We start from the raw sequence: 144,179 nt of genomic DNA on the forward strand, positions 1-144,179 counted from the left end.
TATGACCCATAAGAACCAGCACTTCATTGGGGGTAGACAGAGGTCCCTAACCTTTTGGCACCAGAGGCCGGTTCTGTGGGGAGGTTTTTCCGCGGACCAGAGGGTGTGTGGTTTTGCGTGCTATCTGCATCCTGCGGATGGGGCTTTGCTTGTTTGTGCAGACCAGTTGCTGGCATGCCTCGGCCTGGTACTGGTCCATGGATGGGGGGTTGGGGGTCCCTGGCCAGTAGAGAACAGATCTGAGAAGTTTGAGAATAATGCCAGATCCATTCTTTTCAGTATTACTCTCTAATCCTAGTTCCCATGTGACTATAAAAGCTTATGAAAAGTTTCATAGTCCAGGAAATTTTCGTCAGACGTATGAAGCTATGGAAGTTTAATGCTGTTCTGAATTTTGTGATTTGTTTTGTTCTGACTTAGAAGTGGTGTTTAGATGAAATGGTAATCCTCTGTAATAAGACTGCTAACACATCATCACCTGTTTCTCCAAATCATGGATAATTCTTTAACGTTTGAGGCTTACTTGAAGCTGCTTATTTAAAATATTTATAAACCTCTTCAGCCCAATAAGCTTCTATTTATGCCTTTAGAACTAAGAATAGCTGACATTTTTAGCTTGCAATAAATAAGGAAACCAACACATTCCACTTCCTGCCAACAACTGTTTGCAGTGTACATGTGGACAATTGTTTCATTTTTCTACAGTTAAACAGGTCATATTTTACCCACTGCCCATTTTTAGCTGAGAACGATTAATCCATCTAAGAATATTTGCTAAGCTTTGGATGTTGCAAAGTGCTTATTCTTAATAAATTAACTAATTTCAGGTTTTTCTGGAGACTTGGTGACTATTTTTTTTAATGTTTAATCACTTCTATTTTCAGTGGTCTACCCTAGTATGTGCTTACCTTCACATTCTGCAAAACTTCAACTTGCAAAAAGTGAAAGGACTTGAGATTCGTGGATACATCAGTAAGTATTGTTAGTTTAGCTCACAGGTATTGCTTTTTCAAAGGACTGAGTATATTGATGAATAATTCGGTAATCAATTAGGCACCCTGATTACTAAATACAATCTCCAAATAGCAACAATACTTTATTATTTATTTACCGTTTTACACATCACCTTTCTGCAAAGGCATTCAAGCAGAATGGCAATATTATTTATTTAGGAAGAATTACAAAGCTCTTAAAACAAATATATTATCCATATCACTATTTCTATGGTGGCTTGCACGTCTGAGGTTAAGACACGATTTATATGCTCATTTTTGCAACGTTGCTGCTTCCAGTAATTTTTGTTCACTGACGAAGTATCAATTAACGCCAAAGCGAAGTGAACCATCAGATATACTAACTACTGGAATGTTCCACGACAGTCTACGCCTCTTTTGCATTTCGTCACCTTCTAGATCCCGCCTTCATCCCGTCGTGCAAAGCGGCACTTGCAATATGGCGGCTTGCATGCGACAAAATATAGCTAAGGTGCGCTACTTATGTCCTTATAAGTATTGGGAGGGAAATTTCGCTAGCAGCGAATTCTGGTACAGCGTCTTTTTCGGGCGAAGGGAAATTTATGGTTTTCGTAATTATGAGAGCGCCTCTTTTTATGTCTGCATTTGTCTTTTTCATTTTATTGCGAGCACTTTCTGATGTCTAAAGCAGCCACTTCATGTTTCAGCACTTTCTGACGTCTACTTTTAATTATGTGCAGAGGAATTAATGGCATGTAGCTTTACTCCTTACTCATTACCTTCTGTGTAAGAAGTAAAGCTATACGCCATTAGCTCGTCTCTCTTTCTAAGTGGAGAAAATGATTCATTTGTCATTTAGGAAAATTAGAGAAATTGAATGATAACGTACGTGTGGATTTTGATATTGGTATTTATATATTTTTCTAATTTGAAGAGTTTGGGACTAACTGTGCAGAAATTTAGCTGTTTTGGAAAACAGTTGTATCTAGAGCACTATGAAATGTTAATTAGTTTACTTCAATCATTGAAATAAGCTGTTGAAATACTAATAAGGAAAGGAAGGGAAAATATAAAAATATTTATATGGCTGCCCATCTCACAAATACTATTCTCGTAAAAGATGGTTGACAAAGGTTATAACATAAACACAATATAAAAATTAGTTTCAAAACTAATTAAAACATAAAGTGGCTGCTGTAGACATCATATACTGATCATGTGAGCTCAGTTACTATCCTAACACCCTGCCAGGACTTCAGGTCTTCCCAAAAGGTAAGCAGAGTCAGGACTATAAATACTTCTATACTGATCTGCATCTTCATTGCACAACATTGTTGTGAATTGGGTATCGGAATACACATATTTTGGGAATACTGTTTAATATAATATGTGTTTCTTAAATATGTGTTCTCTTGTAGCAGACAGAAGACCAATATAATTTTTGTTGAAATATACGCAATTAAATAATAGTTAGGATTTGCACAGCATGCTAAATCAAAAACAAGTGAATTAAATTGCAAATTTTATATTAAGTGAGTACTACATGTGTGTGTCTGTGTGTGAAGAGAAAAAATGATAGAACATACAATTTGAATGGAAAAATTTCTAAGTTTAAACCCATATTGAGATAGGAAAGGAAAAACTCAGGAATTTTGGAGAGCTACTGTCAGAATTGTAGCTGTTCAGCATCAGTTTGCTCCGTGCAGTGAACTCTAAGCTAACTTCATTAGTTGGGTCATAGAGAAAATCTATTTATGTTGTCACTAAGAGATGACACGATGGCACATAATCAGCCATTACTTGGGTTTGCTCAACATTTAGGTACAAACTATCCAAACCTTTAGACAGGTATGATTTGTTTTAGCAAAGAATACCTGTAGATTCAGCTAGTTTTTTGCACCAGTTATATTTTCTTAGAAATCTCTGAAGGCCGTTATATGTCAATCTTCTGTTCTTATATACTTTATATTTTACTTTGAAAGGGCTTTTGTACATCTAGATTGCCTTTTTCTTTTGAAAAGACAGTATGTGTGCATTTGATTGTTTTGAAAAGCAAAATCATTTGCAGAAGGAATTTCTTGACAATTCAGACAAAATATATGTCTTAAGAACATGTTTGTCCTCTGTAGGTTTGAATTTCTATGTACCGTATGTTTAATATGTCTCTAAATGTGGCTCATATTGCTAGCGATTTGGATTAGTAAGGTAAGTAGATAAATGGCTGTAATTAAAAGTTATTTGTATAACATCTGCTTTTTTTAATTGAAAGGGGGTAACATGCTTACTGAACGCTGCCCGTTTTGCCCCATCATCACTTGTGATCCCAGTGAGGACCAAAAAAAGACTTAGACTTCCCCCTAGGAGCTATGATTCTATAGAACAACAGCAAAAGCAGTCAAAAGCTGCAGGAATTACGTTAAGTGAAGACCAGATGGCACAGTATATCACTATTACCTGCACAAGTAAGTAGTCTTGATAATTTATTCCATAGAAAGAATTGGAGTAGAATTAATATCTATGGTATATTGATCCCCAAAGCAAAATAGATATTAATTGGTTGCTTTCCCATTTTTCTCAATCCTGGATATTTTTAAATCCTTTCTTATTACATATAATAAAATTAACTGTATATATTAGTTTTGTAACAAACCACATAGATATTATTTAACTATAGCAACCAGTGATGATGTGTAGCAAGGTCTGATCCATTGTAATTCTTCCTGTAATAGCAGATGATTGGAAATGAGCTGTAGCTATTCAGAATGGATTGTTCTGTGTATGTAAAAAAATTCTGACCATAAGAAATATAGATGGCTATAAAAATACAGAAATAACACTTCTTGTTCAAACTGAAATAATAAATCCAAAAAAGGGAGGAAAGTGTGCTGTCTCTGGAGATTTTCAGTTATCCAGGTCATAGTTGTCTCAAATGTGCTTTTTTCTCCAAAAGGCAACTAGACTGTTTTTTCCTTGGTGATGACAAAGAAAATGTTTCATTTCTCATTCAAGAAGCTTCATTGGTTCTGATAGCGGGGGGATGAAAGGATAGGTAGTGACAATTGAGACTGGTGGAGGAATGGAAGGCTAGGTTCTGATATAATGGAGGTGGGGTGAGGGGGTGGAAAGATTGGTAGTCATCTGGTTATTAGCACTCTCTGAAAGCCATTGAAGCCACTTGGGGGTTTATCTGTGCCTTCAGAGTCACCTGAATCAGGCTGCAATTGGTTGTGGAATCTTCTTGGAACTGCTGCAAGGGCTGTATTGGAAACTGGAGATTGGTGGTATCTTATTCTTCCCCCTCTGGTTTTATTCACCCCTCTCTCAACAGAGGAGGAGGAATAAGACACCAGCTATCTCCAGTTTACAATGCAGCTCTTGTAGCAGTTCCAAAAAGATTGGATATTCCAAAATATATTTCTTTGTTTAATCAAAGGAACTTGGAGTGTAACATTCCTTCTTGCAGATACTATGAGAGACAGGCAGTCTGTCAGGTAATTAGGTCTATGCCATGTAAAGCTTTTATAGATATTGACCAATAGTTTGAATATTGACCAGCACAGAAGCAAAATGGCAACTAGTACAGTTTATGAGCAGATGGACATGCTGAGCTAGGCTGATCACTGCCTGCAGTGCTGGATTTTGGATCTATTGAAGCTTCTGCATGGTTTTCAAGGGAATCCCCATGTAGATTGCATTGCAGCACTCAAGTTGCAAGGTAACTAAGGCATAAGTGACTCTCTTGCAAGGAAGTCCTATTCCATCCAAGGTTAAAGTAGGCCATCTCCAGATCTCAGCGGCCTAAATACAGTCACTGAGTCTTGGTAGGATTAAATCAAAGGAAGTTCCTTCCCATTGATACCTCTGAATCTCCAGGCACTAGAACAGAACCTCAAGAGCCAGTTCAGGGTTGAAAGACAACTGAGTTTCATCAACATGTTGATGATGATGAATTGGTGGATTACCTGATCCAGTGGTTTCATATACAGGTAATCTTCAGCTTATGTCCATTTGTTCAACAATCATGGAAAGTTACGCTGGTGCTGAAAAAAATGGACATTCTCAAAGGTCTGGCCATCACAGAATACCTGTGGACAAGCAATAATTATCTGCCCACTTGGTAATTATCTGCCCACTTGGGTGCCTGTTCACAATTAAGACATTTCAGGGAGCTACATGCTTTCCTGGAGAAAAAGCAAACAATCTAACAAGTAATTAAAAATATTTGTGTTTTTACACTGTATTTCTCAGATAGAATTTTAATTTGAAGAATACAGAAGAGTTGTGATTATATTTGCCTGGTTTTTTTTCCAGACAGGTGATTATGTATTTCAGATAGTCCTCACGTATCCATAGTAATTGGAACTGGAATTTTCATCGCTAAATGATGCAGGTGAAAATCATGATATCACAGGACCATCAGATCCTGTTGCCATTGTTAAGTGAGGATTGCAGGGGGGGTTAAGCAGGGATCTCATGTGACTTTGACTTTGAAGTCTCAACGGTGCTTGTTCAAGAGGCAACTGGACTTTCTTGTTTTCTCTGAATTTCACTTCTCATCCAAGAAGCTTCTTCAGCTCTCACCTCCACTCCATTCAGTCAGAGCGGAAAAAGCTTCTTGGATGAGAAGCGAAATGTCTTCAAAGGAAAACAAGAAAGTCCAGTTGCCTCTTGAAAAAGCACATTTGGAACAACCATGTCCTTTGACTTGCAACTTCTTGCCAGCTTCCAATAAGCAAAGTCAGTAAGGAAGTTGCAAATCCTGGGTGGCTTACAAACAGGCCGGTGGGCTTATGTGTGGTAAGGAGTACAGCCGGAGGAAGGGGGAAGTGCTTCATTGTGTGGCCAGATGGAGTATAGAGAGTGCTGTAGCACAAGTGTGGGCAGGAGGAAAAAGGAGTGCTGCAGCATAAAAGCATTCTTGCATTACAAGGTGTGAGTGGGAGGTGCTGCAAATGGGCACATGCTATATGGAGTGTGAGATTCCCCAGGTTCTCATATTCTGTATTGGACTCCTTGGGAGTAAAAGCAGTGGGAGCAACTTCTAAGCTTTCCTGCCAGTTTTCCCACTGAATTTGCTTGTGAGAAATTGCCACTGGGGGTTGCAAGTGGTGATCATTTGCTTTTGAGATGCTGTAACATCATGACAGTAACTGGGTGCCATGCGCCTAGAACTTCAAGGACAGGAGAATGCCGTCTGGTGGCTCCCAGGGGGAGGGCGTTCTCTGTGGGCGCACCTGACCTATGGAACCGTTTACCGGTTGAGCTCCGGATGGCTCCCGACCTTCACTCCTTCCGACGCGACCTAAAAACCTATCTGTTTGAGCAATCCGGTCTGGTCTGACGGGTTTTGTTTTAATTATTGTTTTAATGTAACTTATCTTCTGCATTTGGGCATTAGGGTTTAATTTGTTTTCAATTTCTGTATTTGTGCATTTTGATATTTATGTCACTGTTCACCGCCCTGAGTCCTTGGGGAGAAGGGCGGTATACAAATCAAATCAAATCAATCAATCAATAAATAAATAAATAAATAAATAAATAAATAAATAAATAAGTATTAGTTGTTCATCACCATTGCAGCAATCATTGCTGAACAAGTGGTCATTAACTATTTTACCAGTACTGACTGATATAACCACTGTGAGGGCCATTCAGTGATGCACAAAAAATATTTATAGCAGCAGGATGTTAAGATCAGATTCTATGGCATAACTTTTTTTTTTTTTTTTTTTTATTGAAAAGTTTTAAAATACAGTTTTCCATTAGGAAAAAAAAAAAAAAACCCCTTCCCCCTCCCTCTACCCCCCCTACCTCCCCCCAACGTCCCTCCCTCCCCTCCTCCCTCCCCCCCCCCTCCCCCCCCCCGACTTCCCAGAGCTAAATACAAGGTATATGTATGTAAAAAAGCAATCATAAACTACCATATACTAAAGACTATAGATTCTAAAATCCATCACTCTCTAGCTTATATAGGATAAAACACACCTTAACCATAATAAATGTATATAAAAAAAAAAACTAGCATAAAAGAAAGAAAAAGAAACGAAAGAAGACTCATTCGAATGCTACATAAAACTTCTTAACCCTATACTTGTTCTGGATAAACTCAATCCATTATGGCATAACTTTTAAATTCATTAACATGTGGAGGGAAGCTCAAGCAATGATATTTTATCTCATTTAAAAAAAACAGTGTTGCACATTTGATTGGGGAGCATGTTTTAAAAACAATTGTTTGTTATATTTTCTTCTTATTTTGGCAATGCAGGGGGGATCTTTGACCCTTACATTCCTCCAGAAGGAGATGCCCGCATGTCAATGCTGTCAAAGGAAGGTCTGTTGCAAAGGACAGAGAAATTGAGGCAGACTGCAAAATCTTACACAGCGTATGTATCTTTCTGTCTGTGGCACCCAGTCATCCCTATTGCATCTGTTCACTTATTGCTAGTGTACTATTTCCTTTTAGCAGCTGTAGTTTATATCATGGTCTTGTTTATTATCTTCTAACCATTTCTGTTAAAAGATTATTTATTTCCTGTTGTATTTCCTAAAAACCAAGGCAGTAGATATCAACTTACAAAAGTACATTGTATACTATAGACCCTTTTGGAATAAGCAGTTTAAGACTGAATATTACCCTATGTATAAAATCTTATTTACAGAAAATGAATTTGAATGCATCTGTCTACACGCTAGCATTCCCCAAGCAAGGGAATTCTTTTATTTGTTAGGCCATGTAAAAGATGAACTTCCCCCATCTGCAGTTCCAAATGGTGTAATAGACTTCTGAATATGTTATTTGACTTCTGGGAGTAAATATTCAAACTATATACTTAATATGACTTTAGAAGGAGAGAAAAAAGGATCTTTTCTAATACATGCACTGTTGAATCAAGTACAAATTCTTTTTAATATGACATGGCCTTTGGCTGCAAATTCATAAAAAAAAGTCTGTGGAAACGAATCTCATTTTTTGGTAGTGTTTTATTGTTGCTATTTTCCCAGCATCTGATATATTTTTGAATATGATGTTTTTGGTTCAAATGTCATTGGTTGGTTCTCCATGAAGTGATTTAATCACTTGAAGCTGATGGCAGTTTTACACATTTTCCTGTGAGTATGCTCCCAAACGTTTGTTCATGAATTCATGGTTCCTTTTTTTAGGCTTTGCTTTAAACAAAATAGTTTCATATTTAATAGTGTTTTTTCCTAACAATCGTGCACATTTTTCATTTGGTGATTAACCCATTTCCAAATAAAGATATAACTTAGGTTACTATGGAAATTTAGAATGGAATTGTTTCACTTCAGCTGTATCCTCACAATGTACAAATATTTTTTGATTAATTGCCCTTTATTTTGCTGCTTTAATCTACAGCCAGGGTGAATGCATCAAGCTGAACTATAAAAAGATGTGAACTAGCCAACAGCATTTTAGCCTAGATAAATAGGTGCTCATGTAATGAAAGAGATTCTGTTGTCTAATAGTAGGTTTGACTGATGACTTCAGAACTCGGTGTTTGGGTCTTTTTTCTCAGAATCCCCAATCAAGATCTAGGCTAGGTCTGATTTCATTGGCCATTACTCTCACATAGATTGATGAGAGTAAAAAAAATATATAATCAATATGAATGTGACTTGCTATGCAGGAACAGCATTCTCCTATTTTGCTGATTATGTAAGTCCTATGTCTAACGAAATTCATCCTATGGATTCCCTTTTTTCTTGAGCTGTGGTTGTTTACTCTCTCCTTCCACTTTTTTCTTGACAGAATCCGAAAAATAAGGGAGAGTGATCGTGACTTCCGCATCAAAACCTTTGCAGAACAAGCCCAAGAAATCTTTATTGAGGCACACAATAATCTGGCCAAGTAAGAGTGTTTGAGTTTTAGGCCCCAGTCTTCCCTCTCTTCTCAGAAGTTGTGCATTAGTTTGACAGCAGTTAACATCTTCTAGTTCATTTACCTTACTTAGAGAAACACCCAAAATAAACTTCAAAATAAACTTTGTTTATCTCCAGGAATTTTTTTTAATGTAAAAAGAAGCAGCCTGTTGCTTTGTGATCGATAGATTGATAGAAACTGGTTCAAGTGGCTGGAAGTAATATCTGCAATGGATAGCTATTAAAATCTGTATTGAAATAATGAAGTGTGGGGGCAGGGGCTGGTTCATTCATCATACATTCCAAGTGTATTTGTACATTCTGACACCCTTTTAGCACTGTTTTAATATTGACTATTTTATCTTTCTTTTTCTATACAGTACTTTTGTCTTGAGTCACAGAAGGTTTTTTTTTCTTTCCAGACTAGCACAGTACATTGTAACTTGAATTTTGTTAACAGTGATTTTTCGTCAGGATTATTCCTAAATAATAATAGGATTATTCTCTCTATATATTAGAAGTTGTCAAGAATTGTGCGTGCATCTGTATGTCCATGCTGATGTGTGCTTCAAACTGAATAGTATCTTAATTGAGTTGATATTTAAAAGTAACCTGATCATGTATTTTTCTAAATCCTTACAGTTTAAATGAGGAGAAGCTTCACACTCTAGTGACTGAGCACTGTTACCCGGTAAGAATATGTGATAAGGTGAACAAGTGATTACTTAAAAGACTTTTAAGAAGATCTGTCATGCCTCTTTCCTGTAACAGATACTTGAACTACTGTCCTATGGTATTCCTCCATTGTCAGTCTGCCACGCTGGGCAGAGTTAATCATAATTGGTGGGCTGCTTCCTCAATTTCAAGCCCCTGAGGTGCTCTGCTAGTTTGACATCCTTGTATGCAAATTAAAGTATGGAGCAAACAGATTTCTTTTTTAAAAATCTAAGGTGGAATAGGAAGTGATGCACAGTGTTTGCTAGCATATACATGTGCTCCAAAAGCTATTATAGGAGGTGGAAAGTTGGGAATAACTGACCATGGACTAGCATGGCTTATAATAGCCTGACCCCAGAAGGTTGCCTTTAAGTCTTTTTTGGTTGTTGTTCTGTTTCTAATGTCTGCAGTCATCATAGTTTAGATTTCATCTGTGGAGTATCAGGCTACTGATGATGCTGTATGCAAAAGGTTCTGAATGCAAATAAACTACTGTATTTTCTGGCGTATAAGACTACTTTTTAACCCATGAAAATCTTCTCAAAAGTCAGGGGTCGTCTTATACGCCGGGTGCTGAAAATTTAGGGACAGGGCTGGCTGGAAAACCTGGAGCGGATCTCCCATTTAGTCTGCGCAGGGAAAGCGGGACCAATTGGAGAAGAAGCTGCAGTCTGTGAATTTTTACAGGGTTTATAGGGTTTCCTGCCTTAGCAGGGGGTTGGACTAGATGACCTCCAAGGTCCCCTCCAACTTCTTCTTCTTCTTCTTCTTCTTATTATTATTATTATTATTATTATTATTATTATTATTATTATTATTATTATTATTATTATTATTATATCCACTTGCACTGTTTTATGTTTACATGTTTGATGACAAACAGCCTTATGTTTATAAGTGACAGTTTTCCTACTAAGCACCTGCATGTCATAAGCATTTGAATTAAAATTACCATATTAAAATCAAATCTGATGTTTTTTAATTTTTATTTAGTGTGCGTTGGAAGAGGGGTAGTCTTATACGGCGAGTATAGCCCAAACCCTATAATTTAACAGGAAATATAGGGGGTCGTCTTATACGCCCAGTCGTCTTATACGCCGGAAAATATGGTAGTCTATTTTGTCTAAACAATACTATGAGCTTCAGTTGCCCACAGCAAGATTTTGCATTTTATGCCCATTTCCTTTTTCTCACCCTACTCTTGCTTATTTGCTCCATTTTTTCTTCAATCATTTTTGTGCCTTTCTATTTTCTTTCAGGACTGAAAAAATATTTTATACCAAATCATTTAATCCCGACCCCAGTATTTTGCATTATAAAATTTCTGAGTTGTTAAAGATAGGGATTTGGGTTTTGATTTTGTTTGTTTGTTTTGGTTACTTTCATTTTTTTATCCTCTAATTTTCTTCTAAAATCTTTTTGTAGTTGCTCATAAGTATTTTAATCCTCTTGCACTAGTATGCTTAATCTTCTTGGTTTGAACATGCTGAAATTTTAGACATGTTGAATTTGTTAGGAAATGGTACAAGGAAATGAATGTAAGACCATTCGGTGGAGTTTTCTGGAGTCATTGGAACCCCCTAGAGTGGTCCACGTGCGATGCCCAACTATGCTAAACGAGGATCTTCTGTATGGGCAAGTGACAGTTCGAATTCACATTCGGCAGGTATGTGATTCCAACCACTGTTAATCCTGGATATATCAAAATGTGTTTTACATCGCACTGCTTAATGTCACAGAATTGGGGGGGTTTTTCTGGCAGATTTTGGCTATCTATGATCAGTTTGGGAGACTGATGTATGGAAGTGAACAGATACCGAAGGATGTTCTGGAATATGTTGTGTTTGAGAAACATCTGCTGCACAGAGCTGGCCAGTGGAGGTTACATGACAAGATCATTCCCTCATGGGCTCCTCCAAAAGATCCCCTAATCAAGGTACATGTTTAGGTTTTATGGTATGACATTTATTTGTAAAGGTATCTTAATTTTTTAGATGCGTGTATCTTAAAGCCAGAGCAATGTTATGGTTTTGGCATCTACTTTTTATCTTGAACTGGATAAAGTAGCTTAATTAATATATATTAAATCATAATGTGATTTATTTGGTTTTGAAATAATGTGTTGTGTAAAATGAGTCATTGTCGATTAGTTATCCATGATTTATTGAATAAATCATGATTTATTCAATAAATATTGAATAAAGCAAGTATAAAAGTGGCTCAGTTTAAAGTAAGTCAGTTTATAATAAGTCAGCTGATGGTAGTATGCTAGCATTTTCTCAATATCTACATGCATTATTACAAGCCCATTATAGGGCTTCTGCCAATTTCATGCTTTCTGGGTTCATGGAATTACAGATCCTCACATTCTCATCTAGCATAACCAGTGGACACTGGCAGGAGCATGAAAGAACTGTAGTTTAAAGCTTTGGAGGAAACTACTATAGAGTGTCAGGGATGTGTTGCTTGAACTCACACCGTACCCCTGTCCTGTACACATAAAAACCTTAGGCAAGTCATAATCTTAAAACCTTAAGTTTCCTGTTTAAATAATGGCAAAAATAATTCAGAAAATCTTGACTGAAGAAGCACAATCATTGGGAATGAACTATGTTATAAATGATAGGCTTGGCTGGGAATCTACATCATCATTCAAATCCAAAACCAAAGAAGTTGCATTGTGTCAGTCCAACCAATGTGTTCCAACATTCCAAGCTTTTCCCAGAGTTTTGAGGCCTAGTCCTTCTATATTTTAAGTCAGCTTTTTTAATAAACAGATGCTTGTGCAATGAGAGGTCAATGCAGTTCCTTCATATTTCATACTTCGTGAGCTTTTGACAATTGGGGCATTGATTTTCTGTTTTCTTTTTCCCCAACTTTACACTTTCCAGACTGTTATGATCCCAGGACCAGTTGTGACACCTTCAGAAGCATAGGGAAGAATCATCAAGAGGCGCCATATCCACAGACTTAATGCGACAAATAATAAGACCAAAAAAAGAAACAGGAAGGCAGAATTGGATATGTTGGGCGAGTTTCTTATGTGTAATGACTCTGGTTGTATATGTCAAGCTGTATGATCCCTACATTATTCCCATTTTACAGTCCTTGCTAAAATAATTGATGTATACTTTGCAATATTGATTGTATATTGTTTCTTTTTGATCAATAAAGTAATAGATTTTAAGATATAAAACCTAATAAACTTTTATTTCACAAGCCACTGGAATACCAAGAGGATCAGGAGCTTTCTCTGATTTCATAGATGCAATGATATTGACATCTTTTTGATAGTGCCATCTATTTGAATTAAAAAAAATATGGTCCTGAGATAACGAGTAATCTCATGTTGTATAGTTTTAATCATCTATCTCATTTGTAGATGATTTAGAAACTATATGATTTAGAATAAAGTTTTAAAATATTTTAATAGGTTCAAAGATTGCATGCACAATCCTGTTTTAACTAGTGCAAAGTAGTAGAAAAAAGTTTTGGAAATACCATTAAATTTGTGTTTAGCAGGTACCAAAATTCTGTATCACTCAGCAGATAGACAGGAGACATACATTATTCAATTCTTAAAAGAGAAAATAAAAAAGAAATCCCGTATTTCTTATATTCATTGTTTAATTCTTTCTTAATTTTTGTATTTTATGTCTCTTAATTTTTATTGTTGTGAGCCGCCCTGAGTCCTTAGGGAGAAGGGCGGCATATAAATTTAATAAATCCTAATCTTAATCCTAATACTTGCTTCTTTTATAAGAAGTATGTGCAATAATTTAACCTCAAGAGAATGCCTTGGCAGTGTCTTATCTTTAGTGTGAAACCAAAGATTTGCGTAACAAACATTATTAATAAGAAAAGAACCCACCACCTCCCAATTACAATTGCATAAAACAATCATCATAATAGTGTATTGTCTTCCCTAGATAACTCCTTATTGGATATTGGATATTAACATTCTGATCCAGCATAGAGGAAAAATGTGACATGATGCCTTTTATTAGAATCTCATGGGAATCTGCAGAGCAGAGTAACTAACTTAGGTGGAAGCAAGAGTGAGATTGTTGCAACTTGTTATTTCCTTCCCATTTGTGTGTGAAACTTGGGGAGCATAAATGAAAGGAAGAAACCACAGGTAGTCCTTTAGTGACTGCCTCATACAATAGCCATTTGTAGTTATAATGTTGATGAAAAAGTAACTTTGTGACTAAGCCTTGCATTTATGACTTTTGCGAGTTTGTAAAACAAAGGAAAGCTGAAGTAAGATCATAAGCAGAGTCTTTTTTGCCATGGTTGTTAAGTGAATTGCTGCAGCTGTTAAGTGAATTGGGCTTCTCCACCTTGACTTTGCTTGTCAGAAACTGAAGCCGAGAAGATTACAAGTGACAATCACAAGACACTGGTATCCTGCAACTATCATAAATACATGCTGGTTGCCCAGCACCCAAATTTTAATAAGTAACCACTTTGCTTAACAGTGGACTTGTTGATTCCAATTATGGTTGCTAAATTAGATCTACTTGTAAAATCTGGCTAAGGATTGGTTTTTTTAAAGACATTTAGCACAATAGTTTACAAGCTATTAGAAAGATTATTAGGACAATGTTAAATACTGTAGATGTTTTAGAACAGGCATGTCACACTCGCAACGTCATGTGACATCGCGCAACGTATCGCGACTTTATCCCCATTGCTGGCGCAGTTTCATTGTGATGCATCTGGCCCATGGGCCGGCAGTTTGGCATGCCTGTTTTAGAACATGGGAATGCATCTAATATACAGTTGGCATATGCAAGTAGTCCTTGATTAACACCATTTGTTTAGGAACAGTTTGAACTTGCAACAGCACTGAAAAAGCTGACTTACGACCAGTCCTTGAACTTACACCTGTTGCTATACTCCTATGGTCATATGATCAAAATCTGGGTGCTGGGCAACCAGCATATATTTTTGATAGTTGCAGGATGCCAGAGTCTTGTGATCATCTTTTATGATTTCAGCTGGCTTCTGACAAGCAAAGTTAAGATGGGGGGGGAGCCAAATTCATTTAACAGCAGCAGTAATTCACTTAAAAACCATGGCAAAAAAAGGTTATAAAGTTGGATGCAACTCACTTAAAATTTATTATTTTATTTATTTATTAATGGGATTTATATCCCGCCCTATCTCCCGAGGGACTCAGGGCGGCTAACAACAACAAAACTTAAAGGTCTCTGTACAGTAAATTAAAAATAAAATTTGAAATAAATTAAAATAAAGAATAGAGTTAGAATTGTAAATATAATTAAAATCCCTGTCAGTGTAGGTCAGCCAGGTGGAAAAGGAGTGTTTTGAGGCCACAGCGAAAGGACTGGAGATCTTGGGCCATCCGAAGCTCAGGGGGGAGCTGGTTCCACAGGGCTGGCGCTCCCACAGAGAAGGCTCTTCCCCTGGGGGTTGCAAGCCGACATTGTCTAGCCGACGGTACCCTGAGGAGGCCTTCCCTGTGTGAGCGTACTGGGCAATGGGAATTCGTTCCCGGCAGCAGATGGTCCTGCAAGTATCCTGGGCCTAAGCCATGTAGGGCTTTAAAGGTAAGAACCAGCACCTTAAATCTCACCCGGAGGGCAACCGGTAGCCAATGCAGCTCACGCAGGAGGGGTGTAATATGGGAGTATCGGGGTGCTCCCATCACTACCCGTGCAGCTGCACTCTGCACCAGTTGAAGCCTCCGGGTGGTCTTCAAGGGCAGCCCCATGTAAAGAGCATTACAGTAGTCTATACGAGAGGTAACAAGTGCGTGTGTGACTGTACGTAGGGCATCTCGGTCTAGAAAGGGGCGCAACTGGTGTACCAGGCGAATCTGGGCAAATGCACCCCTAGCCACGACTCCAATATGATCTTCAAAACTGAGTCGTGAATCCAGGAGGACGCCCAGGTTGCGTGCTTGGTTGCCTTGCTTGGCACAGAAATTCTGGTCCAGGTATGCTTGTAAGTGGACAACTATCTGTAACTTAATTTTATTTGTTTATTTAGTGTTCCATTAGCCAGGAGACTATAATGCTAATACAGAGTAGTAGTTTGGCTGCCTGTTTACCAGATGTTAGGTACACTTGTGCTTCCCAAGGTGTACCGCAGGAATCCGAGCAAGCTTCTCATCATAAAGAAAGATGACCAGCTTTTCTTGCAGCGACATCCAAAGCCGCCTCCCTCTATCGAAGCCACCTCCCAAGTTGGCATTTCAACTGGAAAATTTCAGTGCCAGCAGGATTCTAACTGCCACCAGAAGCCCTGGCTCACCTTCCCAACGAAGGGAGTTTGTTTACTTGCACAGAACAACAAAGGGAGTTTATCTACTTGCGCAGAACATGCTTTCAAACTGCTAGGTGGGCAGAAACTGAGGTGAGTGAGGGGAGCTCACCCTGCTATGCAGTGCTAGGGCTTGAACCACTGCGCCATGTCCAGCGTCATTAAGCTATCGAGCCACTGCATCTCCTGTAGCTTAATCATAAAATGGGAATGAAATTGCTTGCATACTGGTGCTTATAAATATTTCAACTGTTATATTCACTGGGAAGCTTATTCATGGTAGATTTGCATTTATCCCTGTCTGTGAGAAAAAAGTTCTTAATCATAGGCTATGATCACTTTGGAAAGCCTCTGCCTGCAGGGTGGGTAGATTTATAATATATTCAGGTATAAACCTGAGTGAGTTCACAGTAAGCAGCATATAGTGCAAACTATTCAGATATAAACAAAAGAGGAAAGAATATGATGAGAGGATAATTTGTGATTGTTCAAATGCACTCTGACAGCCATTTCATGATCATGCCCACAACATGCTTCCCAAACATATCAGACATGTTCAAAACATAATCCGAGGGCTACAGTTGTTTTCAGAGAAAAAAATGAAACCCAGCAATATCAAAGTCAGCATTATAAAATATTCCCAACCCTATTAAAATACACAAAATGAGATGCACATTCTCTTAATATAGACTGTAGATATATTTTTATTACTGTACTTACATTATAACAGAGGGAGATAATTTTGATATTCAGAGACAAAAGTGTCTTCACATTTAACACACTATGTTAGTAGCACTTTCTAAAAGGACATCAGACAACTCGGAGGAAGTGCAGGTTCAAAAGGGAAATTTGGAATCTTAGGTTTATTATAAAGTAGCCAATACTATGTGTTGTCTGTAGAGGAAGGTCTCTGAGCAACGAAACAATGGCTCAAAAACAGTTTCCTCAAATCTTTTAAATGGATCTGTCTGTAACACTGAGAAGTCTGGTCTTCATAGCTCCCTAATCTTTCCTTTATGAATGCTATGCATTGTTACTTTGGTTTCACATCTTCTAATGAAGAGGAACTTTTGATTCAGAATTCAGAAAATAAAGCACACTAATTCAAATACACTGCTAACTTTTTCATGAATCTGCAACCTTTGGCATCGTTCCTTGTAATCTACCATTGAATGATAGCTCCCTTTGGGCCTGAACTATAAATTTTTCCCACATAAATATAATCAAAATAAAACAGCTATCTTTAAATTGCTTCTTAGCTTAGCCATAAAGAATTTTTATATAATTGTTTAACTGCACAATATGCTATTGCAGGGGTCTCCAACCCCCCTGTCTGTGGACCAGTATCGGGCCGCGGCATGCCAGAAACCGGTCCGTGCAAACAAGCAAAGCCCCATCTGCAGGATGCAGGCAGCATGCAAAACCACGGCCCCTACAGTCTGCGAAAAAATGTCTCCACGGAACCAGTCCCTGGTGTCCAAAGGTTTGGGGACCAGAGTGCTATTGCATGTATCGAAACGAATACAGGACATTATTCCAAAAAGAAAGTGGGGGGGGGGAGGTTCCTAAGTCCTGTCACTAATTTTGGCATTGGCTGAAAGCTACTTGATGATTGTTGCAATTTACTACTATTTATACTCTCCCCCCCCCTTTGGAGGAAGAGTTAGGGTTAGGGTTTTTCCTCTGTTTTTTTCCCCAGAAGATTATAATGAAGAACTATGTTTTAAAATATTTTGTAATGTATACTTCCTGCCCTTAGCGGGTTTTTGTTATTATTGTTTTAGCTTCTGTTTTTTGAAAATACCAGGTTTCTGAATGCTGTTTGCAACAATGCCAAAGAAAATAATGTATATTGCCTGCCCTTAGCATGGAGATGGGTGGGATTGTTTGTTGTTTTTGCTTTTGAAAAATACCAATTTCCAATATTGTTTGCAACAATGTCAAAGATACATTCTCGAGTATGCCATCTTGTGGTTGAAAAGCACAGATGTCCAGATCATTAGTTGGGTGATATCTTTAGAAAGCTTTATGGAAAAAGAATGTTTAGGCAGGAGATATCAACATAAACTCTGAGAGTGTGGAAGTATCAGTCACTTTAAGCAAATTGCTCACAAGAGATCTGGGATAATACACTATACATAGGATTTATACATAAGATCAAGCTATAATATACCGTATTTGGGGTTACTGTAATTACACACTGGATAAATGACTAAATCATAGTTTATTTTAGGATAGAAAACCGCCATTTGAAACAATTTGAAACAATTTTTGATTTGCCTATTACAGATAGTCCTTATCTTATGACCACAACAGGGATTGGGAAATTTGTTGTTAAGCAATCTGGTTGTTAAATGAGGTACCACATAACCAAACCCAATTTTCAAACCTTTTTTTTTTGCTGTATTGTTAAGCGTCACATGACTATGACTTTCCCTGCCAGCTTCCCTATTGACTTTGCTTGTCAGAAGCCAGTTAGGAAGGTCACAAATGGCAATCGCAGCGACTGTCTGTTACAAAATGTGGAACATTTGCCAGGTGCCCAAATCACAATCACCTGACCATGGGGATGCTGAAACAATGGTAAGTGCAAGGACCAGTGTTGTAGCTTTGGTTGCTAAACAAATGGTAAGTTGAGGACTGTTAGGACAAATGTATCTTGGTGGTTTATTCCTGATTTGTTTCATGCCATGTCCAAGTCTCTAATAAAATCCAGAGACAGGGCAAGGACAGCTTTTAAAAAAGAAAGAAAAACCAACCAATATCTCCTCCACCACACCTGACTTCTTAGATTTTTAGTTTCTGGCTTTTTCAATAAGATAAAACTCTGTGAATTGATATATGAATGTAGTTGGGAAAAGGCGTTGATAGACAAATTGGCAAACCCAAAAAGAAGAATGAGATAATCTAGGGATAGTTTATTGCAGGAAAGAGGGTAGTGGGGTTGGGGATGGGTGGGGGATGGGATGTTTGCAACTCATTCAATAAATTATATTAAAATCAATTCTCAAATATTAATCACACCAATAATAGATATTTAAAAGCTGTATAACACTTCCAATAGTTCAATAAGCCTGTCTTGTTGTATAGAAGTTTATAGAATTTTTGTAATAATTCTATAAAGCACATTTCTTTTTCCCATGTTACAGCTGGAAAAACTGTTGGTAAAGATGGTTTATGACTCCCCCAGTCATGAAACAATTCAATGCAACAAGGTAGGTAGAACCCAAAACTTTTGCATGTGTTACATGACTCTTATTAAAGACTATATAAGGTTTCATTAAGAAACAAAACTTAGCTAAAAGTCAGAATGGTGTTATGCAGATGGACTATGTCTGTCTCTCAGTGGTTCTATTAAATATTAAGGAATATATGCAGAGTTGTGATTTGTTTAACCACAAACTGTTACATAAACAGCAATAAATTGAGTTTGCTGATCACATTAAGCCAGAAAACCTTCAAATCACAGTGGCTGGATTTGTAGGAAGCAAATGACGTTTTCCTATGCAAATGTGATAGGACTCTGCGATAGGAAAAAATAGCTCATTATAATCTTTATAAAAATGCAACAATTATCATTATTTATCATTTGTTACGTATCTGTAATACGCAGCTGTAGGGAAGCCCTGAATATATTATAACTTGTAAGTTCATGTACTGCATCAATTAGGGTAGAGCAGCCTCCTAGTAATTTGTGATTTAGCACTTAACTATGCTCTGTTCAGTCCTTGGCTTCTTAATTTGGGCTTTGAAAGTCATCTTCCAGTTTTTGAAAGTTTGCTTGAACCTGTAGACCAGTATTTTTCACCTTAGTAACTTGAACTTTAGCTCCCAGAATTACACAACCAGCACACAGCATTCTATAGATCAATGTTGTTCAACCTCAGCAACTTGAAGTCTACTGTAATAGCTATGAGAATAACCTTGAGACACAGGAGGAAGAGCTGGAGTCTAGATAATGATCTGATAAAATCAGCCTAAACCAGAAATGTAGTTATAATATTAAAGAGTTTGTTTTCCTGGTCTGGACTACCTTGCAGGGCTGAAAACCTCTTAGACTGATGATAATGCGAACCATATGTATATGCGAACCATATGATGCGAACCATATGATAATGCGAACCATATGTATGTACATATACTTGGATCAATGATCTGATTTCAGAATAGGGCAGCTTCCTAGGCAATATCCAGCATGAATTGAATTAGCATTACAAAATACACTCCTGGATATTTTTTCAGTCCTCAGGATTTCATAGCAGGCATGCCAACCTGGAAAGCATTTTCTCCAAAAGTAAAAATAACAATAACAGCCTCTATTTGAGCCTGACAACATTTTGGCAACATTATGAAAGTAGTTTCTCAGAATATATTTATTTATTTATTTTTCAGTATCAAAGTCTAACCCTGGGGCTTCTTCCTGGTCTTCCATGCAAATACTATACAAATGAAACTCTCCTTGGGCCATGAGCTAAGGGCCATAGCTTGAAATTCAGACTTCAGCCAACAACAAAACCTATGCAGGCTTTCCTTTGTGCCTCCAGGCTGTTTGTGTTTTCTTTAATTTCTCTATAAATAAACAGGAAGCTTGCATGCTTCAAAGTACCAGCCTCTTCCTTTTTTTAAAAAAAGTCTGAATGTCTTTCAGTCCCACATAACATCCATACTTTTAGAAAATAATTTGGTTGATTGCATGCAGTAGGCATACACATTTAGCAATGGGAAATAAACTGGAGAGCAACGATAGTACTTTGTTACCAGTTTGCCCCCTACACACGTTCCCTAGTCTCTCCTATTTTGTTACCGTAGCTTCCTGCCATAGCAGCTAAATGGGCAATCATCCCCTGGAAGTTGTTTTGCCAACGTATGGGTAGCATGATGTTAATATTCCACTGCCCCAATAATGTTAATTTTACTTATAGTGGAAAACCTTAGTATATGGATCGTGTCACATTTATTCTAAAGTAGTTACTTTGCTGTGGGTTTCTTGACTGATTTAAGGTGCTGATTTTAGCTTTTATAGCTTTAACATCTTGGAAGAGTAGACTGAACGGGGCTGAGAGGTCTACAATCGAAGCTCTGTTCTCTATCCTAATGGTAAACAAGGTTAAGCCTTTCCTAACAGTGATCACCTTTTTTTCAGTGATAGGTCCGTACCTGTGGAGCTTCCTAAGCAGTTTCCAGGTATAACATCATCACTGTTTATCTTTAGAAAAACTCCCTCAAGGTAATTGTATTCCTTATTGCCATATTTTATTAAACTTGCAAACCACGCTGTGTAAAGCCAGCGTATTTTAAAAGGTTAGTAAAAAGTCTTTTACATAAATAATGAACCAATAGGTAATATTTTGTAAAAAAAAAGAGAGAGAGAGAGACTCTCCTTGATTATGGCTCTTGCCATTATCCCCATTAATGTATGCATTAACTACTGCTACATGCAAATGTCCTTGCCAAATGATCCCCTTGTTTAAAGCCAATTTTCACTGGATGCTCTTCACTGTGAGTAGATTTGTTACTTAGATGTTATGGTTTACAGATATTTGATGTGCATGGTTTGCAGTACCTGGAAGAATACACAGAGACCAGTGTATTACATGTTTGCATACAAAAACAACATGCAGGTTTTCACAGGTAACTTTGGCTATTCTACAACTAAAGGCAGAATTGTACAACTTTTGGGGGGTAACAGCAATCCTCCTGTCAGCTTCATTATTTGGACTTACAGTACAGTACAGTGCATTTTCCCTAACAATATATAGTGAGCATTATTACCACAACTTGCAGATGTCCTTTGTTTATTTTTAAATCGAAAAGGTGTGTTTATTTTAAACCATTTTGCATCCAAGAAAAAGCTTTTCTCGAAGCATCCAAACAGGTTCTTAGTTTTGCCCATTCAATTGTCATCCCAAGGACAGATACTTGATATGACTTTGCTAGGATCTTCTGCTTCCTGAGCCTTTGATTTCTGCTCTGTTTTGCTTTGGGCTACCACAGCAGGCATGGAACTGACTTCTTCTGTCTGTCCTAAGCAGGCTTCTGAGCCTTTTTCATGGATTTTTCCAGAGTCTGTTCTGATCAGTGTAGAACCTTTGTTTGCTTCCCAAGGGAAGGCATTGTCTACGAAAATGTCCTCTCTGCTTTCTGATGAAAGGATTTTGTTTATATCTTCTGACTGTGCCCTTGGAAGACTGTGACTCAAAGACGTGTGCCCATCCAAACCCTGCCGCACACTCTGGGTTATTTCCCCAGTGTTTGTTGATACCTCTGTTTCTTCTTCCCATGGACAAATCTCTTTCTTTCTGAATGTCTCTGACTGATTGGCTTCTTGAAGGGAGGTCACCATATTTTCTGTACCATCAAACGTCTTTGAAGAAGTGCTGGTTTCCATAATATCTGCAGCATTTATGCTCTTCCGTCGGAAATCAGACTGTAGTGAATTGCTACTTTTTTCCAGAGATTCTGGTGTTTTAACAGAGCTTCTTGAATCAGTTTTCACATTATCTTTGGAAGTCCTCCTTGATGTCTCCTTCTCCAATGGAGCTTCAGTCACTTCCCAGGGATATACTTCAGCTTTCATAATAGCTCCAGCTTCCTGCATTTCGCATAATTCTGTTTTTAGGCTTTTAGTATTGTCAGGTTTTATGGATAGGTCTAAACTTTTACTGGTGGGTGTTAATGAGAGTATGCCAGTATTTTTCTGGGAAGAAATTAAAGCTTGCTGGCTATGTGACTTGAATAATTTAGTTGACATATCTACCCAGACTTTCTTTAAGCTTGTCAGCGTTTTGTCTTTTGAAACTTCGCTGATATCCTGTCTTAATATTCTATTATCGCTAGATTTAGGTGCTGTTTTCATGAGGCATAGTTCAGTCTTGCCACTGGATTCCACATCCTCAACTTCCCAAGGACATATCTCTGTTCTTTCAGTATTCTCTGATTTTGTTGAATCATCTTTGAGAAATGTTGGCCTTTGGCTGCTTATTTGTGCCATGCTCTCCCAAGGACAAATAGATTCTCCTGGGCTGCTTACTTCCTCTTGTCTCTTAATCTGTCTTATTAAAGGTCTGGTATCTGCTTTATCTTTGGAAACCTGGTCTGACTCTTTTCTAAAAGAACTTTCTTCTGGTGGTCCTACAAACTTAGCATCTGTCTGAAGCTCCTGGAAATCCCAAGGACAAATCTCTGCCTTTACACTCTCAATACTTCCAGTATTTTTAGAACTAACTTGCAATGGATATGGGCTTTGGGTGCTTTTTGTAGTTGGTTCATCAAGGCTCATAGTTCCTGAGGGAAAAATAGATCCTTGATTACTTCCTGACATCTTAATTTTTTTAAATGCTATTTCTTTCCAAGTTTTATTGGAGTTTGAACTTTTAAGTGCATTGCCTTCCTTCTCTTTGCAAAGCACAGCTGAGGCTTGCTTTTTTATTTTTAAAGAGTGCATGGTTTCAGTCCATGGAGATATTTTCACCTCTTCTGAGGTTTCCCATGGACAAACATCTATCCTTAGACTTTTAATACTATCAGATTTCTTTAAGCCACTAATGTATGTAGCCAGACTTTGGTCACCAGATCTTGGCGAAAGTTGCTGAAGCTCTCTGCTGTCCCATGGACAGGCATCTTCCTGTAAATTGCTCAGATTTGCAATTGCTTTGGACAAACTCACTGGGGAAGTACTTTTGCAGCAGTCATCTGCTTTGGAGGCATTTTCTTTAGTCACTTCCCAAGGACAGACTTCTGCTTTTAAGTTCTCTGTGCTATCAAAGTTCTTTGAAGGGATTTTGGAAGGTATGCTGGGATCAACACTGTCCCATGGGCAGACAGCTTCCTGGAGATTGTTTACCTTTGCTAATGTTTTGAAAGAGCTTGTTTCTTTCTGTAAAATAACCTTATGACTATGCACACTTTCCCTAGGACATACTTCTGCCAATAAGCTCTCTGCACTGCCAGATTTGGGGAAACTTAGGCCTTTAACATTTGACTCAGGTGACAATTCATCAATATTCAGATTTTCACAAAGATCACTTGTCTCTTGTGAGCTATGTGCCTTTTCTGGATGCTTAGATCCAATGGTTATAGTCTTTTCCATTGCTCTTTCTATACCCTGATTGGAAGGACCCAACATTTCCCAGGGGCAGATTTCTGCTTTATTAGCAATTCCAGTGCCTTCAGCTTTCCAAGGGCAAACTGTTGTCATTTGGTTTTCCTGGCTTTCTGAATTCTCTGAGGTGAATTTGGAAAGACAAATGATCTTGGGTGTAGACTTGATCAATAAATCTTCACTAACTATGTTCTCCCATGGACAAATAGATTCCCTCTTCTGATTGCTCCCTTTCACAAATGCTTCTTCTCTAGTTCCTTTTTTCTCCTCTCTGCAAACTGCAGTTACATTCCCTTTAAGTTCTCTTTCTGATGTTGAGGGATCCTTATTTTCCCAGGGACTTACTTCTATTTTGAAAGTTGGTTCCCTGATTTCCCAAGGACAAATATCAGCCTTCTTGTCTGTTTCTGAAACCAAGGACAAGAGATCAGGAGTTTCATTCTCTCTGTTTTGATCTTCTGGTCTGTCTCTGGGACACACAGATCCCCATTGGTTCTTAGCCTTTTCCAATCTGACAGGGGAGATCTCCTTAGCACCTTTGGAAGCTGTTGCTGGTAGATTGCTCACTCTATCCTCAACATCTTGGTTCCTCTCCCAAGGGCATAACTCAAGGCTTCTGCTTAAATTATTTTTCTGTGAGCTAGGAGAAGCTTCTTCTTCCTCATCCCAAGGGCAGATAGCTGCTTGTTTGCTGATGGGCTTTGCCCTGCTATCTCCAGGACTCCTAGAGGGTACTTCTTGTCTTGATGATCCTTCAGCAGGGATTAAAGCTGTTTCTTCCAACTTGGGCTTTCCACTGATGTCTTTCTCGTTTTTGGCTTCGCTGCCCTCACTGTTCTTTTTGGAGCTTATGCTTCTCTTTAACTTTGAACGGTTGAATGCTTTAATGGCCATACCTAAGTTCTTTACGGAGCTTTTGGGAATGAGGGTTTGCAATTGTTTCTCAGGAGAACTGTTTTGATTATCCGAATCACTCACCTCTAGATCTTTCTTGCTTGGAATGGGCATTTCCACAACCTCCCAAGGGCAAAGTTCTGCAGCAATGGATGCTAGCCTGGTTAGTTCCACTAGAGAAGAAGATGGCACCTTATCTTCTCCTTGCATAGTCTTTTCCATTTCAGGTTTTAATGGAGAACCCTCTTCTGTTTCTCTTAGATCTATATTGACTAGCGCTGGAATATTCGGGGATTCTTTTTTAGGAGACCAAGCAGGATGTTGCTTTTGATTGTAATTATCCCAATGAGCTAGACATTTTCTTTCAAGGTTGTGAATCAAACTTTGCTGCCTGATGGGTGGTTCAGGTGGTATCTTCTTAATGGTGCGGGCTCTTCTCTCAGGCCAATCAGAAATGTTGATGCTGATGCTCCTGATGGGAGCAAGTGTTACATCCCTCTTATCTCTGCTTTCTAATGGTGTTGATGGGTCTGTCTCAGCTTCCCATGGACACATAATTTTTTTGCCTTCTGGAAAATGTCTGTCAATTTCTTTTGCTGTATTCTCTCTCTGCAGCTGTTTCCCCTCTATTTCTGAGACTATATCACTGAATTCAGTGTGTCTCGATTCCTCACTTTTTGTCATGGTATCTTCCACTGCTGCACTTGTGTCTTTCTCTTGGGCAGGTTTATGGGTATTTTCTAAATTAGCTGTGCCAGTTAGCAATGAGGCATTTTCATTTTCACTGCTGGACACATTAAGAGATTTCTGCAGAGTGTAATACTTGGGGTGCAGAGATTTCTTATCTGCTAACAAATTGTGAGCACTGGCTGATTTGTATACCAGTGTGGCTGAATCAACAGAGTGATTGACAGATTTCTCTGAGGTTTTCTTGGCTAGTTTTTTCCTCATAAGTGAGTCCAACAAAGGAGCCTCTTTGCAACTGTCATATTTGGTTAGTACACTGTTTGCCTTAATATCCCTCTGGTGATCATAGGTGCTATGGGATTTCTTCAGTGAAATCCCACCTTTTACTTGGAAGGCCACGTTGTGCTTGGGAGATAAGTCCTCCTTCAATTTCATGCTCAAATTTCTGGACTCCGAGCATCTTTGCTTATAGGAGCCAGAATGACTTTGTATTCTTCCACTGATAGACCCATCTTTTTCCTTCCTGCTGCACTGGCGGGACATAGATTCAGGTAACTCAGTGATACGTCTCATCAGAGTGTGGCCTAAGCTTCTCTTTGAACTTCTCTTCTTCTGAAGGTGAGGGTTGTTGGTTGTCATCTTCATGGTCTTGTGAAATTCTAGCTGCGTATAAAGCTTTTTCAATTCATCCTACATGTTATGTGCAAGGGAAGGAGAAAATACAGTGAAAGACAGGGGAGAAAGATAATAGAAGAAAAATAAAACAGCTTTTCAGTCAAAAAGCATAATAATAATGAATTATGTCCACTGGATGGAATGGCAACCTGACTGGGTTTAACAAAGTATTTTCTTTTTTTAAAAAAATTGTTTTATCTGTATACTTAGGATGGCTCTTTATTCCAGGATTAAGGGAAATATTCCTGCCATGAATCCATCATTCCATACTGCTGCTTCTGCATGACCTTTTTCTAGATGTAGAGTCGTGGCTGAGAGAAAAAATGATTGGCGGGATAGTGATGGATCAAATTTGTTCAAATATCTCGTATAATTGTGCATAATTTCTACTGAACTAGGGATGACAATGCCCCCTCTACATTGGTCCTTTGGGAGACCAGTATAGTCTCTTTATATGATACTCTTCCGGCCTGACTCAGGGTTTGGAAGTGGGGACGTTTTGCTTTGATCTTTCTTCTTCCTCTAATTGGTGAATGTGTATGGGGTGAGACATGCAGCCCTAGACCTTGACCTGTAGGTCTCAGCTCAGTCCCCATATCTATCTTCTACATGAAGTTGCAGAGAAGGTCAAATGTTGGCATGGGATTAAGTGTCCAGAATGAGGGTAATACTCAGTTATGCATCTCTGCCTTGGTCTGCTCAGGTCATGCTAGTGAAAATCTTTCTCCATGCCTGGGTGCTGTGAGAGTTTTGACAGAAAGGACCAAGATCCAATTTAACCCTAGCAAGATTAAGTGGTTGTGGGTTTTAGTTCCTTCCCCCAGATCTGGACAATTTCCATTTGTTAACTTTGGATGGGTTTATACTTCCCCAGTCTGAGTTTGTGCACTCAGCTTCTGCTCAAGAAGCAGGTGGCAGTAGTGGCATGAGGGCCTTTGCATAAAGCCAACTTGTATGGCAGTTACACACATTCTTGGATTGGGAGATTCTCTTATGTCTTAATTATTTCCCACTTGGACTATTGCAATGCACTGTATGTGTGGCTGCCTTGAAGGGCATTTTGAAACTATAGCTGGTCTGACACGTACTGTCATTTTGTGGACTGCACTAGCTTCTAATAGTGCAATCTAGGTGCCATCTAAATGCTAGTTATCACTTATAGCCCTACATGGCATGGGCCCAGGATATTTGAGGGGTGCCTGTCTCCAATTGTTTCTATCCATTCCACCATATCCCTCAGGGTCAGTATGTATCTATTTCCTTCTTTGTTGTGCTTGCCTTGTGCAACAACTTCCCACTTAGTTTTGGACAGCCCCAACCCCGCTGGCTTTTTAGAAGAATAATTTTTTTCTCTTGTTTTCATATATATGTTCCTGTTTTAGGATTATTACCCACCCACAGTTATTTAAATTGGCGTGATATATTGATTGTTTGCAGAATTTGCAGAACTACAAAATGTAAAACTGAGAATTGCTTAGCTGATTTGGGGGTGCGATAATGGAGAAGTTGAGTTCTGGCAGTTTGTAGCTCACATCAGCAACAGCATTTAAACTGTATGTGATTCAGAGCAGGAATTAGCCCCAAAAGAAAGCCCTGTCCCAGGAAAAGAAATGGTTCTCATCAGTTTAGCAAAAATTCAACTTTTCTTCCTCCCATCTTCCCATTCCTCATCACTTCTACTCCCACCTATAACCAAACCTTCAAGGAGAAACAGAAAGGTCATCTTCCCACCCTTCTGTAACAAGCATTTATTTAGGGCAGTGAAGGATGGTCTTTTTTTTCTTTTTCTTTTTGCTGTTGATTTGCTTCAGAAGAAAGACTGCAAAAGGGAACTCTTACTCTGCACTGTTTCTGGCATAGCTAGCGTCAAAAGAAGGTCCTGAGTGTTCCACCCACCCGAATGTCATCGGGGTCAAGGCTGTGGTCACTCCATGCTGAAGTGATGCTGCTGTTCAAGAAGGATCCTGAATGCCCAATGTCCAACTCATCCTCATACATCTCAGCAGCAATTTCTTCCCTCAAGGGTGAGCCTCCATACAGGAACTGTTTGGAAGAACAGGAAAGAACAGGTGTTGAGTTTCTTCAGGGAAACATAATGCAAAATGTTAATTTGAGATCTCTGATCTGTCTATAATACACAGTGATGTAACAGTGTAAAGTTGAAGCCAATTTCTGCTACTCCGTGTTCAATGCAACACTACAGGTTCACACAAAATGGAAAGCCACAAAATATGATCTACAAGTCACAATGGCTGGTGTTATACATCAAGCTTAAGAAACTATATTGTGGATTAGCTTATTTGTGTGAATCCTGTCTAAAACTCTTCAAGCACTGGGCTTTTTGGCCACGTTGGTTGGGAATAAAATTGTTGAAGTCCAACAGTTTGAGATAATTCGAGGTGTGCTTTTTGTTCAGTTTCTTACCTTAACAATTTTGCTACTCGTTTTGGCTGGATATACACAATTTGTTATGTCCATATATTGCATTTCCAGATTTAAATGATAGTTTTATGCTGAATGGCTTACCTAATACAAATAGTCCTTGACTTACAACTGAGCCCAACATTTCTCTTGCTAAGTGAGATAGTTGTTAAGTGAATGTTGCCCCATTTTTCCACCTTTCTTGACACAGTTGTTAAGTAAATCGCTGCAGGTGTTAAATTAGTAACATAGGTTATTAAGTGATTCTGTTTGTCCCACTGACTGCTTGTCAGAAGGTTGCAAAAGCTGATCATGTAAGCCTAGGACACTGCAACTGTCATAAATATGAATCAGTTGCCAAGCATCCAAAATTTGATCACGTGACCATGGGGATGCTGCATTGATTGTAAGTGTGAAAAACAGTCATAACTCATTTTTTTTCGGTACCATTGTAACTTTGAATGGTCACTAACTGAACGGTTGTAAGCCGAGGACTATCTGTAATAACAAAAACCTATCTCAAATTATTTCTGCCCAAGTTATATGCTCTAACAGGATAGACGTGTTCCAGGTTTCTTTCTAGAAGTAACATTATCAGATGGGACTTGGGAGGCATGCCTTCTCTATATTTTGGAATAATTTCCCCAAGAAATTCAGTGGTCACAACCTTATTGGTCTGTACAATGTCTTTAAAACCTTGGTTTCCCCCCAGAATGGCCAGGATGATAAATGAGCTCTTCGAGGTAATTCAGACAGGAAGCACTGACCATGAAACTAAGACTGCTTTTGCTGTAAAGTTATAGTAATAGAATCTTGCAAGCCTGAAATACAGGTAGTCCTTGACTTACAACCATTATCGATTTCTGCTGCTAAGCAAGACAGTTGTTAAGTGAGTTTTGCCCCATTTTACTACCTTTCTTGCCACAGTTGGTAAGTAAATCACTGCAGTTGTTAAGTTAGTGACACAGTTGTTAAGTGAATCTGGCTTCCCCACTGAATTTGCTTGTCAGAAAGTCACAAAAGGGGATCGCTGCAACTATTGTAAATATGAGTCAGCTGCCAAGCGTCTGAATTTTGGTCACGTGACCACAAGGATGCTGCAACAGTTGTGTGAAAAATTGTCATGAGTCACTTCGTTTTAGTGCTGCTGTAACTTTGGTCACCAAACCAACTGTTGTAGGCTGAGGACTACCCGGTGTAAGCTTTTTCCTCCTTTACTTTTAACTATCTCAGAAATCTGGGATGCTCATATCTGAGATGCTTTTTCTATCCCCACCACATAACTTGGATTCTGGTTTTGTTTGTCTAGGCTACAATTTTTCTTTCTGTCTCCCAGGATCAATTCCATAAATATTATTTGAGGCCATCTTAAGGAGTTAGTGCATGTATCAACGGGCCCTGATTGTACACTCTTAGTATGTTGATTTTTGCTATGCTTTTGTTGATATTATTGGAGGGGGACAGCTGGTCCATACTAGGTTGGGCAGTCAAAGAAATCTTCTACATAAATAAATAATATCACTCATCTCCCCCTCCTCATTTAAGCATTAAACCTTTGCACAACAAATATACCGTACATTCTTACATCTTTTAGATTTTTGTTCCTGAAAACTATATTCCCTAAAACAAAAGCAAAATAGAAAAATGGAAAGTGAACAGAACAGTATTACAAAATCTTAAACCTGACTTCTGGTTCAATTTTGGGAGTGGAAGAATAGAAGAATAGAAGCTTTTTTGCTTACTTTTTGTAAAGATTCATCCTACCTTTGGGATGAAAATAAGTGCAAGTGTCATTGTGGTAGTGACATGAGTATGAATGAAAAATAGTAGTAGTGTCCAGTCGGGATGCAAGGAAGGAACCGTTAAAAACCTGAAGACAGAAATGGAGAAAATGGCATGGTAAGATGCACTGGAGATAGAAAATGATTGGAAGAAATAGTGATATAGTATGTATATTCCTTGTTAGAACGATGCCAGACTAAATTTTAAGGAAAAAAAAGAGTAAAAGCAAGCAGAATTATCACTCTTAATTCTAGTACTTGTTTTGATATAATTTAATATTTAGCCTTCAGAGGTCAGGCACAAGGAACAAAAGCAGCTCTGGGATTTAGTTCAAGTCATTCCTTTATTGTAGACACCACTGAACATCGGAATCTCACCAAATCTCGCCTGTTTTCCCCTGGGAAAGTCAGATATCGACCTAAGTGTTTGGCCTCGTTGGCTTCCTCCCAACTATAAAGTCCAGACTAGCATATCTCTCAGCTGGGGCCTCCTTACTTTCAACTGTTAATTCCACCACATTAGATAAGCACTTCACATGCATGAATGTAGCAATCTTTACAATGCCCCTTTCCCTCCTGCCCCCCCCTTCCCGTAGGTGTGCTAAAAGTTCACTCAATCTGACAACAGGCATTAAAAAAAAATTCTCTCTTTGTTGGCCTTCTTCAAAAATCAGCTTGGCCAAATTAAAAACTGAAAAATGAAAAAAGCTGGGGAGGATATGAGATTAATATTGCCTACTGGAAAGAATGCTTTACAGAAAACATTATAAGTGGTAATTTTAGTCAAGCAAAGCACGTTGCAATTTTAATAATCTCTTCTCCAAGGGATGATTGAAGAAGTAACAGTACTAGGAAGAACATTTTTAAAAAAGTTAAAATACTTAAAACATCTAACACTCAAAAATATAACCATGTTAACATTTAATTTATTGGTTATTTGGTGTTGTATTATTCCTTCTCAGTATGAATGCACCTTCCTTTATTCTGTACATAAAATTGTTCTCCTTTAGATTGTTTTCAGATTTTTTTCCTTGCTATCAAAAGTAAAAGCATGAAGTAGATGCTATTATTCATTCAGATCATGTTTTACGAAGTTCATAAAATCTAAACACATTACAAATGGTCACTGAATATCTCTTTGCTGAATCGTTACTTTTTAAATAAGGAAATGGAACAGGAAATAGTTCTTTTTATATTTTTGTTTATGTTTACACAGATTCAGTTATAGAGTGGTTTAGCATGTTGCTTTGGAGCACCTGTCATCAAGTATTTAAAACAGCTGTGTGTTTTCCCATGCAATCCAGCCGCAAACAGATGCAGACAGATATTCTAGGCACAAGTGAAATTGTCAAAGCATCTTTTTACAATCCTATCCAAAGTATTATATTGCTCTCCTCAGCTATACCACTACCTTTATATCTGTGTATCTTTGTTACAATAATACGCAGTCATAAAATCTGTAGTCAAATTATTATTATAGTAAGGTTTATTATCATTTTGACATTACCAATCTCTTCACTATTGGCTATTAGATTTGTCTTTTTCAGATTCATCAGCACACATTCATCAATATTTTTTAATATAATAATAATAATAATAATAATAATAATAATAATAATAATAATAATAATAATAATAATAATAATAATAATAATGGAAACTGGGAAAGGTTCCTGGCCCTGTTAATTTTCAAATAATTGATACAAATATATATATGGGATTTCTATTAGGGCTTTGCCTGCTTCAAATTATCCAAACTGGGTAGGTTTGGCTTAGGTTAGGAATTTTGCCTGACCCCAATAAAAGACTTCATTGCTTTAATGAAAATCTTATTTCAGTAGCCAGTGCTTCCCTTCCCAGACTTCTATGATATGATTGCTTTAAGGAACTGTTGTGCTTATGCTCCAAAATGATCTTAAGCACTCCTTTCAACAATTGTTTAAGTGTGCTGCCTTAGTTTTTATCTTTTCTTTTACTGGAATTGTACGGTGAAGCTTTTTTAGATGAAATCCTCCTCTTTAGTTATTATGAAATGAATACAATTATTCCAAAGGAAGGCAGATTTGCTCCTCTTTGTTCTGTCTCTTTGTTAAAAGATGATACTAAGATTTTAAGACCTACTTTAGCCCACAGTATACAGGTAATTCTTCTGACTATTGTCCATTCCATACAGGGCCATCAAGATTGTTAAAATATCAGATTTTTAAATTAATGTTATTCATCCCTATCCATGATTTTCATATTCTTTCCCCAAAATAGGGGTTTGAGTGTCCCATCTACAATTAGGACTTTTAAGAAAAAATAAGTATACATTGCACTGACAAGTGCTTATAAGGATTTCCCCTTTTGGAAGCAATTCATTCTAAATTCTGAGTTAAATCTTAGTGTTCCCCCAATGTCACTCTTCAATTGGAGGCAGGTCTCAGCAGAAGCACTATTGTGATTGAGATTAAGATCTCCTAGAGGCTGAAATTTCAAGGGTTTAGCCCCACAGACACTAAACAATAGGTTGTACTCAACTTGGAATAAAACTTTAAAGGCAAAATGACAAATATTAATCTAAGTACAATCATCCTGCATTCTCTGGATTTGCCCAAAGCAAAAAATGTTGCCTAATACCAAGAATGGATATCAATTTGCAGACAGTTAGGAGCTCTCTTGCTTTGATCAGGGGAATCTAAATAAATCTTTTGTCCCCATTAAATATCAATATAATCTTGCTACAGCAAAATATTATAGGATTTTTGCTTATTTTAACATGCAGCCTGGAAGGAAGATGCCAATGCCCGGGGATATCTGCAGATTAGGATTAAAAAAGTCAAGGTGGCAGTTGCAACTGCATTCTCAAAACCTCCTTCCTTTTTGCCAGTATATGCCAGCTTATTCACTTTCGGGACAGACTTTGCCCCTGTTGTTTGGGAGCTATATGCTGCTCTGCTGTTGAATAATTGACAAGAATAACAGAATAACAAGAGTCGGAAGGGACTTGTAGTCCAACACACACACCCTGCTTAGGCAGGAAACCGTATAATCATTTCACACAAATGGTTATTCAATCTCTTCTTAAAGACCTCCAGTGTTGGAGCATCCACAACTTCTGGAGGCAAGTTGTTCACTGGCTAATTATTCTGTCAGGAAATTTCTCCCTAGTTCTAGGTTGGTTCTCTCTTTGATTAGTTTCCATCCATCACTTTTTGTTCTGCCTTCAGATGCTTCGGAGAATAAGTTGACCCCCTCTTCTTTCTGGTAACCCCTTATATTAGAATATTGTTATTATATCACACCAGTCATTCTTTTCATTAAACTAGACATACCCAATTCCTTCATATGTTTTAGCCTCCAATTCCCTAATCATCCCTAATCAATATTTGTCCCCTATATTTAACTCCAGTTCTGAGTAAGTACCTTGGCATTCAAGGCAAATTCTACTTTTCATTTTTTCTTGCAAACCATTAAACCATGTTGCTTTTAATGCTGCCAAATTCTGTTTCAGAGCTTGTATTGTTAGGACAGAGATAGTAAAAACAGACTATTATTTTCACTCTAACTAGAAACAAACAAGGCAGTATATAAAAAGTGTGTGCCTGTGTGTAAACTACAGAACTACTGAATTATTAACTCACTTTGCAAAAATGTAAAAACACATAATTATAAAATAAAGTATAACTTATACATACACATTTTATTTTATACCTTATTTTTAATTATGTTTTTACATCTTTGCAAATCTAGTTTAATAATTAAGTAGTTTAATCTTAAATATTTCTAGTGCCCTTGTGGTTGTATTTTATTGTTCCATTTTATTCTTTCCCTTATGCATTTCCATGTGAGCTTTGTAACAGTAAACTATTGTAGTGAGTACTCAGATAAATATGTTATGTTCTTATCCAACATAGACAACACCAGCACATTTTATTGTCGCTTTTTTTGGATATTAAGGAAATTTTTCATGTGGTTTTCCACAGCAACTTCTGCTTTGTTTATGATATAATTTTCAAAGCGTTATCTATATTTTTTCTGTTTGCATTAACATTTATGTCGTATTACATTATTAAACACACTGTTTATATTTCTTTCCAGTTCCTTCGTTTGCTATAATAAAAAATGCAATGCCCTACAATGTAAACATATACTTTTATCACTCTGATTACAGATTGAGCTTGCAGTAGTTCTTGGCTAGAGACATCTAATTATCCTTTGGTAGACACAACTTATCAAGGACTTTTGTGGTCAGTGTTTACTCTTATAGCTCCTGGGAATCAAGTAATTCCAGCATCTCAAAATATTATTGCCTTGAGCCTGTACTCTGAAAAACCCTTTTCCTCTTACCTCATAACATGAAAAGCAGTGGAAGTTATCAGCTCATTGTGGACAGCAATGCACATGTAGCGAGGTTCAAGGAAAGCAGAAGGGATTGTTCGAGAAGTATAGCAGAGAAAACTTCCCCAAAACAAAAATAGCATTTCAGCTAGACAGCAAGAGATACAAAGATTAGCAGAGATATGGTATTATTCTTCTCATAGTTTTCTGTATTCTTAACCTATGTCTCTAGATGGTATATTGGATGGATGGATGGATGATGGATAGAGGAAGGAAGGAAGGAAGGAAGGAAGGAAGGAAGGAAGGAAGGAAGGAAGGAAGGAAGGAAGGAAGGAAGACAGATATGGGATCATATTCAAAACCTGCTAGGAAGACATTTCCCAACATTCCATCAGTTGACTCATTTCTGACCTGAAATGGTTGGAGTTGACAAAATTCTAAGAAGGAACACTCAATTGCATATACAGAGATACAATTCTTCCATTTAACTCATCATATGGTGTTTCACATACTAGAACTGAAGTTCTATACCACTGAAGTATGTACAAATTATTCTTCTGCTAGTGTCTGCGGTCGCATAACTATTCATAATCATCTCATTGGCAACTGAAAGCTGAGGACATATATTGCTATTTATTGCTGTAGTAAATAATAGAAGCAAAATGTTGAAAACAAAACAGGCATTATGGAGGATGGAAGGAAAAGAGATGAAAGGAATAGATAGGATGAATGTGGAAAGATGAAAGAGAATAATTATTCAAGGTGAGAAGATACTTAGGAAACAATAATGATATCATGATTAATTATAATTTTTGGCATTGTGCTTATTCTGAGGAAAAGAAGTAAATGCAGAATCAGTGGGTAATGAGTTTAGGAAAGTGAAAGGCCAAGGGTAAGATGAAGAAAAGAAAAATATGCAATAAAGACTGTACAAAGCAAAAGCCAGGGTTAATTATTATTTATATAGAAGAAACAGATGTCAGCTGCAACCATGTGATCAAAACTCTATCTTTCCCCTTTCCTGTCACATGGCAAAAATCCTCACCCACAGCCATCATATAATCCCATCGATCTTGATCACAGGTGTAAAACTGGAGACCCCTAGGAGTCTGTGAACGGACTACCAGTGGTATATTTTTCTCAATATTCTCCAGCATCCCCACTGTCCATGCAGCCAAAAACCAAAGGACCAACAGCAGGATCAATGCCAGTTTCTTTAGCACTCGCCCGCTGGACATGTAAGAGACTCGCTGAGCCGTGTGAGACAGAAAGACTTTTAATATCCTGTGGGACAAGAAAACAAAAGTGACCTGATCTAAAGAAGAACCATCTTCATTGTTTCTTTGCAAAATGAGAATGATTTACAGTATTCAAGTACATGAAGAAATTGGGGGACCTATGGAATCAAACATCTCTAAACAGTTTCTGCAATGCATTGCTACTAGTTGCTGGTTTAGGTATTGCAAGTTAGCTTTAATTGTTAACAATTGTTTTTTAATTTTGGCTCTTCATTTTTTTAAAAATAGTCTTTTGATTATTGTGAATCCTTCTAGTGGAAAATAAAATTAATAAACAAAATTAAAATAAACACTGGGGAAAAATCTAAAAATTGCAACAAATAAATAATGGACACTAAGAACTTAAAGACTGTATTAGAGCTAGCATTTAATCATGCTGGACGTCATTGAGAAGGTTTGCAAAGCTTGAGAGGAAAAAAATTGTGCTCAAGACAGAAGACAAAAAAATGGGTCCTGATTGGGATTTATATACATTTTTAGCTGAATTAATAATTTCTTCTTCAGAGAAAATTACAGTTCCCAGGAGGCCCTGGAAAAAACAACACAGTTAAAATGGTATCAAATCAGAGTAAGCAAATAATATAATTTATGTGAGAAATTTTTCTGGCATTTCTCTAACTAATGTGGAGCCAGTGTACTGGATTAAATGGATCACTGGATTTAGAGGGATTGAACAAAAGGGATTCAGCTGCCAGTATTCATTCTAATCACAGACTTAAGGAAGAAAAAAAAAAGTCCAAGGTTCAACCCCTCTATTTCATCCAACTTCATGCAAAAGTCTCACCTATACAGTTTAAGGATGATTGTTCCATAAACAATGGCAAAACCCAACATGCGCACCCATCGCAGGACAATGCAGCGGAAGATACTCGGCTTGAAGTACAAGATAAAGACCTGCATGAGAAGGAAAGGCAAACATAGTAATGGACAGACAAGGTTTCTTTTCTCAAAGGGGCATTGAATTGGGGGGAAGGAAGAGAAGGGAAACCTAAATTTGGTCTTGGTCTGAAACAGACTGTCTTTGCACAATATACTCGGTTAATTGACCATGATTGATTAAATAAATTCAGTTCTTTGGGTTTGCACTGAACTATATACTAAAGCAAAATATGATTCAAGCTTCCCAACTCAGCTTTCTGTCCTTGAGCTATTGATTAATCAGATGCCTCAGGGCTATCTCACAAAGCAGATTATTCTAATAAGCCTCATTATTTTTTCATAAATATAATGTTTATGAATGTTAAGATTTGTATTTTTCATAGTTTATAATCATCAGTCTATGTTTGCATATATTCATGGTTTCTGCACCACTTTTTTATGTATTCAAGTCATTGATACCTTCTGGACTAGTTCCTTCAGTTTTCCTTGAAGATTTTTCCAAAGTGGTTGCCATTGCTTCCTTCCTAGGGCTGAGAATGTTTGTTGGTCCAAATTCACTCAGCTGGCTTTGTGTCTAAGATAGAACTAGAACTCACAATCTCCCAGTTTCAAGTTCAGTGCCTTAGCAACTACATCAAACTGGCACTCAGCACTGTGTGCCAATGCTAAAAAGATAGTTCAAGAAGTACAGCAATTTCTCCAAAGATTGGTTTAGGCTCCAAAATGGTGCCCAGTGTTATGGAGCTTCCCTTTTTGTGTCATCAGACTCTGGCTCTACTCTCAGAGGCTGCCATTTCAAGCGCACATTCTTTGCCTCAGCTTACCCAACATACAGTACATGTTTTCCTTTGGATAGCAGTATGTTGACAGCGTAGCCTAAACCTGCTAAACCCTTTTCAATTCTCCTTCCTGTGAGTCAGGGCGCTGAAAATTAGTTTTCTTTCCCAGGAGTAACTCACACTGAGATGGTGAACCAGGCCATATTCATTTTTCTTGGTGGCCCAGTACTATTGATGTACCTCAGATAACTGAGCCCCTTTGGGTCCAATCCAGATACTCACAGGAAAATAGAGCAGGAGTGAACCAAACAGTATTGTCTCCAGAAGAATAACTCCTGAAGCCCGAATCCTCTGGGAAAAGAGAAATGAATGTGAAATGATGGTGCTTTGAAATCAAGGTTGGTGATGCTAAGGTGGTGCAAATTTTCAACATGCAAAAAATAATGGCAAGTAAGAGAGCAGGACAGCCATTTTATAAACCCAGGTAATGTTCTACTGCTCACCATGGCCCATACCTTGCTCTTCCTATAACGGTAAGAAATTAACATGTTGAAGAAAACTGTCAGCATACAGAAGGCCTGGAAAGCAAGAACAATAGCCCGTAGAGACCAATCTTCCTGGATCAGACATGGTTTGCCATCAATGCAAGCCATACATCCTTCCCAACAGGGATAGCATTGCAGCAAGTTCCCAGAATCCACTGCTCCATACTGGGAAGCACTTTGTCCTTGGGGTGGGAAAAAGAGTAGAAAAACAATATATTAAAATAGTTGATAACTATTACTGATCACCATTCTGAATGTTCCTCTACATTCATATTTAAAGAGAAGGCGTAACATTTGAAAAGTTTTGAGTAGACATCTGCTGTCTTGGTCATTAGATATAATGGTGTCCAGTCCAAAATGTACATATACAAAAACTTAATTCATGCTTGAATATTATTTTTATTTTTTAATTTTCTCGCATTCCAAGTTTAAAAGAAAAAATATACATCCTTGTCCTGGTTTTAGAGAATTTGTAGAATTTTGGCAACTTTTTAGCAAAACAAATTAAGATAAAGTCTCATTAATCTATATACCATCCATATGCAGTATATGGAGTATATGGTTTATACTACCATATGGAGTACATTCCTATTACTGTCTGGAGAGGACCATACCTGCCTTCCGTTTAGTTTTTTAAAACAAACAGAGACAATCTCCACTATCCAGAAATTGTGTCACTGCCCAAATCCAATGGCAAACTGACCAAATCTCATTCATTTATTTTGGGCCTGGACTTTTGTCTCTTAGGGAATCTCCCACTTCCATCCCAAAGTCTATCCCTGCAAGTGCAAAAAATGGACCAAAAGTTCAATTTATATCCCTTGCAGCAACATTGCCAACAACACTGGATAATCTTTTGTAGACCTTTGATCTCTCAAACATGATCTGCTCTATGTTCAAGTTAGAAATATGTTAGGAATAAAATGAACAAAGAAAACTGCATGGCAGTTCTAATTCAGCAACTAGAGTCTGACCAAATACAATGGTTGTTAAGTGAGTTTTCCCCCATTTACAACCTTTCTGGCATAATTGTTAAGTGAATCACTGCACTTGTTAAGTTAGTAACATGGTTGTAAAGTGAATCTGCCTTCCCTACTGTCTTTGCTTTTCGGAAAGTCACAAAAGGTGATCACATGACCCTGAGATGCTGCTACTGTCATAAATACATGGCAATTGTCAAGCGCCAGTGTAATGTATTGGCCTTAATTGCTGTAATCAGTTGAATGATTGCTTAACGGCCGTAGTGCTTGAAACCCAGACTGCTTTTCTCCAGGACTATTAACTGTGTTTTTATGCGGGAATTGTTACTTTGATTCTATTGGGTGCCACCTAGAGGCGATCCGTGTATATATAGCTGTTAAGCAGCCATTAGGGCTGCTTCTGTTGTTACACAATAAACTTGTTGCTGTTTCACCGCTCTGCCTTGTCAATGCCTAACTGAACCAAATACATAACAGCCCGAATTTTGATTACGTGACTGTGGAGCAGTGTGAAAAACATCTTAAGCCCAAATTGGTCATAAGTCAGTTTTTCAGTGGTGTTGTAACTTTGAATGGTCATTAAATGAATGGTTATAAGTCAAGAATTATCTCTATGCTACATTGCACTTGAGTAAGTAAAATTGCTTTTTTATTTAAGTTGGGAAAGAAATGGTGCTCTGATTTTATCCCAAATGAATGTTTTAGCAGAAGCAATAGAAAATCTGTAGTGTGCTCATTTGGGATAGAACCAGACACATATTTTTCCCAATTTAAATTAACCGGCAGCCCTTTCTATATTGTCAGATGTATTGGTCTTTTGAAAGATTGCTGAACATATATTTAATAACAGACTCGACGTATCTTCCAATGACCATTGAAGATCGAACAGGAAATTAATGTAGTTATAGGAAATTGAATGAGAAACAGCCAAAAAAAGCCCATAGAGTTGCTAACTACAATATTTATTTATTTATTTATTTGATTTATATACCGCCCTTCTCCCGAAGGACTCAGGGCAGTGTACAGGGCAATAAAAATAAGAATACAGGATACAAGATTTAAAGTTAAATGATTGTGCCCAATGTAGTAAGTTAGTTAAAAACAATGTTAAAACCCCAAACCCATCAGACCAGGCCGGCTTGTTCGAATAGATAAGTTTTTAGATCACGCCGGAAGGAGCGAAGGTCGGGGGCTATCCATATTTCAGCCGGTAAGCGGTTCCAAATATGAAGTATACAATCTCACAGTAATCATTATATTAATATCTCAACATTTAAACATATTAGAAAATCATTAGGTAGCCGCTAAGGACAACAGAGATTCTGGAACAGCTAATTTGTAGTCTTAAGTTCTAATCAAACAGGTATTTAGGAATAAAAACCCATTTTCATAACTGTCTGGATTTGGAAACTGCTATATCCATTTTTTCATTATTTTTTTCTACTTCAAGCTATTTTCCAAAATATCTCCCATAAACACCTGCCCCTTTCCTCTTAAATTTCTTTGCAAACTTATCTTTTCCAGGAAAATTCCAAAGTATATATAATTGACACAACCACATATTTATTTCTATTTACTATGTCCTCATTTCCTCTCCATATTTTGCCATTTCCACAGGGTTGTCCTGTGGTCCCCTTGGGTAAATATTAATATTTTATTTTTCTAAAATGCTATATTTCAGGCCTATATAACTTATAATAGTAGCTCAATTTATTATATTATTACAAAAAGCTGTACTTTGTCACTATTTACCAGACCAGCCTTTACTGATTGAAGAAAGATGGGAGGCGGCAGTTGTCTGTCCTCCATAGAAACCTGGCTTGCAAAGACAACTATATTTTCCAAGAATAAATCCATGGTTTTCATCTGGGATGCACTGAAAAGAGAAATGTACATTTGTAAAATAGTCTTTCTCCCCACCAAACTCTCCAAAAGTAACTTGATTAAAGACAAGCTATTGAAATGCTCATGGTTTGAATGGTTACGTTCTTCTGACTGGTATTCTTCCAATTTTTTTTCTTGTTCCTTCTTCATATATAATCTTAGAATAAACCCCCCAATTTTTGGCATCATAAACCAGAGATTTTTAGGCTGTGTTCTGCAGAACACTTGGGTTCTGGAGAATTTGATTGGATTTAATTGTTTTCCTTCCTTCCTTCCTTCCTTCCTTCCTTCCTTCCTTCCTTCCTTCCTTCCTTCCTTCCTTCCTTCCTTCCTTCCTTCCTTCCTTCCTGCCTTCCTGCATTCCTGCCTTCCTGCTTTCCTGCCTTCCTGCCTTCTGCACTTCCTTCTGCACTGCCAAAACAAATTTCACTTTAGTGCAAACAAGGAATTATGAGAATTTTTTAATCGACAGTTTTAGCAACCTCCTTAGCAAAAGTTTGCAAACTCTTGTCATAAGATGCTGTGCAAAGTTATAAAAATTATGATTCGGTAATAGTATTGCACAAGCAAAGATTGCCTTTGAATGGAGAGACTGCAAGGCAATATATTTACAGTTTTCTCAAGGACTTGGCTGCTCTCTGAGAACCTTAATAAAGAAGGTACAACTTAAATATTTTAAACAAGTTATGTGAAGACAAAAGTATTGGAAAAGACTCTTTTCAAAGGCAATAACAAAAAAGATTGACAGAAGACAAAGTGGCTAAATATTATCAGTGATGAACCTAGAAGACTTTGAAGTGGCAGCTTTGACAGAGACCCTTGGTGAAATGATGTTCATTGGCGCATTGAGTCATTATAGTACAGAGTATCAAGCAAGAGACGAAGAATCAGATACTGAACCAAAATTATTCTTTTCAAGGAAAATGTCTGAGGAAAGTCCTGATTGACTTTGAGTAAGATTTAGGCCCTGAGAGTAACCAATGTAGAAGAAAATCATTCTCATATGTCTTATTTCCACAATATATTCAAGCTAGTCAGTCACTAATCCAGTTAAATCTCCTTACTGAAGGGTTCTAGCACCACAATGTCACATTAACTGTGTCAAGAGTCATTATCTGTGTTAAGTACTGGGCTCTTAAAGTATACCACGTGGGTTGCTGGAGCAGCTAACGGCTCTCCAGCAACCCAGACTACAAGTCTCCTGTGCTGCAATTGGCTATCTTCAGGCGGCAATGGTTGATTCAAATCTATTGGCTGCCGCCTAGGGGCTAGACTATATATTGCGGCTAGTTGCAGCCTTTTCCCCAGTACAGTTTCTGCACAAAATAAACTATGAGTTACCTTGTACTCATTCCTGCGCCAAAGAACCCGCTATTTAACAGTGGCGACGAAGGAGGGATCCTGCTTCACTGATTAAGAGTTGAAGTCTATGAGGGAAAGGCAGCACACGCCGGAGGGAAAAGGCATTCCCTCCCCTCTCTCAAGGTCGGCTAGCAAGCTACACTAGCGACCTCGTGCTCAGTGGACTCATTCCCTGAGTCTGGAAGCAGGATCCGGAAGAATGCAGGAACCAGCAAAAGAATGTCGAAGGTTGGGAAACTGAGAGAATTCGATGTGAAACACCTGGAGGAATGGCCATCATATCTATCACAAGTAGAAAACTACCTCAGGGCCAATCAGATCGCGGAAGAAGACTGACGGTCACAATGCTACTCTGCTTGTGCGGCCCAGCAACCTTTGATTTGGCTGAGAACCTTTTCGTGCCAACACCAATCGAAGCAGTCTCCTACGCAGATCTCAAAAAGAAGCTAACCGGGCACTTCCAGCCCAAGATGTCTGAAATGGCTTGGCGGTTCAAGTTCGACCAAAGAGTGCAGCAACCGGGTGAATCAGCTTCCGAGTTCATAGCAGGCCTGAGGCAGGCCGCATGCCTTTGCAAATTTTCAAATTTAGAAGAGTGACTACAAGACCAGCTCGTCTGCAGCCTACAGGACAGAACGCTTCACCAGAGACTTTTTGCTAGGCCAAATTTAACATTTTCTGAAGCAAAAGACGAGGTGATGGCTGACAAAGCTGCCAGGGGCATCGTTCAAACAGTGCAGCCCACCAAATCGACAAAGTTTGAAGAAACGGTCCACCATGAGGACGCCAAATGCACTGAAGAAGTCTCCAAGGAGGAAGAACCTGAAATCAACTGACTCCAAAAGCAGCCCAACATGCAACACCGAAACAGCCAGCAGCGAGAGGACAGTTACAAGGCAGTTCTCTTACTGAGATGTAAGGGGAGCGGCGGCAACCATTTTTGCACCAACTGCAGATTTCGATCAGCCACGTGCAGAGCTGTGGAAGGACAGGCCACATCGCAGTGGTTTGCAGAGCCTGCCAGAGAGACCGGCCACCCAAACACCAGTCAGAAGAACAGACTAGGAGAGGTACTGGGGCCCAGGGTCCAGTTAGTGTGGGTTTTTTCAGAAGCCGTAGAAGCGTATGCCGCACCGGGGCTCGACGCCCTCTCAAACCCAAACTTAAGCTCATGATATAGCTACAAGGAGTTCCATGTAAGATGGAATTGGACTCTGGCTCTGCAGCTTCAATTATTTCTCAAGACACTTTTAACTTTGTGTGTAGGCGCAGTAACAGTTGGGCCAAATTAAGACCCTCAGATATAATCCTAACGGATTTTCAAAATGCTCACATTAAAGTTATGGGAGAAGCCACTTTGTTGGTAAAGTTTAAAGAGTTTTTGGGGCACCTGGATGTAATAGTAGTAGGGGGCCAGAGAATGAGTTTCATTGGACTCGATTGGTTTGATGCCTTAGGTATTCAGATTACTGGCATAAACCGGACACAAACTGCAGACCTCGCGTCAGTATGCGAGGAATATGCGGATGTTTTTGATTCAACCCTAGGCATATACACAGGCCCGCCTATCTCATTTAAGTTAGATCCCAATGTAGTTCCAATCAGGGTTAAGCCTCGTAGGGTCCCCTTTGCCTTAAAACATAAAATTGATTCCGAAATTGATAGGTTCGTAGAACAGGGCGTGTTACAGCCTGTTGATGGTGGGGAGTGGGAAACTCCTATAGTCACCCCACTTAAAGCCAACGGGGAAGTTTGCATTTGTGCTGACTATAAATGCACTCTAAATAAAGCCGTCAAGCAACACACTTATCAGGTCCCAGTGGTCAATCATATGTTAGTCTCCTTGCAAGAGGGTACTATTTTTGCTAAACTTAATTTAGCACAGGCCTATCAGCAATTACTGGTTGATGAGGCCATAGCTGTGGCTCAAACAATCGTGACTCACAGAGGGGCTTTCAAAGTTAAATGCTTACAGTTTGGAGTCAGTGTTGCACCGGGTATTTTTCAGGGAATCATGGAACGTACACTCAAGGGTATTCAGGGCGTCTGCCCTTATTTTGATGATGTTCTTATTGCAGGGGAATCCCCAGAAGTGTTGGCCAGTAGGCTCAGGGCTGACTTGCAGAGGCTTCGCGACGCAGGCCTCAAATTAAAAAAGAACAAGTGTAGTTTTGGGGTTTCTTCAACAGAATTCCTGGGTTTCCGAATTGATGCTAACGGCATTCACCCTGCTAATTCTAAAGTGAAGGCCATTAAAATGGCTCCTAGGCCCAAATCAAAAGGAGAGCTACAAGTATTCTTGGGCCTCCTAAACTTCTACCACACATTTCTACCTCATAAGACAGCAATAGCAGAGCCCCTCCACAGGCTTCTAGATAAGAAAGCCCCATGGAAATGGACTAACTTACATGAAAAAAGTTTCCAGGACTTAAAAGCACTATTGTCAGAAAGGTCCACTGTAAGAGTCTATATGTCTTGCATATGATGCATCTCCCTATGGGGTGGGGGCAGTTTTAAGTCACATAGAAAAAAATGGGAAACAGGTTCCTATAGCATTTTACTCAAGGACATTGTCCTCTGCTGAGCGCAACTATGCTCAGATTGACAAAGAGGCCCTGGCCATCGTTGCTGGAATAAAAAAATTCCATGACTATTTATATGGCAGGGATTTCACAGTATACACTGACCACAAACCTCTGTTGGGACTTTTCACAACAGACAAACAAACCCCCCACATACTATCTCCAAGAATGCTGAGATGGTCTATTTTTCTATATGCATATAATTTTAAATTAATTCACAAACCGGGCAAGGAAATGGGCCATGCTGATGGCCTCAGCAGACTATCACTGCCACTAATGGATCCAGTTCCAGCTCCAGCTGCTAGAATATTGTCCATACAGGACATACCTGAATTTTCCCTCCATGCAGGGGACATTGCTGCTGAAACTGCCACAGATAATATACTTAGTAGAGTGTTGTCATGGGTATACACGGGCTGGATGGATAAAAATCCAGGCTCAGAATTTCAGAGCTATTTTGTCAGGAGGCATAAGTTATCTGCCCATAAAGGGTGCATTTTATGGAGAAACAGAGTCATAATTCCCACTTCCCTAAGAGACAGGGTTTTACAATCATTACATGAAGGCCATCCAGGCATTGTCAGAATGAAAGCTTTAGCTAGAAGCTACCTCTGGTGGCCTGGCCTTCATAAGGCCATTGAGGCTCAAGTCCATGGTTATTATACATGCCAGCAATCTAGGCCTGAAATGCCACAGGCTCCAATTCACAGGTGGGAGGAAATGCACACTCCCTGGTCTAGGGTTTACATAGAATACACTGGGCCCTTTCAGGGACAGCTCTTCCTTATAGTAGTGGATAGCCACTCAAAATGGCTGGAAGTAATTCCAGTTCCTAACATGACTACTGCTAGGACCATCCAGGTGCTGAGAAAACTCTTTGCCACACATGGGTTGCCAGATGTCTTAGTTTCAGACAATGGGGCCCAATTCACTGCTGCTGAATTTCAGGTCTTCCTTAGAGCTAATCTCATCAGACATGCAATGTCTGCGCCTTTTCATCCATCTTCTAACGGCCAAGCTGAACGCATGGTGAGGACAACAAAGGAAGCACTCAAGCGCATTGTCACAGGTGACTGGCATCACAGATTGGCAGATTTTTTTACTCTGCCAGCATTCTACGCCCTGCACTACTACAGGCAGAAGTCCTGCAGAACTACGTTGGGGGAGGCGTTTGATTACTAAACTGGACAGGTTGCATCCAGATAGAGTGGCAACAGAAGCCTCTTGACCAAAACCCTCGAGGGGGCTGCACATGGGCGATTGGGTTTGGGCCAGGAACTATGGTCATGGGAATCTGTGGGTTCCTGGTCAAATTACCAAGGCATCTGGACCCCTATCCTATAAAGTGGGGTTGGAGGGAGGGCGAGTTGTCAGATGCCACATTGATCAGCTCAGTAAACGGTTTCCAGAATGGCCACTAAGTGAGGACTGCATCATAAGTCTCTCCCAAGGTCCTCAAACTTGCGGCCAAGCCAGTCCTCACATGGACTATCAGGACTTTTCCTTCTTAACTGAGGCAGAACCGGAGGGAGAACTGGGGAGCCCTGGAGTGCAACATGGGTCCCCTGAAGGAGCAAGCCAACTGAACTTCAGCAACCACTGTGTCTACTCTGCCGAACAGTCTGACTCTGGGGTGGGCCAACCTGGAGAGGCCAGCCAGAGTACATCGAATCCCCTTGACTCAGGAGCACAAAGGGACACAAGTCTACCCAGCCCACTGGGTAAGCTGGTAGACCACAAAGTGATGGGAACTCCAAGACGTTCCTCTAGGGCACACAAGCCTCCTTCATATCTTGCAGATTACGTCGTAAAATAAAGAGCTATATATTGTTGTAATTCCTGTTGCCACTACACTACAGAAACTAGTGCTATGATGTAACTATCTAAAAGTGCCATTTTTGAAGCCTATTCATTGAGACGTTGTTTAATAACATTGTAACCTACGTTGGTTTTTTTTACTTTTATTATTATTATCACTTTTATTTTAGTGTGTTTGGATAATGAGTCTTGACAATTGTTGAGACTAATTGGTGTTATTATGGTCTGGTCTAAGAGGGGAAGGGTGTTATGTACTGGGCCCTTAAAGAATACCATGTGGGTTGCTGGAGCAGCTAATGGCTCCCCAGCAACCCAGACTACAAGTCTCCTGTGCTGCAATTGGCTATCTCCAGGCAGCAATGGTTGATTCAAACCTATTGGCTGCCACCTAGGGGCTAGACTATATATTGTGGCTAGTTGCAGCCTTTTCCCCAGTATAGTTTCTGCACGAAATAAACTATGAGTTACCTTGTACTCAGCTTCGTGTTTTCATTCCTACGCCAAAGAAACTGCTATTTAACAATCTGGGAATACAGAATTCCCACCACTTTCTCTAGGAAGCCTTAATGATTCTGAAGCACTTGTACCAAAGTGTTAGCAAGACTTCATTAGCTGTGGTGATGCAGTGGTTAGAATGCAGTATCGCAGGCTAACTCTGCCCATAGGCAGGAGGTTGATCCTGACCAGCTCAAGGTTAACTCAGCCTTTCATCCTTCTCAATTCAGTAAAATGAGAACCCAGATTGTTGGGGGCAATTTGTAAACTGCCCAGAGTGCTGTAAAGCCCTATGGAGAGGTATATAAATCTAAGTTCCATTGCTATTGCCATAGCTCCTTTCTTATTGCCAGCATGGTTGAATTTTACAGTCAATGAATTTGAGAAGTACATGACTTTGAATTCCTGAGCTGCTCCAGACTCAATGATACATGATGGCAAATTTAAATCTCCAGGCACTATTGGCCTTGGAGATCCCACAGCCACTAGCTAGGAGTTCAGGCAAGAATGCTGCTGTGTACCAGGGAAGTCAATATAGCAACATAAACCCAAATGATCCCTAAAGCCTGACTTCAGTCAGAGGATGTCACATCCACTTAATTGTAGCACAAAGCCTCTGAAGCCCTTTAAGTCTTCTCAAATAACAATGGTTATCCCACCCCCACCCCCCACTTTTCTTAGGCTCATCATTGATGCTACATTTAAAACCCAGGTGGGCACACCTCTGAGAATGGAAATCCCTTCTTTGGCATCAAGTCTCAATTGTACCACTAGCTCAGCCACTTTATACAGAATGAGATTATGGATAAGGATTGCTTTGTTATAGACCAATCTGGCATTAAGTAACAGCAGCCAGAGACTGGGGCACCGAGGATCTGATAACTTGGCATTATAGGTGAATACTGGTGCCTTAAGGTAGAATTGGTTTCAAGCATTAAGTTTATCTTCTGTGAGGTGAGCCTACCTCATGCTCCCACCAAATCTTTCCCTGCCCATTATAATCTGGATGCCATTCCCTTCCTTCTCTCCTGTCGTCCTGTCTCCTACCAGCCCAGTATCTAACCAACTAACCAGCCAGTCAGCCAGCCAGGTAGCCAATCAACCAACTACTGTAAGCATCAAACCGTCTATTCCAATCAAACCCTCATTCAGCAGTGGTCCTTCCCCCCAACGCATACAATACATGTGAACTACCCTTGTAGCACAACCATTTTCCTCTGTTCATATTCAACATTTCTTTCCCTAGGCATGGAATTCCTGAGTTGGCAGCTGCCACAATATAATTCTAAATACACAAGTTTCCATCTCCAATTCAGGGCAAACTCAAAATTCCAATGATCCACTTAGCACATGAGCAGATAGTCCATCAGACAAATCTTAGTATTCACTCAATGGATTTTTTTAAAAAATAAACTGCATGAACAGGACCTTACCTGCAATCATGGGAAACTGGTGGCTAGCCAACTGTAGATGTCAACTCCTGGCTGAAAAGCCCAAGCAAGCAAAACATCAGAACCTTTGCAAACTTCTAATGATTACTTTTATTGAGCAGAATCAAACCAGTAGGGTCAACAGGAAGCTAGCTCTAAGGAAATGGTGGGAAGCAGTTAATTAAAAGAACAAAACTTTTCCCACCCCACATTATCCAATACATCTTCTAGTAATTATTATGAGAACAGACTTTAGTTTCGCCAAAACAGTTCTTCAGCAGCTTCAGGTCTCATGCTCATATAGGAAACCTATAGATTCAAAGCTCTCTTCCCTCCCTCCCTCCTCTGTTGGCAAGTTAGAAGCACACTGCAGTTCTAAAGGCAGTAGGGTTTGTAACTTGATAGGCCACCCCCCTAGAAAAGAAAGGGAACCTAGAAAATAAAAGAATACACATCAACACTTGCTAACTGTTGCCTTCTATCAGTCCTGGCTTTTGGGGAAACTTTGTGTGGAATTATTTTACCAAACGAGCTGCTTTTTCATGCTGTGCCTTCACCCATCTGGATTCTGATATTGGGTAACCCTCCCACTGAATTAAGTACTGCAACTTCCCTTTGTGGAATCATACACACACACACCCAATTTGAGATGATGCACTTAGGTGCTCCATGCAGCCAATAGATGTGCTGCAAAAACATCTTTGCTAGCTTCTGGGCTGACAGAAGACCAGCACAGATGATGAAGTGGGCTTGCTTGGAAAACAAGTCTATTACAGTCCAGATCATGGTGTTTCCCCCACTCTCAGGCAGCTCCACTATAAAGTCTATGGCTATCTCCTCCCAGGATCGGGTCAGGTCAGCCACCTGTTGTAACAATCCCGGACTGTTTTCTGGTAGTCTTTCACTGGCCGGACAGACAGCACAGCTCCCCACATAACTTTCCATGTCCTTTTCATCTTTGGCCACCAGAAATGATGACTAGCTAAATGCAGTGTTTTCAGAAACCCAAAGTGGCCTGCTTGATTAGCATTGTGAGTGCATTGTGGGACCTGCAGTTGCAGGTGGTCTGGGACATACAATTTATCCCCCTTCCACGCCAACCTCTCCCACATGGTCAACTCCCTCTGATGAGCCACAAACCATGCATCAGTTTGCAGCTCTTGCTTCAACTGCTGTGCAAATTCATTGGTGCGGGCTGAGCTTCTCTTTTTCTTTTGCTGTCTGGTCCTTCCTTGTGCTGCTATCAGGAATGACCAAACTCACCACTTCCTGCCAAGTTCTTTTGTATTGGAGCATGCAGGACAGGGCATCAGCCAGGAAGTTCTCCCCCCCCCCCTCGGAAATGTACTTTAGCTCAGAGTCAAATCTTTTGACATACTGCACCCATCTGACTTGTTTTGGAGAAAGTTTTCAAGGAGTCCTTAAGGCTTCTAAGTTTTTATGGTCAGTCCAACACTTTGCTCCCTTCCAGGAATTGCCTCCAGATTAGTAATGCCCACCGCACAGCAAAAACCTCTTTCTGCCACACTGCCTGTCTTCACTCCATTTTGTTCAGCTTTTGAGAGGTGTATGCTCATGGCTGCAGGTTCCTCCCCCATTGAGCTGGAGGACAGCTCCCCCAGCCATGTCACTAGCATCTGCCTGAATCATGAAAGGTTCCTCTGGGTTAGGGTGCTTTAGCACTGGCTCAGCGCTGAATAGCCCCTTCAACTTTTCAAATGCTGCTTGGCATTCCATTGTCCAGTTCAAGGGCTGATTCAGCCAAGGCTTTTGTCCCTCCCCTTCCTAGTCTTTAACAACTCAGTGATTGACAGAGTAACCTTGGCAAAAAAAGGGATGAATTGCCTGTAGAAATGTGCAAACCCCAGAAAACCTTGCAGCTACTTGCAGGTACGAGGGGCTTGCCACTCCAAGATGGATTTCATCTTCCCTGGATCCATTTCTGTTCCATTGCATGACATGCGGTAGCCCAAGTAGTCCAGTTTAGATTCGTGAAATTTGCATTTAAACAGCTTGGCATACAGAAGCATACAACAGAAGCAACAGCTTCTTTAGTACTTGCCACACAAGCTTCACATGTTCATCCATGGTCTCAGTGTAAATGAGGATGTCATTAAGGTACACTAAGACCCCCTTGTAAAGATGCTCATGTAGCATCTTGTTTATGAGTTGCATGAACACTACGGGAACCCCCTGTAGTCCAAATGGCATTACTTTAAACTGGTAACTCCCCAGGGGGCAATTGAAGGCCGTCTTCCACTCATCACCTTCTTTAATTCTCACTTGGTAGTATGCCTCCCTCAGGTCTAGTTTTGTGAATGTCTTCCCGTTAGCTAAGTGGCCTAGCAGGTCCTTCATGGGGGGGAGGGGGTACATGTTTTCCATGTACACTCCATTAATTCCACAAAAACCCACACACTATCTAAGTGACCCATCTTTCTTTTCTTTAAAGATACTGGGACCATGACTCGAGATTTCGTGGCTTGAATAACCCCCCTTGCTAAGTTCTTGTCAATGTACTCCCTCAGCTCTTTTATCTATTTGGAATACATCTTTGGTTTGGGAGTTTTGCTCTGGGCAGGATCTCTATGGCACAGTCCGTGGGGTGATAGGAGGGCAGGACATCACTGCCTTCTTGCTGAATGCTTCCAGGAGGTCTCAGTACTCCCTTGGGACAGATTGCAGTCCCTCCCCTCCCTCTGATGCACTCTTGCTGTGCTCAGAATTCTCTTCACCTCCCTTACCTTCTTGGGCTGCTCCCCCTTCTTTCATGGGGGCTCGGGGCCCACTTCCCCATGATCATCCACCTCACAGCCCTCTTCCAATAGATTCAGGGGGCCCACTTGGCTAGCCAAGGTAGGCTCAGGATCATGTCCTCTGCCATTTTTGGGGTGACCATGAAGCAAATGTTCTTCTGGTGCTCCCCTAATTCCAGTTGCACTGGCTCAGTCAGATGGGAAGCAGCCTATCAGTGAGGCATCAACCTGTTCAAACTCCATGGGTTTTTTAAGCTTCCTCCCATGCAACCCCAACTTCTGCACCACTGCCTGACTAGGCAATGAGAGCAACCTGAATCCACGAGGGCTTTAACTACTCCCCTTACCCCTGAGGGGGAAGCCTTGATGCCCATGCCAACTCAAAGTGGTTAACTGGTCCACTCACCATCAGGTCATTTCCTCCCTCACTCTTGCTATCATAAAGAACCATCAGTAGTTCCTCTTTGGTTGGAGTTCCATCCCTTCCACTCTTGGGAGGGGAGTCCTCAATGACCTGAGTTGCATCCCATGGCTCCTCCTTTCCCTTCTTGGGTGGCTTCTTTGGCTTTGGAGTCACAGGAGCTATCTGGGGTGTCGGCACTGGGCACACTGCAGCTCGGTGGCCCTCCTGGCCACAGCAGAAGCACACAATGGGCGCACGCTCAGCCAGCCTTGCAGGTATCGGGGTTGCTGCTGCCAATTGCTTTCTCCCCAAGGCACGCTTCTCCTGGACCTTCTTCAGGCATGGGCCAACACCTCCACTGCTCTTGTTCACTGCCAGGTCCAGGTCCAGGTCCATGGTGTTGACTAGTTGGTACCAGTCCCCAAGCTGATTTGGGATCCTTTGGGCTGGACACAGATAGAATAGGTTGCAGCTCAGCCCCTCTCAAAAGTACTGGGTCAGGAGCTGCTCTTGCCAGTTCCTCAGCCTCCCTGCAATCTGCTGAAGTCTTTAATGTACTCAAATATAGTTCTAGTTCCCTGCTTGACGCTCTGGACTTCCAGCTTTACCCACTGGGTCTGCACGGGGTCCCCAAACCGGGCTCTGAGGCCACAGAGGAAAATGTATGGATCTACCATCTACAATAGGGGCACTTTCATTGTGAGGATGGTCACCCACTCTGCTGCCTCCCCTTTGAGGTTAGCCACGATGACATCCACCCAGGCCACATCATCAGGATAATCATCTCCGTGTCAATCCAGACTTGATTTAGGAAAAACATCAGCTTTTCTGGGCTCCCATCGAATGCCGCCTTCAGAGGTGGAGGTGGAGGTGGCCTGGGTGCTGGTGCCAGCTTGAGGCCACTGCACCCATGCCCCATGGTCTGGGTACTCTCTGGCTGCACTCCATACCTGTGCCTCAGTGGGGGTTGCCAACCCACTCCCTCAAGCCGCAAAGCAGGTGCTGGTGGTGGGCTGTAGGCTCTCCACTCTGGACTGGGTCCTGGCATGGAAGAAAGCCCAGGCAGCAGGCTAACTGTCCCTCTGTCATCACAGCTGCTGCTCTATGAAGTGCTGGGTTGAAAGGATCGGTGTCGGCCTCAGGGTTGGAGCTGAACCCCCTTGGGGTCTGGAATCCAGCTGTGGGACTGACTCTCCTTCAGGCTGCTGAACTGACTGGCTGCCGCACTTTGGCAAGTAGCACTTCCTGGGTGCCAATCCCTCCGAGGCTTCACATTTCCACCACTCCATCCACTTGGCTCCTTCAGGCTGGGGGCAGTACGATCGGAACTCTGCTCCGATAGCTCTCTGCAATTCTTCTTTCCACCTCTCCAACTCAGGCCAGTTGAACTCTGCCACCACCACCCATCTGCTCTGGGGTTGGCTTCCTCTGTTCAACTTGCTGCTTGGGTCAGGTTGAGGCTAGTGGGCTTATGAAGCTGCCTTCAGCTCCAGCTGGAGTTCCACTGATTGATCCTGATCCAGTTTCAGACAGCTTCAGGCATCTTCTCCTGATTCTTCACCACCCTCCTGGAGGCTCCCAATGGGATGTAGGGGCCCAGGACCTCTCAATGGAATTTAATTTGTTTAGAGAGCTAGTTTAGTGGCAACCCCCAGCTGAAAAGCCCAACCAAGCAAAACATGATTACTTTTATTGAGCAGAATCAAACCGGTAGGGTCAACAGGAAGCTAGTTTTAAGGAAATGGTGGGAAGCAGTTAATTAAAAGAACAAAACTTTTCCCACCCCTCTCTGACAGTACAGGTCACATTGTCCAATAGATCTTCTAATAATGATTATGAGAACAGGCTTTAGTTTCACCAAAACAATTCTTCAGCAGCTTTGGATCTCACACTCATATAGGGCACATGTAGATTCAAAGCTTTCTTCCCTTCCTGCCCTCTCTGTTGGCAAGTTAGAAGCACATTGTGGTTCTAAAGGCAGTAGAGTTTGTAGCTTGACAGTAGAATTAGATGGGTTCAATATTTTCACTTTACCTGACTTTACTCTTATCTTCCAGCAATTCACCGCATTGCTATAATAAGATGTCTCCTGCCAGACAACATTCCAGTTATCAGCCATCCTGCCCCAATAGCTTCTCCTAGCCCACTGAGAACTTCAAATGGTATCTTCTCTGCTGCCAGACCAAGATGATAATGTCCACCTCAAAATTTCATCCAGCTTAAGGGTTCATCTCCATACAATGAGCAGACTGCATTCTTCTTCTTGGCACTTCTCCATGGTATCCAGTATGTCCTTGTGTTCAACATCAAATCCTGCCTGGAACACATTCCAACCTCTAGATTTCCTTCAACATTTTACATAGCTGTTCCAACAAACTTCACACCAACAACAAGCATGCTCATTGGTAACAAACTCCAACTACCATGCCCACTGGTAACAAACAGATTTCCTGGTTGTCATCCTAGTGATCACACTGTTTGATAAAAAATTTACTTCAGCATTGATAAAGGAAAGCAAGTTATGTCCATGTAGCCAAAGAGTGCATCACTCTTGGTAGCAAGTGGTCCTCTTTTGTGTATTGCAAATATTCTGTGGCAAAAATAGATAATGACCATGTGTCTTTATAAAAGATGCTCTCCTTTTTCAAAAACTGTCAGAGTGTCAAACAGTAGGCCTCAGTTAGAAGGATTCTTCACTCTAAATCCAATATAATGGTAAAGAAATATAGAAAGGAGAGTAGTAAATAACCTTGATGCTGACCATCAACGTGTTAGCATTTGGGCAGCAAATATGACAAATAATGCATTAATGCTTTGTTTGCATTCCATGCTGTGGGAAACATTAGTGAGAGGTATCTAGAGTCAGTTAATGAGTTTGTGTCTGGAAGTGAGGTATTTTGCTCTGCACAATAAACATTCTCAGACTGTTAGAATCAAAACAGTAAAGCAACCCTACCAATTTCTGAAATGCCTTCTCATGTCTCAGTGACTTTTTCTGTGGCATGTTTAAAAGATTAAGATGGAGATTCTAGCCCTTCCCCTGTGCTTTACTTGATCTCTTCTTATCATCTTATTGGATTAAATTAGGAGTCTTGAGTTTTGTGTAAAGCACTCTTTATTTGCTTCCTTTCTCTAGCTGGCTCAGCATAATTCCCTCCTCCTTCTCTGGACATCCGTGGCTGAATATTTAAGCATTACACTGACCAAATGTTGGATGGCCAAATCCCCTTTTCCTAAAACCTAAATGGATCACTAATGCTGCAGAGTATACTAATCCCCTGAGAACTATAGCCAAAAGAAAAGCTAACATTACTACTGAATACATACTGAATACTTAAAGGACCAGAAGACACATTAAGCCAGAGGTCCCCAAACCTTTGGGCACCAGGGACTGGTTATGTGGAGAGAGATTTTTCTGTGGACTGGAGGGGGGGGGTGTTGTGTGCTGCCTGCATCCCGTGGATGGGACTTTGCTTGTTTGTGTGGCCCAGTTGCTGACATGCCACGGCCCGGATCAGTCCATGGACCAGGGTTGGGGACCCATGCTGTCTGGCCCAGACTGAGGGGTTTTAATTATTTAATTAATGGGGTTTTAGTTAAGTTCAGGGATTAATTTAATCTTAGTTTTAATCGATTTTAATTGTATGTGATGTATTTTAACTTTTAATTTTCCCTGTAAACCGCCCTGAGTCCTACGGGAATAGGGCGGTATATAAATTTAAATAAAATAAATAAATAAATGCATTAAGCCACAGTCCATATTGGATCAAGATTTTGCCTTTTCTGATTATTTCATTAAAAAAAGGTCTATGTAATGTCTACTGGTAGTTTAATGTAATCAGAACTCCACTGTTTTCCCCCTTCTCAGCAGATGCTCTTTGCTCTTTGGAAGGAGCAAAGAGTCATAGAATAATAGACTCACAGGGCTGGAAGGGACATTGGAGGACTTATAGTCCAACCCCCTTCTCAAGGCAGTAGTCCTTATACCATCCCAGACAAATGGCTGTCCAATCTTTTCTTAAAAACCTTCAGTGATGGAGCACTCACAACTCTGGGAGGCAAGCTGCTCCATTGATTAATTGTTCTTATTGTCAGGAACCTCCTCCTTATTTCCATGTTGAATCTCCCTCTGATAAGCTTCCACCCATTGCTCTCTATAGAGATATAGTACTTCTTTACATAAAGGCAACTCCTTTCCCTCTTTTGTTGGGTCTGTTTCATTTGAAGAATTTATGTCCTTTTAGCAGTATGTTCCAATTATGGATTTCATCCAGCCAAGTTTCAGTAATAGCTACAATATTATGCTTGCACTCATGTACTAGGATCTCAAGTTCTCCCTGTTTATTCCCCATACATTGAGCGCTAGTATACAGGCATCTGAGCCCTTTATGACAGAACCTGTGTTTGCTTCCTGCATCTCCTATTGTATGCCTGAGTGTCCCTTGCTTCTCATCACCTCCTTCTTCTTTGTCTGATTTGTTGTCTTGGGATTCATGCGTTGGGTTTGGTCCTAAAAATTGGTCTCCTTCTCCCTCCAGTTTTAGTTTAAAGATCTATGGCTGAGATGAGCTAGCTGTTTTCCAAACACATTCTTCCCAATCTTTGGGAGATGCCAGAAGCCCTTCTTGTAGGTAAAGTAAACCATGGTACAGAAATCAAAAGTCCTCTTGAGTGCAGCATTTCCAGAGCCAGCAGTTAATCTCTAAAGTCTTCATTCCCTCAGTGGGTGTTAACACCACCTGTGCTCCTAATCATTTGCCTTTTTGCCTAGCTGCTCATAGTTCCTTGATAAATTTCTCAGGCTCTTGTGTATGAATGCAGATTTCCAAGAAATAGCTGGGAAAGACAATTGCCTCCAGTGTTGCAAGCAGCTAGAAGAGCATTGCATGAAGGGCCACATCAGAAATGCATCTGTGTAAATCAAAAGGATTCAAACACTATTTACTGCTCATAAAAGCATTGTCAAAAATAATCAAGGGGTAGAACTACAGTATCCGACCTAGGTGTAAAGAACAGATGGCAATAATATACAGAAGAACTATAGGCCAGCAACAAAGAAGCCTGGCTTCTCCAGGAGGATGAAGAAAGGGAAGCTGAAAATAGAACCAGCCATGGATGTTGTGTGGGCAATAAGCCAACCGCTGAACAACAAAGCCCCAGCTGTTGATGCCATCCCTGTGCAGAATTGCTGAAACCTGTGCTACCATAATCTTTACAGCTTTGTGCCAGAAAATTTGGGAAACAAATATAAAGCCAGAGGGCAGGAAATGACCAGTGTTCACTCCAATGCCAAAAAGGGCAATTCCAAGCATTCATCCAATTACTGTACAATTGCCCTCATTTCTCACACTAGCAAGTTTCTCCTTAAAACCATGTAACAACCTGTGCTGATCATCAAAAGGAAATTACCAGATGTTCAAGTTGGCTTCAGAAGTGGTCATGGCAGTTGTGACTATATTGCAGGCCTATGCTTGATCATGAGAAATCTCAAGAATATCAAAAGAATATCTTCATCTGTTTTACTGACTACAAGGAATCCTTCAGTCATGACAAGCTTTGGAGATGCCTAAAAGATTTGCAGGTGACAACATATCTGCTCAAGGTATTAATACCTCAGTGAAAATTAAACTGTTACTTTCATTTTTAAAAACTTTGTAACCCACCCCACTCCTTTCTTTATGTTTAACTGGTCTATAAGCCTGGAAGACCTAGCCCATCAATATTCATTGCAAGTTGTGTTCAGTACTCGTAATGAAACACACATAAGAAAATGTTTCATTGCTGATATGCCCATTACTGGGCTGCAAATGTACAAGGGCTGCAAACGTACAGAACAGCTGAACGTGGCAGATGTGTCAGCAGTGAGATGCGTGGGGATGGACAATGTGGGGAGGTTAGAGGAAAAGGGGAAAAAACAGACCAAGCAGGGATGCAGAAAAAGATTGTGAAGAAGGCAATAATGGAGGAAGAAAAGTCATGCTGACTGGGACAGTGCTAGCTGGGCTGTATAGCTTGCTCAGAGAAAGAAAGAGAAGTGAAGGCTAAACAGAAATCCAAGAAAACTAGCCTCTTAATGTTAGAATGTTAGAGTAAGCTCTGCAGAAAATCTCGATTCCAAAAGAAAATATTCCAGTTTTAAATTGAACTTTTGCAGATAATTATAGCTTTCAGCTTTAAAGTGGAAATTACTTTTGCAAGGAATTTTAAATCATAAGAACGGGAGGACCTGTTCAGTGAAAATGGGGAAAAAAATCAATTTTTAAAACAATTGCTAGACAAATACATTGTAAAAATGACAAATTGCCACACCCCATTAATATTTCTTTTAGCAATGAAGGCAGAATTTATGAACATCAGCAAGGAGTTATACTTCTCTAAATATAATCTTTATAGATGTAAAATTAGGGTTAATTTGAAAAGAAATGTTCCTTATGTAAGACAGTGTTATGCAACTTCAGCAACTTTTAAGATGTGTGGACTTTGGTTCTCAGAATTCCCCAGCCAGCATAAGCGGACTTCATAACACTCATGTTAAAGTTGATCTTAGATACTGTTCTACTTTTTTTTATGAATTCAGTTAATTCTCTCCTGTCTACTCTGAAGAGAGCACCTTCTTGATGGCTACTCTACATATTTGCACAGTACATTTATGCAGTTTAGGTTATTAACCTTAATGAGTGAATTCCTTAAAGCAGTTACCAGTTTTTTCCCCAAACTCTCTTGGAAGCTTGAGAAGTGGCAGGATTCTTTAATGAACAGCCGACAGCTGTGTAGTGCTTCAAATTACACAGGATGAAAACTGAGAGGGTAGGAACAGTCATGATCTCTGTAAATATGGGCTTGGTTTAGTGAGTTGAAGGCAAGTGCAACAATCATTCTTCCTCCTTCCCAAAAGCACCACAAAACCCATGGAGGAATAATGAAATCCACATAGTTGGAGGAATAGATTCTGAAAGTGCCATAATTCTTACAAATGGCAAAACTGACCTGCCTGGTCAGAGGAAAAAACCCCTACAAGTTTTCTAAAAGACTGGAAACCTTATGCTGTATGGATTTCTTGTTGAAAGAAGAAAGAAATGTCATGGTGATTTATGGGCTTGAAGATTTAGGAAGATGTAGATTGTGAGAGGCTGAAAGGATTTGTGTAATATCTAAGAGGGAGGAGGGATTATAAATTTGTAACTATCTGTTGAAAAGAAGATTGCAAGCCATAACATTTCTTTATATTTTTTATTCTCTTTTTTTGTTTCTTGCATTTTTTTCTTTATATACCGGTATTTTCTTTTTTCTTTTGATTTGTGTTTTAGTCTATAAAAAATCTGAATATCTATCTATCTATCTATCTATCTATCTATCTATCTATCTATCTATCTATCTATCTATCTATCTATCTATCTATCGGAATATATATATATATACAAAGGGAACACAAGGTAAGACATTCTACTATTAAACACAGTACATTGTGTTGTTTAAGTGTTCCCTTTATTTTTTTGAACAGTTCTTCCTGGAAGAACAAAGCTGAAGCCACCAGCCTGAGGATGACGGATGAGATTTCGTTGAAACGTCGTCCTGATACCTCCAATTCTACGTGGGGAAAAACCCGAATGACTATATATATATATGGATCTTTGGTCATTCGGGTCTTTTCCCACGTAGAATTGAAGGTGTAGGAGCAACGTTTCGACGGAATCCCATCCGTCATCCTCAGGCTGGTGGCTTCAGCTTCCTTCTTCATATATATATATGAATATATATATTCCTCACGTTAGTTGTTATATAGTGACCATTCAAAGTTATGATGGACCCTCCTAAAAGCTACTTATAGCCCAGTGTTACAGTGTCCACCCCCCTCAGTCATAGGAATGCATTATGAGGGCTCAGCAACCACCCCACATTTATGGAAGTTTGCAGCATCCCACAGTCACATGATGACCTGTTTTATGATCATCACTATTTATGACTGTAATTGCCAGGTTCATTTACTATCACATGTCAAGGACTACCTGTAAACAACAACAACAAAACACTATATAAGCTCAGCAGTTAGGTACTGGGCCTGTGCTCATGTGGAGTTCAAAATCCTTTTTCTGAATTATTTTTAAAGTATACATAGCTCTATTACATCACAATTCTAAATAGGAACATTAGATGGGATGGGGAACATCTGTCCTCCAGATGCTGCTAAAATGAAACTGGCCATCCCTCAACATTATGGCCATTGTCTGAGGCACTTGGAATATGTAGTTCAGTAACATCTGGAAAACACACCTTTTCCATCACCAATATAGTGATGTTTATATAGGGTTGTCTGGAAAGATGGTTCCAGAGGATTGGCCCAATAATAGGGAAGACCCTCCAGTTCACAGTCTGACATGATAATATAGCTGGGAGCAGAGCTCCAAAGCTCTCCTTACCTGGGTGCTGTTGAGGTCACACTGATGTGTGTTTGCAAACCATCCTTCGTTAGTGGCACACTGGTTTATATCAACATTTTGAATTTTAACATCCAGCCTCATGACCCCTCTGGAACAGATAAGGTGATGATTTTAGCATGTTTTGGGAGAGAAGGAATTCAACAATTCTAGTACTTGATTATATGGAACCATATAATCACTGCAGATGACATTGCCATTGGCTGGAATGCATTAAGAATTGCTCTGATGAACAATCCATGTGCATGAGCAAAATAATATCCTATCTGAGGAGGTAGCAGAAGTAAGAGAAGACAAAGAGAAGGGGCTGAAACATTTACTGAATGGGAAAGCATGGAACTGATCCTAACTATATACAGCACGTCTTTAATACTGCTGCTGCTTTAAATTAGAAAAGTGAAGATAATACACAGAATTTGGGATGGAGCTTCACTAGCCCTTAGATTTTGTAACCTAGGATTTGCATCAATTATTCCCATGATCACCAAATAAGTATGTTCAACTCTTTAGAGGAAAAACCCCAGTATGAAAGAGAAAAATTTGACAACTTTATATTAGCAGTTTGGTTTCCTTTCTTGCCTTCTCCCTGCCTTCAGATTCTTTCTTTGCATTATATCAGGGCACGGCAGCTTCACTAATGCACATGGATAAGACCTTCAGCAAGGCAGAGAGTAAAAGCATAAAAATACAGGACACTCTTAGTTAAAGAGTGACTAGCTACAGAAAGTAGAATGGCAGTACAGTATAATAGGTGCATTCTTTCACACTGGTCTATTGCATCATGTAAAGATGTTTAAAGGGTCCATATGTTGTGATGCTATAATGCTATAATAGATTAACCCTGTAATTTATATATCCTGCCTGATGATTTCATAAGCTGTTGCGAACCTAGAGAATTGTTTTATATTCAATCAAATTGGTTCTATTATTTGTATGAACATGTGTGATCTCAAAAAGCAATAATTCATCAAAGACCAATTTGTATATTAAATAAATGATCTATGACAACAAGTCTATGATTGGGATCACATTTCATACCAAAATGATTTAACTATGGATGAGAGATTTCATCAGTAGTTTAATGATACTTAGTTATAATCTCTAACATGTGCTGTCTGAGTGATGCTGTGGAGTCCTGCCTTGGTGTGTGTGGAGGCTGTGCAGGTCTGGAAGGAGAACAACAGGCTTCAGTTCAATCCTATAAAGACCAAGTGGGTTGGGGTTTTAAGACCTCCTGATTTTGGGGACTTTCCATCTGTTGTTTTAGATGGGATTGCACGGCTCCTGGCAGATCATATGCACAATTTGGAGTTCTTCTGGATTCACAACTACTAATGGAAGAGCAGGTGGCCGTGTATCAATTGTGCCTTTCCTGGACTGAAAGGCACTGCTCAAAGTCACTCATTCCGTAGTCACCTCTTGTTTGAATTACTGCTATATGCTGTACATGGGGCTGCCCTTGAAGAATATGTGGAAGTTTTAGCTGGAGTAAAATGTAGTGATGTGGACACTTATAGGCATCTTTATTCAGCACATGGAATACCTCTGTTCCATGAACTGCACTGTTTACTAGAAAGCTTCCAGGTAGAACTCAGTTTGCCAGTAATTACTTTAAAGCCCTTCGTGATCTGGAACTGGGTTACTTCTGAAAACTGTTTCTTAGCTCTGGAACCTGCAGTGGATGTTTGTTTGTTGTTGTTAGTTGCGAAGTCGTGTCCGACCCATCGCGACCCTATGGACAATGTTCCTCCAGGCCTTCCTGTCCTCTACCATCTTCTGGAGTCCATCTAGGCTCACGCCTACTGCTTCAGTGACTCCATCCAGCCACCTCATTCTCTGTCGTCCCCTTCTTCTCTTGCCCTCAATCTTTCCCAGCATTAGGCTCTCCTCCAGTGAGTCCTTCCTTCTCATTAGGTGGCCAAAGTATTTGAGTTTTAGCTTCAGGATTGTTTACATTGTTTTTAACTGTTAACCTCCTAAAGTCATCAAGAAAGATAGATGGCCATAATTTAATAAATAAGTAAGATAAAACTCAGCAAACCACATTTCTCTGTATAGTACCCTGGCTGTATTTATAAAATATGCTTTCTTGTGCTACCATAATTATAGTCCATTCAACCTGGGAGGGGAGGATCACATGTTGCAATGAATTTTAATCTAACTATATAGAGGCTCAATTTATTCAAATTCAAATGAAGCTAACATGCAGTAACAGACGGTCCTTGGATTATGATCACTGATTCAGCAACTATTTAAATTTACAACAGTTCTGGCCATTGCAGCATCCTCATGGTCATGAGATTGTGTTCGAGGTGCTTAGCATGCAGTTCACAAGTGCTATGTCACAGCAAGCCACAGTCAAATGATTGCAATTGTCAACCTCCCCTGCTGGCTTCCAACAAGCAAAGTCAATGGGGAACCTGGCAGGAATTCAAAAGTCAGCGTCACATATAGAGTCCTTGCTAAGCAGTGCAGTCATGTGATATCATCCTTTATGACTGGTTCACTTAGTGACAACAATTTTGGATTGAATTATTGTAATAAATCAAGACCTACCTGTGTTTAATTTGTAATTCAATATGAAATACAAATTCTCCCTTTGAATCATAAAGTGAGCAAACAGATTTTAGCCTACAGCATTTTGTATAGATCAGTCCATGACATTAGTCTCTGCTGTATTATGTAAACTTATACAATTGCATTAGAGTAACTCTATAAATTGTAGTTATTACCAATAGATAAATGTATAAAAATGCAGCCAATATGTTTTTCTGAAGACAATTCATAATGACTGCATTATTAGTAGCATTATTGTTGCTTGGTTACAACATGTCTTTCCAAATACAAATTTATCAAAACTGTTTAGGATTGTGTCAATAATCCTAAACTAAAAATACATTTTTAAAATAAAGTAACAATTTTAAAAAAGCAGGGACTCTTCTCATAGGAGAGTTGATAGAAATAAAATTCAGAACACCTTTTCCTGAAAAGATGTTTGCCTTCCTTACTCTCTCTCCCCATTTTGTTACTACAAGGTCAATCCTGAATAAAGGATCTAAAATATCATTTCACAAATACCGGTCTCCCCACCATCTGCTTCACGTGGCTCATAAATCCATGGGATAAGTGGGAAAAGAAATTGTTTTTAGCATTTGCCTATTTTTGGCATGGTATGGTCAGGGCTGGTATCATTTGTAGAGATCTTTTCAACCCTGCCTAATTTGTAAATTACACACATTAACCACCAGAATGCAGCAGGACTAGTATATTAACTTATGTTTGTTTTAAATCTAGGATTAACCTGCTGATCATCCCAAAGATGATCAAATTAATCATTCCACTTGCACCTTACTGCCTGTCGTTGCCCAGTTGTGCACTTCCTAATTTGTTTATTGAACAAACAATACAGTCTGTAAAGCTTCAAGTGAGCAGGATGGCAGAGAGTTAATACACTTTCTCCTGACCCTGTTTTTCAAAACAAGGACTGATTACATACATTTCATTGAAAATAATAGCTCAGCTTCCCTGTTTTTCTGGAAGAATAATGTCTGCTAAACCATTTATTATCCTTGAATGTAGCACACCATAGTATGATTAGATTAACTGGTCTAAAGCAGCCACAGCTCCAGATCGTGATTATGGGACTCACGGATCTGAGAAACATGGTAAGCCAATCTACAACATGACTTAATGTGTCACAATGTCACACTGAAGTAGTCAGTGTTTCAGTGATAGATAGATAGATAGATAGATAGATAGATAGATAGATAGATAGATAGATAGATAGATAGAATTATATACATACACATACATAAAACAAAAATTAAGGAAATTCTATTGTACTTTTAATAAGCTTATCTCAGTTTTGAATTATTTGATAAGAAGGAGCATATACAATTTTGTTATATCTTGGGGGTTGCAAAAATTCACATGAATAGCAGCAAAGAGGGCAGCCAAATGTTATAGGTGTTGCTGTCAAGTGATCACCTGGATTTTGAAGCCCAAATCTTGTAGCCCTCTTCATACCAAGTTAGAATAAAAAGGTAAAGGTAAAGGTTCCCCCTCAGATGCGTGCTAGTCATTTCAAACTCTAGGGGTCGGTGCTCTTCTCCGTTTCAAAGCCGAAGAGCCAGCGCTTGTCCGAGGACGTCTCCGTGGTCATGTGGCTGGCATGACTAGACGCCAAAGGCGCACAGAATGCTGTTACCTTCCCACCGTAGTGGTCCCTATTTTTCTACTTGCATTTTTACATGCTTTCGAACTGCTAGGTTGGCAGAAGCTGGGATGAGTAACAGGTGCTCACTCTGTTATGTGGCACTCGGGATTTGACCCGCCAAACTGCCGACCTTCTGATCGACAAGCTCAGCATCCTAACCCACTGAGCCACTGTGTCCCTGTTAGAATATCTACCTCAATATTAATTATGTTTATAATGACATATTGAATCTCCAACTAGCTAACCCGATTTTATTGTATTGTTTTAATCCAGCCATTATACTTAGCGTATAATTCAGAATGTCTTCTGAATCTATAAAATAAAGTTAAGTGAATAAACCAAAGTTCAGCTCACCATGGCAATGTGTCTTGTACTGACACAATCATTGTTAAACAAGTGTCAGCTTTTGCAGTGTCTCAGACTGATTTACCATATCCTGGGCTACAAGACATCTGAACTTGGAATATTTTTCATCCAATCATGTTTTCTCCCTCAGAACAACTCTAGGCCTCTTGGGTGGAATCAACACTTGTATTTCCCACAGTACCCTGAAAGGCAGCTACTTTGGAACATTATGAGAAATTAATAAATAAATCTAATTTAAACCATTCACAATTATTTAAAGTGTCTAGTTCAAAACTACCTTTTAGTAGATATTTACAGAAGACATTAACAGTTATCTTTGCTAAACCAGTGACAGCTGTTTGAATATGTTAGTTGTTAGTGCAAAACTGGTGCCACAATTAAACTATAGCTAACCCTACAGATTGTGACTGTAGACTTGAGCGGATCAGTTGCAAAGTAGGGACATTCATCCTGTTCTACCGGCTGTGAGATTGTATAAAATAGGCTATGGTAGCATCCTATAATGAAAACTACTGTAATCCTTCAAAATAAGATCTGCTTAGACTTCTAAATAGCCTTTCTGGACTGTTTTCAGTAGATCAGCAGAATCTGAAGAAATTTAGTTCTTATTTATGTGAAAGATGTAACACATCTTTTTTTTAACCCAAAGCAGCCTTGGAATATCCCCTTTAATTCTGAATTGAGGGGAAATGTACAATTTCTTAATGTGTACAAAAATCCTTCTTAGAAGGAAGCTCATTCTGTGGAGTATAACAGGATGTGTTTCCTCAGCACATCATCTTCACCATCCTTGACAGGCACTTATAATTTATTTTTGGTATATAACAATTCAGAATCTAGCATTCCACACTAAACTGGTGGTTTCTAAGATATTTACCATTGAGATTGTGGACTCAGGACATTTTAAGTCTTCTCCCTGACCTCCTCCATATCTAATTAAAAAGAATTAGTTATGTTTTTGGTAAACCAACCAATCTATGATAGACACCACTTAAGTCTATTGTGTGAACTTACCTTAATTTGAATCCAGTCAAGTATGGTAGTTGTTGGTAAAGTATGATTAAGTTATTTCTGTGCAAATGGATTTATCAAACTTAATAGACTGAAGCAGTTTTTGAACACACAGATCAGGTTAGTAAAGAATAATGTGGTAATAACAAAGTAGACTTGTGAAAAAGGATGTTCCTTAGTTCTCCTAAAAATCTCTTTTATATATAGAATATAAGTAAACAGAAACTTCTGTAAAATAGTACCTTGTGTTGGGAGGAAAATATATAAGTAGCCTCTGAAATCCTTTCTGATAAATGCTACAGCCCATTCCATCTCTTGTCATTCAGGGTCTTCTTCCAGATGGGACTTTTGTTTCTTCAGCTAAGCTCTTGGGTCTTAGTTAAGACCCTATCTTGTAAAGTACTTAACAGCATACTTATTTAATATCAAATTTTAATATCTGTAGAATTTTAAATATTCTTTAACATAAGGAATAAATGCTAAAATTGAATACAAGATATTTTCTCTCCCTTCCAGGCCAATCTCGTAACCTGGGTGTGAAGGATAGATTGAGATTCCAGACACTGAGATACCATTTTTTAGGAATTTATCCTGGAATATGGAAAATCTTGTAGGATACATAAAAAGCTGCCTCTGAATATACACTGAATGCTTTCTCATTATGTTTAAGTACAACCCATTACTGCAACTGGCCTTTAAGACATCACAGCTCAGCTTCCCCACTAGACAAATTGAACATATCTTTCTATTTTAGAGATTAACCTAAACTATTGCAGCAGAAGGGCAAGCAATGATTATCAAACCATGAAAACAAAGTACTTTACATATGCTTATATAAATACATATTATTGTTATTACTATTCTTACTTTTAATAGCAGGTTCTGAGATAAAATTTATTTTTTTTAACTCTGCAATATTTTTGTAAGCAGCTGTTAGCAAATCCTGATGGGCTTCTCAGTAGAATATGTATTTTAGCAATAAATAGATAGTGATAAATATATTTAGTGTCTATGCATGATGGTAACAGTAAATTTCAGCCCCACCAAGAAGGGTATTGGATAAATTTTCTCTCCACATTCTCCATCTGACTTATTCCCTGCCCAGTTCCCTAACAACTGTTTATACAGTATTTGTCTAATGTGAGAAGATCCAGTGTTGGATCTCCTGTATCCTATGTGATTTGGATCAAAATCTCATCCCTTATCACTATTGTCTTTCACTCACTTGAATTCTGGATTGAGGTCAGGCTTGAGGCCGTAGAACGAAGAGGAGAGTGTAACCATCCAGGTGGGCAAGAATTTTCCATCTTCACATTCCAGGAAAGGTGATGACCATTTGATATAGCCCTGATCCATCACATAACTATCTCCTTGGCTCCATTTGGGCGTTTCTAGCGTCTTCAGGTCATTGTTAAGAATTCTCTTATAAAGTGGTGGAGTCCTTTGGGACCGGAAGAAATTATACCACTCATTTTCCCAAGTCAAATTCCTTAGGTTCTCTGAAAAGGCAGAAAGATCTTGAAGTAAGATCTCATTATTCCTCTTCGTGGCTTGAAGTATCATCTGGGGCTTGGAAGACAAAGGATGAGCATCAAAAGTCAATATGGCTCGGTAAACCTGAGAATCCCCTTCTATAACACTTCTCACCAAGGCATGGTACCATTCTACATCCTCTTTCACACTGGATTCCCGAATGTCATTAGTCTGAAAGACCATATTGAGGAAATTGGTGGCATGGGTCAAGGTGTCAGTAGCACTGCGTAGATAGGAATATAAGGCTGGCAGAGGGCGAGAGTCCTTCCCTAAAGCCCTCATTTCAAATCTCTGGGTACAGTTGACTTGTGAGAGACTCAGGGCATCTCCAGAGTACAGGAAGGCCATTGCTGCCTCTGATCCCTCAGGTTCAGCCTTATCCGAATTAAGGGTAGGCACCCAAGTGAAAGCTGAAACCAAAAAAGATGAAGATGAAGGCATCCACTCCTTCATTTTGGGTGTCCTGGTTTTGGGTGGAGCCGACTGCTGTTGTTGTTGGAAGATTTCGGCTGCTTGTAGGAGTTTGAGATGGAAGCACCAAATAAGAAGTCCCAGAAGAAAAGAAGCCTTCATGGTTTAGCAAAGGTGTAGAAAATAACTGTGTCATCCAACAGAAATCATTTCAACCATGGAAAAGTCCTCTTGAGAACTCCTGATGTATCTGCTGGAAATGTCAAGATGGTCGGAAAATAGAGGAATAAAGGCATGAGAATCAAAGAAGCAGCAAGTCAATCTGTTAAATGAATGTCCCCAAGGAACAGTTGCTGAATAGTATCCTGCTTCCTTTTATAATTTACAGGAGTTTCTCATTGTCTTCCACCCTCTATTTTTTGCTGTCCCTTATATCTTCACCGAGTCCCTAACTGGTGATGGAGCAGATGTCACCACAATATGAGCAGCTGCTGGCACTTCCCCCCTCCTTTCCCTCTCTACTATTATATGCATGGGATTTTAAATCTCTGCAGATCCACACACACATTTCACATACACAAACATACTAAGAGCTCAGTCCACAGCCTTGTTTGCTAATGCTTGAAATAGAAACATCCTGTTTAAGGCCAGAAAGAGAGAAAGGGAGGGAAAGAGAAAAAGATGAGAAGGGAAAGGAATCTGTCTCTCAGTCTATCTCTATCTCACTTTACTTCCATTAGGAAATCTGGGTCTGACAGTAGTACAAGCAACCAAATCCTGCATGGAGTACCATGGCAACAGGAAATTTGTCTTTCCACCTCACCCTTCTCTTCCCTTCTTCTCCCCTCCCCACCTTTATTCCCCCCCCCTTCCATTCATCAGCTTGACTAACACCATGATATTCATTTATAAGGTCACCTACTGCCTACTGATGTTCCTATCATGCTGCTAAATTTAATTAACTGTTTAGGGACAAGGAATGTGAAGAGAACAGGAGGAAGAGAAGAGGACAAGGACTGAGATATTTCAAATGGATGCTGTATTCTATTGTTATCTACATACTGAAATAAGTCAAGAATGTAAACAGAAAATGATGAGAGAAAAAAGCAACTGCAATGAGTGTAATACAAAGAAAATTATGACTACATCAGGATATAGTCCTACAGACACTTCCCAGTGCCATAGCCTAGTTTTGGACCAACTCACTTTTGGACTCATCAAAAGTGACAGACAAGAGAGAAGAGAGAGAGAGAGAGAGAGAGAGAGAGAGAGAGAGAGAGAGAGAGAGAGAGAGAGAGAGAGAGAGAGAGAGAGAGATGGACTACTGCTGTACATATACATGGTTAATTTTCCACAGTGTATAATAATACTCTATTTTCCTTTAATCTTGTCACATGGAACCTTAATAGTACATTACTGGAACACTGTTTTGTTTTACTGTCAATACATTAGGGTCAATGTATTTTAGTACTATATTTGTTTGCATGTTGTAATTGCTACTGGTATAATTGATGAAAGCTGTTGATTTTATTTTCTTCAAAAAATTATATAATAACTGAAAAAATGAAATAGTAATAATTCACAAAATAACTTTTGGATTATAATACAAACATCTTGTTTTGGTATATTAATTTCAATCAAATCATAAATATTGCTGACTCTGCTTTGGTTGCTATTGTATATATGGGTAGTTGGCTGGCATTAAGGGAAGAGAACTTTCATCAGAGCAGTAGCAGTCTCCAGTTTTGAATTTTAAGATTTAAATGGTTGAAATCCTAAATGGCTTAGGTCCTGCTTATCAGAGGTACTGCTTCTTCCATTATGAATTATGCAGCAACTGAGATTTGCAGGAAAAGTCCTTTTGAAGATGCTGCTCTGTATCAGAGAGTCACTTCTGATACCAATGGAAAGACCTTCTCATTTTTCATTCAGTGCAACTTACTTCCCAGGATACTGTTTGATCTTATCCTCTCAGCATTTTGAAGAATTGTAAAGACTACATTCCTTTCAATAGGCTTTTAACAGTTATTCCACTTATTTACATATTTGGTATTTTTTCTATCCCACATTTTAATTAGTGATGTTTGCCTTGAGGCCATACTTGAATGGAAAGATAGGTTGTAAATCAAATAAACAAATGAGCAAACACTGCCTACATTATAAGAGTAGGATTAAGGGCAAAGAATTTGGCAGCATTGAGTGGCAACAGAGAAATGTGCAAAGCAAATGGCTCAGACATGGAACAGTCAAGAAATACCCTGGAGACTAGCAATTAGTAGAGCAGCTGTGAAGGCCTTGGAAAAGATAATTCAGATGCTGTGATGTGTCTAAACATGCAAAGAATACTGCGAGCAGTGGAATTCCCTGTGATTCTCTATGGAAGTGAAAGTTGGACTTTGGAAAAGCAGGATAGGAAGAATTTTGTTTGGACTCCCAAGTATGCCATAGGCAGTCAAGAAAGCAAAGAAATCGATCATTGAACGAATCAGCCCATATTTTTAATCTAAAGCACAAATGAGCAGGCTCAAGTTAGCCTACTTTAGACAGATTATGCAAAGACCTAGCTCTCTGAAGAAGGCTCTAATGCTGGAAAAGATGAAAGGAAAGACTAGAAGAGGATGACCAGCAGCAGGGTGGGTTGGCTCAGTTATATCAGCAATGAGTACTCTATTGGAAAACCTGAAGGGCTGGATCAAGCACGGATTGTCATGGAAAAGAATCTATTTGTGTGATCACCAATCTATTTGTGTCCACACCAACCTGATGGCACATAATCAATGAATGGATGGATGAATGAAAAGCTGTAACAAAGAGGCTAAATTTTAAATCTTATTGAGCATGACAAGGGCATGTGTCTTGATCCATAATGGTCTTTTGAATTCCCCATATTGCTGCTAGGTTTATTTATTTTATAGGCTGTGATTATATAACACGGTAAATTGTAAAATTCAGTTAATGACTACAAATATCACCAGGTTACTTCCCAACATGCATAGCTCTTTAAATAAGATCCGCTGTTACTGTGTTGTCTATGCCTAAAATGAATACTATTTTGGAGAACTACAAATTAGAGATTGTACTCTATAACAGACCTTAGAAGCAAATGTTTCCAGACCTCCAAGATGAACATATACTGCTTAATTTAAGTATGTTATTCTTCAAGATCAACTCAAAGGATTGGGGTTGGTTAGCACAGTGTTGTGCTGGTTCATCTTCTTTTCCCGAGATCAATTCCAGTTAGTGGGGATTGGGGAGGAGAGATTCCACCCTCAATCCCTCTTATGGAATCCCTCTCTAATTTAACATTAAATGAAATTGTGAGTGAGCTCATTGTCAGATGGGATTAAGTATCATCATTATGCTGATAATATCCAATTGTACAACTCTGCCCCTGGTGAATGCTGTGGTAGTCTTCATGACTGGAGGCTGTGAGATTCTGAATGGGAGACAAGAGGCTTCAACTGGATCCTGGCAAGACTTAGTGGCTTTAGGTTTTTTTGGGGGGGGCTTTTAGAATGCTTTCTGCTCAATTAGGAGATGATAATCATGGCTAGGAGAATCTTTGTACAACTTTGTACTGTGCAATAGGTGCACTTCTTCCTGGATCAAAATCCCTACTCATAGTCACTCATGCCCTGGTCACCTCCTGGTTAGACTATTGCAATGTGCTTTACATGGGATTATCCGTGAGGAGTATTTGAAAACTTCAGTTATGTGTGTCTCAGATGGAATATATATTATATTTTTGCTATGTGAGCTGCATAGTTTGTTTCTGGGTCCAATTCAAGGTGCTGGTGTTGACGTTTAAAGCCCTATATGGCATGGGATCAGATTGTTTGAGGAACCGCAGGGATGTCAAACTCGCCATGTCACGTGATAAGTCGCAACGTATCGTGACTTTTTTCCCCTTGCTGGGGTGGGCATGACTTCCACGTGATACATCCTGCCCATGGGCCGGAGGTTTGACACCCCTGCTCTAGGGAATTTCATTTGGTGTGCCCTAGGTGGCAGGCCTTTTCCGTCATGTTGCCTGCACTATGGAATCTTCTCACTCCACGATGATGTGGGCCTCATCACTCCTGACCTTTTGAAAGTCCCTCAAGACCTGGTTATGCCAGCAGGCCTGGGGACTTCAGAGGATAGATTAATTAGTAAGGTGGCTCCCTTACTGTTAATATTCACCTGCCTATTAGTTTCTTTTTATCTTAGTTTTGTTTTTAAAGTCTTTAATACTGTTTAATGATTATTATATAATGGCTTTAGATAATGAATGTTTTATATTTCTATAACTGTGTCTTTATTTATTGGATTGTTGTATGCTGCTCAGAGTCACTTTCTGTTAGATGGGCAACCATATAATTTCGATAACTAAATAACTATCTAATTAAATATTAAACTTATAGCTTTGCTTGCTGGCAAATTCAGCTATAGCTCCAACTTGTAGTAAAGATGGGTAATAGAAAAAAGAGATGAGGGCAGGAGGCATAATCTCTAAGGCAATTGAAAGTTTAGCTTCTTCTGTTTAACCATCAATATCTCTTAAAGCTTATCTCCATGTTTACCCAAACATTCTGATCTCAGAAAATCAACTGCATTTAGTGAAATCCATCCCATTAACCTGAGACAGCTGCTGAACTAGTGGGCTAGGATTATTGCCTTCTCATCTGCAGTTATGTTTCTATTATACAAAGATTAATCATAATTATGCTAGGTATTACAGTGTTTACCCAAAAGCTACTGGCTTCTATTTTCCATTTGCAAAACAAAAAATTGAACACACAGTTCATCACATTACTTCTGTTTCCAATCTGCATGAGAACTGTCACAACCTATCAGTTATCACTTGGTATGTGTTTTGGATGGGAATTACATTATCAAATTGCATTGTGTCTTGTTAAAAGCATATTACACCTCAGCTAAAGTGTCAAACTCTAGTCAAAAGGAAGGGTTATGATAGAAATATTAAAATGCTTAGATTTGTGTTTGAGAGAATGTGTTAGAAAGAAAAATTTATAATAATAGCTTATATCATACATTAAGAGGCTCATACTATCTATCATGCATCACTGCAGTAATCCTTATAAGAACAGAGTAGGAAATTGTCTTTCTTCTGAGGATTATGTTTGCTTGGAGTGATTTTCCAGGTTGCATATTATTGCACATGGGGTTGAAGCCAGTCAGAGTCAGATCGTCCTAAACATTTTAACTGATAGGTTGCAAATGATTCTGAAATGTAGCTAAGGGGTACATTGGCTTTGCTATAAAATATGATTGATTAATAAGTAAAGTTCCAACAAAACTTTTATAGTAATTTTATTAAAGGTTATAATTGCAACAGTGCAATTATAAACAATGCAAACTAAAATAAATAAAAGAATAAAAAGAAAAAGGTACAGAAATGATAGAAAAAGAAAGTGAAAGAAAAAAACAGTAAAGAAAAAGAAAATATAAACAAGTGACTTCCCAACTTCATTGTAAGTATAAATAATTTTAGTAACATCGACTTCTCTTAAAATACAACAAATGATCTCTTCCCGTACCCTATCTCTTCTCTATAAACAAATGCATACAGATATAGTCCCCAACCTATGACCATAATTGAGCCCCAAATTTATGATGTTCAGCAAGACCGTTGTTAAGTGAGTTTACCCCCTTTCTTACCACAATTGTTAAGTGAATCACTGTAGTTGTTAAGTTAGTAACATGGTTATTAAGTAAAACTGGCTTCTTCATTGACTTTGCTTATCAGAAGTTCGCAAAAGGTGATCACATGATCCTGGAACACTGCAATCGTCATTAGTACATGCCAGATGATAGGCAAAGTCAATGGGGAAGTCAGATTTATTTAACAACCGTGCCACTAACTTAGCAACTGAAGTTATTCACTTAACAACTGTGACAAGAAAGGTCATAAAATGGGCCAAAACCCACTTAACAATTGTCTCATTTAGCAGCAGAAATTTTGGGTTCAGTTCTGGTTTTAAGTTGAGGACTATCTGTATTTGCTCACACCAGATGGAATCTTGCCAGACTAACCTATACTACTCTCATTCTAATGGATCTTATGTTTCTGTTCCAGTTCTAAGATGTTTGCCTCTTGTCTTCCCCTCCTCCTTAGAATGTGCTCTCTTCTTCCTGGGAAATTGCCACTTCACTGTACTCCATCTACTACACACACACAGGCAAATAGGGAAAAAAACCAACAGACATACATACACAAATCTCCCAGGTTTATAGAATGTGAATGATAAGTGAAAGCCAGCCTCTCTAAGAAAACAATGTCAGTTACTCAGTCTAATCAGGCAAAATGTTCCAGCTATGACATCATACGTCTAGTTGGCAAGTCTTATAATTACATAATATTAATTTCTTCCTAAACGCATTTGGTTGGAAAGTGCTGCTCCTATAGTTATTTATATAATGTTGTTACACTGTTATATAAAAAGGATTACTGCTAATCCTTGGTTAACAACAGCAATTAGGATTGGAATTGCTGTCGCTAAGCAATAAAGTGGTAAAGCGCAACCTCACATGACCATTTGTGACCGCAGTTCCCGCAGTCCTGGTTGTTGTCATTAAGTGAGGGTTGTAAGGATCGTTAAGCAAAGACCTCATGTCTTCCAAGATCACGTCTTCCGAATTCTCAATAGCTTCCCTGTTGATTTTGCTTAGGACAATCCTGGGACTGCAGGATGCTGTTGTGGCTGGACCCTCAAGGACCAGTCATAGATACCACTGGTTCAGTGCCATTGCAAGTGCAAAATGAATGAGTAGTCCTTAAATGAGAACCACCTGTATGTGGAAGAGCCTTTTTGGAAAAAGAAAATTAATTCTATCTATTTAGATATCTTATCATGGAATTAACTCACAGAGGCTTTTAGAGACACTGTTATACCATACCAAAAACTAGTAGTTACATCCTTATAGAGCAGTCAGCTGCGGTCCTGCTATCTGCACCATTCCTATAAATGAATTATCTATTTGAGAAACATTCATTCCAATTAGTTCCTGAAAAACACTTGTATAAAGGTCATTATTCTTATCAATTTCTACTTTAACTATATAAAAGACTAGGCTTAGAATAATAGGAGAAAGGGGTTATTTTTGCCAGGATGCCAGGATTAATTTGTCAAACTATTTCCCACAATGCCCACTGACCATTCTACCTTAGCACTCATTTCGTGAAACATGGTTCCTAAAATGTATGTCAAAATGTAGGTTTTGAGGTCACCGGCCACTGGTAAAGGAGCAACATCTTGAATTCTTTTAGCAAAATATGGAAAGGGTAGTGAATTAACGACAGAATCCTCAACAGATGGCAATTCAACCCCTGTTTAAAAATCTTTAAGGACTCCACAACATTTCCAGCAATCTGTTCTATTATGAAAATATCTTCTGGGACTTCCTGCTAATATTTAGTTGTAATCCTTTTTATTTTCATTTTATCCTATTCTATCTTCTGGATTTACAAAAAATATTTTCCAATGTTACATCATCTTTAAATTGTATAGTCATTTAAAGGATTTTAATCACAAGATAGCCAACTATATTTTTTGCCTACTGTATTATCTGAACACAGATCCTATGGTGCAGGATATCATGTGAACCTACAAAATTAGGCTTAATGCAGTAAAACATCATTAAGTTTATGTTGAGTGATATGGACATTTTTCTTTCCTCCAACTATTTTTTCCATCCCTTGAAACTTCTGACTATATTACAGTTGGAAATTATGAGTAGATGTGATCCTCCAAGTATTTTGGTCTCATTACTTTTAGGCTGAGTTCATCTATTATGCTAAGCCAAAAAACGATTCATTTGGTTTTGGCTTAGATTGTTGTGATGAATCAGATTAACTGGTCTATCCTAGTTTAGTACAATCCATGAACCAAAGCATAGCCTTTATTTGTAAAACTCAGAATTCATCTGAACCTGGAATAATGATAGTAAAATAGTATAGATAAAAAAGGTTCAGAGTAACATACTCTCAAAAGCAAACACCAGAAACTGCTATGGCATTGTGTTTATACAAGCTGAGCCTTCCAATTTTTTAAAAAAATGTCGGGTCATGCATAGCATATGGCAAATCTAATCAATTAGGTAGGGTTAATGCCTGATTTAATTAACATCAATGGGGATATAGGCAGTATACTAGATGAAGCTGAGTGAAAGCTCTCTTAGATGCATTTACCATTTAAAAATCTAGGAACAAGCTAGCAATGCAATGCAATAAGCTATGGCTTGTTCTTCAAGAGAGTGCTGTACAATCTAGAGGTTTCTGTTTCTACTCTTCTACTGATGTGTCAGAATCCATTTATATTACATTCATAAATGTATGTTTAAAACATTATCTCCCCCCATATGGATTCTGCCATGTCCTGAGGAAGGAGGAGCATATGTGGATTCAGCCTGCCTTAGGTTATTTCAAAGACCAAGGGAAATCTTTTGAACTGGGGGGATCAAAAGGGAGGGTTAGAGAAGAAGGTATCTGGCTTGTGTTTTCTTTAAATTCTGGAGAGGAAGAAGGCAATAACCATAAAGATTCGAAGTTCCTTTTTCCCCCCACGAAAGGGATGACACGAAGTAGAAGGATGGGGGCTGACCAAATGGGGTTGAAGGAAGGGGGGTTGAACCGGGTACCCTTTATAAAATTTCAATTTGTAAAACAATACTAAGTCCTGTCTTGTATTCCCACAACCAAGCATGTCCTAGTAAAGATTCCTTTTGGACTAGAACTGACTCCAAGAGTTTTTGTCTTCCTAAGACGTGGTTTGGGGTGGGTCCTGACAGTAGACAGGACTTGCACTGAAAGTCAACCTGGAAGGGAGAAACCTTATCGGGGGACTTTGCAACAAATACAATGTCTGGCGACGAAGCAAGAGAGGAGGGAAGCCCCATGGAGAGGGAGTCTTCCCCCCGAATGGAATCCCAGAGATGATGGGAAGCTGAAGCAGCATATTTCCTTGGGAAGAAGCGGTGTAGCAGCACGACCGAAAACCCCGGTGGTTGATGGGCGTTGGAAGGAAAAGTGAGTGGAAAAAGGCATCAGGAGAAGTGACCCTGAGATGGAGCTACCACCAAACGGAATGGAGGCAAGAGATGGAGAGCTCCCTGCACGCCAGTGAGGAGGAGTGGATCCTGGAAAAAGCCATTGATCTGATGAAAGCAACCCTGAGCTCACTAAGGGAGGAGAGGGCTGAAAACTGCAACCGAGGCAGGCCTGGGGCCGCAATTGGAGAGGTAACGGAGGGGATCCAGCACCTGAAACCCCAGGGCCGTCCAATGGAATGGGAGTCGCTGCCTCAGCAGTACTCACCCACCCCAGAACCACAGACGGGGAGCAGGATGAGGAGAGAGACCGTCCGCGGCGCAGACAACGCTCCAGTCAAAGACTCCTGCCCCCGGAAATAAAATTCAAGGGGGAGCCATCACGATTGGGGTTTTTCTTAATCCAAGTCCTTAGCTATATGGAAGAATACGGACGGGACATCCCCAGTGACAAAACCCGCATCCAAATTGTGCAATCCGCCCTGGACGGACCGGCTGCAGACTGGGTGGTGAACCTACATGACTCCAACGCCCCAGAACTCAACGATTTCAACTGGTTCATGGCATCCTTGAGGCGGCGTTTCGAAGATCCCTTGGCTGATCGTAAAGCCCGGGAGAGAATCAAACAGTCAGGCAGGGCAGACAGCCGGTGGCTGAATATACCCAAGAATTCCGAACCATTGCCAGCAAGCTGAACTGGCCAGAAGACATCCTCCTTAGCCATTTCAAAGATGGGCTAAACTATGACCTGTATGACGCTTGCCTGCCTCGAGGAGACCCACACCATCTCAACGACTGGTATGTCCTGGCAGAAGAGGGGGAGATAGACCTACTGAAGAGACACCGTTGGGGGAAACCATGGGGCCGCCCGCCAACCGAGCCAACACGCGAGAGGGAGAGCCCACCGCCCACACCTAAAAAATCAACAGGCTGTTTCAAATGTGGGAGAGAGGGTCACCGCGCCGCAGACTGCCGCTCAAAAAACCCCCAGCGTAAAACAGAGTCATCACCCCCAAAGAAACTAGGGAAACCCCAAGGCAACCCAAAAGAATCTTCCATGAAGGGGACAGGGGCTGTAGAGTCCACAATTCCTGCCAGGAACTGGGATTGGACTCCGGCCTACACTGCAGGGGTGGTGGACACCTCGGAAGACAGCTCAGAGGGAGAACCATTGGTAAGTGGACCCCTTCCACCTATACTTAAGACATTGACTATATTAGCTTCCTCTATGCCTAAAGCCCTCGAAATAAAAGCTCTGATAGACTCTGGCTGCATCCGCTGCCTCATCAGCCCAACGCTGATGTTTAAATTATAAATATATATATAAATCTCTGTTTATAATCCATAAGAAATTGTTGAAGTTACCGAATTTACCATACCTTGGGTTTTAAAATATATAGTTAGGACTAAATGAATTCACTAAAGACTATTTTTCTCTGAAGTTCAGGTACTTCCTATACATGGTGACTTTTTGAGGCATAGGTCTGAATTAAAACATAACTTTTTATATGATATGAATTTAGGTTTATAATTCCTTGGCAGGAATAGATGGTATGTGAAATTATTATTAAAATCAAGATTGCATGATCCATCCTGATTCTTAGAACTGTCCTGGGTGATCCAGGGTCTAAGGAAGGGTCTATGACAACTCGCCATGGCCAACTTGCCATGGCCTACTTGGCATAGCCAATTTGTTGTAGCCTATTTGACACAACCAACTTGTTGCACCCAACTCGGGACAGCCAGCTTGTTGCAGCCAACTCACCACAGCCAACATTGCAGCCAACTTGCCAGGGGACAACTCGCAATGGCCAACTTGCTGCAGGACAAGAGTTACACTAATATCGAAGAAATGGTGGAATAGAATAATTAAACAAAGGGTGCCAAAGGAGGGGCAAACTGAAATGTAAGTGACAAAATTTAAATAAAGTTTTAATTATTTTAAATAATTCAATTGAATTGTTGAATTGTCCCACAGAAAGTTGTCACATGGTGAGTTGGCCGGGGTGAGTAGTCCTGCGCCTAGTTAGTTGGCTGTGGTGAGTTGACCCTGGTGAACTGGCTGCAGCGAGTCATCCCATTCTGTTAGGGAAAGCTGCAGATTGTACTCTTCTCATTGAGTCTTAAGGCAGTGCTTTTCAACCTTTTTACCCATTGTACCACTTTTAGGATATCGCAATATCCGAGTACCACCAGTCGCCTAGCAAGGTGTCAAAAACGTGATGACAAAAAAAAGAAAGAAAGAAAAAAGTGATGAAGTATAGGTAGTCCTCGACTTGCAACAGTTCACATAGTGACTGTTTGAAGTTACAATGGCACTGAAAAAAGTGCCCCCCAAGCCACAGCTGAGCAAGACACCTGCCTGCCCGCCAGGCAGTGCTCTTCCTCCTGTCTGAGGTTTTCATTGTTGTGAGCATTTCTGTTGAGGATTGGCAGCGGGGGTGGGGCAGGGTGTGTTTAGTTTTTATTCCCCCCATCTGCTGGGTGGCTGCAGCAGGTTTTGGTCACTTCACATGACCCTGGGACACTGTGACCATCATAAATATGAATCAGTTGCCAAGCATCTGAATGTAAATCACAAGACCCTGGAGATGCTGCAACATTCCAGCTGATCGGTGCTTCTTCTGGGCTCAGCTGGAGCCTGGCGCTGATCCTGGTGCTTCCACTGAGCCCTGACAGCCCTGAAGCTCCAGCCATCTCTCGCTCAGGCTTGTGTGGTGCTGTCATTCCCCTCCCCAGCTACCACTTTTCTAGGATGGTCGTGTACCACCTTCCAGATGCCGATGTACCACAGGTGGTATCCGTACCACTGGTTGAAAAGCCTTGTCTTAAGGTGTATTTCTAAGCCACATCTATGCATTAGGCAGGGAAGGAACTCCAAAAAATCACTACATGAGCACTTGATATTTTTCCCCTCTTAATTGCACTGGGACAGGAACAATAATATATAATTAGGAGATGTATTTTTATTTATATTCCATCTATTTTTTAATAAATAATGCAAGGGGATGAACATGCCCAATAATGTACTCTTTCCTGCTTCTATTTTCCCACAACAACAATCCTGTGAGGTGGGCTGATATTTACTTCAATCTCAGTTTTTAGTTCAGCCTCTGACCATGGAAAAGATGTTCTAAACATGTCCTTTATTTCAAGAACATTTTCACATCACACATTAAATCACAAACCAGCCAACCACAGTGTAGCTTCTCAGCCGTGAGAGAGCTATTAAGTCCTTGCTTCGGTGTATCTTGCAAAAAGGATATTCCAGCCAAACGTTTTATTGCCCGCTCATCCTGCTTCATAAATGGAATAGTTAAGGCTTGCTTTTCAGTCGTACCCCTCCCGTTTCCTAAAGCAACTTTTAAGCAGGGAAAAATCACGAAACCCTGATAACACATTGCCTTCTGAAACGGCTAACCATGTGCCAGCATCCAAAGTTTGGGACGGACTTGTCAAAAAGAAAGCAGGAAGATTCTTCCCAGATGCTGTCTGAAAGCGATAGGGGGCGTCGCAGAGCCCCTATCGCTGAAAAAAAAACAAACAGCTGGGAAAGCGACGGGCTAGGGGGAAAGGCTGTGGGAGGAGTGCGTGCAGTGCAAAGAGGGTTGGCCGCCTTGTAGATCGCATCATCGGCGCATCAGCGGAAAGGGAAGTCGGAGGGCGTGCACACCCCCTGCTCGGGCGGGCCCCAAAGCAAGCAAGGGTTGAAGGGAAAGCTTTTGAGCTCTCGGTAGCCGATCTGGACCAGTTGGCCTCCCAGTCCAGGTTGCTGGCTGAAGACGCCTAATATTTTGCTTCATGCAATGCACCGCCTCCCTTAGCGCGATGCAACGGGCCGGAGGAGGAGGAGCGGCCGCAGCAGCAGCAGAGCCCGGAGGAGGCAGTGGGAGAGGAGGTGACAACGGCGGTGAGGCGGTTGCAGCAGCTGCGGCCTCTTATCGGGTGCTGAGTCGCTTGCTGGGGTACGGCGGAGCAGAGTCAGGCGCAGCCGGCTTGGGGCTGGGCAGAGCTGTTGGAGAGACTGCCGCTATTGCAACTCGAGATCGCGGAAGGGCGGGTGGGTTGCGGGGCTCGCAGCTTCTGGTCTTCCGCCCGGGAGAAACTGGAGAACCTTCGGCAGGGTCCCCAGCCGGCTATCTGCCGCCGCCGCCGCCGCCACTGCCTCAGCCACCGCCGTCGGAGCTCCTGTGCGCTAGGCATCGGTGCGCTCTCCTGGATGCTCCGAAGGGCGATCCAGGAGGAGGACGATGCTGGAGCGGGATGCCGGGTGGCTTCATTTTCTCTCCGGGAGCCGGTCTGGAGTTACACCTGGCGGCTCTGGGTCTTCATCAGGCGCCTTCGACGGTGCTAGGAGGGCTGGGCAAGCCTTCCGGCGATTGCTCCTGCATGAGCCTCTTGCCTCAACCGGCGATGGTCCCGCCGCCCACTCTGTCCCTGTTACCCCCGGGGGAGGAGACCAGCGACGCCCTGCTGGTGCTAGAAGCTCTGGGCCCTGACGAGGAAGATGAGGAGGAGACGGCTGTAGGGCAGGCCGAGCCCTCCAGTAACGCCAGTACGGAGAGCAGCCGCGTTCCGTTACCCGCTGCAGCCCTCCCGGTGTTCGCTGCTGCTGCTACTGCTGCTCCGTCGGCAGGCCCGGCATCCGCCGTTGCTACCCCCCGCCCCAGCTCTTCGGCCCACTCCAGGAAAGGTTCGTTGAAGATTCGCCTGAGTCGCCTTTTCCGCACCAAGAGCTGCAGTGGGCCATCCTGCAACCCCGGGGCCGCCGCTGGAGCACGCCGGATAGGAGAGAGGGAACTTCTACAAGCCGCTACTGCCCCAACCCCCTCGGGCACGGCAGGAAGCCTCCCCGATGTGTCTCAACCTGGCTACCGGGAACAGGACTCGAGCAGGTGAGGAGACGCTGGGCCACTGGAATATGGATTAAGGAAGGAATATTGAGCACTCTGGTGTCCCGTTGCATCAATCTGGCAGGGGGCAGATTGAAAGGGGGGATTAGGGTGGGTAAAGTGGATATGGAAACTGCTGCCTTGCAAGCATCTTCAGCCTCCTTCCCTTTGGCCTAGGTTGTGGAATTGTGTTGTGTAGTCCCAGCTAGCATGGCAACTCCTCAATAGTGCAAATATTGAAGAGAAAATATCTCAAGGCTTCCATATTTTGTGACCATTGGCTGTTTTTGTCCAGAGTTTGAAATTGAAAGGATCCAGTTGTATTTGTGATGTATTCTCAAACCTGTTGGAAGGAATTCACTGATCATATTTCTACCATTACTTGTCATTGGTGGATATGCCTTGCCTTGTATATATTGTCCCATTATTCAGTTTTTGGTATCTCCGGTTAGAAAGGTTTTACTTGGGATCTTTGAGTGTTGCTACTAATCAGCGTAAATAGCGTTTACAATTTGGTTGCCCAGTTGTAAAGAAAAGTAGTAAAACTTTACCTTACATTAAATTAAATAGAAAAATGAGTAAGTTATGACTTTGCATCTGAATGCCAGTTTCATTCTTGGTGAATTTTTCTGTTCAATCCTGTCCAATTCTTGGAGACTTGCCTGGACAAGTCCTTACAGTTTTCTTGGTGACTGATTTGCCATTGCCTCCTTCCTTGAGCTGAGAGAAAGTGGCTGGCCCAAAGTCACCCAGCTGGCTCTGTGCCTAAGGCAGGACAAGAACACATCCTGTTTCTAGCCTGATCCCTCAACCTTTACACCAAACTGGTTCTTTGGTTACATGTTCCTTAGTCCTCTGAAAATGGTCTGAGCCACTTTTCCCAACTGTTTACAGATGTTGTCCTTGAGGGACCTAATATAAAAAGAAATAGGAACCAAGGTTCTTGTCCCACCTCTGCCTGTGCGATTGTGAGTGTGGGGAAAGCTGCAGTGCTGGGGACTGACTTACTTTTTCTTGCAAATTGCAGTATGTGTGTGACACAAATCAGGGTGATAAAAATGATGAAACTTATGTCACAGTATCACAGTGCAACTCAAGCCTTGCATCCAGGGTTGGGAATTTATACATAAGTCAGGTGGTTTATAAAATGCATTTTTTTGTCATTTGTTACCTTCTGCAGATGTCTCTGAAATGACTGAAGGTGGCTTCCTTAACAGAAGGGCCTTTGACAATTTCTAGTAATTTTTGGAAGGATTTGTGATTCTGAGCTTGCTTAAGAAAAAAAACATTCATTCAGAAAAAGTGTTTCTTTCATCCACAGCTCTGAAATGTCAATAAATGAAGACAACCTATTACTATTTCTATGAGATTTCATATTTTCATAGATTGACTTTGCCTGCTGACATAATATTGGTTAGTTTAATCTGTCTACTTTACAGGTTCACGTACCACTTTAAAATATAAACTAACCACAAGCTGTGTTGCTCATCCCGTTTGGGTAAAAGATAATGGGATAGTTTGTGGTTTAATATTTATACAAATTTGCAAGGAAAAGATACTGAATTTTGTAAAGTGCTGACTAAATTTGCTGGCTCTGGAATAAAATACATGCATAGAGTGATGGAATTCACTTGGCTTAGTTGTTTCTTTTTTCAACAAAGTTTTCCATTTTGCTTTTTACAGTATGCTTCTAGATATGTTGGACTGCCATTCTCTTCATTCACTTCTGTTTTGACTCTTATAGTCTTTTAGTTTGGGAAGGAGCCAGGTTGGCAGAGACTGCAATGTGCTACATAAAACTGTTGCTTTTATTTTGTTTACCCTTGATTTGATCAAGGCTATGTGCTATGCTAAAGCCTTTGTTTGTGTGGATCATAACAAACTGTGGCAAGTTCTTAAAGATATGGGCGTACCAGACCATCTTATTTGTCTCTTGAGAAACCTATATGTGGGCCAAGAAGCAACAGTGAGAACTGGACACGGAACCACTGATTGGTTCAAAATTGGGAAAGGAGTCCGGCAAGGCTGTATACTGTCGCCCTGCCTATTTAACTTATATGCAGAGCACATCATGAGAAAGGCAGGGTTAGATGAATCAAAAGTTGGAATTAAGATTGCCGGAAGAAATATCAACAACCTAAGATATGCAGATGATACCACTCTAATGGCAGAAAGTGAAGAACTAAAGAGCCTCTTGCTGTGGGTGAAGAAGGAGAGTGCAAAAGTTGGGTTGAAACTTAACATTAAGAAAACCAAGATCGTGGCATCCGGCCCTCTCAATTCCTGGCAAATAGATGGGGAAGAAATGGAGGTAGTGACAGATTTTATTTTCCTGGGCTGCAAGATCACTGCAGATGGGGACTGTAGCCAAGAAATTAAAAGACGCTTGCTCCTCGGGAGGAAAGCCATGGCAAATCTAGACAGCACACTAAAAGCAGAGACATCACCCTGTCAACAAAAGTGCGTATAGTCAAGGCTATGGTCTTCCCAGTTGCAATGTATGGCAGTGAAAGTTGGACCATAAAAAAGGCTGAGCGCCAAAGAATTGAGGCCTTTGAACTATGGTGCTGGAGAAGACTCCTGCGAGTCCCTTGGACTGCAAGGCGATCAAACCGGTCAGTCCTAGAGAAGATCAACCTTGACTGCTCTTTAGAAGGCCACATCTTGAAGCTAAAACTCAAATACTTTGGCCACCTAATGAGAAGGAAGGACTCACTGGAGAAGAGCCTAATGCTGGGAAAGATCGAGGGCAATAGAAGAAGGGGACGACAGAGAATGAGGTGGCTGGATGGAGTCACTGAAGCAGTAGGCATGAGCTTAAATGGACTCCAGAAGATGGTAGAGGACAGGAAGGCCTGGAGGAACGTTGTCCATAGGGTCACGATGGGTTGGACAGGACTTTGCAGCTAACAACAACAAATGTGCTACTGCTGATTCAAAATAGGGTTCGAATTAATGTGCATCTCCCACATTAATGTTAAATACTTTGGCCAACTAGATTCATAAATTAATGATCAATTGCAAGAATTTGGTTACAGTGGCTGGTTAATTCACACTCAGGCGGATCCTTTATAATCCAGTGTTAAATATATTTTACATGAAGAAGATCTCAGGAATCTTTGATCAGGCACTTGAGCAGTAATGTAGTGTGAAAAAAACAACAACTGTGTCCTTCTTGAAGAATTGTTTCCAGTTACAGCAGAAAGCATTGGGAGCAGAGGTCTTGGGTAGCTCTCTTCTACTCTAATCAGCATGGCCAGTATTTGGAGGTGGCAAGAATTACAAGCCAGAACCTCTTAAGAGAACCTCCTTCCTATATTGAGGAAAATGGGGGCTGCTGAAGTTCTTAGTTGATTTTGAAGGAACCATATTTCCATTCCTGTGACCTGAGATCTCTTTCAGTTCTTGATTTCAAGAATTGAAACACGGACTGGCCCTGGTATAACCTAGGACACATAAATCTATCATAACATGTATAGGGCAAAAAAAAACCCCTGATAAATTAATGCTGCAAAAAAGGCTGCTATTTTCTTAACTGTCCTCATTTGTGCCCTCAAGTCAATGACCACATTTATGAACATGCTAAACTACCTGATTACTAAATCTAGCACTTTGCCTGGGTTGTGGGTCAAACTACCGTATATACTTGAGTATAAGCCGAATTTTTCAGCCCACTTTTTGGGCTGAAAAATTCCACTTCGGCTTATACTCCAGTCAACAAAAAAAACTTACCGAGGACTTGTGCGCGGCCGAGGCTTTGGTGCTTCCGGGATCGCCCGCACCTCTCCCAAGCCACCGCCGTCCGAGACCTGCCGAAGTTTGGGGAGGTTTGGGGAGGTGCGCGCGCACCTCCCCAAACTCCGCGCCTTGCCTGCCTGCTTCTTTCCGCAGCGGAAAGAAGCAGGCAGGCAGGGCGCGGAGGAACGGAGACTTGCCGACGTTTGGGGAGGTTTGGGCGCCTCCCCAAACCTCGGCAGGTCTCCGTTCCTCCGCGCAGACCTGCCGACGTTTGGGGAGGTTTGGGGAGGCGCCCAAACCTCCCCAAAGGTCGGCAGGAGGAACGGAGACCTGCCGACGTTTGGGGAGGTTTGGGGAGGCGCCCAAACCTCCCCAAAGGTCGGCAGGAGGAACGGAGACCTGCCGACGAGCCGCGGCCACACAGGGTATTCCTGTGTATTCAGGCTTGCAAAATGGCGGATCGAGCCTCTGCTGGCGGCAGAGGCTTGCAGAACGGCGGATCGGCTTATACTCGAGTCAATAACTTTTTCCAGTTTTTGGGGGTGAAATTGGGGGTCTCGGCTTATACTCGAGTCGGCTTATACTCAAGTATATACGGTAATTAAGATAGTTTATTCATTTCATTCTGTGTTGTTATCTGGATCTGTAATTAGGCCTTCTCCTTTCTGGACACAGAAGCAGGAAAGTAAAGCACCTATTAAAATGAATCTGCTGCAGCCTCATCTCTTTTTCTTTGATTTCCTTTTTCTGATCTCTCTCTCTCTCTCTCTCTCTCTCTCTCTCTCTCTCTCTCTCTCTCTCTCTCTCTCTCTCTCTGTGTGTGTGTGTGTGTGTGTAAAATGAGGATGAGCACAGACAAATTGACCCTGGCTGTTGTGCCTTTTTGACATGGATGCCATTTCCTCTTTTTTCTTAGACAGCAAAATATCTTGGGATAGCACTTTTGAGTCAGAAGGCTTAGTGTTAATAGAAGTTCAAGCACTGCTAAATAAAGAATTAAATTATTGTGGAAACGTCTATTAATAAAGCCATGCTTCTCTCTGAAATTGGACTTCCAGATTAGCAAAACTGAAAAGTCATGGTTTGGCTTCTTCTTTTCACCCATGATACATTTTGGCTGTGTATATACGTATTCACTCAGGTTATAACAAAAATATTTAGCGTTTATACAACATGCTAAGTTGTTTTTTTTACTGTAATTGTTTAGTGTGGGTTAGTCTGTAGTTTAGTATATTTTGTTCTGGCAAACCTAAAAAAATGAATTAATTCTTAAAACATGTCTGCAAATCTGTATTGGTAGATACTGTATTGGTGAAGAGAGTTCCATCATGGAATGTTCCTTAGTAATCAAAAATTACTAAGGCAAAAGACATGCCCCACTTTGCCAAAGTCTTTGTTTTCTAAGGGAATGAACTGGGTATATATATATATATATATATATATATATATATATATATATATATATATATATATATATATATATATATATATATATATATATATATATATATATATATATATATATATATATATATATATATATATATATATATATATATATATATATATATATATATATATATATATATATATATATATATATATATATATATATATATATATATGGATCCTTGGTTTTTCGGGTTTTTCCCCGCGTAGAACTAAAGGTGTAGGCGCAACGTTTCGACGGAATCCCATCCGTCATCATCAGGCTTTAGCTTCTTTCTTCTGGGAGAAGCATGTGGCTGTTTGTTCCTCTTTTTTAAACTGCCAGAGGGGGTGTGTTCTGTGGAGGTGTGCTCTGATTGGGTAGGGGACCAAGTGTGTTCTGATTGGGTGGGAGTGTGTTTTGAATGGTGGGTGTGTTCTGATTGGGTGGGGGGGTGTTCTGAGTGGATGGGCTGGTCTCAGCTGCCAGCTCCAGACCTGAGCTGGTGAGTTGTGCTGCTTTTGTTCGGCTTCGTGTTTGTGGTGGTGCCATGTTTTTATAGTGGGTGTCAGTTTGCTTATTGTGTGGTTTGGAGGGGTTTAAAGTGGCTGATGTTGCAGCTGTAGTTAGGTTTTTGTTTTGTGGTTGTGTGTCTTTATCGTTGTGGGTTCGGATTTGCTTTTTGAATGGTTGTGTGGTGGTGATGTCATGTGATGTTATCATGAGTTTGGGTCTGGTATCATTCTTGGTGGTTGGGCCTCGTCTGTCAATCAAGGCGGGTTTCCAAATGGCTGGTAGACGAGAGGTATCATCTCGTTTATTCATGCTGTGGGGGCGTTTTTCTATCTCAATGGCTTCTCTGATTATTCTGTTGTTAAAATGTTCAATTTTGGCGATAGTTTTGGTTTTTTTAAAATCAATTTCATGTCCCGTGGCTTCAAAGTGTTGGACCAGGGATGAAGTTTGTTCTCCCTTTCTGAGTGAGTTTTTGTGCTCTTCAATGCGTGCACTTATTCTTCTGTTGGTCTGTCCGATGTATGTGGTGGGGCAGGTGGTGCATGGGATTTCGTATACTCCTTGGTTTTCTAAGCCAATTATGTCCTTGGGGTTTCTTAGGATGGTGGATATTTTTCTGTCTGTGTAGAATGCTGTTTTGATGTTGTGTTTTTGGAGGACCTTGCTGATTCTGTCTGTGGTCCCTTTTAAGTATGGGAGGAGGGCTTTGCCATTTTCTTGTTCTCTGTCTTGGGTTTTTGTGGGTGTCTCTCTTTGGATTAAGTTGGTAATCGTGTTTCTTTGGAATCCATTGGCTGTTAGTACATTGGTGAGAGTGTGTAGTTCGGTTTTTAGGTGTTGTTCGTCAGCTAGGTGTTTTGTTCTGGAGATGAGTGTCTTGGCTACGGAGTTGATCTGTGCTGGGTGGTGGTGTGAGAGTGCGTTCAGATAGCGGTTTGTGTGTGTTTTTTTATGGTAGATAGTGTGTCCTAGGGAGCCGTTGGATTTCTTGTAGACTAAGACATCAAGGAAGGGAAGTTGATTGTTAGCTTCTGTTTCCATGGTGAATTGTATTTTGGGGTGTAGGCTATTGAGGTGTATGAGGAAGTCATCCAGTTTTTCTTTGCCGTGTGGCCAGATTACGAAGGTGTCATCTACGTATCTGAGCCAGAGTTTGGGTTTGTGGTTGGATTTTTCTAGAGCGAGGGTTTCAAAGTGTTCCATGTAGAGGTTTGCGATGACAGGTGAGAGGGGTGATCCCATGGGTGCTCCTTCCATTTGTTTGTATCTTTGTCCATTGTAGATGAAGTATGTGTTAGATAGGCAGTGGTTGGTCAGATCTAGGATGTGTTTTGGGGGGTTGTATTTATTTAGGATAGCTGTCAAGGCTTCTTTGATTGGCACTTGGGTGAAGAGGGATACAACATCGAAGCTCACAAGTAGGTCACAGGGCTGTAAGTTTAGTTTACTTATGATCTCTATGAATTGGAATGAGTTTTGTACGTGTGAGGTGATGGAATTTGCATAAGGCTGTAGTTGTTTGGCAAGAAATTTGGCTAGATTTTGTAGAGGTGAGCCTATGGAGCTGACTATGGGTCTGAGTGGGGTTCCTTCTTTGTGTATCTTGGGCAGACCATAGAGCTTAGGACATCTGGATGATTTTTCTCTGGGAATGATTGTTTTCTGGATCTCTTCACTGATGGGGGTGGCTTTTATTTTTGATTTTGTGGTTTTTTCCAGGTAGGTGGTGGGATCTGTCTTGAGGAGTTTGTATGTGGAGTCTCGGAGTAGGTTGGATAATTTGGTATGGTAGTCAGATGAGTTCATTACCACCGTGGCGTTGCCTTTGTCTGCTGGCAGAATGATTATGCTGGTGTCATTTTTTAGGTTAAGTAGTGCTGTCTGTTCCTCTTTGGGTAAGTTGCTTTTGGGTGGTTTGCTGGTGCAGAGGATGTTGGTAACTTCGAGTCTGATTTTGTTGGCGTCATCAGGGTTAATTTTGGTCAGGCTGGATTCGACTCCGCATATAATGGTTTCCGTGGGAATGTGTTTGGGAGCGACTGCAAAATTAAATCCTTTAGACAGGACGTTGGTTTCGGCTTTGGTGAGAATCCTATCTGAGATGTTGTGCACAGTTTGTTTCATGTGTTGCTGTGGGACAGGAGGGGTTTGTTTCTGGCGTTCCTTTAGTCTTCGGAGTTTATTGGTGTGTGTGTCTGTTTTGTAGGCAGTCTCTGTTTCAGCTCTCCAGACGGCGATTTGTTTGAATTTGTCCCAAAGTGTGGGGTGGATCTGTTGCTGAGTTTGAGGTGAAGTGTGAGGAGGTCTCTGTTGATTCGGTCCAGGAGGAATCTTTTTGTGTGGAGTTCGTTTCTGATTAGGGCCAGTTCTGTTCTTATCAGGATGCGTTTGATGGCTGCAGAGTTGGAGTGGAATTTCAATTGGAAGGATGTGGGGATTAAATTTTGATCTCGGCAGTTGCGTAGGAATGTGAGGTCACACAGAATGGAAGCTCTTCGTACTTCGAGTTTTTCGTAGGTCTTGGTTAGCTGGTAGATTTCCTCCCCGTAGAGGTAAGATATTTGTTTTCTGAGGTTTTCGCGGGTGCCTGTATGTGGATCCTTGGTTTTTCGGGTTTTTCCCCGCGTAGAACTAAAGGTGTAGGCGCAACGTTTCGACGGAATCCCATCCGTCATCATCAGGCTTTAGCTTCTTTCTTCTGGGAGAAGCATGTGGCTGTTTGTTCCTCTTTTTTAAACTGCCAGAGGGGGTGTGTTCTGTGGAGGTGTGCTCTGATTGGGTAGGGGACCAAGTGTGTTCTGATTGGGTGGGAGTGTGTTTTGAATGGTGGGTGTGTTCTGATTGGGTGGGGGGGTGTTCTGAGTGGATGGGCTGGTCTCAGCTGCCAGCTCCAGACCTGAGCTGGTGAGTTGTGCTGCTTTTGTTCGGCTTCGTGTTTGTGGTGGTGCCATGTTTTTATAGTGGGTGTCAGTTTGCTTATTGTGTGGTTTGGAGGGGTTTAAAGTGGCTGATGTTGCAGCTGTAGTTAGGTTTTTGTTTTGTGGTTGTGTGTCTTTATCGTTGTGGGTTCGGATTTGCTTTTTGAATGGTTGTGTGGTGGTGATGTCATGTGATGTTATCATGAGTTTGGGTCTGGTATCATTCTTGGTGGTTGGGCCTCGTCTGTCAATCAAGGCGGGTTTCCAAATGGCTGGTAGACGAGAGGTATCATCTCGTTTATTCATGCTGTGGGGGCGTTTTTCTATCTCAATGGCTTCTCTGATTATTCTGTTGTTAAAATGTTCAATTTTGGCGATAGTTTTGGTTTTTTTAAAATCAATTTCATGTCCCGTGGCTTCAAAGTGTTGGACCAGGGATGAAGTTTGTTCTCCCTTTCTGAGTGAGTTTTTGTGCTCTTCAATGCGTGCACTTATTCTTCTGTTGGTCTGTCCGATGTATGTGGTGGGGCAGGTGGTGCATGGGATTTCGTATACTCCTTGGTTTTCTAAGCCAATTATGTCCTTGGGGTTTCTTAGGATGGTGGATATTTTTCTGTCTGTGTAGAATGCTGTTTTGATGTTGTGTTTTTGGAGGACCTTGCTGATTCTGTCTGTGGTCCCTTTTAAGTATGGGAGGAGGGCTTTGCCATTTTCTTGTTCTCTGTCTTGGGTTTTTGTGGGTGTCTCTCTTTGGATTAAGTTGGTAATCGTGTTTCTTTGGAATCCATTGGCTGTTAGTACATTGGTGAGAGTGTGTAGTTCGGTTTTTAGGTGTTGTTCGTCAGCTAGGTGTTTTGTTCTGGAGATGAGTGTCTTGGCTACGGAGTTGATCTGTGCTGGGTGGTGGTGTGAGAGTGCGTTCAGATAGCGGTTTGTGTGTGTTTTTTTATGGTAGATAGTGTGTCCTAGGGAGCCGTTGGATTTCTTGTAGACTAAGACATCAAGGAAGGGAAGTTGATTGTTAGCTTCTGTTTCCATGGTGAATTGTATTTTGGGGTGTAGGCTATTGAGGTGTATGAGGAAGTCATCCAGTTTTTCTTTGCCGTGTGGCCAGATTACGAAGGTGTCATCTACGTATCTGAGCCAGAGTTTGGGTTTGTGGTTGGATTTTTCTAGAGCGAGGGTTTCAAAGTGTTCCATGTAGAGGTTTGCGATGACAGGTGAGAGGGGTGATCCCATGGGTGCTCCTTCCATTTGTTTGTATCTTTGTCCATTGTAGATGAAGTATGTGTTAGATAGGCAGTGGTTGGTCAGATCTAGGATGTGTTTTGGGGGGTTGTATTTATTTAGGATAGCTGTCAAGGCTTCTTTGATTGGCACTTGGGTGAAGAGGGATACAACATCGAAGCTCACAAGTAGGTCACAGGGCTGTAAGTTTAGTTTACTTATGATCTCTATGAATTGGAATGAGTTTTGTACGTGTGAGGTGATGGAATTTGCATAAGGCTGTAGTTGTTTGGCAAGAAATTTGGCTAGATTTTGTAGAGGTGAGCCTATGGAGCTGACTATGGGTCTGAGTGGGGTTCCTTCTTTGTGTATCTTGGGCAGACCATAGAGCTTAGGACATCTGGATGATTTTTCTCTGGGAATGATTGTTTTCTGGATCTCTTCACTGATGGGGGTGGCTTTTATTTTTGATTTTGTGGTTTTTTCCAGGTAGGTGGTGGGATCTGTCTTGAGGAGTTTGTATGTGGAGTCTTGGAGTAGGTTGGATAATTTGGTATGGTAGTCAGATGAGTTCATTACCACCGTGGCGTTGCCTTTGTCTGCTGGCAGAATGATTATGCTGGTGTCATTTTTTAGGTTAAGTAGTGCTGTCTGTTCCTCTTTGGGTAAGTTGCTTTTGGGTGGTTTGCTGGTGCAGAGGATGTTGGTAACTTCGAGTCTGATTTTGTTGGCGTCATCAGGGTTAATTTTGGTCAGGCTGGATTCGACTCCGCATATAATGGTTTCCGTGGGAATGTGTTTGGGAGCGACTGCAAAATTAAATCCTTTAGACAGGACGTTGGTTTCGGCTTTGGTGAGAATCCTATCTGAGATGTTGTGCACAGTTTGTTTCATGTGTTGCTGTGGGACAGGAGGGGTTTGTTTCTGGCGTTCCTTTAGTCTTCGGAGTTTATTGGTGTGTGTGTCTGTTTTGTAGGCAGTCTCTGTTTCAGCTCTCCAGACGGCGATTTGTTTGAATTTGTCCCAAAGTGTGGGGTGGATCTTGTTGCTGAGTTTGAGGTGAAGTGTGAGGAGGTCTCTGTTGATTCGGTCCAGGAGGAATCTTTTTGTGTGGAGTTCGTTTCTGATTAGGGCCAGTTCTGTTCTTATCAGGATGCGTTTGATGGCTGCAGAGTTGGAGTGGAATTTCAATTTCAAATACAATTCACCATGGAAACAGAAGCTAACAATCAACTTCCCTTCCTTGATGTCTTAGTCTACAAGAAATCCAACGGCTCCCTAGGACACACTATCTACCATAAAAAACACACACAAACCGCTATCTGAACGCACTCTCACACCACCACCCAGCACAGATCAACTCCGTAGCCAAGACACTCATCTCCAGAACAAAACACCTAGCTGACGAACAACACCTAAAAACCGAACTACACACTCTCACCAATGTACTAACAGCCAATGGATTCCAAAGAAACACGATTACCAACTTAATCCAAAGAGAGACACCCACAAAAACCCAAGACAGAGAACAAGAAAATGGCAAAGCCCTCCTCCCATACTTAAAAGGGACCACAGACAGAATCAGCAAGGTCCTCCAAAAACACAACATCAAAACAGCATTCTACACAGACAGAAAAATATCCACCATCCTAAGAAACCCCAAGGACATAATTGGCTTAGAAAACCAAGGAGTATACGAAATCCCATGCACCACCTGCCCCACCACATACATCGGACAGACCAACAGAAGAATAAGTGCACGCATTGAAGAGCACAAAAACTCACTCAGAAAGGGAGAACAAACTTCATCCCTGGTCCAACACTTTGAAGCCACGGGACATGAAATTGATTTTAAAAAAACCAAAACTATCGCCAAAATTGAACATTTTAACAACAGAATAATCAGAGAAGCCATTGAGATAGAAAAACGCCCCCACAGCATGAATAAACGAGATGATACCTCTCGTCTACCAGCCATTTGGAAACCCGCCTTGATTGACAGACGAGGCCCAACCACCAAGAATGATACCAGACCCAAACTCATGATAACATCACATGACATCACCACCACACAACCATTCAAAAAGCAAATCCGAACCCACAACGATAAAGACACACAACCACAAAACAAAAACCTAACTACAGCTGCAACATCAGCCACTTTAAACCCCTCCAAACCACACAATAAGCAAACTGACACCCACTATAAAAACATGGCACCACCACAAACACGAAGCCGAACAAAAGCAGCACAACTCACCAGCTCAGGTCTGGAGCTGGCAGCTGAGACCAGCCCATCCACTCAGAACACCCCCCCACCCAATCAGAACACACCCACCATTCAAAACACACTCCCACCCAATCAGAACACACTTGGTCCCCTACCCAATCAGAGCACACCTCCACAGAACACACCCCCTCTGGCAGTTTAAAAAAGAGGAACAAACAGCCACATGCTTCTCCCAGAAGAAAGAAGCTAAAGCCTGATGATGACGGATGGGATTCCGTCGAAACGTTGCGCCTACACCTTTAGTTCTACGCGGGGAAAAACCCGAAAAACCAAGGATCCACATACAGGCACCCGCGAAAACCTCAGAAAACATATATATATATATATATATATATATATATATATATATATATATATATATATATATATATATATATATATATATATATATATATATATATATATATATATATATATATATATATATATATATATATATATATATATATATATATATATATATATATATATATATATATATATATATATATATATATATATATATATATATATATATATATATATATATATATATATATATATATATATATATATATATATACTTCTCCGAAGACTCAGGGCGGCTTACAAGCTTAGCAGTAGCCTTCATTCTATGTATATGCCTGCTTATTAGGGCTTTCACACACACCCCAAGCGGCATTATTACAAAGTCAGCTTAATTGCCCCCAACAATCTGGGTCCTCATTTTACCTACCTCGGAAGGATGGAAGGCTGAGTCAACCTTGAGCCTGGTGGGATATATATATGGACCTTTGGTCATTCGGGTTTTTTCCCGCGTAGAAATGAAGGTGTAGGCGCAACGTTTCGACGGAATCCCATCCGTCATCATCAGGCTGGTGGCTTCTGCTTCCTTCTTCTGGGAGAAGCATGTGGTAGTGGCTGTTTGTTCCTCTTTTTTAAACTGCCAGAGGGGGTGTGTTCTGTGGGTGGAGGTGTGCTCTGATTGGGTGGCGGATTAAGTGTGTTCTGATTGGGTGGGAGTGTGTTTTGAATGGTGGGTGTGTTCTAAAAAAGAGGAACAAACAGCCACTACCACATGCTTCTCCCAGAAGAAGGAAGCAGAAGCCACCAGCCTGAGGATGACGGATGGGATTTCGTCGAAACGTTGCTCTTACACCTTCAATTCTACGTGGGGAAAAACCCGAATGACCAAAGATCCACATACAAACACCCGCGAAAACCTCAGAAAACACATACATACATACATACATACATACATACATACATACATACATACATACATATATATATATATATATATATATATATATATGGAAAATGAATTTGTTTTTCTTTCTAGTTTATTGAGGTGCTGTATCTCAGATGACATGTGAAGAGTGGACAAGCTGGTACAATATTATTTGACTTCATGTTTAATTATCTTAAAAAGTTTGTATTTGTAATAAGTGTGATGTTGTTGGAACATATTTAGTTCCCATCCTCTTTCACTGATTTGAGTTGGATTTCAGCAGTGTGGTGCTACTCATCTGTGATTTAACCTTGGCTTTCTTGACATTGGGGCAGCTTAAAAATATTGTAGACTACAGAGAAAGAAAAAGTAAAGCCACTTTTCAGTACATGTGCTCAGTCCTTCCTCCCTTCCTCTCTGCATTATAGAGGTTGGTTTTTTTTAAGTTGCTCTATAGATTTTTCACTTTTTAATTGTTTTCCCCCCCCTCTTTGGTGATAATAGAAAAATGGAACATAAATTAAAATAATAAATGGGCAGCCTGATGTCCAAATAATTGATTTCTTCAGAGCTAACCTCCTCCATTCTTTTTATAGATAAGAGGTAATAAAGGGAAGAGTTTATGCTATAGTTGAATCAGATCTTATTGTGGATATAGATAAAAGGAGAGATGAATGCAAACGTATCTTTATTTATAGACTCTTTTGTCTGTATTTTTGTAGAAAACAAAGATTGATGCGAACACAAAGTGCCTTTTCTCCAGTTGCTTTTGGTCCCCTCTTCACAGGTGAGTGTTGAACTTGAGGCTTCACTATTATTGAAGGAAGCCCTATATTTTTACTCAAGTTTGCATACATAATATGTTGCTATTAGACTTTGAGTAATGCTATTGATTAAAAAATAGCTAGTTTTGGAGCGATTCTGATTTTTTTAACAAAAATATTAACAAATATCATGAATATATTATATATTTTCTCATCCACAAAGTCTTCTGTAGAATAGCTTTCCCCAACCTGATAATATTCAGGTATTGAACTGCATGTCTGATAATCCACAGATGTCATAGGGGAAGACTGTCTTAGGGTTTCTCTTAAAGAACCTATCCCAATGTCACAGAAGGTTCACAGAATAAATTGAATGAGAGATTGTCTAGCTGTTTCAACTTTTCCCCAATATCAAGTCCATCATAAAATAGAATATTAGTAGCTGTTGCTATGTATTGGTCTCTCTCCTAGAATACAAAAGAGTCCTGTTGCCCAAACTGGGATAGCAACTGCCTAACTGCCTAATATCTGATTTCTAATAAAGCATGTCCTTCTTTTTAGCTGAAGACACAAACACCTAACTGAAATCAGCTGAGATTACATGGAATCACTTCAGATTAAAATACATATACCAGTGTCATGAAGATTCCCATAGAATCCCAAATCTATCATAGAATTAGAGCCAAGGAAACAGGAAGAAGAAAATGTTTCTAATTTCTAAGTAATATAATAGCAAGCAGGGCATGTCCTGGAGAATTTGTGGTAAATTCCAACAATATTAAGGTGAAAATTTTAAAAGCATCTTTTCCTTCTGGACAGATGACATGGTTGGAATCCACAGAGCATACTATAATTCCAGATCCAAGGACATGATTTGGTTACACAGTTTTGCATAAAGAGCACACATTAATCTTTCCAAGAAAACTATACATACATACATACATACATACATACATACATACATACATATATATATATATATATGTCAAATGCTTGTTAACTATTTTAGATTACCTTGCTAGGCCCCAAACATGGGACAAATCTTTATTTCCTGTGTCAGCCTAACCTGAAGGCCATCGACAGGCAGTAGTCACACCGGTGACAGCTCATATTTGTGTACTCACCAGTTGTTGATATATTGGGGCAATATTGAGACCTGGCTTTGAAATTTGGAAACTATCTGCCTTCTGTCTGTTCCAGGTAGCCATTTAGCTCTGGTTGTTCTTGAATCTTTCTTTCCTTCAGCTTTTGCATATGTCTGGGGACTCAGGGATGGTGAATTATGGTCAGCGTTTCAAGGTGCTTGGCGTTTTGTACCTACTAAGTATTTGGATTGCAGACATAAATCCAGAAGCTGTTCTCAATATTGGATACATTGCTGTACCATATGATAGGAGTATCTTTTCTTCAGTGTGAGGTAGAATATTATACAGGTGGTCCTTGATTTACAATCCCAATTGAGCCCAATTTTTTGAAATATATTTTATTGATTTTTTACAATAACAATCTTTAGTGCTTGGTAAACAGTATGTTGTCTGAGTTCATATATTTTAAAAACAATAATTAATTTCTATAGTTCCATAATCAATATATTGATTAATGATACATTGCTTAGATCTTCTCTTCTTCCAGTAGTATTCTTCTTTTGTCAACATTAAACAAATATAGTTCTGTATCAAATATTTTTGATACATACAAAGTTGTATATAAGTATTTTTCTTGTGTTTGTACAAATAACAGTAACATCAGCATATAACATCTTTTCTGATCAGCCTATATTTCAATTGTATTTATTAAAGTTATCTTGTTAAGTCATTAGGCTACTGCTAAGCTTGTAAGTCGCCCTGAGTCTTCGGAGAAGGGCGGGATATAAATGGAATTAAAATAAAATAAAATAAAATAAATTATATGTCCTGTTTTCAAGATTCTTATTTAAGCTTAATTTCCCCACTGTATTCAAACCATTCTTAACAGTCATAATTTTCTCAAAGTTAATTACCTTTAAATATTCATACTTTCCATTCACATACACTATCCCAATATTTTTACATTTCATATATTATAAAAAATACTATACTATTGTATATCTTGTTCCTCTTACTGTAGAGCTCCTTTATATCCATAATTTATCTATTCTTTTAACCAGTGCTTTTTTTGTAAAAGAAAAAGGTGCCAGAACTCACACATGTCACACAACCTGCCTTGCCTACTCTACAAGGTTGCATCCAAAAAAGGTGCTGGAACTCCGTTCTGAGTGTTCTATGAGAAAAAAAGCCCTGGTTTTAACCATAGTCAAACAAGTGACTAATCATATAGTACTCCATCTGGTAAATCGAGTCAAATCTCTAGATTCATGAGCCCAAAATTTCTGCTGCTAAATGAGATAGTTGTTAAGTGAATTTTGCCCTATTTTACATCACTTGTTAATGAATCTGGCTTCCCCATTAACTTTGCTTGTCAGAAGGTCGTAAAAGATGATTGAATGACCCCAGGTCACTGCAATCATCATACACATGAATCAGTTGCCAAGTGTCTGAATTTTGATCACATGACCATGGGGATGTTGCAGTGGTCATAAGTATGAAAAATGGTTATAACTCACTTTTTTCCAGTGCCGTTGTAACTTCAAATGATTACTAAATGAACTATTGTAAGTCTGGGATTACCTGTATTTCCCCAGCCCAACTCATAAAGGTGTTTTCTTTGTGAGGATTGTCTTTGCTATTTGTGGTTATAAACAAAAATCTGCTGGTCAAGGCTGTGTCTTCTTTGCTCCTTAAATCTTTTGGAAATAAGCTGTGGATATTCACATACATATATGAAATACAAGACTATTCTGTGCCTTCAGATACAGATTAAATACAGTTTCAAGTCCAGTATTTGGCCCAGATATTCCCTTAGCAAAACTTGCTTCAGCAAGTTTGAGAGTCAGCTAAATCCTCGAGTTTAATTATTCATAAGCAAGGGAAATGAACATACTTACATAATGGCTTTTGGCTCTAAAAATGGCCCACAAGATAGCTCATGAGACAAAGAATATTAAAAGATAACAATCTTTTACAATCTTTTCAGTATTCGGCTGAATTAAAATCTTCTGTTTTCAGTTAAATTCCTTAAAATGAGTTGACACATGTGACTGTCCAAAGTCATGGCAGGTGAAAGTACCTTATTTTCCTTTGGAAGGGACTTGTGCTACCACAGAAAGGCTCTGTTTTATATTCCTATTAGGCAATTATTTCGATTGATATAGAAAGATCTCTGACAGCTGATCAATTTCTTAATCACTAACATCTGAAATACATAGCTCGGAAAGCAATCTGGTTGCCGTTCATTTAACTGATCATAGTTTTGGACACACAATGCGTGTCTACATGGTAGGAAATTTAATTAGGATTCAACCATGACATATGCCTGGGGTCAGAGATTGCTCTGTCTGGTGATATTGGACCTGCACTTCTGACATAAACAATAACTCTCAAATGTGCTAGAGGTGAAGTTACATTTGCATTAAGGCTGCAAAGCATTTTTTCTTCCCCCCCCCCTCTCTCTCCAGGTGAGACAGTATCGCTGGTAGATGTTGATATCTCTCAGCGTGGCCTGACATCGCCACATCCTCCCACACCTCCACCTCCTCCACGACGAAGCCTCAGCCTTCTGGGTACTGCTTGCTTCTTTTTCTGCCTTCTTTCCAAACTGTGTTTCCATTAGCATCTTTCTGCAGAAAAGGAGGATGGCCATATTCTTCACCCTTGAGACAATACGTTTGAATACAGATAGTCCTCATTTAGTGACCACTCTTGGGAATGACGTCACAGTCACTAAGTAAACTGCAATCATGCTTATGATCTTACTTCAGCTTTCTTTCCAACTTGAGAAAGTTGTAAATGGAAGTTGTAAAGTCACTTTTTCATTACTGTCATAACTTCATATGGTGGCTATATGAGGCAGTCACTAAAGAAGGACTACCATTAAGTGGATTTCCTTGGAATTCTTTATACCATACAATCCAATCTCATTTTTTTAAAAAATGGGAATGATGTCAAAGCAGTAACTTGGCATATATTCTCAGTTCTGTAATTATTGTTTTTTTTTCCTTTTCCCAAATCCTAAGATATGCAGTCCACATTCAGAACTAAATTCTTCAGCTCTATAAATCACGTCAATCTGCACATTTTTCACAGCTCTGCTTCTGCTAGCCATGGCGTGAAGGACACTAACGGCGCTTTTGCTTCTCTTTCTGAAGCTTTGGCTTAGTACTCCCTTTAGTTTCTCAGATTCTGTCTAGCCTTTTCTTTGTCTTTTTTTAATCCTGTGTGTTCTGTACCAGCCTGCTACCGGCCCTACAGAAAAGGCAGGGACAACCCCTTTACAAATGGCAAGAGGCTGGAATTAAGCCTGCCAAATTTATTAAGATAAAACAGAGCAAAACAAGACATCAACCATGAAACAGGAGCTATGAAACAGGAACTAATCAAGCGGTTGCCTTCAGCAAACCAGCCCTCCCACGCATTCCCCTTTTATACAGTTCAGGGCGTGGCTTCTCTCTGCCTCCTTCCGAGGTGCCCCATTGCCTTCCTCTGTTTACTCCTGATTGACTGCCTCCTGCGTTGGGCGTCCTTGAACAGGGCCAGCTGTGGGTCATCTTCATCCACGCTGTCAGGCTCACACAGCTGGGTCTCCGTGGTGACCAGGTGGGAGGGGCCTGGCTGAGAGCTCTCATCAGCAAGATCTTCAACCCCCTCAGCAAGCTCTTCAACACCCCCCTCCTCCTCTGAGTCATCCGACCCAACTGCCGAACTCACAACACTATGTGGACAGTAAGAAGGTCTACTCATTTATGTCTTATGCTGGTTAATGCTGCAATAAAATTATATGAAGTGAATTATTTGTAATCTTGTGCTTCCGCCTTTAACGGTTCTGAGCATTTGAAGCCACCCAGGGAACATTATTTACTTATATTGAACTAGACAATATTTTATAACTAGAGGAATCAATAAAATTTGGTTTGCCCAGAGATGCATCACAATTATAGAAGCAGTAGGACTGGAATTACTGATTTTTTTAAAAAAATATTTAATGTGATAGGGAGGCTTTTTAATTAATTAATAAATATATATTATAAAGCCTACCACATTAATTTTTTTTTAAAAAAATCAGTAATTCCAATCCTACTGCTTCTGTGTATGTGTGTGTGTGTGTGTGTATTCTTAATAATTCAGTGGATAAGCACTGAAAGAAAGTCATATGTGCAAGTGAATCGGGGCAGGGAGCTGTTTGCAGAAATCACGGAAGGGAGTCAAGGGAAACCCAGGCATAGCACAGAGTGGCCAATCACAAGCAAAGAGGGTGGAGAAAGAGGACACAGAGAACAAGGAAATACAAATACCAACAGCTATGACATTGGATGAGGAACAACAAAAGAAAACAAGATCAGTTAAGGTAGTCAAACCAAAACAGATAGGGAGGAGAAAGATTAAACAAAGGGACAGTAAGACCAGATTGCAAGGAAAGCGATGTGAGACAGTCAAAACAATCACAATTGGCTAGAGCAAGGTCCATCATGCGGCCAATGAGCAGAGGACGGAACCAAACAGGCTTACCAACGGTTTTTCAAACCTTCAATGCTTTCTCTGATGACGCTGGCAGAGGACCAGCGAAAGCTTAGATTAGGTAGATATGCTTTAAATGGTTACTTTTTATTGCTTATTATGATCTTTTAGTGATAAACGACTGTTTTTTATCCATCCCGGTGTTTGAAGATTCTATACTTTAAATACACACACACACACACACACACACACACACACACACACAAATATAAATATAAAATCCAGAATGTTGATAGATGTAAGATGAGATAGCCCTGACAATATTTCTTCTTGAATGGTGGCATTTAATGTAATAGTTGCCAACTAGATGTGAATAACTTGCACAAGTTTGTCTATGCACATATTTTTATTTATGTAGCCAGCAAAGATGGATGTTCAGATGCTCAGAGAAAGGGAGCCCAGCATGAGCCTGTCTTTTACTCTGTTGCTTTTCATATCTCCTGGACCGTGTAACCTTTTTGGTTCTTTTTCTAGACGATATCAGCGGGACACTGCCTGCATCTGTCTTAGTGAATCCGATGGGGTCTTCATCGCTCCAGTCTTTTCCGCTGCCTCCACCGCCTCCACCACATGCCTCTGGTCAGTTCAGCTTTGCTCCTAAAGTTTTCCTGAATTTCCATGGTAAATGTTGCTAGTTGCTGGGCTTTTAGATTGAATTGCTGAATTTGGGGGCTCGACAGCATCCAGGGAACAGGGCATATGAAATAATTCCATGAAATGTCAAAATGAATCCATTTTCTTTCCTTTTCCAGAGGCATTTCCCCGGATACTCCCAATCAGAGCATCCGAAGCGGTACATAGTCAATCTGCACAGCACCTTCAGTGCCCTCTTTATCGACCTGATTCAAGCAGTTTTGCAGCTAGCTTACGAGAGTTGGAAAAAGTAAGGCTTTTACTTATTTATTCAGTAACGGTCCTCAAGCTGCTTTTCTTTTTTCTGATGATACTTTGAAAACAAAGAGCTAAAGTCAAGAGGGCTGACAACTGAATGGATTTGCAGGATATGCGCTACTGGTGTGCAAGATGAAAACTGGTTCGCTCTCTACATGGGGCTGCCCTTGAGGACTACTTGGAGGCTCCAGCTGGTGCAGAATGCGGCTGCGCGAGTGGTGGGGGTTTCCCAATACTCCCATGTAACACCTCTACTCGGCCAGCTGCATTGGCTTCCGGTTGTCCTCCGGGTAAGATTCAAGGTGCTGGTTATGACCTATAAAGTCCTAAATGGCATGGGTCCGGGTTACTTACGGGAGCACCTGTGGCCGGCATCAACTTCCCTTCGTCCAGTGCGCTCCCACAGAGAGGGCCTCCTTAGGGTGCCATCGGTCAAAGAGTGTCGACTGGCGGCCCCCAGGGGGAGGGCGTTCTCTGTGGGCGCGCCAGATCTTTGGAACCGTTTACCGGTCGAGCTCCGGATGGCTCCCGACCTTCGCTCCTTCCGACGTGACCTAAAAACATATTTATTTGAACAAGCCGGCCTGGTCTGATGGGTTTAGGGGTATTTTAATATTATTGTATTAACTTATTGAATTGGGCTGTAGTATTTAATATTTTTTTTAACTTTTGTATATTGTATTTTATTGTATTGCCCTGTACACCACCCTGAGTCCTTCGGGAGAAGGGCGGTATAGAAATTAAATTATTATTATTATTATTATTATTATTATTATTATTATTATTATTATTATTATTATTATTATTATTATTATTATTATTATTATTATTATTATTATTATCTACACATGGCCCTGTTGCTTTGCTGTTTATTTTGCTGTTTAGTACAGTGTCAGTTTGCATATTCAATATAAATAAAGGGGAGAACACATCAGGCAATGTTGGATCAATGAATCTTGCTTTGTTTAAAAAAGCTGTTCTGCAAAATAGAACGCTATGTTTCAAAATGTCAAAGATGATGGTTAATTTTTTGTCATCTGGAAGGAAACGGGCAGATGTTAGTCTTCTGGCTCAAAGTGAGGGATTGCCAGTTGCCACGCTGGCTTGAAATTCTGGCAGGTCAACTGCAGGTATCCGTTTGGATAATTAGGCTATATTTTAGCATTCTGAGCATCTGTAATTGGTTCTTTTAAAAAAAAAATGCTCCAATGTTTGAATTTTCTTTAAATGTTGGAATCAGATTCTTAGATAAATTATTGAATGAATATTTTCGTAAATCAGTGTGGATGGTACTGGGGCCCTATGAACTGGGAAGATGCCGAGATGAAGTTAAAGGGGAAGCCAGATGGATCGTTCCTGGTTCGTGACAGCTCTGATCCTCGCTACATTCTGAGCCTCAGCTTTCGATCACAGGGTATTACCCATCACACTAGAATGGAGCACTACCGAGGTGAGTGGAGCATTGGGCGCATTAGGGTGATTTCCTACTTAGTTCAAAAGGGAAGGATTTGCCTAGGTTCACTTAATGAATTATTGTGGAATGTGATTTTCAAACCTGGATCTCTCAATGCCAGTATTGTGTCTGATGGTTATATTTTATTTACGTAAGCTTGTGCAAAGCCAGTCTCCACATACCATGCACGTCACCCCTTATACTTCCTCATTCCATAATGGACCTGTTCTTCTTGGCTCAGGAACCTTTAGTCTTTGGTGCCATCCGAAGTTTGAAGATCGTTGCCAGTCTGTGGTGGAGTTTATTAAACGTGCTATCATGCATTCCAAAAATGGAAAATTCCTTTATTTCCTGCGATCGAGAGTGCCAGGTAATTGTGTGTGTGGGGGGGGGTTGTGTGTGCTCACGTGTGTCTTTGTGTGTATTGGAGGCAACTCAGGTAGCTCTTAGATATTCTTTTGTCGTGATATTTATTAACCAAGATATAGAATGAGCAGCAATTATTTTTAGCTTTTGTTGGTAAAAACATATATTCCCCCCAAACAGTAAAGTTATTCTGAAATATCCAGCAGGACAGAATGCTCTGACTTCCAGAATAAATTATTCCAGGCAATAGTTGACTGTATGGAATGGATTGTAAAGTAAAAGTGCTTCAGATATACTTGAAGATCTGGTTTATCCTGTTCCTGAAGCCATTGTAACATTGCCATACATGCATTTCCATTAGACATTTTTAACTGGCCTGCTGGTTAAAATAATTTGGGAATGTGGAGTTGTACAGTATTTCTCCTTCACTTGCTTCAAAGGCTGAAATATAACCCAAGGATGAAGCACTTTTGGCCCTTCACTTTTGGCTTACAGCTTTCAATCTCCTTGGTAATCAGCTACGTTGCACTTGAGTGGAAATTCTCTCAAATAGCAGTGAATTAATCTACAACTTTTGACACAGAAATTATAGGTGTTTCATTGACCCAAAAGTTGTTCTTCCAATGACATCATACACAGGTCATATTATTCAGTTAGAGAAAGATGAATCAAATAAGCATGTTTCACAATTGTAAAGAACTTGAATGTATAAGGGGAAATGAGCAAAATTCAAATGCCCTGAATCCCAATATTTTTTTATACATGTAAATCCTCGACTTAAAACAGTTCATTTAATGAAGTTACAACGGCACTAAAAAAAGGTGACTTTTTTCACACTTGTGACTGTTGCAGCATACCCATGGTCACGTGATTTACATTTGGGTGCTTGACAGTTGGTTCATATTCATGACAGTGGCAGTGTCCTTGGGTCATGTGGCCATCTTTTGCAACCTTCTGACAAGCAAACTCAATGAGAAAGCCAGACTCACTTGACAACCGTGTTACTAATTTAACAAGTGTAATGATTCTCTTAACAAATGTGGCAAGAAAGGTCGTAAAATGGGATAAAACTCACTTAGCAACATAAATTCTGTGGTTGTACATCAAGGACTACCTGTACTTAAAAACAACAACAAAAATAATAATGCTACAGGAAGCTCTCAGTGCTGAGAGTCACTTGTTGGGATGGGGGCAGGCATACAAATTGAAGAAATAAGACTCAAGTAACTTATATTCAAATCTTACATCTCTCTCCCATCCATAGGGCATAATGGATTTAGAACCACTTTTTTATAATGGATTTAGAACCACTTTTTTTCAGTGGAAGAAGCTGACTCAGGAATTCTGGGAGTTGAAGTCCATGAGTCATAAAAGAGCCGAGGTTGCCTACCCCTGGTATATCTCAATATTAGACTGTATGGAGTCAGGTCTCCACCAGAGGGCAGCATAATGATCAGTTCAGACAACAGCTGCAGGATTCCAGCATTTGCTGTTTTCCCTTATCCTGAGAAAAATATTTCTCAATTGTTGCTGTTATGTTTTCTTATAACCTGATGTCTGCCTTTTTTTTTTTAAATTTACAGGTCTCCCTCCAACTCCTGTCCAACTTCTGTATCCGGTCTCTAGGTTCAGCAATGTCAAGTCACTACAGCACCTCTGCCGGTTCCAGATAAGGCAACTGGTCCGTATCGATCACATTGCAGAGCTCCCGCTTCCCAAGTAGGTCCCCTTTTTGCTTTGTGCTCCTTTCAGCTCTGACTGGCTAAAGAATCAGATCTGTTGCTTTGTCCAACTCATGATAAAATTAGTAGTGTCGGTCAGTTTGGCACAACATAAAAAAAATACAATAGCTGTTTCTCTATATTAATGGAGAGGTTGTAGGGTGGTGGATGCATAGAACAAAAGTCTTCAAAAATCCTGTTCAGGTGTTGGAACAAACTGTTTTGACCTTGCTGTTTGGAAGTTGTTTCACTGTGAAACGTTGTTAGAAATTTCACAACAAGGTTGAAACACCTTCAGAAAGATTATGACAACCAGTTAAGCGGGAGAAAGAGAGATGATAAGTTTCTCGAGGGAACCAGGAACTAAACAGGTCTGTATATGCTGCAAGCACCAAAAGGTTAAGGTATCTTTATAAAAAATGTTTATTTCCTTTAAAATCTTTGAGCATAATTTTGCAAGCTCTCATATTAGAATGCAGTTGATCTTGGCCATTTTTATACACTCAAAACATCCCTGCCCAAAGATTTGTTAGATGAAGATCTGTAGAGATAGTTAGGAGTGTTGCAAACTCAATTTTTCTGGACTCCCTAATTAAAAGAGAGGGAGAGATTCATCAGTCTATTTACTTGGAATGTCTATTCTGATTTCTTGGACCTCCAAAATTTACTGGAATCTCCTTTCCCTTCCCTGATCAGGCCTCTGATTGCATACATTCGCAAGTTCTACTACTATGACCCTCAAGAGGAAGTGTATCTCTCACTGAAGGAGGCCCAGCTGTTTTCCAAACAGAAACAAGAAGCAGATTCTTCTACGTAGTGAGAGTTCTTGTCTGTCATGCTGCTGTCACTGATGGTAATACCGTGTTTCCCCGAAAATAAGACCCAACTGGAAAATAAGCCCTAGCATGATTTTTCAGGATGTTTGTATTATAATCCCCACCCCAAAAATAAACCCCAGTTAAAATCATCAGCCAGACGGACGCATTTAGTACCGTATTTCCCCCAATATAAGACCTAGCCAGAAAATAAGCTGTAATGTGTCTTTTGAAGCAAAATTTAATACAAGACCTGGTTTTATTTTGGGGGAAACACGGGGTATAACATTGTAAATTAGAAGATTTCCGTTTTCTCTCTTTTTTCTCTCTCTCAATCTTAAGGGGTTTTAGTTTGATTGTTCTTTCATATCCTGTATTGGAAGCTTTGCATATAGTCTATATTTAAAAAACAAAAAACAAAAAAAACCCAGTTTCAGCTGTGCAGTTAAGCACAGTTGTATAGATAGGTAGCCCTCGACTTAATAACGGACTTAATAATTTCCCATGCTAAACAAGGCAGCTGTTAAGTGAGATCTGCCTGATTTTACAACAGCAACTGCGGCCAGTTGTTAAGCAAATCACTGCAGTTGTTAAATGGATTCCAGCTTCCCATTGACTTTATTTGTTGGGAAGCCAGCTGGGAAGTTCGCAAATAGTGACCCTACAACCCCAGGGTCCTTCAGTCATTGTAAATACATGCTAATTGCCAAGTGCTTAAATTTGCGATCTTGTGACTGTGGGGATGCAGCAAAAGTTATAGGTGTGAGGACTTGGTGGTAAGTTACTTTTTTTGAATGCTGTTGTATCTTGGCACAGTCACGAAACGAACGGTTGTTAGTCGAGGACAACCTATATTTACTCATTTTCCATTACAGAAGCCTAGTCCCCTAGTCTACCAAAAGTTTTTCCTGCATTGATATAATGCAAGCTTCCCTTGATAACTTTGGATATGTTGACAGGCTTACAATTATAAGAGCTAGAATGTGCATTTTGGATTTTAAAGCAAAGTGAATGTTAGAGTTCAAAACCAGTCCGCATGTACCTAATTATAAGCACACAGCGCATCTAGCATTATAATTCAATCTTGGATATGCAGAAAGAAAGACATGCTACATTTTTGTCCTTAACAATGTCTACACACTTTGGGGGGAGGGGGGGAGGTTTCACCTCCCACCCATCTTTCTATTTCCCATCTCCAAATTAGGAAATGGGTCACCAGTATCCTGTAGCTGGGGAAGCTGCACTGGAAAAGACTCCTGGTGTTTCCTTTCTGGCTGTCTTGGGCCTCCGGAAAAGAGTCCCGGGCTTGAACAGAAGCACAACTGTGCACAGAAATGGGCACCCATGACCCCACCTGGTTCCAAAAAAGAAGTTGGAATCCACTGAAGCTGGACTGTAGGCTCCTTAAAGAATGAAGAATGTTATTTTTCTTGTCAAATTTCTATTTTTGGGGTGCTTTTTTTCTATCCATATTTTCCAACATGGGAAATTATGAGCCAGTTTAACGTTTTGTTTACCTTTTGGCATTTGGGGGGGTGGAGGGTGAGATTGCCACTGTCTCCAAGATTTAATGAGCAAAGCTTGCTCCCAGTTCCTGTGTCTTTGAGAATGCTGCTTTCGGAAGAAAGGTCTGAACTCCAGCTGCATTTGGTGGTATAAAATAGTTGTTTGGGAGGGTTGAGCTTTTCTTCGCTTGGAGGTATGTCAGCTGAAGCTGGACGCCTGTCTCTCATGGGGTAGCATTGTGGGTCCTGTACTGAGTTGGATTTCATATATTCTCCCAGTTCCATTCCAGCTTTGGAATTCTGAGTGGTTGGGACAGGGAGGTGAAGAATAGCAACCTGAAATGCAATTTCTTGCTCACTTAAAAAAAAAAGCTGGATAGCATTTCGGGGGGTGGGGCGTGGAGGAGGATGGGAAGGTGCCAGAATATAAGTTTGATTAAGTAATGGAAAATTAGCCAGATTGGGAAAAATTGCTTATGCCTTCTATTTGAATGCAAATGGGACACGGGTAGCAATGTGGAAGGTTTCCGCTGCAGGGGCCATCAGCCATTTGAAAATGGACAGATCTCTCCCGCTTATTTTATTTTATTTTATTTTGCCTTTCTTCCCATTATTATTAACACTGGAATTCATCAGAGCTGTTATAGCTGTTGTAAAAGCACTGGCATATCGCTGTTAGGCAGAAATGACTAGTTGAAGTCAGTCCCGGTCTTACAGATGGGGTTACAACCCATTGCCCTTTTCAAGAATGGAAAGCCAAAATAGCAATAGCAATAGCACTTAGGCTTAGATGAGTCAGCAAAAAAGTTATGGCTTATCAAACAAAAAAAGAAAAAAAGGCCTCTGGGACCTTTTTAATATGAGGCATTAAATTTTGAAACACCTTAGTCTTATCTTGAGGTTGGGATGAAAAGTCAAGAGCAGAAATTCAAGATTCTCACTTTTTTCCTAAGCCCAGAAAAATCACATTTTGTAAGAAAGAATTGTGTGCAGTTTCAAAGTTCATTTTGAAGAGCAAGATTTGTCCAAGCAAAACTCAAACCGTCTCTCCATTATTGAGAAGTATTTGCAACACCCACAAAATACATAGCCCTCTTTATATGTGATAAGTCTCTTGCATATGTACTTTAAGGTACTTGGTGTAAATTTCTTGCTGACATTTTTGAAAGCAGTGGTAATTTATTATAATTTATTTATTGTTAGGTTGAAAAGCTTGTTTCATATTCTTGAATTAATTTGTCTTGGATTCAGCCTCTATTCCCTGAAATCTGAAGTTTTGCATCCTGCAAAACGTAAGAATATCTTTAGAATCTTTATACACAGGAAGTTTAAAATGATGGCTAATAAGTTGTTATTTAAAACTAAGTCTTGGGGAAAAAACATGGTTGTATCTGTTAAACAGATTTTAGAGGAAGCTACATCTCTCTTCCTCCCATTAGAGGAATGTTCCCATTAGAACACTTATGCTTTAAGACAGATTCCAGAATTTGTTTCTGATGATTATCTGTGCAGCACTTCTTCCCTTTATCCCCCCCATTTGTTCCTTTTTCTGATACTGTTCTGAACCCTTTCTTAATGGATGCTAAGTTACTGAATGTCATCCACTGAGCTGCATCCTGTTCCCAAAGAAGCTTTGTTTCTTGTTGCCCAATTTTTAAGTTTATGAAATAAGTCAATTGAAGAGGCCCTGATCCATTGGAGTGCTTTCCTGAACATTCATTGCCTCCCAATAGGCTCCCACAGTAGTCATGATACTTGTGCTAGAGATTGAACTTACAAAGTTTTTGGGTCTTATCTTATATTAATAGAACAAGCTGCATTCTTGAAGCTCCTTCTGATACACTGGGAGAAAATTACTCCTCTTCTTCCTTCCACCCCAATTTTAGAACCCATGGGTATACAGCTAGTCCTCGACTTACAACAGTTCCTGTAGTGACCATTCAAAGTTACAATGGCACTGAAAAAAGTGAGTTGTGACCGTTTTTCACACTTATAACATTTGTAGCATCCTCATGATCATATGATCAAAATTCAGATGCTTGGCAACTGACTCATACTTACGACTGTTGCTGGGTCCCAAGGTCATGTTACTTTTGCAACCTTTTGACAAGGAAAATCAATGGGGAAGCCGGATTTCACTTAACATCAATATTACTAAGTTATCAATTGTGACGATCCACTTAACAGCTGTGGCAAGAAAGGTCATAAAATGGGGCAAAATTCATTTGACAAATGTCTCATCAAAAGAAATATTGGGTTCAGTTGTGGTTGTAAATCAAGGACTACTTGTAATGATTTTGGGGCTGGATCAAATAAGCATCAAAGAAAAGCATACTTGAAAAGTCTTGTTACTTGAGCTTTAAAAATTCCAGATGGTGTTGAGTCTTAAACCAGGAAGACAGCCTCTCATTCTCCCAAAAGTCTCTTCCTGGGTGAACATTTTCAAATGCAATGAAAAACTGCAAATGTAACAATATACTGAAAATTTGTATGATTTCTCATTCCTTAGAATATATGATTGCAAGAGAGTGTTTAAAAGTGCTGGATTTTAGTTGTGGGTAAACAAGCAAAAGAGAGTTAAGATTTTGCTGCGGCCCACATAAAACTTTCTGGCTCTTTGGATAACAGATAAGCTATTTCCATTGTTATACAAGGGGAACTCAGAAATAAGCCTCCGTTTGGTTATCAATGACAGACAGAACTTTTATTATATACATTAGAGAACTACAACGTTGCATTACTTTTTGATGTAATCGCCATTCAAATTGAGGCATTTGTCATGACGTCTTACAAGGTTTGAAATTCCTTAGTAGTAGTCACTTGGCACCAAATCTGGGCTATGAGGGGGCTAATCAAAAACATCCCAACAGATGTTTCAAACTGCTTCAGAAGTTCTTGGGTGCGTCTAGTGGTGTGTGAGTGAGCATTATCATAAACCATAGAAAATCCTGCCAGATGTGAAGATGCCAAAGTAGTACTGCTAGTGAAGTTCGTAGAGCATCGTTCAACCATCAGTTCAGACATCTACTCTGAAACGTTACAAAAATTCAGACAAGCCATCCATAACAAGTGTCGTTGCATACTGACTTCCAGTGTGGTATTGGTTCACGATAATGCTCACCTGCACACTGCTAGACACACCCAAGAACGTTTGAAGCAGTTCTGTTGGGATGTTTTTGATCACTTCCCACCCCAATAACCCAGATTTGGCGCCCAGTGATTACTACTAAGGAATTTCAAACCTTGTAAGACATTATGAAAAGTGCCTTAGTTTTAATGGTGATTATGTCAAAAAGTAATGTAATGTTGTAGTTTCTTAATGTGTATAATAAAAGTTCTGTATCTGCGAGTGTCTGTCATTGATAACCAAACGGAGGTTTATTTCCAAATTGCCCTCGTAGCTTAGTCCTCGTTCATTGTAAACATAATTTCTTTCTTGCTTAAACTGACAAACCTACTGATATGTGGTGGATAGACTTGGAGATTTGTTAGGTTTTTCCTCATGTATGGTTCAGGTAAGAACTGAGATCAAAAGTCCCAAAGTCTGCACTTGCTTTGATGGTGGAGAACTGTTTCTTAAAATCTGGTTCAAACACACACAAACATGTGCCAGTGATGGGAGCTCACTTTTTGTTGCTGACTATCTGCCATTTTGTTGAACTGAACTTCTCTGAGATTGTGTTACTGACTACTGAGTAGCAAAGGCCATTCATGTGTAAATAACTCCTGGAGGGTCATTTTGGTCATGTTTGGCCATTGCTACATCCATGTTAGGTCTGGTGTGATGTTTTTCCTGTGAAAAAAAATATCTTTGTCTCTTTTTTAAAAAATCCTCCCCTGTGAAAACTATTTGAACTCATTCTCTTTGAAAGGTGTGAATGACTGGATGAATGTTAATACCAAGAGAATTAAATCCTGCACTGTAGTCTTTGGGTTATCTGCCTTTGAACCTTTGCTTGGGCATTTTCTGATGTAACATGTGATACTACATCAGTACAATGGTCATACAAAAGATGATGGAGGGACTACTAACCAAGAACGAATTGGTGACATTTGAAATCATACCTAGTTTTATGGATTTTTTCTTAAATACGTTATTTTCAAATGGTAGTTAAGGCTTTCTCAACAAAAGGACAGTTATTCTTTGAGGAGTTTCTTTCTCTGTCCTTTCTTTTTTTTCCCCTTTCCTTTTCAAATTGTGGCACAAATAATATTCCTTTCCTGAAAAGTGATAAAAATAAATTAATTCAAGTTGCCTTCATTCTTTAAATTTTACATTACCAAAGGAGTTTTTAAAAAGGGGTTCACAGATCTTTGCATCATGCAGAGTGAAAATAAATTGTGACACTGTTTGCTCTGGGTGAGAGATGCAGTCTTTTGTATGAATAAGAATGCACAATGCAAAAATACTTAAATATGAAGCTTGAAATATTTCTGTTCTTCAAAAGTGCTTCTTGATTTTTGTCCCTTTAAAATAGCCTTGTTATAATTCTTTCTGTTTTGTTTCCTGGATGGGAAGATGAAAGAATGGTGAATGACCTGCTGAACAGTACACTGGTTCATACCTTGCACTAAGCCATGTTTCGTTTAAATATATACTTTGATGAGCAAGCCATAACTGGCTCCATTCATGCATTATGCCAAGCCATAAACCAAGGCTGATAAATATTGGCTTTTCCCCCTTAAGGTGCTAAGCTGAAACGGAAAGAATCCACATTATGGCTTAGTATAAGGGGTGATCTCTGTTTATAAATCTGTGGTGGATTCAACCATAGATGATAGTCTAGCTCTCAACTGCCCTCCATACAGTGGTGGGATTCAGCCGGTTCGCACTAGTTCGGCAGAGGTAAAAAGGTAAAGGTAAAGGTTCCCCCGCACATGCGTGCTAGTAATTTCCAACTCTAGGGGCCGGAGCTCATCTCCGTTTCAAAGCCGAAGAGCCAGTGCTTGTCCAAGGACGTCTCCGTGGTCATGTGGCCGGCATGACTAGATGCCAAAGGCGCACGGAACACTGTTACCTTCCCACCATAGTGGTCCCTATTTTTCTACTTGCATGTTTACGTGCTTTCGAACTGCTAGATTGGCAGAAGCTGGGACAAGTAACAGGCGCTCACTCTATTACGTGGCACTCGGGATTCGACCCGCCAAACTGCCGACCTTCTGATCGACAAGCTCAGAGTCCTAACCCACTGTGCCACCGCATCCCTTAGTTCGGCAGAACTAGTAGCTAATTTTTTGTTGCTCAGGCCCAGAACGGACTTCTGGAAGCAGCAACCACACAGAGAACTGGTTGTTCACACATTTGAATCCCACCAGTGCCTCCATATTATGTTTCTAGCCCATGAAATAATTTTCTCTCCTTACTGAAATGAAATAAGGGCCTACTTGTGGGAGTTAGATTACAAGATATATGAAATTGTTAGTATTTTTTTGTGCAGACTTCAAACTGCAACTGCTTTATTTAGCTTCACAACTGCAAGTTTTAATCTGTATTCCATTCATTGTTAGTTACCTGTTTATATAAACAGGTGTTATGGTTTATTAAATATTTATATAATGATTGGAATACATCGAGAACCACATTTATCAGGCCCCTTGGCTGATAACTTGATTAGCTAATTCCATTTGGAAGTGATTCAGGATCTAAATCAGCCTTCTCTGATAGGATAAGCTTGAGGAGATCATTCCATTTCAAATTATTCCATTTGAGAATGATAGTGATCTCCTAGGAGGCACCAGGTTAGAGAAGGCTGATCTAGTTAAAAAAATGGAGTAGAGATATTGCAGATTCACTAATATAACTACTATGTCATCCATTCTATTTGGGGACAGTAAACATTATGCAAATAGTCTCTGGGCTCTGGATATTAGAGTATATTTTAGTTAATAAGTTTGTATGACACCAGTGGTGGAATTCAAATATGTACAACCGGTTCTCTGTGTGGATGCAGCTTCCGGAGGTCTATTCTGGGCCTGGGCAACAAAAAAATTAGCTACCGGTTCTGCTGAAGTGGTGTGAACGGCTGAATCCCACCACCATATGACACTCATACAAAAGGTATGTCATGTTGTAGCAATGTCAATTACAGGGACCAATCCTTACAGCTTTTCTATAACCTAAAATAAAAGTGTGCATAAAACTGCCAACACAAATCAGTGAGCTGATTTAAAACATAAAACTTAATGTGTATACCTCAGCAACAACACACAAAAAACTGGTGGAATATGCACTCAAGTTCAGTGTGACTTTAAATCTTGCTTATAACTCCCAACAAAGCTCATTTCACAAAAGTATAATTTCATTGCATTGTAAGATTATTTCCTGGTTATGTTTTGATCCAATTTGCCTTTTTGTGTGCATGTGTTTAATTTATTAAAATATTGCTATAATTTATTTTCAGAATTGCATAACATAAATGGAATCCAGACTTGCAAGACAATTTTAAAAAACTGGGTCTGGGAAAAGGTAAAAAAGATGCTTTATAAAAACAAATGCACTTTGGTGTGTTCTAAGACATATTTAAGAAAGGGGAAGGCTGTTTTGTGGACTGGGTTCCAATTGATCTTGTCTGTATATATTGTATCAATAGACACATTTTTGTTCCTTATTTGGAAGCATTGTAACTGCTGCAGAGTCCTGTCTGGAAAATGGATGTATTGAACTATTTTGCCTCAATTTTCCCCCTCCTTTTGGGGTAAATTTTGTCAACCATGGGATGGAATTTTGCCCTTTTCTTCTTTGTATCTCATTCTATTGTGGGCTGATTTTTTTTTGTTCCTTTTGGCCTATGGGTGTCTGTTTCACAGGGTTGGTGGGGGAGTGAATTTTGAAATAAAACACTTAAATTATCCCATATGTGTGCTGTCTTGTTTTTGCAGTAGAGATTTCTGGCAGCTCAATCGATGTTTGATTATAACACCTGACAGCCTGATATGCTGGGTGCAATAGAGAACCTCAGGGTATCTGGACATTGCTGGACTACAATTACCAGCATTCTTTTTCGTTATCTATACTGTTCATACCAGTGAGAGCTGCACCTAACACATAGAGAGCCCCAGGTCTCCTACTTCCTACTTTGAAGGAATTTCTGACATAATAAAATTGCTGTAGGTATCTGTCAAACGTCTGGTAAAGCACATTGAGTACAAATCTGCCCAACTCTCAATGTGCTTTCATCACTTGATGTTCTGATGGTAGCAAAGTGAGCAGGTAATACTTGTATGCCATATTTTCTCAAAGATGTCTGACTTTCCACTTTGAAGGGAAGTTCTTTTGGCATCTGGAAATATTTCTGAAAGCTTGCTTTAGCAGCTAAGAAATTCTCTTAGGTTCCAGGCACTGGGAACATTCATGGATCCCAGTTTTTCCAGCGGCATATACTGTACCTCTGGAATGTACAGATAAACCTTGCTTAATGCCTGCCCTGTTTAGCAACAGTTCAAAGTTACTATGATACTGAGAATGTAACTTTGAGCAATCAGTTTATATAAAAACTTTCTAGAAATTCTGTTTTCTGTTCCTTTCATTCCCCATAATAGGTTTGCCAAGTGGAGGAATCATTTTGTCCCATTTGTTCAAAAAAGCTCAAAACTGCAGAAGCTCAATTAGTTTTTCCAAATGATGGAGAGAGATTTAATTTTGGGTCAAAAAAAATGATGATAGATACAAAGCAGACATACAGTAATACTTGGTTTCTGTGTTAGCACAACAGATACTGATTTGGCCAGTTTGTTTGTTAAACTTCTATGCTGCCCATCTTGCCAACTCTAGGTGGCTTAAAGTCATTCAATAAATTACCATATAAAACTAGAAACATGAAAAAATGGAAGACCACAAATTTAAAATTCAGTTAAAATTCAGTTGACCAAAATTGAGAGGAAAGAAGCAAAGGCCATTATAATCCATTGATCACCTCCAAGATGCCACCCCGCTATTGGGTCCCAGACCAGCTGACAGAGCCAGGTGTTCAAGCCTTTCCAGAGGGCCAAAGGAGTAGGTGCGGATCTCACCTCAAGGGACACAATGTTCCAGAGGACGTATCCCAGGGTAGGAAAAGCTCTTCTCCTGAACCGGCCAGCTGGAATTCCTTGACTAACAAGGTCCGCGGCATAACCCTTTTGTCAGTGTGGGTGACAAATCATTTAATCCCATTGTGATTAAATGTTTCCTCAGATAACCAGGACCCATGCCATGGAAGGCTTTAAACATGAGAGTAAACACCTTGAATTCACCCAGTAACAAACTGACAACCAGGACAGCTCACAGAACAGTGGTGAAACATGGACCACCCAAGGGGCCCCAAGAACTGCCCACACGATTGCATTCTGTTCCAGTGGAAGCTGCCAATTACTCTTTGAAAGTAATGCCCCGTGTAGAATGTGTTACAATAGTCCAACCACGAGATGACCAGGGCTTGAGTGGGTGGGCGCAAGTACTTCCAATCCAGGAAAGGCCATAACTGGCACACAACATGAAGTTTTTATATAAACTGAACACATTCTTCGGTTATATGACAGTCTAGGCAGATTGGTTTTTGTTCTTATTGAGTAGCTTCAACAAATTCCATTAACGTTGAACTTCAATTTTAAAAAATCCTGACTGTAAATAAGCTGGAGAAAATGTGCGAGATATTTGTTCACTCTATAAACATGCAACAATTTTTCTCCAAATTACAGAATATCTGTGTAAAGGGATCAGTGAAGTGATGCTTTCTACAATTCTTAAGAAACCTAAGGCTGAACTGAATAAATTACTGTTGTATTATTATGCCACCTTGTGTTCACGTTTTAGTACTGCAGAGGTTTTGGTTGACTTGCTGGAATAATATATACATAAAAGTTAATAGCCATGTTTTTAAAGAAAACAAAATATTTCCATGTGAATTTCTTTATTACCAAGGAAGGTCAGCTGGTTGAATGAGACTGTCCACCTCTAGCATTTCCCCAATCTGAATTTTAAAATAGGTGTTGGTTGTCAATATTCTATTATACTTATGGTGAAACAAAATCCCTCGCATTACTTAAAGGGTGCAATAGTTGTGGAATATTTATAAACATTTCAACTGGGTAGGTAATAAATCTAACTTTTGGTTTTTGGAGGCAGGGGTGGGAGAGAAATACTTAGGTTCTAAGATTAGAGATAGCTTTTAGGCCTGAAATTTAACCCTAATGAGAAAGTTGAAAGGCAGCCTGAAGCAAAAGGGCAGAGTCATCAGCTAGACCAGGGGTGTCAAACTCAATTTCATTGAGGGCCACATCAGCATTGCGGTTGCCCTCAAGGGGCCAGGTGGGTGTGGCCTGGGTGGGCGTGGCCTACTGGGTGGGCGTGGCTAGAGTGCGTATGGCCTACTGGGTGGGCATGGCCAGCTCTACATCGTTTGCATCAAGGGTGCCTATGGGGGCCTGGGCAGGAGTGGAACAGATCTGAGGGTCTCTGGCAGAAGGAGGGTCTCTGGGCCAGGGCCAAGGCAGTGGGGGCCGTTCCCTCACTGTTTCCAGGATGGCTTCGCGGGCCACATGAAACCACTTCCCGGGCCGGCCCCGGCCCCTGGGCCTTGTGTTTGACATGTCTGAGCTAGACTGACAAACAAAAATTGGAGAACAGATTAAGGAACTGAGTTGCATGTAAGTAATATCTTTTTTGTGACACTTGCTGTTATTTCAGTATGATAGTGTCACTAATGGAGCAACAAGACTATATTTTACACACCAATGAAAATCTAGTAATCAATATTTTTGCTGTTGGCTTCTAGCAGAAATTAGAAGAGAAGAAGAGGAAACTTTCTTTCTTTCCTAACTAGGGCTTTGTTGCGTGTGCATACAAAGACTCAGATTTATATATATATTTTCATTTATTGCAACATTTTTTCTATTCTAAACTTTGCTACTATCCATTGTACAATTTTCTGAGTGCTTGATTTACAGATTAGGAATATAAAACATGGGTTATTAAATTAACCATTTGACTGAAAATCAGTGTTTTCAAAATATTTGCTATCTGTTGGAATACTGAATTTATTATTTCTTTCTTCCCAGATCATATGGGGAGTCTGTTTTTATTATAATACTCTATGTATTGCATTGCTTTTTAAGTCAACCATATCTATTTTTTCTACAGCCATTTCCCCTACAACACACCTTTTCCCTGTTTGTGACATTTCATGGTTTGCTTTGTGTAGATTTATTCAGTAAGGGCCTGGCATTTTTTTTAACAGTGTTAGTCAATATTCCTGTATTGTTCAGTCTCATCATACACAGAGCCCCATTTCTTCAAACTGTAGGCTGTGAGTATTTCATTGAAAGGAAGGAACTTTATTAAATGTGAGACCCAGTTTGATGTAGTGATTAAGGCTAGAAACCAGACTATGAGGACTTTAGGCATGACTGAGTGATCTTGAGTCAGTCTATCTCTGTCAGCCCGAGAAAGTAGGCAATGGCAAACCACTTCTGAAATCTTGCCAAGAAAACAGCAGGGATTTATCCAGGCAGTCACCCAGGAGCCAAGATTGACTCAGCACAAAAATGTCCCAACACTTTACTAGCTTTGTTTTTAAAGAAAGCATGTAGAATCACAAAGTAAGCCACAAATTAATAATTGCTCTTGCCTTTTCTTCATGCATGTTCACAATCAAGCTCCTCCCTAATTTATATTTTTCTACATTCTTGTATGTGATTGATAAAAGAAACTGTAAAGAGGATGAAACAGAAAACTTTTTCATCTAAAAGAATTTAGTAATTCAGTTTGCACTGTCTTCAAGCAAACCAAATTATCCAGGTAGCAGCAGTAAGAGTAAAACTCCTCCATTAGTCTTTGAACTGAATTTTAACCTTTAAAAAGATTGACAGGTTAAAAAACTCAAAGAAAGAAAGAATAAAGTTAACAGAGTTGATCTCTATTTACTCTGTGTTTGACCTGTGAAACCAGCTGCTAGCCACTCAGCAATACAAAGAACCTCTCCTTCAGTAGGAAAGAATAAGTAGGGAAAGATTTAAAACACTTCTTAGTCTTTTTCCTTAAAAAGAAATATGGTCCTATTCCAAAATATAGTGTTATTTTGTTCTCTGATTGTTGTTGCATTTGCAAAATGAAAACACTAAGTGATCATAGCCAATTCTCTCTAAGGCTGGGTTTGAACAATGTGTTAAACTATGGTTGGTTGAATTAATGAGAGTGAATTATTTTTTATTATCTTCTGCCATGGATATTTAAATTAATGAAATGAGTTTATGGATCATTGAGCCTTTCCCCATTTGCATCTAGACATGGAATGAAAATGTCCCAGTAATGTCTCTTTTTGTGCCATGTTCTCATGATGTTGCCTTATCTCTTCCTCAGTTTTCCCTGAGATACACTTTAATTCCAGTTAAGCTAATTTATTGCTAATGGCTATGCACATGAATCTAGTTGACTAACGGTCAGCACTAAATTGGTACTAGATAATAGTTAACGGAATTCAAGGGAGGCTGGGCTTTGGATAGCTTGTGAGAACGTAAGGGCTCCAGGCTAATTCCTGTCTTCACCCCCAGACTCTGTCCCTTCTTCTTCTACAAATACACTCTCGGTTGTTTTGATATTAAAGTATAGCTTTCCCCTAGGAAAGGGAAAAAAATGTCTTGGGTGTAATCTAAGGCAGGGGTCCCCAACCCCCAGTCCGTGGACCAGCATCGGGCCGTGGCATGCCAGAAACCAGTCTACACAAACAAGCAAAGCCCCTTCCATGGGATGCAGGCAGCAAATGAAACCACGCCCCCTCCAGTCCACAGAAAAACCTCTCTCCGTGGAACCAGTCCATAGTGTTCAAAAGTTTGGGGACCTCTGATCTAAGGTGCTTCATCAAAACCACTTGGTTAGTGTCACAATCCTGTGAGCTCTACTGTTAGGCTAGTTAAACATAGTCCATCCCCTCCTGTCCTTGGCACTAACTTCAAGGGACATTCCACTGGGCAATAGAAAATTCTGAATCTTTCTTATCAGACTTTTTCTTTTTACTGCTCTCTGAGCTAATTCTCATTCTGCTGGAATAGCACTAAACAAATGTATAAAAAAAGATTCTTCTGTCAGTAATAGACTCACTTTGAACCCACTATGCAAAACATTGGTACAAGGACAGACCACTGGCCTATCCATCTGTCAAAACGTACCTCTTGCCCACTCCTTCTAAACCACTTTAAAGAGTAAGTGTAGGGTTTTATCCTGCTGGCTAGTGGCACTGGGTTGAAAGGGAAGGAAACAAAACCAGTCCAGCAGTTTCTACCCTTAATGTGCTTTCTATACAAAAAATATGGAGAGCACACATCATTCCGCGGAAGGAGATCTTGCAGATGATATTCATATTGTTGGGGGCAATTAAGCTGACTTTGTAATAATGCCGCTTGGGGGGGGGGCGAAAGCCCTAATAAGCAGGCATATACATAGAATGAAGGCTACTGCTAAGCTTGTAAGCCGCCCTGAGTCTTCAGAGAAGGGCGGGATATAAATGGAATTAAAATAAAAATAAATAAATATTATGCAGGCTGCAGGACAGGTAAATAGCAACTTTGCTGCTTCCAAACATTTCTTTAAGAATTCTGAGGATTATCTTCAGATAGACATGGAGTACACCAGGCTAATCTAAAGAGGAAAAGGGTATTTGTGATGTATTTCATTTAAAACACGATTACAGGCAGTGCGTGATGCAGACAAGTTTTACAGCTCTATTATTTCTTGGGCTAAGACATAGTTAGAATAATTGTTATTTTTTCTAAGTGAAAACAGTATAGCTCAGTGCTGATGAAGAAACTTGCCTATAGACTTTCCAGCTTCTATTGCCTGCATCTTTTATTAGAATAGCCAAGGTAATGTAGGAGTAAATAGGCAGGGATGCAGGAGATCATTTGCCAAGGTCACCAGTAGTGGAATATTTTTCTGGGGTTTTAGAAGCAGAATTGGAGGTGGTTTTTTTTAAACTTCATTTCCAGCCCTAGAGGCCTCTCATGTTCACACTCTATCTCTTTAGACACCAGGCCATGGGGGCGCGGGGGGGGGAGGTTTTCTGGGTTACTTTGTGATGTATATGCAATTGAGGCTTCCTCTAAAAGTTAAAGCTACCGTAATACTATTGGATTGTTGTTTTTTTTAAATGCCTTCCAAAGCTTAGTGACACCCACTCCTTAAAAACAAAAGCCTGCTCTGGCAGAAGCAGTAAAATTGCTTTGAAAGTGAGAAGTGGGGAAGACTATCACTATTTAGCGGTTTGTTGTTTTCTTCTATTACTTGGCAGACAGAGAAGGGGTTAGTCAAATCTCCTTCCAATCCTGCTCTGTCTTTGGGGCTTCAGGCAACCATAGATCATGAGGTGGCTAAAGTCACTCCAGGCTTGTAAAATGCAGTCTGGTGGGAAGAACATTCAAAGAAATTCTTTGTTCCCAAGCTCTGTCATCATAAATATGCATCCAGGGAAATAGGAATGCAGCTCTTGTGTTAATTTGGTGTATTCTAAATCTATGGCATGATCTACCCAACGCAGTGAAAAATACAACATGCAGCACTCAGTAGCTCATCTAAATTGTGCATCTGCCTTGCAGCAGTGGTCAAATTGCCTTTGGGAAGCTTATAACCAGAGAAGGATGTTGTATTTTTTGTTGCCTTTCTTACATCTGAACTTGCTCAATCTAGCCAATATTGATTTAATCAAGTCATACTGTTAATGTTATTTGGAGATCAAATGTAATGTTGTCTCTGCTCTAAACAGGAAAATTCCTCAGCAGGATTCCATCCCTATCACTCTTAGGAACAGGAGTCATTATGTTTATTTATTTTCTATAACTGAGAGACAATCCTCTTCCCTGATCAGCTGTCCTGTTGAGCTCTGCCATTAGTTTTATTTCTATCCAGCCATCATATTGGTAACCTGGGTACAATTTTCACTTGTGCAGCCCAACACAGTGTGAAAGCACTCAATATAGTTGGATTCCCACTTTGAATTTGAAAAGCCTGGAGAGTTTTTGCTGCTGTTAAATCTAGATTGGCGGTCTTCTTGGGTGTGGGAACAACAGTTGATGACGTGTTCATCCAGAACAGTCCAACTTATACTTACTGAACAGTCCAGCCTATCTGGAGGAAATATAATTGGTGAAGCTGCTTTGGTGGGTCATTAAGCAAGAGTGGATCAGAATTGGGATCATGAGAATAAAATGTCCCATTTCTCTGGCTTAAAATGCCTCATTTTATTCAACAATAAAAAGCTGGCCACCATGCCTGGAGCAAACCTATTTTGAGGATAGGTGAAATATTTGGTGGCTGACAATTTTAATCAGATTTAGCCAAGAAAAACATTGTACTCAAGTATTTTATGTGGTTTTTCCCTCCCCCAATGTGAAATAGTACTTCTGACAAAAATAAGGTTCTGGGTGTATCAGCTACATCGGGAAAGTAAAGACCAAATTAGCTCCAGCAGTGGTAGGAGCACTCTGAGTCCTAAATGGCAGAGTGGTCCCAACAGATCCCAAGATTAACATCAGAGCTGTCTATCTAGAAGAATGCAGTGCTTGGAGGAGCTAAAATCCTGTGCAGAAGAATCCAGGCCTTTGGTAGAGGATCTGACATTGTACACTAAAATGCACTTACCCATTTTCAGTAGACTATCTTAGCTCTCTCTGTACTGGCAGGGAAGGGCTGCTATCTGTGGGATTTAGATGGCAGCCATGGGCCACCATTGCTCTCAGTCAGTTGGGGAGGATTAACCTGCCTTCCAAATTGTGTACATGAATTTGGATACATTGCAGAGAATCAAAATATTCAGTACTGACTTGAGAGTAGAATTGGAAAACCAATTGTTGGGTTCTTAGCTGCCTAGGCACATGAATCAGAAGGATGGTTTAAAACAGGCATCTAGTCTCTAGGGCCAATAGAGCCTTGTTGTAAAAAAAAAATATCCAGATGACCACAAGAAGGCAACAAAAAAAACCCCAGTATGTCAGGCGCAAGGAACCAGAAACAACACAAGGAACTGGATTGTTATTGCTACTTACCTATTGACAGGAATCTTGCCAAATAAATGTACTCCCTATAGAAGCTACTTGATAAACACTGTGAACCTTTAGGCTGAACCTTTCAGCCGCTTTCTCCCTGTCAGTAATTTGCGCGGATTATAAGGCCACGGTGAATCGGGCCCTAAATCCGCATGCTTACCCGGTCCCGACGGTGAGAAACGTCCTCTCTGCACTCCAGGGCGGTGCCATCTTTGCAAAGCTTGATTTGGTGCAAGCGTATCAGCAGCTCCCTGTTACCAGGGAGACAGCTGATGTGCAGACTATTGTAACTCACAGAGGAGCCTTCAGAGTCAACCGATTGCAATTTGGAGTCTCTGTGGCTCCTGGCATCTTCCAGGAGGTGATGGAGAGGACTCTGAAGGGCATACCTGGAGTATGCTCATACTTTGATGATATCCTCATTGCTGGAGATTCTGAGGAGGTCCTGGCTGACAGGTTGCAGGCTGTGTTAAACAGATTCCATTCTGCAGGGCTGAAACTTAAGGAGGACAAATGCAGTATTGGAGTGGCATCAACTGAATTCCTGGGGTTCAGAATTGATGCCAAAGGAATTCACCCTACTGATTCAAAGGTAAGGGCGATTAAAATGGCTCCTACTCCAAAGAACAAAGCTGAATTGCAAGCTGTTTTGGGGTTGCTTAATTTCTATCACACATTCTTACCCCACAAAGCAGCAATAGCTGAGCCATTACACAGGCTCTTAGATAAGAAAACTCCTTGGAATTGGACCAAGGTTCATGAACAGAGTTTTAGGAATTTAAAAGACCTATTGTCATGCAACTCAACGGTCACACATTTTATTGAAACCAAACCCATCTGCATCGCATGCGATGCATCCCCCTATGGAGTGGGTGCTGTCCTAGGTCACATAGAAAACAATGGGGAGCAGAGACCTATCACTTATTACTCCTGGACACTGTCAAGGGCAGAAAGGAATTACGCCCAAATAGATAAGGAGGCCCTGGCAATTGTGTCAAGGGTCAAGAAATTTCATGATTACTTATATGGTAGGGAATTCACTATTTTCACGGACCATAAGCCTCTGTTGGGGTTGTTCATGACTGACAGGCAAACCCCACAAATCCTATCCCCATGGATGATGAGGTGGTCCATATTCCTTTCAGCATACTCATGCAAACTGGTTCATAAACCAGGAAAGGACATGGGTCATGCTGATGCATTAAGCAGATTACCAATAGTCACTACAGAACCGGACCCGGCACCTGCTGAACAGATTATGGCAATCCAGGACCTGCCAGAATGCCCACTCCATGCTAAGGACATTGCTGCAGGTACCACAGCAGTAGGATCCTCAGCAGAGTACTGGTGTGGGTGGCCTCAGGGTGGCAAGAAAGGAGTCCTGAGCCAGAATTCCAGGCATTCTTCATGAGGAGACATGAGCTGTCTTCTCATAAGGGATGCCTGTTGTGGGGTAGCAGGGTCATCATTCCCAAGAAGTTTAGAGACAAGGTTTTACGGTCATTACATGAGGGACACCCGGGCATAGTCAGGATGAAAGCATTAGCCAGAAGTTATTTGTGGTGGCCAGGCCTGGATAAAGCTATTGAGGAACAGGTAGCGGGATGTTACTCATGCCAAAGATCTAGGCCAGATCAGCCACACGCACTGGTCCACAAGAGGGAGGTGACACACAACCCCTAGTCCAGAATCCACATAGATTATGCTGGCCTGTTTCAAGGCCACACTTTCTTAGTGGTAGTGGACAGCTACTCCAAGTGGCTAGAGGTGGTACCAGTGACCAATATGACCACAGCCAAAACGGTTCAGGTACTAAGGGTACTCTTTGCTACTCATGGCCTGCCTGATGTGATAGTTTCGGATAATGGCCAGCAATTCACATCTGCTGATTTCCAGGATTTCACGAGGGCCAACTTGATTAGACACATCACCTCCGCGCCCTTTCACCTGTCGTCTAATGGGCAGGCAGAACGTATGGTGAGGATGACTAAGGACGCTCTGAGATGCATCATCACCGGGGACTGGCATCAGAGGTTGGCCCAATTCCTTCTGGCTCAACACACTACCCCGTGCACAACCACAGACAAGAGCCCAGCTGAGCTGCGTTGGGGCAGACATCTCATCACAAAGTTGGACAGACTCCACCCTGACAGAGCGGCCCCAGATACTGAACAACCTTTGCCCCCCAGGGAACTTCACACGGGGAACCTGGTTTGGGCCAGAAACTACAGGCCTGGACATGTGTGGGTTCCGGGGAAGGTAATTGACAGAACTGGGCTGCTGTCTTACATTGTAGAGGTGGAGGGGGGTTGCCAGGTCAGGAGACACATCGACCAAATCAGGAAATGGGTTCCTGAGGGGTCACAGGGTGACCAGTTCTCCCAACCACAAACATGGGGTTTAGGAGAGGAAGAAGACCTGCCGGACTCTGCACTTTTACCTGAGGGTTTTGACAGGCCTGAACAGCAAGGGGTTGCAAGGCCCCAGAGCCAGGACTCATCCCATGATGCTACTGTCCAGGGAGGGGAGCAAACCCTGAGAAGGTCAACCAGGACTCATAGGCCACCAGCGTATTTAGAGGACTATGTAAGGTCGTAAGGAAGGACGCAAGGTGTCTAAGCAGTACCAAGAAGCTTATGTGTGAATAAAAATTGTTTATAATTCAAGGCTAGCCTGCTTTTTCTTTCCTCCCCAGCTCTAAATTCCACCATTCACTTAATGAATATTCTGAATATTTTGCCGTTCCAATCTGACAGCTCTAGGCTAGAGATCCTCAAAATCCCCTTTCGGGGGTGCATTAAATCAAGTATTTTAATGTTTTTCAGTTTGAATTTCTAAAACAGTAAATATTGATAGATGTAACCCAGATAGACTGAAGCTGTTTAGAGTTCTCAATTGTTTTTAAGAATACAAAGGGTCCTGAGACTAAAATGTTTGAGGACTACTGCTCCAGGCAAATCTGGTGTCTTCTTGCCTGAAACAAAAATCCAAAAGGGGTTTTCTTCCTGACTAAAAAGAGGTCCAGAGTTTATCATAAAATTATTACACAGATAAAATTCCAGTTCATGGACACTATGAATCTTACAAAGTGGGTGGGTGGATGGGGGTGGGTGGGAAACAACAACCATCCACTTTGTAACATTCATAGTGGATGTTACAACCCACCATCCCATTTTGTCCTAGGAAAGTGGCAGTGGTGAGGCAGGAGCTAACAATATACTATAGTGCAGTTTGTTTGGCAGGAAAAACAAGGGCTGCTGCTGTCCTTAAGATCGTTTTTACCTTCATTCAAACATTGTGCCTTTCTAACAAACATCAGTGAATAATCGTAGCTTTCTAGCCTGTTCTAAATTCCAGCCTCCCTTGCGCCTTCTTTCTCCCTTCCACACTAACACAATAATGCCCTTTTTTTCCAACACCCACCCTTGTTCCCCAAAGTACAATCTCCCCCTCTCCCAGCCCTGAAAAACATGGCTGGCTGCTTCAGATCTCTACTTTTTAACTTCCCCTAGCATATAAATAAGCAGCTAAGTTTCTATCACCAACCCCCTTCTTCTCCCATCATCCCTGACTCCATCCACTTGTTTCCTGGAGAGGTTCACAGCCTTGTAAGCTTGGAGACACAAAGCTGCATTCTTTGGGCTCCATTCAGATAAAGAGGCCCCCTTCTGCTTTATGATCTATACACTACTTCATAATAGTTGCCCTGTTGAATTGCTGCAGACAGACATGGATTCTTACCAAAGTCTCATCAAGCAATGGTCTGTATTTTCGGGATCCACACTGCATGAGATAGGGATGACAAGTTCAAACTAACATATGGAATTCAGCCTTCTAAGACAACTTTTCCAGTCCCCAGACTCTAATATATTCTTGTCATTCTTCCAACTTATGCCAGTGTCCAAAAGGGCATGCAGAATCTTATAGACTACTTCTGATCTTTGGTCTCTTTTTGTTTGGCATTCCAATGTAAGGCGATACTCCTTAGTTTTTGGGGAGACAGTTCTGGATGCAGTGGTGTCCTTGAAGTGCTGTTCAAAACAAAAATATTTACCTGAAGCAAGATCAAGGGCTCACTTACAGGCGGCATGTGAGCCATGAGCTAAACAGTACAAGGTCAGAGTTTTATTCTTATAGGAAGATACATTTTTCTCCAAATAATAACATGTATTTAAAAATATGCATTTGTGCAAATGTATGAACATTATGTGATATTTTGGGGATGTTTAAATGGCCATTTTGTTCCATCCTAAAATGTACTTTTGCTCAAAATATTCTTGTCTTCATAGTTGCTTTATGCACTTCTAGCTAGAATGCTCTTGCTCCTGAATTATTTCTGTCCTAAGGTGTACTTTAATGAATTGTCCTCTTTGCCAATATTGTGTTTTTTACATTTTCTAGTTTAGAAGGTTAGATCATGCTTTATAGTCTAGAAAGTAAGATCATGTTTTATAAGATCCAAGTACAAATCAACAGGTCTATAAATTTCAAGTAAATGACTTGCATAGACTGCAGTGTTGTAGCATATTGTGAAAACTAATGTATTGTGCTGAATCGTGGCTTGTTTAAAGAAGTTATACTGAGTAAATGACAATTAGCTAGCTTTGACAGTAAACCAAACTTATTATTGTTTGCTAAATCATCTAATCCCAAAAAGCAAATTATATTGTGTTTCAAAGGGACGCGGTGGCTCAGTGGGTTAGGACGCTGAGCTTGTCAATCTGAAGGTCGGCAGTTTGGCGGGTCAAAACCCGAGTGCCGTGTAGCAGAGTGAGCGCCTGTTACTCGTCCCAGCTTCTGCCAACCTAGCAGTTCGAAAGCATGTAAAAATGCAAGTAAAAAAATAGGGACCACTGCGGTGGGAAGGTAACAGCGTTCCGTGTGCCTTTGGCGTCTAGTCATGCCGGCCACATGACCACGGAGACATCCTCGGACAAAGCTCTTCGGCTTTGAAACGGAGATGAGCACTGGCCCCTAGAGTCGGAAACGACTAGCATGCATGTGCGGGGGAACCTTTACCTTTACCTTTATTGTGTTTCAGGAAGAGTGTCTTAACCCCCATTTGTACCATTAATCCTTTTGAGAGCTGTTACTCCTCCAGACCACCAGGGCAGGTGAAGGAACAACTACAAGCCACTCTGCAAGCTGCATTTCTGCTATGAAATAGCTGCTGGTGAGATAATGCAAAAGATGTCCAGATGCTAATTAACAGAGGGATGAACTGGCTACCCTTCATTTGGCTATGACTGACTTAGCTATCAGGACTCCATTCACTGACTCCATTCTTAGCCAATAAGTCTGACTTATTATCTTATGTGAACGAGCTATTATTTCCTGTAGTGTGTGAAGCTAATGCATTAATTTGCCTTTATCACAGTGAAGTGTGCAGAGGATGGTAGCTTTAATCTGTTTAACTTCTAAACAGACTTCTAAACTTTTTAAAAACACATTCTTCATGTGCTTTTTCAACAAAAAATATTTTCATCTACATAATCAAAATCCAACATTAATTTGAGCCAGAAATATCTATCATATATGTTTTAACATATTTTCCATGAGACTCAGTTGAAATATATCTACTTAGCGGTGTTCATTATGATTCTCCATTTAACTCAGACATGTCAAACTCGCGACCTCATGTGACGTCGCGCAACGTATTGGGACAGTTTTGCCATTGCTGGCAATGGGGTGGGCATGGCTTCCACATGACGCATCCGGCCCGTGGGCCGGCAGTTTGACACCCCTGATTTAACTGGACATAAATTTACCAAGACAGTGTCACTATTGGATAAATGCACAGACCCTAGCAGTTTCAAATTGGACCCTCAACCCTTCTATAAAAAAATTGTAACATATTTAAGATAGATAGATGATAGATAGATAGATATAGATAGATAGATAGATAGATACAGACAGACAGACAGACAGACAGACAGACAGATAGAATAAATGTACATAAAATAAATAGATTTATAAGAGTGTCAGTTTGATCTAGTGGTTTTAAGGCACCAAGTAGGAGGCCATGAGTTCTAGTCCCACCTTAGCCATGAAAGCCAGTTGAGTGACATTGAGCCAGTCACTCTGTATCAGCCCAACTCATCTCACAGGACTGTTGTTATGGGGAACATAGAAGGAGGAGGGTGTGTTGGATATATTTGCTGCATTGAGTTATTTGTAAAAATAATAAAGGCAGAATACAAACAAATAGGCAAATAAATAAATTCTTTGAGATGTACATGCACAGCCATAAGCCATAAGGTTCCAGCCTGCTATGCTGGGAGATTATGATAACTATAAGGGAGATTAAAAAGCAAAAAATAATATAGTGCAGGTGTTGTAATGTCACTTCCAGATATAGGGGGGTAGGCAAAGAAGTGAACAGATTTTATTCATCACTTTTAATTTGGAGAAATTGGTTTTGTGTTTCTTAAATCATTGTGGCATAAAACAATGTGTGAAATTAGGTCCTTTGGAGAAAATGTGTTAATATATGTCTAAAGTTTATGATATTTGATATGATGTACTATGTTTATTATACATAGGGGATGCTTTTTTAAAATCACTATAAAAAGTTCACTGATAGGTGTTAACTAGGATTGTTTTGATATTTTTCAAAATTACTTGTGGTAATATAGAATATATAGCAATTGGTATATATATGACACAATACTAATTTATCAGCAATTTTTTTTAAAAAAGATAAATATTTATGATGGACTGATGCACAAAGTAAGATGTTTTGCTATGTGGTTCTGTCCCATTTGCAATACACAGGGGTCCGATCAATGAGAGGGCATAGCTTTGGGAGTTCATAGCATTGCTCAATGAAGCATTGTTTGGGACAATCAGCATGCCTGGCTACAGAATATCCTACTCTTGACAAACCATGACATCTACTCCCAACTTGTTGATCTGAAAGGAAATAGGATATGCATCTGAACAGCTAGGCTGGGGTTTCCATCAAGAGTGTGTTCTGTCCAACTTCTGGTTTGACGTCGAAGCGATACAGATGTAGAAAGGCAAAGCTCTGCTTTCTGTGCCTGATTTCACCCTGCTGGGGGCTCTAAAAGGGCCTAAAGTCATCCCGAAGAGGCAATGAAGAAGGAGGGGTGACTCACTGATCATGGAGCGATGGCAGTCTTTCTTGTCGATCTGAGGAAAGCCCTCCAAACCGGCATGGGAAAGACTGGCTGCATCCCTATGGCCAGTCTTCAGCCACTGACAACTGAAAAAACAAAGCATTAACTAGTTACTAGCAGATAGTAAACAGTGTATTTGGAACTGGGTGAGAATATTTATCCTTTCTTTACTACTTTACAACTGAATTTACTGGAAAAGGCTCCCAAGAAGCTAAAAACCTCCAAAAATTAGAAGGAAGAGGGATTGTAGCCCCACCCTCCCAGAGAAATGGAAGTGGCATTTTAATTTTCTTATGGGGGACAGAAATACACAATACTGAAGTAGAAAAAAATATAGCTACAGTTTTGATAAATTTGAGAACTGCTAAGATTTTCTCTTTGAAAAAATATTGGGGTGAAATATAAGAAATCAACCTTCTGTTTTGAGAGTGGAAAATAGATATAGAATGACATCTAGTAGTGGATTATAGAATAGCACTACAACTTCAAGGACTAAAGCTGACTTGGCAAGAAGTTTAGAAACAGATAATAACCTAGCTTCTTGGCTGCTCAATGACTCCTAGCTTAACAGAGAACAGCTGGCAACAGAGCAAAATATTTTGGCATACTTATCACCCTGAACTTCATGGACTATAAATACCTACCACTGTCTGACTTTTAGTCTTAAAAACCATTTGGAAAGAAAGAGGGAGAGAGCTTTAGATTGTTTTTTAAGGTAGTTAAATATCTTGAACACTTTGAACATTATGGATTACAACTTGGCCTGACTGACAATTTTTGGACTCCAGAACAGAAGAACTATTACAAAACATTGCTTTTAGTTCTGGATTCATATCTTACAACCTATTGGATTATAAAGGCTATACATAAACACCAGAAAAACTAGATGAAAATTTGTTCTACTGTCATCAAGATGAAGGAGATATATTCTCTGCTACAATTAATTCACCAGACAATTCTTTCATACAAAGAAGACACAAAAAGAAACTATGATAAGATTAAAAACAATTTAGTTAACATACATGAGCAAATTTCTAATTTAAATCTACAACTAGAAAGTTCCCAGACAACGACTACAAAGTATGAAGAAGCAACCCAGAAAACAGAAGATGAATCAGAGGAAATTGATCCAGAGACAGAAAATATAAAAGAAGAGAAATACAAACTGCCAATAAAACCTTGCAAGACCCAGCTATAATAAAGAAAATGGAAAAGGCACTTTACCCCCTAGGTTTGCAAAATATACTTGAGGACAAGAAAGAAGATTTTTTAAAAATGGGGTATATAGCTGTTGGGGGAAATGCCAGAAATTGGGCGACAAAAAATAAAAAGAGAAACTGAGGGAGAAGGAAAGTGAGAGTTGCTTAAGGAATATAAATGGCAGAATCCCCCCTCAAAAATACCTCACATAAATTGTATTCCTCATTCCAAGCAACTTTTATAAAAATAGAGGAAAAAATCTTTGACAATTTAATTGCCTTGGCCTGGAAAGCTAATTGGCAAAGGAAGAAAGCTAGAGTTAGACTAAAAAAAACCAGAAGATCTGACTTCCAGAGGGGACATTACATGATTAAATATTTGTTTGAATATGATTAAAAGAATGGATGACCCTTACATATAATTAGACTTTTATAAGAAGAAAGATATGTTTTATAATTAGAATAGCACTTTTTAATGTGGAAAATATGAAAATACGAGTATGGCTTGTATAAATGAAATTCTTAGCTATATAAATGTAACCAATCTTGAGAAAACCATAACTAAGCACTAAAGATTGTAATTGTTAAAAATCAATAAAATATTTTTTTTTAAAAGAGTGTGTTCTGTCCTACAGGACAGGGGCAGGGGTTTTTTCCCCTTTAACCTAACTCATAAGAATATTAGAAGACAACTAATGTGGCTTTAAACTCATTCAGCAATTGAGCATTTTGGGTGCACTGGTATGTCATGTTACTTTAGGTTAATTTAACCATAGTTTCGACTAGGGAATGTTTTAGGAGATAATTTACAGTTCATTGTTGTGTTTGGCAGGTAGTTAAATATTTGAATAACTATGAAGAAATAAACATAGTTTCCACTATCACTTCCAAGAATTATAAAGCTTAGCAATTGTTCAATTGCTGAATTTGTAAATAATGACATATAACTCTTCAGTACTATCTTCATCTAAAATTTTTACTGCTTAGACAAAGGGAGTTAAAGAAATGTACCTTGGAGTAAATGAAGTCCCTGAGATCTGCTACCATCATAGAATCATGGTGAAAATAATACTCCAATAGAGTTTAATGTATTGCCAAGGAAATACCTTATATTGTCTACATACAGCTACAAGAGAAAAACTCTGGAATAAGAAAATGAAATCTGACATTAATATTAAGATACGGAGTGCAATTAGGAAAAGAGAGAACTGCTTACATTTGGAATTAGCAGTTTTATGCATTTTAAAAAAGTAGAATAAAATGTCAAAATGCTATATATCTTGCAAAAACAAAAGTCTGCATGGACATGAAATCACTAGAAGTCTGCCTGAATCAAAGCAGGCTTCACCTTTCATATGACTATTATATACAAGTATATACTTGTACATGGTATGGATTATGTAATTAATTTTCTCTAATAATAGACAAGATTGAGAATGAAAACTATCAGTTTGATGTGACCAATCAAAGAGGAACATTGTGGACAGGTCAGGATGCCCTAGGAGTGCCATTAGAGAGTAGACTTAAATTTATTGTTCATTTTTAATAGCAGCTCTAGCTTTTGAAATTGATTACTTCAAAAATGCAATTGATTGCCCTCAAAAGAAAGCTTTGCTTTCTATCTTCATTATTATCTCCAATGGTGAGGCTTAATGTTCTACCCATGAACCTTTTGCAGGTTATTAATTGTAGTTAATTTACAATGTAAGTAGCTGACAGCCTTTGATCTATAGTACATGAAATTGCTCCAGGAAGGTAGGTCAATATTATGTGTTTTACAGGTGATCCTTTCATGTTATACATATATATCAGGAAGAAGGAGTTTGAGAAGGTGGAAAAGTACCAGGGACTGGAGAAAGAACTAGAGAGCGTATGGAAAGAAAAGATAAAGGTTGTCCCAGTGGCAGCAGGAACATTCAGAGTTGTGATCCCTAAATTAGGAAAGTGGCTCCAACAGATTCCAGGAACATCAGAGCTCTCTGTCTACCCTAATGCAGTGTTAGGACAGGTAAGATACTACGGAAAACCCTCAAACACTTTTGAGATTTACACATACACATGGACACACACTGAGAGAGAGAGAGAGAGAGACAGAGACAGAGAGACAGAGAGAAAGAGAGAGAGAGAGAGAGAGAGAGAGAGAGAGAGAGAGAGAGAGAGAGAGAGAGAGAGAGAGAGAGAGAGAGAGAATTTATTTTGTATTCTCAACACCATACCAAGCTCATAATAAGACAACCATCCCTATCTAATTCTTTCTACTTCTATAATTTTCATCAGCACTAGCCAGCATAGACAACGATACTGGGATAATGGGAATTGTCTCTAAATTAACAAAACTGAACCACATTTGGAAAACATTCTAGAAATTCTAGTCCCACTCACTTGGTGACATGACAATGCTTTTTTGTGCCCGTTGGGCCCTCTGAAAAGTTGATTGCTTCTGGATTAAGGAAATGTAGTTTTTGGGCAAAGATTATTTCTTCTAGGTAAGGGGTGTCAAACTGTCGGCCCATGGGCTAGTGCATCATGTGGAGGTCACACCCACCCCAGCTCCGGCAATGCGAAAAAAGTCACGTAATACGTTGTGACACATCACATGATGTGGTGAGTTTGACACCTGTGTTCTAGGTGATACCTCTCATCTCTCCCTTCTTCTCTCACACCCATGCAGATGCTAAATCAGGTGCTATCTTATCCTTTACTCCAGCCAGCAAAATATCTTCCAGTAAATAATTGTTGGATTCACATGGACAATACATCTAATTTGTAATGTGGTATCTATAGTTTTAGCTTCGCTTAGGTATGTATCCATCTAATCTGACTTAAGTGTTACCTAAAGACTTTGTTCCACCAACCACAGCTCTAACACTTCTATGAACGCAACTAGCAGAATTTGCACAGGTGAATGAGTGTCCTATTTGAGCAATGATTCAATAAGTCTGCTTTAAGAGCTGACTTCTCTGTTGAAGCCATGGAACATTTCATTGGCAATTTATCAGCATGATTGCACTGCTGGGAACTAAACTGTGAAGATTTGCAAATTCAGAGAGGCATTTAGATTTCAGACTTGGGAAATACAATTTTTCCAAAGCTGGATAAATGTAAAGTCACCTGCATTTAGCTTCAGCCATAGGACACCCAGACTGGAGAGGATGATTTCATTCAAATTACCCAGGGCATAAATTCCTAACCAGACAGATCATTCTCTCTTCATGCCCGCTTTCCAATACTCTGCGAGCATAAGCATTTCCCCCATTCCATTCTTATTTTTTATTACGCATGGGGCCAATTTTTAACACTAGAGAAATTTATTTTGAAAGATTCCATGGATATGGTGGGAAGTGATGGTTACTTCATGAGGCAAATGGCTATAGGCATCCAACAGCAATGACAAGAAAGTCATGTTATTTGGGAGATATTTGCAGAACTACAGGGATGCTAGCTGGGGAATTCTGGGAGTTGAAGTCCACATATCTTAAAATTGATGAAGTTGAGAAATGCTGCTTTATGAGATCTATTTATTTTAATTCAGGATCACTGTAGGAAGCACTTGTTTTCAAATTCTGAAATTCTCTTCCTAATACTAATTTCTCACATTCTTTGTTCAGATTTCTGAAAAACATGAAAGTAGGCAAGTTGTGTTTTCAGTAGATTTTTCTTTCAAATTGTCTTGTTTCCCCTCCACAAAATAGTTACTCCAAAATCAAGTTGATGATTGAATATATTTTCAGTGTTGATTTATATGAATTTGGCTGCATGGAAATGCTTATTCCTTGGGAATGTTTTTTTTTGTCTTCCTGCTGCTATCCAAATATCAAAGGTTTTATGTTCCATTCAGATTTACAGGAAAAAAAATGGAGATGGGGACTGTAATGCTAAGGGCTTTATGGCAATTGTATGAGGCTTCAAAGGACCTAATCGCCAATTATTGGTGGTGGGCAGGTATTGGAGTTGTAATCCATATTAAGAAGGGAACAGCAGACAGGGAGGACTATAATAGGAGCTACTGGGAGAGAATGATGGGAACGTCATGTCATTCCTCCCAGGTCTGCACAAATGCCTGAGTGTTTTCTCTAAAATTTTGTGTAGGTATTCCATATAAGGGGATATTTATAAAGAGGGGGGGGGTGTCTCAAAACAAAGGCTAATCTGGAGCAAGGATACCAACTATGCCTTGCGGGAGGGAAGCAAGCTAGCAATAGGTAAGCCCTGCTCATCTCAACCTTCGGTAAGATTTTACGGAATGGGGCATAGCTGCGTTAAAGGCTGCTAAAGGAGTGGCCGGGAGCCATCACAGAAAACCGTTTCTCTATATTTTCAAAGATGTGTGCGCACGCACAGAATTGAAATATATATGGGTTAGTGAGGTGATGGCTTTGAAAAGCAGTTGTTGCGTCAGGCTATAGCAAGGAGCTATAATTCCTTGTGTAATTCCCCCCCCCCGCCCCATACTCCAGCTTTTTAATGAAGGGTGGGACAAGCTGGTAACAGCTTCACGGGTTGCTAAGGGAGGGGCATTGACGATCCAATTTTCTCTATAGATTGGCAGAGGAGGGGGAGCGTTGCATCACGCAAGTGGTGGCGAGGGCACTCCCGTTCTTTCTTTCTTTCCCTCCTTCCCAGCCTCTCCGCTTCCCCCCCCCCTTTCCTCAACGTGCAAAAGAGACAGGAGCCTCACATGATCCGCTATAGGCTGTGCCTTTGGATGACTACGAGGAAGGAGCGATCAGGGAGGGGCCGCGGGGTGGAGACAGGCAGGCAAAGGGCTAGATCGTGTGTTCTGCAGCTGTGCCCGCTGCTACCGCCAGTTCTACCGGAGATACTCCCTTTCCCTATGGATCGCCCCTGCGCCGCCCTTTGGAGACCGCGAGGGGTTTAGCATGGAAGAGGTAAGGAGGCAGCGTGGCTTCTGGGGAAGGCAGCTGGCATCAGGGCGTGGCGCTTCTGCTCTGTTTATTTGAGAGGAGAGGGCTGTATTTGCCATAGGGAGGAGGGTGCCTATGGGAAAACGTTGAGGGGTGATGACTTTAGTGGGTGCGGTGCGTCTCGTCTGGATGGACGTCGAGGTGAGACTTTGATGGCAACAGCGGAGCTTCTTGGGGGCAGAACGCGTGCTGAGGCGCTGGTTGGTGGCAAAGGTGCCCGGGGCAGGGGCTGCAGCCCCAGTCACCAGGGGTGTGGGAAGCCGGGATGCGACGGTATGGAGTGAAAGCGGGCAGAGGTGTCTTCGGTGGAGATGCCTGGGGGTAGACGAGAACAAAGCTTTTTGGGAATAGGATAGGGGATGGCAATTGGTGAGTCGGGATTGTGGAGCATCTGTAGGGTCACTAACCTGTACTGCATATGCAGGCTAGAGATAAACACTGGGCAAAGGCGGTGGTTCTCTTGGGTGCCAGAGGTGCTACTTGGCGCTTTCAGTTAGGAAACCTGATGGAGGTGCTGAAGATCTAAGGTGGAGCTATTCCAAGGAGTGAAGTATCCCTGGATATATAGAAAAGACAACAAAGAGTATTGGGTTCCTTTAAAAATAAGCTGCAATTTAATTTGTGAAATTTTAAACTTTAATTTTACTCTTTAAAGACTAGCCATATTTTGGTAGAAGCTGTGATGGGCTAGAACTGATCTCATCAAACAGATACAGGAAGTATGTAGATGATAAAGTTATAATTTGGGGCATGGCTGGGTGGTGCTGAACCTTTGTGCCATTGTATGTGAGACAGAACAAGGATCAAGTGGCAAACTGAGTTTCAATTGGCAATGAGAATTGATGGCATAATATAAACAGGGTTTTATTTGACAGTTGGGTAGTGCATATAATATAAAACTATGGCATGGTTTAATAATTTTCGGCTTAATGTGAATCCAGCCATGATGTTATAAACCATAATTTAAAAAATGTCTTGTTCATATTGAGCCATTGTATCTTCTACAATAAACCATCATTACAACAAACCAGTGTGCAAACCCAGTTCAATAACAGGCAAAATTGTATCAAATGGAGTGCAATTAATATTTGTATTGAAGTAATTAGGCACACGAGTCTGAAAAGCCTACATAGAGTTAAGGTGTAGGACAATAGGAGCATACAATAGATGAAGATTTGCAGGGTTTGGGCGGTTCTGTTGGGGAAAAGAGAGTTGAATTGTTCAATATGTAGGGTTGAGATAATTTGGATTTGGAGGGATGGAGGTTGAACAGTGCTTTGATGAATTGGATCAGCATGTGAGTTTAGAGAGTTTATGAATATTTACAGTATATATAAGTTGCCATGTGATTTTGGAAGTCTGAAGCCTTGAGAAACTATCCCCAAAGCACATATCCCTAGAAATGACATTTAAATCCTATATTTTAAGAATGGAGTGGGAGGATTATTAATTTATTACATTATCCAATTGTGACACAAGATGGAGTTCAATTGGTTTTATGGATTAATTGCATAAATTTGAGCAGTAAGAATAAAGCACTATAGAATCCTTATTTATTGTGCTTTGTACATACACAGTGGCAGTGTGATAAAATTGTTTTTGTCAGACTATTTTATTTTTATTTTTCACATTTTGTACTGCCCAACTCACTCAAATTCAAATCTCCATTTATCCAAGAAATTTACTATGACATCTACTGGTTTATGGTCTTACCCTAAGTACATTGGAAGGTTGTTGTAAAATCAAGATGGGAATGAAGAGAAATGGAGACAAATTACACACACACACACACACACACACACACACATGCTTGAAATCTTTGGAAAAAGATGTATATTTTGAAATTGCAATGTATTATGCTTTGTTGATTTTAATGTGTGCATAGTTTTGGGATTTTTATTGTCTAATAAATTTAACACTTATCTAATATAAAATGTGTATCTTTTAAAAGCTCTGATCACGTCTAAAACATTTATTTAAAAAGTTTGTTTTATTTTCAGAAAGTTTGAAGTTAAAAATGTGAAAATTAGAAAAGTTGTTTTTAAGCAATTTTAAACAATTTTATTGGGTTTTTTTCTCTCCTTAGAATACTGCCAAGAGTACTTCCAGTGAGATGATTGGATAATAGCAAATAGGTTTTCTTAAAAGATAATTTATTAATTCCCTACTGATTTTTCTCAACAAAGTACAGCTTTGAGAAAAGCTTGTTTTCTATGCTACAGTCTTCATTCACACAGGGTGTCTGTGAGATGAGGGGCCCATCTGAACTGATTCTGCATCCTAGAATAAATCGGGATATCTAGAATTTTCTGTACATTCAATGATTCCAGTGAAAACGAATAATGCGTTCTAAAATTGAAGAGTTAAGTAGTAGTTCAGTATAAGGGATACCAATTTTCTCAAATAATACTGTGAGGAGGTAATCACAATTGCTTTCTGCATTTCCACAATACATATGCACCGATAGTGGAAGGCTTAGTAAAAATATTCAGTTGAATTCTGAGCTATCAGACTGAGTTCCCCTTCTGCAGTAAGAGATGAGTGATTGGTTTGGTCTTGATTTAATGGGACTTATGAGCTCAACCAATTGTGATTTATTAAATAAAACTACATTTAAGCAGGCCAGGCCTTATTGTGATATGTGAATGTAGCCATTGAGCTTATGCCTAAGATTAGATTTGGGCATCTCCCAATGTATGCGTCATTCTTTTAGTTGCAACATGTCATCAGTTCTGATCAGAAATCATGTATAATTTGTGTCTCAATTGATGCAGAGGTCTGGGAGTCCTGTTTCTGTACTTTTCCACCTATCAACTTTAATTTTGCTTGCTTATTCCATATACATTCTTCCTTTCCCAATAATTTAATTATTAAAGATAACAGTCTATAGCAAGATGTCCAATGCAGAATAGAAAGCATTTCTGTGTCTGTGTGAAACATTCATTAAACCAACAACAACAGATTAGAATAGTCTTAAAAATTATACCCATTCATCTTTAAAGGCTTGCCTGAATACAAACGACTTGCAGCAACAAGCTGATGGTGTTTATGATTAATTGGTAATTAAACAATTACACTTTGCGCATGCTTACTCGAAATTGGTTCTTGCTTCCAGTTTGGCAGAGATCAGTGTGTTCTGTCTCTCAGCTGCTAATGCATTATATGAGCCATAATGTATAATTATGCATGTCCCAATGCATTTCTATTTGTCATTTTATTCTGGCTTTTGAACCAAGTCCAGTGGCAGTTATTTCCTTTTCAAATGAAATATTTGATGGCAGATTATTATATTGCACTTTAAATTGATATTCAATTGAGACTACTTATCTAGAAGGACATACCAATGAATCTAGTATAATTTATTTCTAAGGAACAGTGGCTACATTTTCAATGGGTATGATCCAGTTGAACTGTGTGCATGTGTGCATGTATATCTTTATTTGCAACCATTATCTGGTGCACTTGCATGCAGAAGTAACTCTCATTTTCACAAGCATGCTTGTTTCAAATTGTCAGGGAAGAAAAGAGTGCAATCCTTTTATTTAGAAACTCTTTAATTTATTACACTAATTAACACATTTTAATTTAAATCTCTTTCAAAGCAAAGGTGAATTTAAGCCAGGACTACCAGGAGTATCATGATAAAGTGTGTGCGGGGAGAGGGGGGTTGGCCCACAATTTCTTATACCATATCTTCCTAACAATTATTTTGTTGCCCTGTACATGTACTGAGTCATATTCTGGTAATGTGATGTCTCAAACTTTTGGCAATGGCAGTAGAATGCCTGAAACTTTTAAAAAGTAAAATAGTTGCAACTGTCTTCTAAATAATTATATCATTCAGGTATATAAAAAGCAAAGTTGCAATAGTTTGCTTATTTCATGTAATTTATTCTGCATATGCCAATCAAGTATAACAAGGAAGGAGCTATTCAAGGTGCTGAAATATCCCATCAATGCTGGAAATTCTGTTCAGAATCTCCCACCTCAAAGTTATTTCTCTTTGAAGGACATTTTTTAACTAATTTCAGTCCCTTTCAGCTATGAGAACTAGAAACATCTATGTTTTAAGCAAACATAAATGCTGTTGAGATTTAGGGGATATTCCAATACCTCATATTAAATCCCCTGATGATTCCAGTCCTTGACCATGTACAAACTCTGTTAAAAATGTGCATAGTCAACGTCCTAGTTCAATAGTCAAGAAAAAGAACATTTTTGTAAATACTTTGTTCCTATTCCTCAAATAACTTGTCATTATTGTTCCTGAAATTTTCCTGAAAAACCATTCCTAATGATTAATTTGACTGTAATATTTTTTCCATGTGTTGGGCCGCTATAATTTTGGGGTGGAAGAAATTTGCTTTGCAGAAGAGATATACAGTATTGAATTACATGTCTACTGACTTCCAGGAGAGCATCTGTTTAACTAACAATTAATAAACAAGACATCTGCAGCTTGATAATATCACCTGGTAAAATGAGCAGCTGTAATTGGGCAAATTTTAATCACTGAAACATCTGAGATACATACCGTTCCCACTGCTCTACACTGGCCTGAAATCCCAGTTGCACAAAGAATACACAGACTTAAGAAGAAAATATTTTGCTATTTGCTCTCACAGAGACCTTATCCTTCTTCTAAGCATCCTTTCCAAATGTCCTTCCCAGCCTGTGCAAACTGAGAAATTTCGAGGGTCCCAGGCGGGGGAAACGACGGATCAGGCCAGATGAAAAATTGACACTTTAATTTCTGTAGTTTAGTATATCTACTCTAAGCACCATAAAATCTAGTTCTGAATATTCCATATGTCATGAGGCTTTGAATGTTGGCTTGGAGGCTAAGTTGGATTGGTGTTGGTGCTGGTTTCTGTTTCCAACCCAACAATCCTGTCATCCTACACAAGTGTCCTGAACTGCTTATATACCATTGATTTTCCAATTAATTTGGTGTCCCTGAAGATACAAATGGTTGTGGTTTGAAGAATCTGTCTGCTTTCCAGCTTCTCTTGGCTTCAGATCACTTATTTTCTTCCCTTCCTTCCAGTTTAAATTTTTGGAATTGGCTACCTCCTTTGTCTAACATTGCAATGGTTATACATTCTCGGTGGAGTGCGTAGGGTACCCTTCTCACTACTCATGTATTGTAATCCCTATCCCCATGCTTCTTTCTTCTGCTTTTCAATTCCTCCTCACTGGATTATTTTGATAAGTCTGTATTTTAAGAATACTGTAGCAGTGTGTCTTTATGTTTCTATTTCCCTGTGTTCCTGATGCTTTCTTTTTATTCTTCAAGGCAGAGCTTTTTATTCCTGTCCTCAAGAACCCCCTAGGATTTTAAAATCAAGAAATAAAGATGTTGAAAGGAAGATCTTGGAGAGTGGCCTGAAGTTTTCTCCAACAATCTTTTCTACTTCCCAAATACAGCTATAATATATAAATTGCCTCACTTTATAGACTGTGGGCACAAAGGAGATAGGCCCAACAACGGTCAGCAATATGGAGAGTCAGGGTTAGAAAGACTTGTTGCTGAGGTCTTTCCTGTTAAATCATTAGAGCTGGGTTTCTACCATTTGTCCAGCAGAGCAATCCTTTGTGGAATAGTCTTTCCTCTCCCTTGCCCCTGCCTCAAGGCCTGAACCTTTGGTCCCCAAGTTTCAAAATCTACACACACACTAGGGCTGGATGCAGGTACAGTCTTTCTCTGAGATGGGGTAGACAAGTTTTGGGAGTGTGTTTGAAGAGGGCATCCTGTTCAAATGCCTATTCACAAAATGCAACGATAAGGATTGTTAATGGCCAGGACACAAAATAGCCACAGAATGCTCCTCTCCACTTAGTTATCTCCTGTTCCAGCTTGGTCTTTTTTCTTCACAAAATCAGTGCTGGTCTTTACCTGCCATATGTGCTAGGAGCTGCAGGTGCTGAGAGTAATTCTTACAAAAAACAAGAAAAATTGTGTAGAAGCTGGTAATGTGCTTTGGCATATGCCCTGTATTTATTTAAAATGACAGGATATTTGCTATTTGAAAACAATCAAGCCAAATGTATGTCCTTAAGAAGATTATTACTGCTCTCTGTCCTGACAAATCTGTGTTTTTGTTTTTGTTTTACTGGTACATCTGTTCTCTCTCTTTTAGAATTAGATTAAGTGACCTTGGATAGCTTTTTGAAACTCTGAATTTGATTAGGTAACTTGTCAGGATCCCTAGTCCTGAGGTAGAGATGTTTTGGATTATAATGCCCAACGTGTTTCAGGTGAGTTGTACAAAGTATCTGAAAACCACCAGGTAAAAGGCTGATCTGAGTTACACTGCTTCTAGTGTGAATGAAGTTTATTATATGGGACATCTGAAGCTTGAAATGTGACCATCTGAATGATGTGTTGCAACTTCCTTCCTTTCCCTGCCATTCTGAACCTGAGAGAACTTTAGAATTTTCAGTGGTGGTCATGCTGGCTTGTGGATTTTGGGAAATTCATCAGAAAGCAGAAACCCATCCTAGACTCTCCACCTGGCATCCTTCAGGTTTTTTGGCAAATTAACATCCAGGCTTCTTAGCCAAAGTCCATAGAGGCTAGGGAACTTCTATTGCAAAACATCTGCAGAGCACCGGGTTGGGGAAGGTGAACCTCTGGCATCTTTATCTTCCTACGCACTCACTTTTCCTGGGTTCTAGGCAGGCAGCAGAGAGGGTCACTTCCCCCTGCTGGAAGGTGACTAGCAAAGGGGGCCTTTTGCCTGCTCAAAATACAGTAGTATCTCCTTTGTATCATAAGCATTTATAATAGTCTTGACTTAACATGTGTTTTCTATATTTTCACCAAGTACGCATAAGCTGGCTAACAGGATCAATGCAAAGACATTGCAATTTAATACTGCAAATTAGCAATCACAGTTATTAAAAAATTCAAAATACAAGTCAATACATCAATGAAATTGGCCGATTAAAACAATACCTCATTTTTTCGGTTATACCAACTTCTTGACCAAAGACTTAGCGAAGTAAAAATGCTGACGAAAATTCAATTAAAGCTGGGTTGAGCTTTGTCTCGGAAAGATGTTGCAGAACTGGGAGGGTCCACTTAGAAAGGTCTCTCTTGAGCAATTGTCACAAGTTATTTAGAGTTGGACAGAATGGAAAGAAATTTCTGTTAGAGGTTTATAAGGGCACTTGTAAAATGTAATCAGAATAGGAACTGCCCAAATTTAGATCCTGTGCCATTGAGACTTAGGTGTGATTTCTGGAGCGCCCTCCAAAATTACTATCAAATGGCAATTCTTAGAGTGAGAGAGGAAAATATTAATTAATAAGGAGTTATAATATTCAGTGTATTAACTTTAATTTCTTTTAAAATATAAAGTAAATCAAATTTGTCCCATGTGTGCCTTCTGTTTCTAATGGGACTTCTGACACACTATTAAAGGCCAATTGTATCTCAGTCTTTAGGATTAAAGCCACAAAAAAGAAGACAAAGTAAATTTTTTTTTATTGAAAAGTTTTAAAATACATTTTATCTTTAACAATCCCCCCTCCCCCTCCCCAACCTATCCCTCCCTACCCCTCCCCCCCTTTCCCCCCTCCCCCCCG

General features: G+C 40.1%; 3 protein-coding genes across 3 annotated transcripts; 2 read left to right on the forward strand and 1 right to left on the reverse strand.

Moving 5' to 3' along the window:
* The first annotated feature begins 1,440 nt into the window (after positions 1–1,440).
* On the forward strand, positions 1,441–12,759 carry MRPL45 (mitochondrial ribosomal protein L45). Its single transcript, XM_081343235.1, has 8 exons — positions 1,441–1,485; positions 3,244–3,436; positions 7,243–7,360; positions 8,746–8,844; positions 9,498–9,546; positions 11,089–11,238; positions 11,335–11,508; positions 12,464–12,759. Exons 1-8 carry the CDS (start codon positions 1,453–1,455, stop codon positions 12,506–12,508), a joined length of 861 nt encoding a protein of 286 aa, XP_081199361.1. The 5' UTR covers positions 1,441–1,452; the 3' UTR covers positions 12,509–12,759.
* An 8,997-nt stretch (positions 12,760–21,756) lies between these two features.
* Positions 21,757–67,982, reverse strand: GPR179 (G protein-coupled receptor 179; the record flags this gene model as incomplete). The annotated part of the gene is made up of 11 exons (XM_081346173.1): positions 67,207–67,982; positions 60,371–60,479; positions 40,991–41,099; positions 38,214–38,425; positions 37,981–38,049; positions 36,825–36,934; positions 35,788–36,026; positions 34,752–34,890; positions 30,406–30,511; positions 28,117–28,263; positions 21,757–26,235 (listed from the first exon to the last, which is right to left on the reverse strand). Exons 1-11 carry the CDS (start codon positions 67,965–67,967, stop codon positions 21,757–21,759), a joined length of 6,480 nt encoding a protein of 2,159 aa, XP_081202299.1. The 5' UTR covers positions 67,968–67,982.
* Positions 67,983–80,696: 12,714 nt separating this feature from the next.
* On the forward strand, positions 80,697–108,171 carry SOCS7 (suppressor of cytokine signaling 7). The gene is made up of 10 exons (XM_081346437.1): positions 80,697–81,868; positions 95,916–95,980; positions 99,511–99,615; positions 102,041–102,145; positions 102,319–102,449; positions 103,739–103,907; positions 104,152–104,280; positions 105,860–105,995; positions 106,694–106,850; positions 108,017–108,171. The coding sequence occupies exons 1-9, from the start codon at positions 80,775–80,777 to the stop codon at positions 106,812–106,814; spliced, it is 2,055 nt and encodes a 684-aa protein (XP_081202563.1). The 5' UTR covers positions 80,697–80,774; the 3' UTR covers positions 106,815–106,850; positions 108,017–108,171.
* The last annotated feature ends 36,008 nt before the right edge of the window (positions 108,172–144,179 follow it).

Source organism: Vipera berus (genome assembly GCF_964194415.1).
Source record: "Vipera berus genome assembly, chromosome: Z".
Taxonomy (NCBI): Eukaryota; Metazoa; Chordata; class Lepidosauria; order Squamata; family Viperidae; genus Vipera; species Vipera berus.

Excerpts from the sequence above, each read along its gene's own strand:
- MRPL45 (XM_081343235.1), top strand. The coding sequence starts at position 1,453 with ATGGCGGCTTGCATGCGACAAAATATAGCTAAG. Across the intron at positions 3,437-7,242 it reads TATCACTATTACCTGCACAA|GGGGGATCTTTGACCCTTAC; the intron begins GTAAGTAGTCTT and ends TTGGCAATGCAG. Across the intron at positions 8,845-9,497 it reads GCACACAATAATCTGGCCAA|TTTAAATGAGGAGAAGCTTC; the intron begins GTAAGAGTGTTT and ends AAATCCTTACAG.
- SOCS7 (XM_081346437.1), top strand. The coding sequence starts at position 80,775 with ATGCAATGCACCGCCTCCCTTAGCGCGATGCAACGGGCCGGAGGAGGA. Across the intron at positions 99,616-102,040 it reads ACGAAGCCTCAGCCTTCTGG|ACGATATCAGCGGGACACTG; the intron begins GTACTGCTTGCT and ends TTCTTTTTCTAG. Across the intron at positions 103,908-104,151 it reads TAGAATGGAGCACTACCGAG|GAACCTTTAGTCTTTGGTGC; the intron begins GTGAGTGGAGCA and ends TTCTTGGCTCAG.